We start from the raw sequence: 144,179 nt of genomic DNA, 5'->3' as shown, positions 1-144,179 counted from the left end.
TGTGTTGTGTGGTCTGGCAGTAATTTGGACTAAAAGCTTTTATTCATGACATGATTTATCTTTACCCCCAAAAGAGATGAAATCACTTCCTAAGCTTGCATGGTTGCATTTCGCAGTAATGGAGGTCAGAATTTCATTCAAAAGACAAAATAATATTCACATATCATCACACTGATTGGGGTCTGTGGATGGAAAACATCTGTAAACTTCCTCCCAATCACAAAAAAAGGGATTTTGATAATTTGTCCCAATTGTTCAGTGGTGATTTTGTTCAGTGCAAACTTCATTCCCTCCTTCTCCATCCTTCTCAGTGTGACTGTCTGTGGTGAAGGAGGTACCCCGAAGGATGGAAAACATTTGTAAACTTCCTCCCAGTCACAAAAAAAGGGATTTTGATAATTTGTCCCAATTGTTCAGTGGCGATTTTGTTCAGTGCAAACTTCATTCCGTCCTTCTCCATCCTTCTCAGTGTGACTGTCTGTGGTGAAGGAGGTAACCCGAAGGATGGAAAACATCTGTAAACTTCCTCCCAATCACAAAAAAAGGGATTTTGATAATTTCACTCAATTGTTCAGTGTCGATTTTGTTCAGTGCAAACTTCATTCCGTCCTTCTCCATCCTTCTCAGTGTGACTGTCTGTGGTGAAGGAGGTAACCCGAAGGATCGAAAACATCTGTAAACTTCCTCCCAATCACAAAAAAAGGGATTTTGATAATTTGTCCCAATTGTTCAGTGGCGATTTTGTTCAGTGCAAACTTCATTCCGTCCTTCTCTACCCTTCTCAGTATGACTGTCTGTGGTGAAGGAGGTAACCCGAAGGATGTAAAAAATCTGTAAACTTCCTCCCAGTCACAAAAAAAGGGATTTTGATAATTTGTCCCAATTGTTCAGTGTCGATTTTGTTCAGTGCAAACTTCATTCCGTCCTTCTCCATCCTTCTCAGTGTGACTGTCTGTGGTGAAGGAGGTAACCCGAAGGATGGAAAAAATCTGTAAACTTCCTCCCAATCACAAAAAAGGGATTTTGATAATTTGTCCCAATTGTTCAGTGTCGATTTTGTTCAGTGCAAACTTCATTCCCTCCTTCTCCATCCTTCTCAGTGTGACTGTCTGTGGTGAAGGAGGTAACCCGAAGGATGGAAAAAAATCTGTAAACTTCCTCCCAGTCACAAAAAAAGGGATTTTGATAATTTGTCCCAATTGTTCAGTGTCGATTTTGTTCAGTGCAAACTTCATTCCCTCCTTCTCCATCCTTCTCAGTGTGACTGTCTGTGGTGAAGGAGGTAACCCGAAGGATGGAAAAAAATCTGTAAACTTCCTCCCAATCACAAAAAAAGGGATTTTGATAATTTGTCCCAATTGTTCAGTGTCGATTTTGTTCAGTGTAAACTTCATTCCGTCCTTCTCCATCCTTCTCAGTGTGACTGTCTGTGGTGAAGGAGGTACCCCGAAGGATGGAAAACATTTGTAAACTTCCTCCCAGTCACAAAAAAAGGGATTTTGATAATTTGTCCCAATTGTTCAGTGGCGATTTTGTTCAGTGCAAACTTCATTCCGTCCTTCTCCATCCTTCTCAGTGTGACTGTCTGTGGTGAAGGAGGTAACCCGAAGGATGGAAAACATCTGTAAACTTCCTCCCAATCACAAAAAAAGGGATTTTGATAATTTCACTCAATTGTTCAGTGTCGATTTTGTTCAGTGCAAACTTCATTCCGTCCTTCTCCATCCTTCTCAGTGTGACTGTCTGTGGTGAAGGAGGTAACCCGAAGGATCGAAAACATCTGTAAACTTCCTCCCAATCACAAAAAAAGGGATTTTGATAATTTGTCCCAATTGTTCAGTGGCGATTTTGTTCAGTGCAAACTTCATTCCGTCCTTCTCTACCCTTCTCAGTATGACTGTCTGTGGTGAAGGAGGTAACCCGAAGGATGTAAAAAATCTGTAAACTTCCTCCCAGTCACAAAAAAAGGGATTTTGATAATTTGTCCCAATTGTTCAGTGTCGATTTTGTTCAGTGCAAACTTCATTCCGTCCTTCTCCATCCTTCTCAGTGTGACTGTCTGTGGTGAAGGAGGTAACCCGAAGGATGGAAAAAATCTGTAAACTTCCTCCCAATCACAAAAAAGGGATTTTGATAATTTGTCCCAATTGTTCAGTGTCGATTTTGTTCAGTGCAAACTTCATTCCCTCCTTCTCCATCCTTCTCAGTGTGACTGTCTGTGGTGAAGGAGGTAACCCGAAGGATGGAAAAAAATCTGTAAACTTCCTCCCAGTCACAAAAAAAGGGATTTTGATAATTTGTCCCAATTGTTCAGTGTCGATTTTGTTCAGTGCAAACTTCATTCCCTCCTTCTCCATCCTTCTCAGTGTGACTGTCTGTGGTGAAGGAGGTAACCCGAAGGATGGAAAAAAATCTGTAAACTTCCTCCCAATCACAAAAAAAGGGATTTTGATAATTTGTCCCAATTGTTCAGTGTCGATTTTGTTCAGTGTAAACTTCATTCCGTCCTTCTCCATCCTTCTCAGTGTGACTGTCTGTGGTGAAGGAGGTAACCCGAAGGATGGAAAACATCTGTAAACTTCCTCCCAATCACAAAAAAAGGGATTTTGATCATTTGACTCAATTGTTCAGTGTCGATTTTGTTCAGTGCAAACTTCATTCCCTCCTTCTCCATCCTTCTCAGTGTGACTGTCTGTGGTGAAGGAGGTAACCCGAAGGATGGAAAACATCTGTAAACTTCCTCCCAATCACAAAAAAAGGGATTTTGATAATTTGACTCAATTGTTCAGTGTCGATTTTGTTCAGTGCAAACTTCATTCCGTCCTTCTCCATCCTTCTCAGTGTGACTGTCTGTGGTGAAGGAGGTAACCCGAAGGATGGAAAACATCTGTAAACTTCCTCCCAATCACAAAAAAAGGGATTTTGATCATTTGACTCAATTGTTCAGTGTCGATTTTGTTCAGTGCAAACTTCATTCCCTCCTTCTCCATCCTTCTCAGTGTGACTGTCTGTGGTGAAGGAGGTAACCCGAAGGATGGAAAAATCTGTAAACTTCCTCCCAATCACAAAAAAAGGGATTTTGATAATTTGACTCAATTGTTCAGTGTCGATTTTGTTCAGTGCAAACTTCATTCCGTCCTTCTCCATCCTTCTCAGTGTGACTGTCTGTGGTGAAGGAGGTAACCCGAAGCACCCTTCCCGCTCACTCTGACTTGAAGTCACAGTGTGCACCTTGTTTCCCTTTCCCAGCCACCACAGAGCCGCTCTGCCGGCCCTCCGGATGTGGAAGGGAAGGCTGCCGCTGCCGCTGCCGTTGCCAGATGCCTTGGAGCTTCCGAAGTCCTATCCCGTCAACCTCTCTCTTTGAGCCTCTGTCTGACAGCGTTCCGCCGAGCTGCGAGGAAAGTGAACCTCTGACCCAAGCTGTCACCCGTCCAGCAGCAAACACAGAGCTCAGTCATTGCTCAACCCCCCGCCTTCGCCTCCGTCCAGAGACGCATGCTTTGCAGTGATCTTTGTGTGTGCAGCACCACAGTCAGGGAGATTGTTTGATTCCTTGAAGGAGCGAGCCTTCTAGTTTCATTCATTCATTCATTTTCTACCGCTTTTCCTCACAAGGGTCGCAGGGGGTGCTGGAGCCTATCCCAGCTGTCTTTGGGCGAGAGGCGGGGTACACCCTGGACTGGTCGGCAGCCAATCACAGGGCACATATAGACAAACAACCATTCACACTCACATTCATACATATGGACAATTTGAAGTCGCTAATTAACCTAGCATGTTTTTGGAATGTGGGAGGAAACCGGAGTACCCGGAGAAAACCCACGCATGCACGGGGAGAACATGCAAACTCCACACAGAGATGGCCGAGGGTGGATTTGTATTCATTTATTCCTAACTGTCTATTATCTTCATTGGCTGTACTGCATTCAGTATGCATATGTGTATGTTAGATTTCAGTTTCTATGTAAAAAATAAAAAATAAAAAATAAAAAATAAATAATAAATAATAAATAATAAATAATAAATAATAAATAATAAATAATAAATAATAAATAATAAATAATAAATAATAAATAATAAATAATAAATAATAAATAATAAATAATAAATAATAAATAATAAATAATAAATAATCTACCCAGGGCCTTCAGAATCAGTAGTGCTGGCCCAATTCACATACACATTATTCATCATAGGGTTGTTTCTTTAACCAATCAGGCTTCAGATTTGTGTGATGAGGTTGATGGCTGCACGATGGTAGAGTGGTTAGCCTCACAGCTTGGAGACCTGAGTTCAATTCCACCCTCGGCCATCTCTGTGTGGAGTTTGCATGTTCTCCCCGTGCATGCGTGGGTTTTCTCCGGGTACTCCGGTTTCCTCCCACATTCTAAAAACATGCTAGGTTAATTAGCAACTCCAAATTGTCCATAGGTATGAATGTGAGTGTGAATGGTTGTTTGTCTATATGTGTCCTGTGATTGGCTGGCCACCAGTCCAGGGTGTACCCCGCAACCCTCATGAGGATAAGCGGTAGAAAATGAATGAATGAATGAATGAATGATTAGTTGATGTTTGAAAGCCTATGTCTAACACTCACAGTTACGCAGTGTGTTTGAACGCATCATCACCTGAATGGCGTGGATTTTAAATGACATTATTATGTTTAACTTCATCATTCTGCGTGTGTTATATAAACAAATAAGTGCGTTTGTACGTATATACAGTATAGTATACTATGTTACATATAAGTCAGTGTTTTCCATACTTACTACTCTGACTAGCTATATCCAAGTTTTAAATCTCTTATATTGTGAAATACTGCATTGATTGTTGCCAAAATGTGTACTCCCTTTCGTGAGATAGTACCGTGTGTCTGAGTGCCAGTGAAAGTGAGCATGTCGGTGTTGAGGACAGCTGCAAACGAGATTACACTGCCGCTAAGCTACAATGTCAAAGGTTAACAGGGGAAAGCAGCCATCAGCAAGTACTTAAGCAGGGCTCGACAATAACGATGTACCGATGGCCCGGGGCAAATTAAAACAAAATTGGGGCTAATAAATCCAATCAGTGATATTCCCGTCGGGCAAGTGTACTTTGGAATGCCATACTGCCAAGAGTTTTTTTAAAAGCGGTTCTTGTTGGGTGTTGGTAAAACACGGACTGCGTAATTCCGGTGGTAATTTGCAAACCAATCCTTGAAAATCTTGAAATGGACCAATCAGAATCGTTTATTTAGACCGCGGTCAATAGTCCACAGTCCGTGTTTTACCCACACCCGTTCTTGTTCGCGATCAACCAATCAGCGATGGGTTGACTAGGAAAACATCTATCATGGCGTCCCTGCCAACATGGTCTAATTCTTCAACAACTTGTGAAGGAAAACAGCAAAAAGTGATGAACCAGTGCCTCCTAAACAAGTATTTTATTAGCGGCAGCAAATCAAATGATGGCACAGGTGAGTGAATCACATTGCTGTGACAATTTGAAGTGGTCACAATGAAACACCACCCATTAGATCCAATACCAAGTGCTGATTTTGCACAAGCTACAAAATCTAGCGCTTCCATTTCTCTGTGTATTTTTCTCACCTTTGCTTCACAAATTATTGTTTGACCATTGAGCATTTTTTTTTATGGATTAAAAACACTTTACTAGTACACAAATATGTCCATTCAATCATGTTTCATTGTGATGCACAACTTATAAATATCACTGCTTACTACAGGGGTCTCAAACTCAATTTACCTGGGGGCCACTGGAGCTAGGGTCTGGGCAAGGCTGGGCCGCATCAGGTTTTCCAAAAAAAAAAAACGCATTTATTAAAAACAGAAATATATATATATAAATATATATAACTTTTTCAGTGCTTTGGTTCCGATTTTCTAGAATAAAAGCTCTGATAAAACATTCCACTTCTCAAATATCTTAATTTTTATTTTTCTGCACAAAATAAAATGAAAAATAAATAAACAAATCAAGAATAAAGAAAATCAATCAATCAGTAATAAATAAATATAATAATAATAATAAAACTGCAAATAATAAAAACTTAAGAAACCACATATAGTTGGTGGGTAGACAAATAATTTTTTTCAGATTAAAATGAACAAAGCATTATTAGAGCCCTGTAGACATGACAAAACACGACTATAGTCACATTTATACTCTTTTTATTTACAACATATTGCGCAACTGCAGGGTCTTGAGACACATGCTAACTCGCAAACTAGAGAGCTAGCGACCTAAACGGTAGCCTTCAAGTTATTTCCTTTAAACTTAAATAGCCAAAAACTTACCACTTCCACACGGATAGGGAGGATAACTATTAACAGTTATTTAACCTTTAATATGAACATTAATCAAATGTAATATTTTTTCTGGGTACATGATACCATACAGCATCCATATCAAACTTGCACTAACATTAAACTTTCATATCAAGGCGGGGGCCTCAAACTAGTGTCCTGCGGGCCACATTTGGCCCACGGGCCGCGTGTTTGAGACCCCTGGCTTACTACGACTACGATGTGTAAGGTAGTATGGCATGCCATGTTAACATACATCTCCACAATTTGATCTATTTAATCATGATCTATGTAGGAAAACAACCACAAGAAATGATAATCATTTCATCTTTATTTGAGATTCTCATGTGATGCCACAAAAATGAGATGATATCATTATGGCAGTCTTTTCATTTTACATGGGGCAAGTTCGGGCAAGTAGTTCTCACCTTAAGGATTCCCCATGGGCAAGTCATTTTTGTATTTAATGTAGAGCCCTGCTTAAGGAGTACTTGCCTTCATTCTTCACTTTGCAGTTAAAATACATAACGCAGTAACACCTTTTCATGATGATTTGCGTTATTTTGGTATGGATGCTGAGGCCGTGCAACCACAGTGGACCACTGTAACTTACTCTGTCACCTCAGGCCCGCGATGTGAGCGTAAAAAGCTCCCAGTTTTCCAAATGGAAAATCACAGACATAGTTACTATTATGGAGGTGTGTTTTAAAGGAGCGCAAACAAAGTCTCTCTTCACACTGGGACGTACACATGCTCGACGGCGCAATACAGAATCTCCTTGAAAAGCTGCACACACTTTCTCTATCCTTGTCTCGGAACCAGGCAGACACAGAGAGCGCTTGTACCGAGCCTTCACACACTGGCCTGTCTGTCAATGTAGGCTCAGTCTGTGTTTGATACTGCTAAGGTGTCGTTTCATGTCTTTCTCTGCCATAAACTAGAATGGCACTCAATGGAGCGCAGACCTCCACCAAGGTAGACCTGTCAGTGAAAGTTTGTTTTTCCATATGTTAGCAGGACACTTCCTGGTTCAGAGAGGATGACGTAAGGTGCAAGATTGCACCATATAAAAAACTCTTCCGTAAATCATCAAGCAATGTTTTTGTCTTTCCCTGTCTCGCCCACCAAAGATGATGGGATCAGACCTGGGGTAAGGAACTGATGGCTTTAGGAATTTTTAGGCCGATATATCGGGCCGATATTTGCGTTCTTTACTTGAATCGGTATCGGCCGATACGGGCGTGAGTTTGCCAATATATTTTTCCTCCGCATGATTTACAGACAGGCATCCGCCAGGCAGCTTTGTGTTGCCAAAGGACCCTGCAACACACGCAGTCATAACAAGGGTACGTTTTAACTTTAGCCTCTAACAGTTAAGCTTAGTCTAAATATTACCTCCTGCTTTGAGCAGTCGGAGGAGCAGTCATCACATCGATGCGAGATAAACTTAAACTACGACAGAAATGTTTTGCACGTGATATTTATTGTTATTATTATTAATATTTATTCCTTTTAAAATTGATAATGGTGTTTAAATGTGTGTTTAAGAAAGCTGAATTCTACTGTGTTTACATTTCAATAAATTCATTCATTCATCCTCACAAGGGTTGCGGGGGTGCTGGAGCCTATCCCAGCTGTGGAGAAGACTCTGCAGCATCCGCTGTAGAACAACCAGGTTTAGAGACAGCTACTTCCCCCTGGCCATCAGACTGCTCGATGCCAAATAAGCTCCTCTACCTGCCCACGCGCACAACCAAAACTTTAAATTATTGTTATTTATTCTAAATTATTTAAATTATTTGTACAAATTACTGTTTACGCTGTACATACATTTGATGTAATCTATTTATTATTTATTATTTATTATTTATTATTTATTATTTATTATTTATTATTTATTATTTATTATTTATTATTTATTATTTATTATTTATTATTTATTATTTATTATTTATTATTTATTATTTATTATTTATTATTTATTATTTATTATTTATTATTTATTATTACATGAGAGCCTGGCAACAACATTTCGTCTATATCTACATATAGACAAACAACCATTCACACTCACATTCATACCTATGGACAATTAGGAGTCGCCAATTCACCTAGCATGTTTTTGGAACATTAGTCATCACTAAAATCATCACACAGCAACTTAACACCCAAAAGGTAAAAGGTACTGGATGCAGTGGAGCCAATGAAGATAATAGAATTGGGCCAGCACTACTGATTCTGAAGGCCCTCGGTAGATTATTTATTATTTATTATTTATTATTTATTATTTATTATTTATTATTTATTATTTATTATTTATTATTTATTATTTATTATTTATTATTTATTATTTATTATTTATTATTTATTATTTATTATTTATTATTTATTATTTATTATTTATTATTTATTATTACATGGGAGCCAGGCAACAACATTTCGTCTATGTCTACATATAGACAAACAACCATTCACACTCACATTCATACCTATGGACAATTAGGAGTCGCCAATTCACCTAGCATGTTTTTGGAACATTAGTCATCACTAAAATCATCACACAGCAACTTAACACCCAAAAAGTAGCTAACACAAACAACAATACAAATACCATTCATTCATTTATTTTCTACCGCTTTTCCTCACGAGGGTCGCGGGGGATGCTGGAGCCTATCCCAGCTTTCTTTGGGCGAGAAGCGGGGTACACCCTGGACTGGTCGCCAGCCAATCACAGGGCACATATAGACAAACAACCATTCACACTCACATTCATACCTATGGACAATTTGGAGTCGCCAATTAACCTAGCATGTTTTTGGAATGTGGGAGGAAACCGGAGTACCCGGAGAAAACCCACGCATGCACGGGGAGAACATGCAAACTCCACACAGAGATGGCCGAGGGTGGGATTGAACCCTGGTCTCCTAGCTGTGAGGTCTGCGTGCTAACCACTCGATCGCCGTACAGCCCATTTCAATAAATATTTGTTTAAATAAAATGAGACCTGTAATATTTCTCATCATTGTCATTTTTTCATATAAATCGAGGAAGCAAAAGCAGTATCGGCCACAAATATCGGCCCAAGTAAAATCGGCCATCGGCTAAGGGTGATGGAAAAAAATCGGTATCGGTCGATCCCTAATTAGCAGTAATCCATCCCTTTTGTAAAGGACCCTGAGACTAATTCCAAAGGACATCCAGCTGGCCTACAGGTGAGGATGGCAAAAGCCCAATAACAAAAAAACTATAAACCACAACTTCCTGCATATGACATGTTCGCACCTCCTCAAAAAAAAGCCTGAGGTCTCCGAGGAGTTGCGTAAGATCTTAACTTGCACTTTCTTCTGTCAGTGGATAGCATTTCTCTCAAATTGCCTTGCAGTTGATGCAATCAGGATATTGCAGCGAACACGATACGCACGGTGCGAGCTCCTCATCCACGTGTGAGGCTCACAGCTCAGGCATCCACTCGGCCCTCAACTACAAACAGCCAATTGTTTCACTCGCTGCTTTCACCTACAATTACTTGAAATTGGTGCGTGCTGCAGGCAGGCTGTGCAGTTTCATGAAACGACGTTTAGCAAAGGAACACTTTGTGTACTTTCTCTTTTTATCTCCGCCATAAAGGCTTGTATTGTCTGAAAATGCATTCTATGTAATAAGCTTTAATAAATCTTACACAGGAAATAAAAAGGGAACTGTTGAGCCCGTGTGGAGCCCGAGAGGTGAGGTGGATTGGTTTTGTGGCCCCAAGTACCACATCCAAACATTTATTTGGGCACTGGTTGCAGGTTTGAAAATGACTATGTTTGCTCAAGCAGGTTACTTATGTAAGGACGTCTCATTAAGCGTGGAAAACGTACCTTTCCTCCAGGAGTTTGCACATGGCTCCTTGACATGAGGGGATGTTTGATAAAAATACTAGAAGATTTCCACACGGAAATGTGAATGAATGTCTTTTGTCCCGTTTGCTAATGATGAAAAGGTTATGCCAGGGGTCTCAAACATGCGGCCCGTGGGCCAAATCTGGCCCGCAGGACACTACTTTGAGGCCCCCGCCTTGATATGAAAGCGCAACTTTGATATGGATGCTGTATGGTATCATGTACCCAGAAAAAATTATTAAGTTTGATTCATGTTCATGTTAAAGATTAAATAACCGTAGTTATCCTCCCTATCCGTGTGGAAGTGGTAAGTTTTTGGCTATTTAAGTTTGACAGCAGTGTCTTTTTGTTGTAGTGAATGATACTTGTGAAGAAGCGATACAGCCGTATACTGTACAACATGAGCTACGAAGGCAAAAGCTGTCGAGCCTGGAAACTTAAACACATGCACACAAAGTCTTCTCTAGACTGATGTGACTAAAGTCTTCTTTAATCCCCGATCAAGGGTGTACTCCATAACAAAACTGCTTCAAAAATCCTGTACATTAGCCGTGCAATAACTGTGCAACAAAACATGCAATAATAATGCAATATACCATGCAATAAACCGCTGGCTTGATTGACATGTCCACAGCTGTAAATAGTGTATATAACAGGGGTCTCAAACATGCGGCCCGCGGGCCAAATGTGGCCCGCAGGACACTAGTTTGAGGCCCCCATCTTGATATGAAAGTTTAATGTTAGTGCGGCCCGCGCAAGTTTGATATGGATGCTGTATGGTATCATGTACCCAGAAAAAATTATTACGTTTGATTAATGTTCATGTTAAAGGTTAAATAACTGTTAATAGTTATCCTCCCTATCCGTGTGGAAGTGGTAAGTTTTTGGCTATTTAAGTTTAAAGGAAGTAACTTGAAGGCTACCGTTTAGGTCGCTAGCTCTCTAGTTTGCGAGTTAGCATGTGTCTCAAGACCCTGCAGTTGCGCAATATGTTGTAAATAAAAAAAGTATAAATGTGACTATAGTCGTGTTTTGTCATGTCTACAGGGCTCTAATAATGCTTTGTTCATTTTAATCTGAAAAAAATAATTTGTCTACCCACCAACTATATGTGGTTTCTTAAGTTTTTATTATTTGCCCTTTTATTATTTATTTATTATTATTATTATATTTATTTTATTTATTTATTACTGATTGATTTTCTTTATTCTTGATTTGTTTATTTATTTTTCATCTTATTTTGCGCAGAAAAATAAAAATTAAGATATTTGAGAAAAGTGGAATGTTTTATCAGAGCTTTTATTGTAGAAATTCGGAACCAAAGCACTGAAAAAGTTTATATATTTTTCTGTTTTTAATAAATGCGTTTTTTTTTTTTTTTGTAAAACCCAGACCCAGTCTCACCCAGACCCGAGCTCCAGTGGCCCCCAGGTAAATTGAGTTTGAGACCCCTGGTTTAAGCGGTGTCGCTGACCTGCGGAAATCAGTGTCCTCTCTCACCATGAACACTCCTTGTGACCTCTGTAATCTTCTGATCAGCGGCCCTCCAACTAATACGTTGCGGCACACGGGCGCCTCTGTTTACGGTGCAAAGGATTCACCAATCTTGACACCTTCAGTCAAGTTCACAGTCACATCAAACAAGCGTTTACCATCCATATTTCCAAAACCATGACCCCGTGAGGAACACCTCAGGTGGCCGGACGTCCCAACAGGGTCAGTGGGCTGACCCATGTGGTTTACGGTAAACAACTTAAGTGCAAAGATGACACCTTAACTTCCAGTGATGACCCACAAGACGTGTCTGAGCCTATCTAAGAAGGAACAAAGTAACACGCACGTGCCCTTTTGACCGTTATACAGATGCAGCCCGTTTAGGATCCGTCTTAAGCCTCGGGACAATTTTTACTTCATGAATTCCGCAGTGGAGTACAGGAGTACCTCTCTGTGTGGATTTCACTTGCATGGGTTTATTCCTGTAGACCAAAAAATGCATGCATGGCTAAGAAACTCTAAATTATCTGTAGTGAGTATGAAAACTGGTTTGTTTGCACAGGTACTATATGTCCCAGTCCAGGGACCAGTACCTTGCCTCTCATCTGAAGTCAGCTGGGATAGGCTCACCCCGAGAAAATGAATGAGATGATTTGTCATCCCTCACAGTTTTAAAGTAGTTAGTCAAACACTTAAGAAATTTATTTTTACATAATTATATGAAAAAACGCAAGGGGTTAGTGTGTTGTTTTTTTGTTTTTTTTAAACTTGTTTTTAATGCACTTTTCTGGTTAAAAAAAGGGGAAACCACACACACACTCAACAGGGGCCCAAGAAGCATCCAAAAATGGCATAAAATGCCAGAGTTTGAGGGCGGTGATTTTTGACAAAAAACATAAGGGGTTAGTATGTCGTTTTTTTCTTTTTTTCAACTTGCTTCTAATGCACTTTTCTCTTCAAAAAAAACTTCGGAAACCTCACACACACTCAACAGGGGCCCCAGAAGCATCCAAAAATGGAATAAAATGCCAGAGTTTGAGGGCGGTCATTTTTGCCAAAAAACATAAGGGGTTAGTATGCAGTTTTTTATGTTTTTTTTTTCAACATTTTTCTAATACTTTTCTTTAAAAAAAAAAAAAAAAAAAAGCGAAAACCTCACACACACTCAACAGGGGCCCAAGAAGCATCCAAAAATGGCATAACATGCCAGAGTTTGAGGGCAGTGATTTTTGCCAAAAAACATAAGGGGTTAGTTTGTCATGTTTTTTGTTTTTTTTTCAACTTGCTTGTAATGCACTTTTCTGGTAGAAAAAAAACTTCGGAAACCTCACACACACTCAACAGGGGCCCCAGAAGCATCCAAAAATGGCATAAAATGCCAGCGTTTGAGGGCGGTGATTTAAAAAAAAAAAAAAATCATTGTATGTCTTTTTTTGTTTTTTTTTCAACTTGCTTCTAATGCACTGTTCTGGTCAAAAAACACGGGAAACCTCACACACACTCAACAGGGGCCGGAGAAGCATCCAAAAATGGCATAAAATGCCAGAGTTTGAGGGCAGTTATTTTTGCCAAAAAACGTAAGGTATGTCATTTTTTTTTCAACTTGCTTCTAATGCACTGTTCTGGTCAAAAAACAGGGGACACCTCACACACTCAACAGGGGCCCCAGAAGCATCCAAAAATGACATAAAATGCCAGAGTTTGAGGGTAGTGATTTTTGCCAAAAAGCATAACGTATGTCCTTTTTTTTGTTTTTTTCAATATGCTTCTAATGCACTTTCCAGTTAAAAAAAACAGCGGAAACCTCACATACACTCAACAGGGGCCAGAGAAGCATCCAAAAATGGCATAAAATGCCAGAGTTTGAGGGCGGCGATTTTTGACAAAAAACGTAAGGGGTTAGTTAGTATGTGTTTTTTTTTTTTTTTTTTTTACTTTCTTCCAATGCACTTTTCTTTAAGAAAAAAAAAAGCAGAAACCTCACACACACTCAACAGGGGCCCAAGAAGCATCCAAAAATGACATAAAATGCCAGAGTTTGAGGGCGGTGATTTTTGACAAAAAAATCCCATAATATTTTAACTTTTTTTGCAACTTCATTGTCAAAAAATTACAACTTTATTTGTTGTTGTGTTTGTTGCTTATTATATTATAACATCCTTTTTCTTTAAAATTTCAACTTTATGCTACTAAAATGGCATTATTTTTTCTTCATAATATTAACTATTTTTCTCTTCTTATTGTTTTTCCTTGTTAACTTATATTTTAAGAATGCGCTGCGAGCCAGTAAGAAAACACTGAAAAATAAAAAAAAAGTGTATACGCGCTGTAGCATTTTTGTATCCTTGTTAAAACATATTGCTCCTATTGTAGTGTTTTTCTCTTCCTTGTAGTCCTCAATGAATTCCTCAAAGATTCATTTACAGTATTCCATAACGGCACCCTAGCTTATCAAAAAAACACTGATGAAGAAAATCGGGGATGTTTGTTGCAAAATGAAAAAGCAGAGCAGAGAGGTTTTGTGTTGCGTGTCAGACTCAAGTCACAAGAAATGATGGAGCGCTGAGACGCTGTGTGATGTGTCTGGTGCAGTGACACAATGAGCCATTGTAGGATGTGGAAGTGTTGAAGCTTCTTCCTGGCTGGCTTTAGTGGGCTTACTCACATTAGGCCGGTCGTACCATGCTTAGGCCCACTTAACACCGAACGTCCGGCACATTTGGTTAGTGTGAGTGCATTGACCTGCACAAGCACATGCTTATTTTACTTTTTATTAATGTTTTTATATATTTCACTTTTATGTTTTTTTATGTTTTATGTTTATTTCTATATATACTTTCTATATTCTTATTTTTTGGTTTTATATTTCTTATCCCATATATCCAGTGTTTCCTCAGCGGGGGCTCTCTGTGCTGGGGGCTGTTCTACGTTGGGGGCTGGGGTGTCTCCTCTCGTGGGGCTTACCGACTGGGGTGGCTGGGAGCTCTGTGGTGGTGCCGTACTGCAGCGCTGCGGGTCCCCTGCCTACCTGTTGTGTGGTGGCCCCCTGAGTTGCGGCATCATGGGTGTGTGTGTGTCTGTGCGAGTGTGTGTGTATATGTGTCTTGTTGTTGTCTTTCTTTTTTTTTTTAACATGTAAAGCACGGTGGTCGAGTGGTTAGCGCGTAGACCTCACAGCTAGGAGACCAGGGTTCAATTCCACCCTCGGCCATCTCCCTGTGTGGAGTTTGCATGTACTCCTCATGCATCCGGTACTCCGGTTTCCTCCCACATTCCAAAAACATGCTAGGTTAATTGGCGACTCCAAATTGTCCATAGGCATGAATGTGAGTGTGAATGGTTGTTTGTCTATATGTGCCCTGTGATTGGCTGGCCACCAGTCCAGGGTGTACCCCGCCTCTTGCCCAAAGACAGCTGGGATAGGCTCCAGCATCCCCCATGACCCTCATGAGGAAAAACGGTAGAAAATGAATGAATGAATGGTATTTGTATTGTTGTTTTTGTTAGCTACCTTTTGTGTGTTAAGTTGCTGCGTGATGACTTTAGTGATGACTAATGTTATACTAATGACCTCCTGCAATTTCCAATCAGTTGACAGGCTCATTGTCACTCATGATTGGTACCTGGTCCTCACACACTTTGTGCTACATTCTATGTATGAAAAGTGCTCTACAAATAAAGTTTGATTGTTTGATTGATTGATGCGTAACCTCATCCAAAACCAAATGTTTCATTTTGATGCCCTGCACAAAAAATCTGGAGTGCAGACAAATTCAAATGAAAAGTTCAAGCATTCTACAATAAATTAAGAATTTAATATAACACGTCAAAGTAACAGGAGGCTGTACAGTACCGTATGCCAACATGTTCAGATCTGCACACTGATGAGTGTGAAAACCGCCTCAGTCCTTTCAAACCGAGTGCTAATGCCAAGGCAGGAATGTGACATTTCTATGACTCTTTCAATACTTGCCAAAACAGATATTTTCTATCTTCTACATCCTACACATTCAAACACTTAATGAACCTCAGCATTCCGAGCCATGGTACTCTGCATTTTTTACGATTTCTGGACAATAAAATCCTAATGACTGGTGATGGTGGTGTGTTTGATTACACTTGCAAACGTGTCAACACCTTCCAGTGATGTGTGAGCTGTAAAAGTGTAAAGAGGGTTGCCCCTGTGGGAGTTCACCGAGTGCAAATGAAGTTCATCATCACCTCCAACGCCTCACTAACTCCTACTATCTCCTTCGTGGTGCTCATTTGTGAATGGCGATTTATTTGTACATTGTGATATCACTTAATTGCTGCATAATGACGGTGGTCGAGTGGTTAGCGCATAGACCTCACAGCGAGGAGACCAGGGTTCAGTTCCACCCTCGGCCATGGAGTTTGCATGTTCTCCCCGTGCATGCGTGGGTTTTCCTCCCACATTCCAAAAACATGCTAGGTTAATTGGCGACTCCAAATTGTCCATAGGTATGAATGTGAGTGTGAATGGTTGTTTGTCTATATGTGCCCTGTGATTGGCTGGCCACCAGTCCAGGGTGTACCCCGCCTCTCGCCTGAAGACAGCTGGGATAGGAAATGAATGAATGAATGAATGCTGCATAATGTCAGAGGTGGAGTTTGTCCCTCCATGAGCAACCTCAGGCAAGGACGGCAAAGAGATGATAAAGAAATGAGCAGGAAAAAGAGCCGAATTACAGATGGAGCGTTAGAGGAAATACTGATAGCACTTTGGCTGCACATGAATTGTAGGAATGCACCGCGAGGCAGCCTGACAGTTCCCTCGTTCCCTTCAGCCTTCCAAGGCCTCGTCTCAACACGTCCATCTCTGACCAATTTAAAACGTGGATGCTCAGCGTCATACAGAAAAGAGGGAGGGGTGGTGTGCGTACAAATAAAGCTCATGTTTACACAATGAAAAGCTGGCAATGACTTGGCTCCACATGATCATCTCAGATGACCAAGATCTTACCAAGATTATGGCTTTGCAAGGCACGGCAGATCGATTGCTGTGTCCGCCGCATTTTGTGACTCTGTGGTCGCAATTGGACAGAATGGATGTATATTTAGAGCTCGGTTCACTCCGAGGAATGAGGATAAATTATACATTCTTTTGAAAAGAATTTGGAAGACCTCCCAATCAAGATCCTCAGTGGACTCCGAAAAAACTTATTACATTACATATTATATGCCAGCCCTTGACGTGTATGAACTTTTTTTCTTTAAATTAAATTAAATTAAATTAAATTAAATTAAATTAAATTAAATTAAATTAAATTAAATTAAATTAAATTAAATTAAATTAAATTAAATTAAATTAAATTAAATTAAATTAAATTAAATTAAATTAAATTAAATTGTTCATTCATTTTCTACCGCTTTTCCTCACAAGGGTTGTGGGGCATGCTGGAGCCTATCCCAGCTGTCTTCGGGCGAGAGGTACACCCTGGACTGGTCGCAAATTAAATTAAATTAAATTAAATTAAATTAAATTAAATTAAATTAAATTAAATTAAATTAAATTAAATTAAATTAAATTAAATTAAATTAAATTAAATTAAATTAAATTAATAATATATATCTATATACATTTAAAAAAATTAAAAAAAAAAATTAAAAAAAATTTTAAAAATCGTAAAATTATTACGACTTATCTTCTCCTTATAGTACAGCCTTTTCCCCCTCATATTTTGACTTTATTTTGTATAAAACTATAGCTCTTTCTTCCATTTCTGCTACTGCTGTTTTAAAAATTATTTTACAACTTTTTCAACTCCCTTCTGTTAAATGTTCTTCTCATAATTATGACTGTATTCCCATAATAATTTATTCTCCGAACTTTTTTGCAACTTCATTTTCAAAACATTACAACTTTATTTGTTGTTGTGTTTGTTGGTCATTATATTATAACATCCTTTTTCTTTAAAATTTCAACTTCATGCTACTAAAATTGCATTATTTTTCCTCATCATATTAACTATTTTCTCTTCATATTGCTGCTGATTTTTCAATTTATGCTGGTATTTTTTCCTTGTTAAATTATATTTTAAGAATGTGCTGCGAGCCAGTAAGAAAACACTGAAAAATAAAAAAAATTGTATACGCGCTGTAGCGTTTTTGTATCCTTGTTAAAACACATTGCTCCTATTGTAGTGTTTTTCTCTTCCTTGTAGTCCTCAATGAACCGAAGATTCATTTACAGTATTCCATAACGGCACCCTAGCTTATCAAAAAAAGAAAGACCATTGGTGCATGAAGGAAATTGATTGACAATTGTCTACAGCCAATTAAAACGGGTGGTTTTCACCTTAGCCAATAAGGACTGTTGTAGCAGCCGGCTACACATGCTAAGACAAACTGGACACGTCTGGGCATGTTTTACACTCTCACATGAGCATGAAACGGCCTCGAATGGTTAGCAGTAGTAAATACAATAACACACATACACCAGAGCACCAATAGATCACTCTTCTTCTCATCTTCGTAATTTATTTCAGACATGCATACTATGGTACATTATTCTTTCTTACTTATAGACTTGCAATACAATACACTTACAATATATATATACATATACATATACATACATGCACACACACAACACCTCATTACTACACATGTCTGAAAAGGAGCAGGAAGAAGCAAAGCTTATTAAATCCTACCCCTTCTCCACGCCATAGCAGTTACCAATTCAATATGTGATTTTTTTTCCACACATATAATCACAGAATCTTACATAAGACAAAACAACAAAGACTCTAATACACCACAAGCATGCACAACACAATGCATGATCATATACTGTTAAAAAAATATATGCAAAATTGCACTTGAACCACACAATGTAGCAAGGGAACCCTGTATAGGCAGAATGGGATTTTGATACAATTGTTGTATTAGATCTCATTACAGTAAAGTCTCGTTATATCAATATCGGTTAAAACGAATTACTACTTATTACGATACTATTTTCATTTCCTGGCAAATTTCTAGTCTTTTATGATATAATTAGTTCCGTTAGTACGATACTCGGTTATTATGATAATCCGGTTACTAGGATGCCCTTTTCATCTCCCGCCAGCCAATTTGGTCTGCTTATATCGATACAAAAGCAGCTTAAATCAATCTTTGCTTAAGGATTTCAATACCAAAAAAGAACACGGCGAACGGCTGCTTCCAGTCAACTTTATTTTTCACACTTCCACCACCAGAGTGCGGCACACAGAGCGGAAAACACCCGTCCCTCGCGCCTACCCCTCCGGGTGGCAACACCTTCCCTATCGATAGTTCCGGGGTGAATTATGTCCCGGTAACCGGTAATCACTACAGCGTAAGTTTATTTTTATTTACTGTAGTACAAAATTTATTGTAGAAAATTACATGCCATATCAAAGATCCGCCCACTTTTAATGCAGTTCGGCGCAGGATCGGATATATGGATAGTCCGGTTATATCGGTATTTTTTCCGACTGCCGAGAATATCGATATAACGAGACTTTACTGTATATGGTGTACAAGTGTACCTAATATAGTGTATTTTGGGCACAGTGCTTCTTGTCCAATTTTTTTTTGTGATACAGGTTCTGTGCCACTTATCCTCATTAGGGTCCTGACCAAGTGTGAAGGAGACTACTACTATACATGTACTATATACATATCTGTATGCCAACACCCCAACTTTTTTCCCACTCAACCCCACAGATATGCTCGAGCCACAAATCAACACAGTCATAGTAAAATAAATGTGCTCATTAAAGACAGATGTTGCCGTTGGAGACACGATTAGACCCGGGCTCTACCCTCCCATGAGACTGAAAGATAACAGTCCCAAGGTAAATGAACGTATATACTATATTAGCTGCACAGGCCCACCGGAACAGTTGCAGCCAGTGCTGGAAAGTAGATACACCTCAACCCTGAAGGCTTTCCTCTGTGCTCAACCTGAACCACATCCTTAAAGCTCAAGATGATAAAATGTATGAAATATATTCAGCACTTGTGTAATAAAAGTAATGCACTATGCATATATATATATATATATATATATATAGTGGAACATACTGTAGGTAGTGGTTGACTCACATGACTTCATGAAGGTAGGGTAGGTTCAGTCCAGGGTGTATGTTAACTGGGATAGGCTCCAGCCCTGAAAAGCATAATTGATAGAAAATAGATGGATGGATATACAAGTATAGTGGAATACAGTCTAACCTCCAAAAACTGCATGGGGACATATTGTTGTCACAAACAATAGATATCCATTACACTTGAAATAGTCAGTTCCAGTGTCAAACTGCAACCATTATAAAAGCTTTATTTAAACTATACAGGCAAAATTGCTTGATAGCGAACCCTTAATTCATTCATTTTCTACCGCTTTTCCTCACGAGGGTCGCGGGGGGTGCTGGAGCCTATCCCAGCTGTCTTCTTTGGGTGAGAGGCGGGGTACACCCTGGACTGGTCGCCAGCAAATCACAGGCCACATATAGACAAACAACCATTCACACTCACATTCATACCTATGGACAATTTGGAGTCACCAATTAACCTAGCATGTTTTTGGAATGTGGGAGGAAACCGGAGTACCTGGAGAAAACTCACGCATGCACGGGGAGAACATGCAAACTCCACACAGAGATGCGAACCCTTAATGTTGTAACAAATGATAAAAGTCGTATTGTTATTTATTATTGTTGACTGATCCATATTGTACTGAGCAGCCTGGACATAGATGTGTGTCTGCTTTCATTATCTACAGGGACACATGACGACAGGGTGCTTTATGTCAATTCAATTCATCCATTTTGTATACCGGTTATCCTGTTTGGGTTAATGGGTGAGCTGGAGCCTATCCCAGGCAAAGTTGGGAAAAAGATGGGGTCCGCCGTAAAATGCCCATACAGTATAGACAACCATTCAGACCAAGACATATACGCACATGCATTTCTTATTGTATGGCCTTCGATGGCACACTTCTGCAGAAGACACTCGTACACGCACGCACACTTTTTTGTTGTCTTTAACATCCTTTTTCTTTAAAATTTCAACTTTATGCTACTAAAATGGCATTATTTTTCCTCATCATATTAACAATTTTTCTCTTCTTATTGCTACTGATTTTTCAATTTATGCTGGTATTTTTTTCTTGTTAAATTATATTTAGTTTTAATGTTTTCAAAAATTGTTTTTCGGACATTTTTTGACTTTAATCCAAATTTCTGTTTGGTAGCCTATTGTTTTGTATAAAAATAGTTGATTTAACATGGCATTTCTCGTTGTTATGATTTGTGTCAGATTTCAACCCTGACTACTGCATTTAAGAAGCTGATACATTCTGTAAAAAATTCCAAGTTGACTCAACTTTAAAAAAAAATTTGTAACCTCGCTGCCTTAAAATTTTGATTAAATCTAGCAAATTATTTCAGGTAATTTCAACACACAACTAAGTTTTTCCAACTTAAAAGACCAAGTTCACGTGACTTATTGATTTGTTGTGGGAACTTCATTTTTTTTTTAGGTCAAATAACCAAATATTTTGGTTGTATCAACAATGTAAATCAAGTAATCTCAACTCATTTTCAAATCAGGTTAACTGATTATTTCAATTAATTTCAATTTAAGTATGAGTTGAATTTACATGAGCTAATTAGTTTATTAAAAAAAAGTAAATTAAAAGTGAGTTGAGATTACTTGAGTTCTATTGTTGATACAACAAAAATATTTGTTTATTTGACCTAATAAAAAAAGTTCCTGAAACAACTTTTAAGTTGGAGAAACTTGTGAGTTGAAATGACCTAAAATAATTTTGCTAGATTTAATCAAAATTTTAAGGCATTTTAAGGTTACAAATTATTTTAAGTTGAGTCGACTTGGATTTTTTTACAATGTGTCATGACGCTTATAAGCCAAAGAAAAAGCAAAACACACTCATAGATTTAATCCTTCATATGCTCACCGAGCGGACATCTCAGCCGAAGCTGAAGACATATGATGTCATGCATGATGATGGTTCAACCTCCAGCGTTTGGTGCAACTTTAGGTGCATATTTTCCTGCAAAACTGCACAACTTTGACTGTGTTTGACCTTGCAGGCTTCACTGTAACGAATACCTCCGCAAAGAGTAATCCCTGCAGCTCTAGAAGTTTTAAAATGACGCATTGGCACACATTTCAACAAAAACCTGTGGAGTTCTCAAGGAGCCACTTGAAGAAACACTCCCAGACTGTTTGTTCAAGCAGCAAGCCGTTCTCGGTGTGTTGACTATTATTCTACTGTCTACAGGGTGGGCTTCATTCACAGGCGGTATCAAATGATCACATATTCATTTCCCTGGAGTGGATGTAGTGGGCCAAGCGTCAATGAGCCACTGTGGAGGTGGAAGCCTCCGACACGCAACTATGAAGGGAAGCTGTCAATCACAGAGGAGGTGTCAGGGACATTCATTCATTCATGCAAACTCTACACAGAGATGGCCGAGGGTGGAATTGAACCCTGGTCTCCTAGCTGTGAGGTCTGCGCGCTGAAATGTGTATATTCATTCATCTTGTACCGCTTTTTCCTCACGAGGGTCACGGGGGTGCTGGAGCCTATCCCAGCTGTCTTCGGGCGAGAGGCGGGGTACACCCTGGACTGGTGGCCAGCCAATCACAGGGCACATATAGACAAACAACCATTCACACTCACATTCATACCTATGGACAATTTGGAGTCGCTAATTAACCTAGCATGTTTTTGGAATGTGGGAGGAAACCGGAGTACCCGGAGAAAACCCACGCATGCACGGGGAGAACATGCAAACTCCACACAGAGATGGCCGAGGGTGGAATTGAACCTTGGTCTCCTAGCTGTGAGGTCTGCGCGCTAACCACTCGTCCACTGTGCCGCCCCAGGGACATAATTCATTCATTCATTTTCTACCACTTTTCCTCACGAGGGTCACGGGGGTGCTGGAGCCTATCCCAGCTGTCTTCGGGCGAGAGGCGGGGTACACCCTGGACTGGTCACCAATCACCAATCACAGGGCACATATAGACAAACAACCATTCACACTCACATTCATACCTATGGACAATTTGGAGTCGCCAATTAACCTAGCATGTTTTTGGAATGTGGGAGGAAACCAGAGTACCCGGAGAAAACCCACGCATGCACACAGAGATGGCCGAGGGTGGAATTGAACCCTGGTCTCCTAGCTGTGAGGTCTGTGCGCTAACCACTCGCCCACCGTGCCGCCCCAGGGACATAATTATTAAAACAAAATATAATGCAAGTTTATGGGAATGTCATTCAGAAATCTTTTCATCCCAAATGTATTTGATGGGGTTGAGGTCAGGACTCTCTCCTCCTCTTCAGCTCTCTACTTTACAAATGCCTGTTCACACAAAGCTGGAAGCTTGTGAGATGAATTGATTAAAAAAGTTAAATTAAAAATTGATTATAATTGATTAAAAAGTATCTTTTAAGACCACAATCACACATTGTCTTATGCATAAGTACATATTATATGTGCATGGATTCTTTGCAGGAATGTGTCGAGGTTTCAAACGAGCTCTCCACCTGTAGGCTGTCGATGTTTACTGAGATGTGAAAGCTTGAAGGTGGAAAACATCAGGAGCTCATTCAACCTGTCTGTCATAAAGACCACATGTTTGCTTTGCAGGATGCTCTCAGTGAAGAGAAAACAGGGGAGAAAAAAAAAAAAAAAAGACAACTAAATCCTCATAACTTAGCTCCATTCCTGTCTGGCGTCAAGAAAGAAGCTCTTCAGTCATGGCAACTTAAAAAAAAAAAAAACGCTCAAGAAGTTGAACAAGGTCAAGGGCTTATGGGCATGGAAATACGTGCAAAAATCAGTAAGAGTAAATATAATGTTTACATTTTGCAGCGTGTTTAAACATCTGCAAGGAAGATGATGCAGCTGCTGGACCACATGAACCACAGGTAACACCAACGGTTGACCAGAGGAAGAGCCTGTGGGGAAAAACATTACATTTGGCTGAAGATTTAAGAGGGAAAAGTAGCACTAAAATAAAGACCTATGACCACACACATTTACTATGTCCTAGTAAACGGTTCCCCAACAGTTAACGAGCAAATGAGAACCTTCATCTCAGATTAGCTTTTGGCTGGTCATGGGGTCTCCATCGGGGAAGTGCATAACTTTACTTATCGCTGGTATGATCTCATCTACAAAATAGATGTATTGTGTAATAAAAGTAATGCATTATGCATATATATATATAGTCGAACATAATGTAGGTAGTGGTTGACTCACATGACTTCCATAAAGGCGGGGTAGGTTCAGTCCAGGGTGTACACTGCCTTTCACTCTAAGTTAACTGGGATAGGCTCCAGGACTGAAAAGCATAATTGATAGAAAATACATGGATGGATATGCAAGTATAGTGGAATACAGTCTATTGTTGTCACAAACAATAGACATCCATTATACTTGAAATAGTCAGTTCCAGTGTCAAACTGCCACCATTATAAAAGCTTTATTTAAACTATACAGGCAAAATTGCTTGATAGCGAACCCTTAATGTTGTGACAAATGATGAAAGTCGTATTGATATTTATTATTGTTGACTGATCCATATTGTACTGAGCAGCCAGGACATAGATGTGTGTCTGCTTTCATTATCTACAGGGACACATGACGGCAGGACACTTTATGTCAACTCAATTCATCCATTTTGTATACCGGTTATCCTGTTTGGGTTAATGGGTGAGCTGGAGCCTATCCCAGGCAAAGCTGGGAAAAAGATGGGGTACGCCATAAAATGCCCATACAGTATAGACAACCATTCAGACCAAGACTTCATCTCACCAGCCCGGAGATTAGCTTTTGGCTGGTCATGGGGTCTCCATCAGGGAAGTGCATAACTTCACTTATCACTGGTCTGATCTCATCTACAAAATACTCACACATACACGTAGGTGCATGAACACACACGTGACACACACTTCATCCTTCATTGTAATGTCAACATTGGAGAAGAGGCTATTTATTTCAAGACTTTCCACAGCATTCGATATATCTGCGTTTGTAAAAAATCTGTTGATTCCAGATGCAGATACAAAAACATATGCGGTAGTCTGTTTCTGCAATGCTTTAACACAGATTCATACAAATGCAATCATTAAAAATCATCATTTTACAGTGAAACTATAAAAAGTGGTAAACAAAGCAAAGTGTCATTGGGTTTTACAACTTCATTCTACTTCCACATCCGTTTTTCCTACATTTTCCATCACCTGAATGTGCCACTGAGCTTGGTGAAGTGAAAACATATGCAAGTTACTGTCATTGGGGCAAACTCAAGGCTTTAAAGCTGTGTGCTGCCCTCTTGTGGCAAGAAAAAAATACTCAATTGCAGACCATTTCTTGAAACTATATATTTAAGAAAAGTGCTGCAAAGTGTTTCAATCAAATATAATGAAACTCTGAATGAAAAAAAAGTTGTCTTTCCCATAAATCAGGAAATCTAAACATAGTAATTCCAAGTCAAACATCTATATAGGAAACCTAAACAGGTTTGTCAAAAGATCTAGAATGCCGTGCACCCCTGCGGGAGGGTCAACGTTATTTTATTTATTTTTTGCTATACAGCTGAATTACATTCAAAAAGCAGTCGTGTCACCAAAGTCCTTGTTCCACTGGTTGTACATATTGAGAGTCGTTGGGCTAACGCTGGGCTTGATGCGCTTTAGGGAATCCTCAAAGTCTTTCATCTTGATGTTTCGCATCTGTGAATGAGAAAATGAAATTACAGAGGGGAACGTCCAAGTGAACATGGACAACTATAACATCTGTAACAGAGGGAACTCACCTGATTAGCAGCCATGTGCCGGACTTGGTCAGGTCCCAATTCTGTGCAAAGAGAACATTTTTTGCAATTAAAATGATGTTGATGATACTGTACAGGAATCAGGAGAACATGTAAAACGTCAGAACTTAAGACAGTTTTTAGAACGTTCTAAATATCTGTCCTTCCTCTTTTGGAAAAGAAAAACTTACAGTATCACTCAAGACATTATAAACATCCAGCAGCAACACATTTTAGCATGACTACCATTTTAATGAAAAATATATTGACCCAAGTCGACAATCTACCTTGAGAAGCGTTAGTTTGCTCTTACTGCTTGATCAGAGAGGTGTCACCCTGATAAAGATGATGAAGACTGAAAAGCAAGAGCTCGCTCGTCGTGTGTGGTGCCATGAACTATAAATGTAGTATTTGCAAATTTAACATTTGCGTTCAAAAACTGAACAATGTAGAACACAATTACTAACAATTTATAACATATATATACGTATGCAAAGTTGATATTTTATGTCAGAGACACTTTGAATTTCACACATCGGCATTTGCATTTGAAAATAAGGCAATTTTTCTACAACATAAGGGAAAATCTACCCCTTGCTGTTTGGGGTTTGTACACACATAAAACAAACTACCAATTAAAAAACTGAAAATTAACTAAAATAACATGTTCTTCTAGCTAGGAGACCAGGGTTCAATTCCACCCTCGGCCATCTCTGTGTGGAGTTCTCCCCGTGCATGCGTGCGTTTTCTCCGGGTACTCCGGTTTCCTCCCACATTCCAAAAACATGCTAGGTTAATTGGCGACTCCAAATTGTCCATAGGTATGAATGTGAGTGTGAATGGTTGTTTGTCTATATGTGCCCTGTGATGTACGCCGCCTCTCGCCCAAAGGCAGCTGGGATAGGCTCCAGCACAACCCGCGATCCTTGTGAGGAAAAGCGGTAGAAAATGAATGAATGAATATGTTCTTCTACTATCAACATGTAAGGTTAGTCCTCATAAATTCACAAACTTGAATCCATTTAATTAATGCTGCCAATCTAGAATTTAGAAAGCTGCACATTGTTATGTGGTACAAAAATCTAATGTCTTCCATTCTGTTGTTATCAACATTTAGTCAGCTAACAGACTTATTAAAAAAATCCAATTTGTATGAAATATTCGCCATGTGTAAAGTTCTTACCTCTAATTGGTCCAAGTGCGGCATCTTTAGCTAATGATGTCAGATCACTTCCTGAATATCCTGTGGTTGCTCTGTCATTTGGGAAGAATGACAGGTTTGACATGAAATTATGATGTAAAGTTATGAATGTAAACGTGGTGAATTTGTGACACTCACTTTGCAAGACAGCTCAACTCGTTTTTGCTAAGTGGACTCCCATGCTTTGCTAAAAGGTGTTCCATAAGTGTGGCCCTTGTCTGAAATGATCACAGAATGTAACATTTGAAAGATTTTGCTTAAAGACGCTGATTTTGGTAGGAACAGCAAATACCTTCTCATCAGGCAATGCCACGTACACCCTTTTGGCGAAGCGCCTATAAGATATAACAAAAGCAAAACTGTACATCTTTGAATGTGCAAAAACATAATGCGACAATGAGGGGTAAATAATATACCTTAGTACCGCTTCATCAAGCTCCTGAGGTCTGTTGGTGGCTCCCATGACAAGCACCTTGTCATCTCCTCCAGACTGCACCTGACAGCAAAAAGCACCAATGTGGAGCATCAGTTAAGTGGCTCTGCGGTGCAGTTTTTGAACTATACTAGCACTCACCCCATCAAACTCAATGAGGAACTCTGTTTTTAAACGACGTGAAAACTCCTGCTCTCCTTCCCGCCTTTCACAGAGCAAGCTGTCAACTTCATCTGCACGCGAACACACAAAAACATAATTTCGCCCTTCAAACAACAATAATAAACACAGGTCTCTTTGTAAGGCTCCATCCTAAGTGTTACAGTACCAACCAATAAAGATGACAGAGGGCTGTAATTCTCTGGCAGCTGCAAATAAAGCTCGGACAAGCTTCTCACTCTCTCCAACCTTTGACGAGATCACAATGGAATTAGCAAAAGACATCAAATGTAGAACAAAAACATGAAGAAACTATTAATTGATCAAAAAACAGAGCCTTCTCCATCGCTGCCCCCACCCTCTGGAACTCTTTGCCCCATTCACTCCGTGTTTGCCCTGACCTTCCCAGTTTAAAAAAACAACTAAAAACCCACCTGTTTAAATCTGTTTTTAATGTCTAACTTTTTATATCTGACTGCTGTGCCCCGCCCCGCTTTTTCTCATGTTTTAACTGTGTATTAACCAATGAATGTTGTATTTTGGTGTGTCTTCTACTCTGTTTACTTGCTTTTATTCAACTCCGTTCTTCTGTAGTCTTTGAGTATTTTGAAAAGCGCTATACAAATAAAACGTATTATTATTATTATTAAAATTAGAGACAGGATTTAGGGAATTCGAAATTGATTTACAATTCCGTTAGTTGCTTGGAAAGTTGTTTAGTCTCAACTTTAAACAAGACCATGATGTCAGCTATGGGAATTGGAGCTGCTATATCCACGGAGACATCCGATATGACACCACTGCAACGGGCAGTGCTGTACAACACTGGCATCAAACCAGGAGCTCAAATCATTAAAACAGACATTCTCCCATCCCTCATCATCTTACATATTTAGATGTCAAACTGGCAGCGCTGATGTTGAAAAAAGTGGCGTTGGACTCCGCTGCTACTGCTTTGGCCTGGTAAGGGGGAAGTCAAGCTGTGATTCAAGCAATGATCAATAACAAAAATGGTTCCTTCCTAAGTAATTGCAAATTAGAACAGACTGTCCTTGACTCACCAGCATGGTTTTCCCATTTCCAGGTGGACCAAATAAAAGCAAGCCTCGGGCTGGAGCTCTCAAACCAGTGAAGAGCTACATAGCGAGAGATAAATACATCATTAAATGTAGTGCATGTTACGGTAAACATGACTCGCTTTTTTATTAGCCGTTTACCTCCGGTCTTAAGGCAGGAAGGATGACAATCTCCTGAAGTGCTTGCTTGGCCAGATCCTGGCCCGCAATATCATTGAATGTAACAGACACGCCACTGAAACGAACACAGGTTTTAAGGACTCCATTGAGTACCTTCCTCCAGAGTGCATCGCATTGTTTGGACTTACGTGTCAACTATTTCATTCAGGATCATGTTAGCCAGTTTGCTGTCCACATTCTTGAAATTTTTTAGATCCCTTTTCTGAGGCGGTTTTTGAGCTCTCCCTGCCCGTGGGGTTACCTTAAGCATCACAAAAATCATTTCAGGACTTTAAACAGAAAAATGCAGGAACAAGCGTAATATGTAATACAATTTACCTTTAAATCAGGAGTTCTGCAAGGTGGTTTGCCTGCTGTGGAGGGCCTGATGTTTTTAGACACCCCTCTTATGGCAGGCTGACTTTTAGGAGGAGGTTTTGCTGGGTGCACAGTATTATTTGAAGCGTTCCGGGTTTGGGGCCTGTCTTTGGAAGCCAGTGTGGCTTCTACAAACAATAGTGAACATTTTTCCAAGTAAGAACAATATATTTAAGATCAGGATATCATGCCCAGTTGCTGTCATCAGAGCTGTCTAACATTATTAATGTTCACACACTACACCCCAATAAAAAACAATCATTCATTCATTCACTACCGCTTTTCCTCACGAGGGTCGCGGGGGTGCTGGAGCCTATCCCAGCTGTCTTTGGGCGAGAGGCGGGGTACACCCTGGACTGGTCGCCAGCCAATCACAGGGCACATATAGACAAACAACCATTCACACTCACATTCATACCTATGGACAATTTGGAGTCGCCAATTAACCTAGCATGTTTTTGGAATGTGGGAGGAAACCGGAGTACCCTGAGAAAACCCACGCATGCACGGGGAGAACATGCAAACTCCACACAGAGATGTGCCCAGGGTGGAATTGAAGCCTGGTCTCCTAGCTGTGAGGTCTGCGTGCTAACCACTCGACCGCCATGCCGCCTGCGAAACGATCAATGACCATAAAATAATGTATTGGTGTAAGAACGCAGCTAGAAAAGTGCTATTTTCATCTATGACATTTATTATGTCTGTAATGGAACATAACATCTTGCAACTTTTTGAACTATTGCATGTCTTTATGCAACAAATCATGCACACTCACACTGGGTGGAGCAAAAGTGATGCGACTGCCTCTAGGTCACGTGGTAGCAACCCAGCATTTTACTCTACTCAACTACATTTATTGTTGGCTGACCCTAAAGCACATTAGTCTCCTACCTAAAAGAGCAAGCCTATCTTTTGCCATGGTGAGATTGGTGATCATTTTATCCTGAAGTCTCTTGTCTCTCTCATACTGCTCTCCTGTTGACAAACATTTGGGTTAGCGTGACAACTTCCAGTTTCATGTGATCGCTTGTTCAAATCATACCTTGTCCCGTGATCTTCACTGCGATGCCGCTTTCGAGTTCAACAATCCCTCTCTTGTACCACTGCAGCGCATCCTCCTTCTCCCCTGTCAGCACACAAGACTTCTTACAGAGCTGTCATGCACCAAAACATGTTAGCTAGCAACCCATAGACACCATAAACACACCTGTGTCATCTTCGTCGATTCTCAGTGCCTTGGATATGTACTCAAACGCCTGCTTGTGGTAGTTTCTAACCACTTCGGTGCTGTCTTTGCCTTTATTTGTTTTGACCGACATTAGCTTCTCGTTACAGTTCCCTCGCTATAAATGTTAGCATATTATTTCACAGAATACGGTAAAGTTGGACTAAACCATTACAGCTAACACATATCTATACAACGTAGTACTGTTTTTTTCCCAACTATAAGCTTTTCTACATTAAAAAGACATATTATAACTTATCGGAAACAAATTCCACGTCGGTTCTCGTTGTTTATCGACGGAATGAAGCCACGGTTCAGTGCATTAATTTCTGAAAGCAGTGACAAACTTCCGCTTTCACATTTAAACCCCGCCCTCTTGCTGCAAGGCTGAGACAAGAGCAACTTCCGGATAGGCTTTCGCATTAAAAGCATAATTTATGCGATGACGTTTACATTTTGAAATATACTTTACGTGGTGTGCATGTGAATCAAACGTTGTTTGATTCCGGGAGTTCATTAATATGTTGATATGTTGAATATTGAACTTTTTGACATTTTTGTTGGATGATTATTAGCTACAAGCTATAATCATCAAAATGATTAAGAAATTAATATATACATGCTCGGGTGTGTTGTAATCTATAGAATAAGTTTTACTTTTTACTTGATTTATTGAAATAAGTGACATTTTCAAAATTTTCTAAAAGTTAAATTTTCAATTTAACTGTATAGTAGTGTGAAAAAAACAATATACATATAGGTCAGTATTGTATATTCTATATTCAGTATGTAAATTCTAGTCTAAATACAAATTAAAGTAGGATCTCCTATGCTGAATATTGAAAACCACAAAAGACTTTACAAACTGAGTTACTGGGGCCTTGTCTTTTTCAAGATGCTAAATATTATTTGAGGAGAAAATGAATGAATGAATATGTTGCAATATTACTCCATATATATCATGGAAATGCACCCCCTAGAAGTTATGAGAAGCATTACAATCCAAATGGATGCTTGGTTTGTGCTATGATCTTCACAAAATGCCATGATTGCTGTTAGCATTGATATTTTTGCAGAAGATGTCCAATATGGAGCAATTTCAATAAAAAATGTGTGTAAATGCTGAAGTGTAGAATGAATGAATATGCCCTGAAATGTGCTCAACTCTATTTGCCAATTGAGGATTTGAACCAGCGATCATCAGATTCGGAGATGACCACTGGCCACTTTGAAGCTGGATTGATTTGAATCAATTGAAAAATGTGAGAGAAGTTAGCAGACAACAGATGAGGCAGAATAATACTAAGAAGTAACAAGAAGTGGAGGAATAAATATATGAAAAAGTGCACAACTTTATGACACAACAGTGCAGTGAATGGTTGACTTTGTGTGTGTGTGTGTATACGTCACGGACGAGGCCCCGCCCACTTGACCTCTTTAATTTCGGTTAATCACACAGCCAATCAAAGTTCTTCATAGTCTTGAGCGACTAGCGATATCAACTATCTCTTAATTTTAGGATGCGAAAGATTATTGTTGATTTTATTAGTTGAATTTGCCATGTTGTGATTTTTTCTACTTGACCAGCAGACTGCTTGTTAGCTTCTATCGCTGACTTCAACTGGCCAGCAAGCAGCTGACGGAAGACCTAGCGTGTTAGCTTGCTAGCGTGTTAGCCTGCTAGCCTGTTTGCCTGCCAGCCGACAGTCTCTCTCCAGTGCAACTGTTCTTTGTCTTTTCTCTGCGAGCAAGTTAGCCACAACAGTCACTTCCTACTTGTGCTTGCTGACACTGGCACACAACCTTATTTTAAACCACCTGGCAAGATTTAACTACACCAAAATAGGCGGCTTTGGAACCAAGATGTCCAACCGAGTGGTGTGCAGAGAAGCAAGTCACGCCGGGAGCTGGTACTCTGCTTCGGGTAACTGTCAACACAGCACCGGCCGTGTTAGCACACTGTGATAGCTGCTTTTTTTTCCATTTCTTGCTATGTCAGCGCTATCCTTTGAGTTTGTTTAGCGTCTCGTTTTGCGTGTAATGTCCAGTGACAGCAACCAGTGAGAACAAAAGCCCTTTTAAAGAGCAATTTCAATGCGAGCTACCATTTGGGATGTAATTCAGCTGATGGAGCTCTGGAGCTACTATAGTTAGCATATTGCCTTATTTTGCTTGCTTGTCACTCTGCAGTGTCTGCTGTTTATTCGCGTTCATGTCTCACCCGCAAAATGTTTAGCATTTCCAAAAAGCAGCCAACGCTATAATGGAAAATGGAAAGAATGCCACCATGACGAATGTTACAGAACTTGCTGGCCCAGCAACCACCCGGCTGGATAGATGAAACATCATAGCAGCAACTCTTTAAACTAAAGATGGCAGTGTTGTTTTGGGCTCCTTTTGTCTTGTGTGTGAAACTGTCACTTACGTTCTGCTATCAAATACTCCCCGCTGAGAGACAAAGAACTAGGTAGGGCACATAAACCGAGTATTCGTGTTCACCCCTTCCCCCCATTTCCATTTCAGCAGCTAGCCGCTTGCCTGTTATCCCTTTAAGCCTGTCTGTCTGCACTGTAATGATAGCTGTTTGTTCTTCCTGGGACGTCCATTAGATCAGCAATAATGCCAACCTGTCTCATTGTGTTACATAGAAAGAAACCTTAACTGTATTTATTTGTATCCCTTTATTTTTTACTAGTGGTGCAGACTCCACATCATCAGACATTAGCTGTCAGTAAGTCACAAAAATACAAAATATACACTGTCTGGGCCACCTTTAGCTTTTATAATGACACACATTCAAGCTTCTGTAATGTCACATTTATTTCTGTCAGGATTGCATAGATTAAAAAAAAAAGAATTTGTATTGATGGCGGGAGATGAACAAAGTTGTCCCCACTGTCCTGCCATGTTTTCATGATGCCCTGGACAGTCTCCTTTGATGCATGCCAATAATTTGATGCTTCTGAAACAGACCTAACGTCTTTTGCAATCATAGGATTTTGTCCTTCGTCATGGTTGTTTAACAAAGGAGAAACGACTCACCAAATAGTCTGCTGGCAGCTGGAACATGCAGTAATTATCCAATGGAAGGCTCTTGACTATTTGCTTAGTTAAATCCAGGTGGCAGTAGTTTTTTTTTTGGGAGACGCAGTGTATTATTACCATGCAAGTTACTATGGAATTAAAGGAACAGTCTACCCCCACAGCTGTTTGTCATCCTCCATTAACCAGTAAGTAGCCTGCTAACTAACAAACAGACGTAAAACATTCCACAATTTCTTTTTCATATACGTAAAAAAATAAGCCTTGGTGGAGGTCTGCATACTGCTCAGGGACTAGTTATGTCAACATTAATGTGAAGCTTTTACACAGTGCAGTGATCCCTCATTTCTCATGATTGGTTCCAGACTGTGATAAGTGAATTTCCGCAAATAAATTGAATACTTTTATAGGTAGAGCATAGAAAACCTTATTTAACCTTATTTATGACCATCTAAATACAGCTTTTAACATTAGTAGAGCCCTTCTAGACATGAACTAGCACCCCTACAATCACCATTACACTCAGATTATCCAATATAGTAGACATAAAAGAAGTAAATAAGCCATTTAAAACATAAATGAGACTGATGCTCATGTTTGTTGCGATAAACGTCTTCTCTCTGGGAGCGACGTTTGTGGGTGGGGAGCGTGGTGGGCGGGGGTTAGGGTTGAGTTTTGGCTACAAACACACAAACTCGACAACACTGTTCAATTGCTTGATGGTTATTATATATATGTACGTTTGCGCCAAAATAACCAGTCAAAGCAATGATAACCACCAGTCCAAACCGTCAATGCTACACTGTGACGTATGACGCTCCGAACAGTATTGGTCATGTGACATTTGCGGCACGATATAAGCTCTGAATAACGACTTTGAAGCAGTGTGATTCAGGAAATCTTGCACAAGCGCCGAGGCTTTGGGCTCATTTGACCATCTCTATTTTAAGTTGTATATGATGCCACCAAGAGGCCTTCCAGAAGCTAGGGACAGAAACAGGGTGGTTTGAAAATGACAGTTGCCATTTGTTGTTTTATTTATCAGTCATCAACTGAATAAAGGCCTGTTGTTCCGCCAATCAAGTCTGATGCTTGCTTGTATGTCTCACCGAACATGACAGTAACATTACTGACACCCTGTGGCCAGAATGCCTTGTATTTGTATTTTAGCCATTTTTATGCTTGAAAATTAATATGCATATGACTTTGACTACTAATTGACTGTATCCATGTTTTGAATACCCCCATCTTGGATTTACCCCACCTAGTCCCACCAATAATGACATTATGTTTGTACTGTAATCCATTGTTAGTGGTTTGGCAATATTATGATGAGTAAATAATATTGAAAATAAATACATTCTCATTCCATTGTCATCATTGCAATTTTGTTTTTGTCCTTCCTTTTCAGGATCACAGCTGAATGCACAACTAGAAGGCTGGCTGTCTCAAGCTCAGTCCACAATCAAACCCGCCAGAGCCATCATAGCTCCGTAATCACACATTGACAAATGGAAGAGAATTATCATCTGGGCATAATAAGTCATCTCATGTGTGAATTGCATGTTTTTTGTTTGCAGGCATGCAGGGTATACCTACTGCGGTGCTTGTGCCGCACATGCCTACAAGCAGGTTGACCCCTCTGTTACGTAAGTCCCCTTTCTTACTGAGGTATTAAAGTACAGTATAGTGGATTTTCGGATTTCATTTAAAATTATTGCTAAAATACAGTACGACTGTTTTTCATACATGGTCTCGGTCATCATATGGCCAAACCGTGCGCCTTACATTTTGCCCAAATAAAGCATTCCTACATTGATGACTCGGTAGGTCGCTGTCCTTTAAAGCAGCTGTATCACCACGGTAACTACACTAACCTGGTCAGGACTGTATTTTCTGCACCGTAAGGCGCACCTGATTATAACGGGCAGTCTCAATTACTCTGTCTATTTTTGTACTTACGTAAACTCCTTTGCGCAACACGGCATGATGCCTTTTCACTTCCTGGTTGTTGTACATCTTATATTTCAATGGGAGCGATGCAAGCCGAGTTCTTATAAAATACACTTCTGTAACCTTATGGTCGTTTTTCCGGTTTGAAACGGCACCAAACATGCTCTCTTCTTTTGCAGCGTTACATCATCAACTCTTTGTGCCTCTTGTACAAAAATTATTAATATGTCTTTGGGAGTGAATGAGTTAAAAACCATCTATCTTGACACATTTTGATGAAGGTTTTGCTATATAGCCATATACAGTACATCCACAACTATAAATGTTTTGACAACTTTAGAGGTATATTTTGAATTTAGCAGTTCCACTGCACATTGTCTTCATCCTCCTGACACAATCTATGAATGAGACAATGTCTATCACCCTTCAGTCGTAGGGTGTTCATCCTGGGACCCTCTCACCATGTGCCCCTCTCCCGCTGTGCCCTGTCACCAGCAGACGTCTATAGAACACCTCTGTACGATTTGAGAATCGACCAGAAGGGTATCATTGTTTCTTACTCGAGCCACAAAAAAGGCACGGATGGCAACTGTAGTGTGTACTAATCAAAATGATTGATTTCCAGTTTACGCCGACCTCTGGAAAACAGGGTTGTTTGAGCGGATGAGCATGCAGACGGACGAAGACGAGCACAGTATCGAAATGCATTTGCCTTACACTGCTAAAGCCATGGAAAGGTAATACATGTTCAATTGAGCAAGTCTAATTAAATCTCGTGTGCTTCTACAGAGAGTTGCTATTTGGCTTAATTAAATTGTATTAATTAGCTTTCTTGAATCACGTTAGCGCAGTATTACATATGATTTAGCTGGAGTCCAAGCACATTTCCGCAAACTGAAACACTTAACGAGTCAGTTGATTGCATTGGAGGCAGACACACATCAAGTGCACGCTGGTTTCAGATGACCGCTCCTCCTTACTGAACACTGAGTTCTTTCTACGTCAGCCACAAAGACGAATTCAGCATCGTCCCCGTGCTTGTGGGCGCTCTGAGCGAGTCCAAGGAACAGGAATACGGGAAGCTGCTTAGCAAATACCTGGCGGACCCTTCTAACCTTTTCATCATCTCCTCGGACTTCTGCCACTGGGGTGAGTTGCGATGAACAGAAATAAAGAAAACCGCATTCATGAGCATTCTCTGTTAAAGCTGGCTCTATTCTTCCAATGAAGGTCAGCGGTTCCGTTACACGTACTACGATGAAGCTCAAGGGGAGATCCATAGGTCTATTGAGCATCTTGATAAAATGGTAACCACGTGTGTTATGTAGTTATGTAGTCAAATCTCATAAATATTACCGGCGGATTGAAGACGATCACAACTAAGTTCCTTGGTAATTTGTACAGGGAATGGGCATTATAGAGCAGTTGGATCCCACGTCTTTCACCAACTACTTGAAAAAGTACCGCAACACCATTTGTGGACGTCACCCGATTGGAGTGCTACTAAATGTGAGTACTACAAAAGTTATAATACACAATAATAATACACAAATACATGGAGAAAATTTTTTTTCTAAATAATTATTATAAATGACACATGAACTGCATGGTTCTTGCATGGTGCTATGGCTAGCTTTAGCTTGTTAAGATGAAGCTATAAGGAGGTTTAATGGCAATCATTCATTCATTCATTCATTTTCTACCGCTTTTTCCTCACGAGGGTCAGCGGTTCCGTTACACGTACTACGATGAAGCTCAAGGGGAGATCTATAGGTCTATTGAGCATCTTGATAAAATGAAGACAGCTGGAGCCTATCCCAGCTGTCTTCGGTTGAGAGGCGGGGTACACCCTGGACTGGTCGCCAGCCAATCACAGGGCATATATAGACAAACAACCATTCACACTCACATTCATACCTATGGACAATTTGGAGTGTTTTTGGAATGTGGGAGGAAACCGGAGAAAACCCACATATGCACGGGGAGAACATGCAAACTCCACACAGAGATGTCCGAGGGTGGAATTGAACCGAGGGTGGAATTGAACCCTGGTCTCCTAGGTGTGAGGTCTGCGCGCTAACCACTAGACCGCCGTGCCCTAATGGCAATCATGAGCCAAGAAAATGAAGTGATGTCTACATCTTACCATATTGATGAATGATCAATCCCTGTTTGGGTTGTCATGTTTTTTGCAGGCTGTAGCTGAGCTGAGGAAGAACGGTTTAGACATGAACTTCAATTTTCTGAACTACGCTCAGTCGAGCGAGTGCAGGAACTGGCAGGATAGCTCCGTGAGTTATGCAGCGGGGGCGCTCATCGTTCATTGAGGTTGACGATCGCAGGGGTCACTGCAGCAAAAGCAGCCCTGCCCTTTATTATCTATCGCCATAACCTGACCTAAAAACACGCCCCCCCCCCCCCGTCCCCTCACCTTACTCCTCCAATCAACGCCTACTATTTGCAGGAAGGACCTGGACACGCCAAGGCAATAGTCTTTTGGCTTATTATGAGGATTATTATTATTATTATTATTACTGTATGATCATGTGTGGAAGGGGGTCCGATTTGGGCTCTTTGGGTTCCTCGTCTCTTTTATGACCTCATTATGGATTAGCATTGTGAAAAGCAATCTTCATTGGGACACAAGGCGGCCTGTGCTCATGTAATCTTCCTCACTAAAGGAATGAAAATGAATCCACACATCATCATGGGAACCAATAACTGCAGTGTTGCTCGATGTGTAACTCCAACCATAAACCAGTTTCATAGACAATAACTACCATTACTCAACATACAATGTGTTGGAGTTTCTAACAAAAGGGCTGCATTGACATCACTAACCCCCCCCCTACAAAACCAAAAACACACTTCTAACTCTCATATTATCTTTTATTCACATTTGATTACTCTTATTTATCCCTTTTGCTAGATTTAGTAGGTGTGGTATTATTGACTGAATACTATGTAGATTTCAACACCAACAGTGTTGTCACAGATGCTTTTTAGTTATTAACAGAACTGACCCAGTGAACTAGTGCTGCATAAAAGCCCGACTTTGCTTTATCGATATGAATTCCCACAAGCAGACTACATGGCGCGTTACCAAAATAATAAAAGCTGCAAATGGAGTCGCCCTGTAACTATAAAGATTTGTTTTTAAATTGTACGAACTATTATTGTAATACTTCAGTAGCAAGAATCTGCATTTATTTTATTGTTTTGGTTAAAAATGTCCAATCTTAAAAGATGATTGAATGTTTTGGCTTTGTGTGTGATAAAATTCCATTTGGATTTGATCTCAGTATCAGTAGCAAAGAACGATGAATTCTGTATTGGAATTTGTTAACGGGCGGTATTTCGGATTTTATGAGCTGTATTTTGAATTGATCAGCTTTGATAATATCCGCGCAATGAAATGTGTACCATTATGAGGGTGGAAGTACACACAATGCAAGCTGTAACTATTATGATGGCAGCATGGACTTAATGGCAATATATTCCCGGCAGCGCACAGTTTCCACCATCCTGCCGTTTGAGGATTATTACTTTGTACAGGAGGGTCCCCCACTCCTGATGTTTCCCACTCTTAACATGATGCAGTCCTCTGACGTTTGTCGTCCTCTGTGCCATAATAGTGTTATGAAAAATAAAGGTTATAACTCCGTGGGCACAGACTGAAAGCTGAATCACCAGTCACTTGACCTCTGGTGTTAATTTCAAAGCAGTAAAGCACGACACACTGTGTTATTGTGCCTTTTGATCACTGTTGCACAAACACACATAAAGCATATTCTCACTTGTAGTCTTATTTAGAACTTGGTCTGTTTTTTTTTTGTTTTTTTTCACCCCGTTTTTACATGTGTAATCCTTTCTCCTTTTTCCTACCTGGTGCCCACAAATATCATCTTTGGCCCACAGTGTGTGAGTGACCCCCCCAACCCCCCCATCTGTTGGTCACAAATGGCACCAACTGTTATCTGCTTTCTACAGCAGGGAGTGGTGGTCACCTTTTTCCACCTCGCCTCATTCCTGTAGAGACGAAGCCTGAACCTCAACACTGTTCTTTTGTTTTTTTATTGATCTTTATTTGTCTTTTTAGTATCAAGGGGAGGGGTTTCTGTATTTTTTTTTCTTGCTTGGACGATGAGAACGTACACACACACACACACAACATTAACCGAAAATATACTACTTACTCCCTAAATGGAGTTTTTTGATCTCAGGTTCCACTGACAAAGCATCACAAGAGGGTCTTCAGATGAGGCCGAGGATTTATGTTACAAAGCAAGTAAAGTGTACTGAAAAGCTTGTCTCCTGTCTTTTTTTTTTTTTGGTTTGGCAGCACACAAACATTTACTTATTTTAACGCAGCATCGATGACGTGCCGAATATGATGTATTTGATCACAAAAATGCTCACTAAATGACATTTAAAACAATAGAATTTAAACTAGCAACCTCAAAATGTTGTACTGATTTGTATAAAGTAAACAGTTATAGTGCCAATATTACACCTTAAAGCTTAATTTTAATGTTATGACTATTCTACGTAGATAGTATATATTGGCTTGATTGAAAATAAAAACACAATCTCTTATTTTTTTTAAATGTACTGAATACATTGCAGTGTGAATACAATACAATACAGTGCAGTGGGTGGGTTAAGCCGTGTCACATATTTGACTTGTGTTTGTTTGACACATGGGTGAGGTAGTTGTCTGAATCACTGCGTGTGAAAAGCTACTTAAACCATCAAATGGTTGTCTCAGATTGACAATATATTGCCTCTGACTATTTGCAAGTCATGTAACCAGCTTGTATGTTAAAAGTTTCAATATAATTCTCAGGAAGCAACTGGCGGACCAGATTCCAACGCTTAGGGGGCCAGATGTAGCGCCCGGGCTTTAGTTTGCTCACCCCTTGCTGTATGTAGCCTGTTGGCCAGTCAATCAAAGGTCACATATTGCTGTACACAAACAATTCCCACACACGTTCACAATGTCACTGAGTGGGGAGCAAACACACACTTTGATTAGTGCAAGGGAGTGCATGCTAGAATCTGGAAAAACTGGTTATCTTTCTTTGGTGTCCTTCAGTATGGAGATCATTTTGAATGTTATCAGCTGAAACCTAATTATATTTCCTTAACAAGGAAACAGGAACAGTTGAAGCTCTTGATCATCATCAGTATGCACCGTCCATAATATATAAGTCAGGGGTCTCAAACACACGGCCCGCGGGCCAAATGTGGCCCGCAGGACACCAGTTTGAGGCCCCCGCCTTGATATGAAAGTTTAATGTTAGTGCGGCCCCCGCAAGTTTGATATGGATGCTGTATGGTATCATGTACCCAGAAAAAAATTATTACGTTTGATTAATGTTCATGTTAAAGGTTAAATAACTGTTAATAGTTATCCTCCCTATCCGTGTGGAAGTGGTAAGTTTTTGGCTATTTAAGTTTAAAGGAAATAACTTGAAGGCTACCGTTTAGGTCGCTAGCTCTCTAGTTTGCGAGTTTGCATGTGTCTCAAGACCCTGCAGTTGCGCAATATGTTGTAAATAAAAAGAGTATAAATGTGACTATAGTCGTGTTTTGTCATGTCTACAGGGCTCTAATAATGCTTTGTTCATTTTAATCTGAAAGTCTACCCACCAACTATATGTGGTTTCTTAAGTTTTTATTATTTGCCGTTTTATTATTATTATTATATTTATTTATTACTGATTGATTGATTTTCTTTATTCTTGATTTATTTATTTTTCATCTTATTTTGTGTAGAAAAATAAAAAGTAAGATATTTGAGAACAGTGGAATGTTTTATCAGAGCTTTTCTTGTAGAAAATTGGAACCAAAGCAAAGTTTTTAAAAATTTTTTGTTTTTAATAAATGCGTTTTTTTTTTTTTTGGAAAACCTGATGCGGCCCAGCCTCACCCAGACCCGAGCTCCAGTGGCCCCCAAGTAAATTGAGTTTGAGACCCCTGCTATAAGTGTATATATATATATATTGTTTTACAATAATTCATGTATGATGACAAAGATACTGAACATGTTAGTAGTAGCTGGTTGAGACAGATATACGCTAAACATGAATTTGTGTTTTGTTTGTATTTACACACACAAAACTCCGTTTTTTTCATGCTATGACACGCCTCTCTGCATTTGGGAGTAGCCACAGTGGCTGTTTGACGCTTTAAAGCACTTCACAGCAGACAAAGGCAGCATGGACTGCAATGAGAATTTGCTCAACTATCTCAGCATCGGGATGATCCTGGCAGGACTGTGGCATCTCTACCGCCACAAGAAATACCAAACCTGCTATGGCCGCCACATGGAGCAAACTCCTCACGCCAAATTGGTCCCAGCCCGACTGGCTTGGTTCCTTCAGGAGTCACCAGCTCTTCTGGTCCCTTTGCTTCTGATGCTCACATCACATAAACCTTCCAGTGTGGGGAAGATGCTACTGCTTGGAACGTTCTGCCTGCACTATTTTCACAGGTAAAGAAAAAGCTGTGGGATATGCAAAAATGCAGTATTAATGCAGTAATATCAGATTTACATACAGTATGTATACTAGAAACAACATGGCTAATTTTTAATTATATCCCTTTCTGTTTTTGGAACATTACATCATATAACATGAAAGAAACTATATGGACTAATGATTGCATATTGATTATATTGCATTTGTATTACTCAGTAAGAAGTAGTGAGACAATATGGGTGACATTAATTCCATGCCCAGGGTGTCCAAATGTTTTTCAATTGAGGGCTGCTTTGATATTTAGTAAGCCAACAGTTAGGCTAAGAAGTTATATATAGTCCAAGAAAAAACTGCCATGTCATCTTTGTGATATAATTGGAAAAAGTGTATTAATGGTTAAATTTTCCAAATACTTATTCCACCCCATCCCAGAACATTCATCTATTCACTCCTGATCAGAGGGAATCCATTGCCACAGAGTGTGATGTTAGGGGCGGGCTTCTTCTGCTCCGTGAATGGCTTCGTGCAGGGACACTACTTGCTGCATTGTGCTCATATGGATGAGCGGACGTCTGACGTTTGCGTCTACATTGGTGGGTTTGTGAAAAAACATTGGAGGATCATATTTAAAAATGCATCCTGCAGAGCAATAACGTCTGCACACGTCTGTGTTTGCGAAATATGTCAAAGCATGTGATATTACGCGATAACGATGGATCTGCGTGATCGATCGATAACGCTGCGCCCCGAGATGGATCCATCGTTAGTGCACAAATCGATTTCTGCGCTCACGATGGATATAACTGCCTTGCGCTGGACACCGATGCTTTGACACTGCGCTGACTATATAATGACAATCGTTGATCTGCTAATTGCATACAATGACAGTGTTAGGTTTAGGGTTTGGGGTTAGGGTTCACACTCCCCCCATCGAGAACAAAGTGAACTGCTTGTGTAAGATTTTCGGAGTGGAACCGCTGCTGAGAGGAGCCATCTGAGGTGGCTTGAGCATCTGTTGTTTTAAAACTGATCTGGAGACTTTACCGATCCACAGAGACTTTGTCTTTGTGAAAAAACGACTATTAGACTATTAAACTATTAAACAGATATTAGAACTTACATATAAATAAATTAATTTATTCCTTGATTGACCAGCAGCCGCCAGTGATACATATACAAATGTTCTTCAATGAGTCTTTAAAGTGTATTTCTTCTAGGTGTACTACTGTTTTACATCGGGATGGCCATCAATATTCACAGTGACTACAGTTTACGTAAGTTAAGAAAACCCGGGGAAGCCATTTATAAGGTCCCTACAGGTAAGAAACACGTGCAGGAACCCAACGTATCTGCTGTGTGTGGAGTCGTTTGTAGGTGTTCTATTTTCCCGCAGGTGGTTTTTTTGAATATGTGTCTGCTGCAAATTACTTTGGAGAAATTCTCGAGTGGTTTGGTTACGCCATGGCCACTTGGGGCCTTCCATCACTTGCATTTGTGGTGTTCACTGCATGCTTCATTGGACCAAGAGCCATATACCATCACAGGTATGGAAATACAGTAAAGTCTCGTTATATCGATATCGGTTATAACGAATTACTGCTTACTACGATACTATTTTTATTTCCCGGCAAATTTCTAGTCTTTTATGATATAATTAGCTCCGTTAGTACGATACCCGGTTATTATGATAATCTGGTTACTACGATGCCCTTTTCATCTCCCGCCAGCCAATTTGGTCTGCTTATATCGATACAAAAGCAGCTTAAATCAATCTTTGCTTAAGGATTTCAATACCAAAAAAGAACACGGCGAACGGCTGCTTCCAGTCAACTTTATTTTTCACACTTCCACCACCAGAGCACAGCACACACACCGATTCCCGCATTTCCTGGTTCACAGGTCATGCTCAACCCGCCCCACATAGCTGGCCAAACACATGCCTGCAACAGAAGAACCAACTGACATAGCATACACACCTATTCCAACGAAGACACAAGCGTACAAATACATGTATTTAATTGTGTTGTATTCTTTTTATCGCTTGCAATAATCACTGGTTTTCATATGTACATGCTGGCATTCATGGTTTCGTGGAGAGAAACCACGAACGCAGTTGGTTCTTAGTGCATTATTGCCCACTTTTAATGCAGTTCGGCGCAGGATCGGATATATCGACAGTCCGGTTATATCGATATTTTTTCCAACTCCCGACAATATTGATATAACGAGACTTTACTGTACTAGGAAGTATCAACTACACTATGTATCGGATCAACTGACTGTTTGTTTGGGTTGCTGTTTTCTAGGTATTACAAGAAGACATTCAAGAACTACCCAAAGTATCGAAAAGCTCTGATTCCATTTTTACTTTGAGAAAATCATCAAGGTCATTTAAAAAGGGGGCTGCAGTCTCCCCAAGACTGAATACAAATCAAAGCCCCCAAGTGAGTCAGGTTGAAAATATCATGTAAATGTAGGATACACTCTTCGGTTACTATTTCCAAACCCAGTTAATTACTGGTCGTTTACACATGGGTTAATTATCCAGATAGATGCTCTGTATGGAGGAACTATGGAGGTATTCAATGAGAAGGTATAATTAGTAAGCTAGAAACATTTAACTAGAGACACACTGTATTCTGAAGGTAGTCTGTTGCTTTGTAATTATTTTATATTCTTCAGTAGTTAAAATGTTTACATGAATTAAATGTGTTGGCTTTATGAAAATGTGGCAAAAGATGTGTTTCTGTGTGAACATCAAGGAGTAGTGAAAATGTATCTAGAAAATGTTTAGGAGTCATATCTAAGACTGAATACATTGTATGGTGTTTATACTGCAAAGAAAGACGAAGCTGAGAGTTTGACATACATCAGGGGTGTCAAAGTTCAGTTATATTCATATATAACATATGAATATCAGTATATATGAATATAAATAGGGATATAACCATATGATACATTTGATTTGTAATATTTTACTCAGAAATTGATACCTTGCTTTAAAATGAGAAGTGAAGTGAGAATGTCAAGGTGAAAAGCAGACATTAAAGTATTTATTTTGCTTCACATTGCTTGCGCCGGGGCTGGAAAACAGGACCTTTGTTCGTAATGTTAGAAGACAACGCTGACCATTCAGCAAAAAGCCTAGACTGCCGTGCTGGGCGAGATATATACTATACCAGGGGTGGGCAAACTTTTTGACTGGCGGGCTGCATTGATTTAACAAAATTGACGGGGGGGCCACACTCGATATTTTACACATAACAGTCCAGCTGGAATTATTGTATCTGTAAAAGTGTCATGCAATGTGATGTAAAGTGTGTTATAAATTTATAATAATAAATTGATTATTATTTGTTATTATTATTATTTGTTATTATTATTATTTGTTATTATTATTATTTGTATTATTATTATGTGCCTGTGTCCCTTTTTTCAGGAGCACTTTGTAAATAACAGACCACATCAAATAACGAAATTATTAAATCTGTAAAAGTGTCATGCAATCTGCTATATGTGCACTTTAAGATCATTTATTTGATGTAAAGGGCGTTATAAATTCATAACAATAAATTGATAATTATTTATATTATTTGTTATTATTATTATTTGTATTATTATTATTATTATATGCCCGTGTCCCTTTTTTCAGGAGCACTTTGTAAACAACAGACCTCATAAAGTGTTATGCAATCTGCTATATGTGCACTTTAAGATAATTTATTTGATGTAAAGTGCGTTATAAATTTATAATAAGAATAAATTATTATTATTTGATATTATTTATTATTTTATATTATTATTATTTGTATTATTATTACTATTATGTAAATTTATAAGAAGAAGAATAATTTAGTATTATTTTATATTATTTGTTATTATTTTATATTATTATTATTATTATTATTATGTGCCTGTGTCCCTTTTTTCAGGAGCACTTTGTAAACAACAGACCGCATCAAATAACAAAATTATTGTATCTGTAAAAGTGTCATGCAATCTGCTATATGTGCACTTTGAGATCATTTATTTGATGTAAAGTGCGTTATAAATTTATAATAATAAATTTATTATTTTTTATATTATATTATTTGTTATTATTTTATATTATTATTATTTGTATTATTATTACTATTATGTAAATTTATAAGAAGAAGAATAATTTAGTATTATTTTATATTATTTGTTATTATTTTATATTATTATTATTATTATTATTATGTGCTTGTGTCCCTTTTTTCAGGAGCACTTTGTAAACAACAGACCGCATGAAATAACGAAATTGATAAAACCGCCAAACCATGAAAATGTCGGCTCAAGCCATGATGCCAGCTTGTATGTTGACTTTAAATGAAATACTTTGGAAAGAACGGGCGGGCCGTATTCAAATATTTGGCGGGCCGGATGTGGCCCCCAGGCCGTAGTTTGCCCACCCCTGTACTATACTATACTGAGATACTGAAATGATACTCAAGTTTACTCAAAGGATACCTAATAAAGCATACATTCTTTATATAGAAAAGTCTTGAAATGTCTGTTACAAAATACAGAACAGCATGCAACCCGACAAATCGCGGTCCGAAACCCAACCTAATTCGATGGCTGCATCTGTACACGGGTCAGACCAGCCAGGTTCCACTTATATTTAGCACTAAAGCTGCGACAATTATTAATCAATGATTCAATTAATCAACTATTTTGGTAGTTGTTAAATCGTCTTTTGGTGTAAAAAATGTAAACATCCTTTGGCAGACATTCTTTGTGTTATAGCCAAAGACAACTGATAAATCATCAAAAATAATAATTATTAGTTTCAACAGGACTTCATGATTTGCTTGTAACAAACCGCTATTAGTTCATATCTTGTATGATATATCGCACATCAAGAGCAACGTTTGCAGTTTCTACAGCAACTTGTAAAGCGTTGATCTTTGCTGTGAAAGAGTCGAGCACGCATGGCTTCACATTATCGCCTCTGGACAGTGACACCGGGGAGAACACTGGGTATTTAGTGTTCAAGTGACTCCACTTGTGATTTGGGCTACTCTCCATTAGTCCACAACCACAGTTTTTCATGCAAGCCTCCGTGTCCTCTTGCAACGTGTCCACTGGCCGAGTCCAATGGTGAGCGCTAGTCAGATCAACGAGAGAAGTCTCACCGTCGTGTTGTAGCGATTTAGCTACCGACTCGAGAGAGCTGCAGAACGCCTCCACTCCAAGCATGTATTCTGTCTGCGAGCAGCCTATCTTGGACGCGCTTCCAGTGGTGTCACACTAGGATTAAATTGGAGCACAATTAAGATGAGGAATCAAAAAGTCGATACCATACATTATCACATACTACAGTATTAATTGTTGACAAAATATTATTGTTGAAATATTTTTGCAATTATTGTGTTTACACTGTTTAGATATAATACATATAATAAACTGAACATTTTCTGTAAACAAAATGGTCTTTTGATTAAATAGTACGTGATAATAAGCTCATGATTAAATAGTATGTGATAATAAGATCATCACATGGTTTGTCTGGTATCGGGCCCAGTATAATGCCCCCAAGTGTAAGTATGATACTGACACTTGGGGGCATGATACCTGGCCTGATACCAGACAAACCATGTGATAACCTATAATTATCACATACTACAGTATTAATTGTCCCTGTACCCTAGAAACCGCCCATGAATGATACGGGAAAAGGCCGAAATGATACTGTGTCAAAGCCCAGGGCAGTGATACTGATAAAATATAGAGTTTAACCATGTCCAGTATCAGTCCCCGTAGCTGTCCGCTCTGGTATCGTGCCCGTGAAACAACCAATCAGAGAACAGCGCACGTGAACACACACTATAAATATTCCTAGTGCTTCTCCAGTCACCAAAAAACCCAAACTTGATGAATGGAACTTTAATTGTCAGACATTGATAAGATAAGACTGTTGATAAAATATTATTGTTTAAATATTTTTGCAATTATTGTGTTTACACTGTTTAGATATGATACATGTAATAAACTGAATTTTCTGGAAACAAAATGGTCTTTTGATTAAATAGTATGTGATAATAAGCTCATGATTAAATAGTATGTGATGTGTCAGTATCAGCCCGAGACCGACACTTGGGGGGGAATGATACCTGGCCTGATACCAGACAAACCATGTGATAACCTATAAATATGTGAGCAAATAATGATGGATTTTACCTGGTGTCTGATGTAAGCAGCTAAGTGGGTCTCGGTGCACCCACCGCCAAGTACAGCAAACGGTTCCTTCAGGGTGAGACGCAACACATGTTCCGTCTTCTGGCACGCCACCTGTCAAAGCCACACAGAATAAATCAATTCCATTCAGTAAACTGTCCATATTTCATACTTTTAACTCGATCATACCTTCAGTTCATTTAACATTGTCTCGTTCCTGTGACACAGGACTGCGGTGCAGATCACTGACTCCCCTGCAGGATATAACTGCAGCATCGTCTTGGATCCAAATTGTCTAGAAATCATATTCCCCACCTTCCCGTAGGCTTTGGTAGGGATGGTTGTGAGCAATGTTGCCACAGGCTGGGACCCTTTTAAGGACAGAAGAGTTAAAAGTCTTCTACACAACATGACTTAATGACGACTCAGGTAGTCCTTTACCTGAGAGTTGAGTAAGAGGCTGCATGAACTTAATCCCCACTCTCTCTATGACGATGACACCATGACTTCTCAGATATTGCTGCAAGACTGGGTGAATGACCCTCTGGCACACAAATAAATGTACACCATCTTTCACCACCTGTTTGCCAATCTCAAGGAGCTGATTCAAGATGTCGGAGTCCATGTCTGCAATACTGTGCACTTCAATCGTTCCGTCTCCTAGTTCAGAAAGATCTCCAGCAAGAGATGCACTGAACAATACCATACGAAGGGGATTAGAGGTGGGATTCCTCATTTCCAAACCCTTATAGTCATCCGGCATTTCTACTAAAACGCCTGGGAACACTGCAGAGTCTTTCACAGGAAGACCATCAATAGTCACTTGAAGTGTCATGCCCAGTGTTACTATGCCATTGCTGTTAGAAGGCACTGTTAATAAAAAGGATTGCACTGCTAACTTGCTAATGTGAAGTGCCTCTTGCCCTGTTAGCATACATGCTGGTTTGCTGCAGAGCACACTGCGAGCCAACGTGATCAAGTTATGGCTGCTGCCAAAATCCAGGTTCACTTTGCAACCACAGTCCTCTTGTTGAAGGTAACTGGTGCACAGACCCAACAGGTGTTTGTTCACAACGGTGGTCACTTGACCCTTGAGGCCAAACTGTTTGGCTCGTTCAATAAGTGTCAAACAAACAATGGCTGCAAACAAGCCGCCGTCACTGAAACGACCGATGTGATTGTGAATGGAGGATAAAATTAGATTTAGGAACGGCTGTGACGAAGAAATGTATGGCAGAAGAAGCGATGACGTTGACGTGGTCACAACTTGCCCCCCAATGTTGTTGTGGACGTGTTTCAATCTTCCGGAAGGACCAAAACAAGATCTGAAAAGCTGACCGAGAAGATTAACTTTGACCAAGATGTCGCTCGTTTCCAAAGGCTGATCTGTGCAAAGCGATGGTGATTTCTTGACCAGTCGAGACATCACTTTTCCTGAAACGTATGACTGAAAACTACTTTCGGCATATTTGCATATGTTGGACAAGCTGGTTCGGCTACTACTTTTAACATCATCGATTAAGTCAAACCGTAAACATTATTAGACGCTACTACTATGCCTGATAAATGGATAAAAAATCTATCGAATGAAACTTTTACTAAAGCGTGAAAAAAATCAATGGACTCTCTAAAATTAATATAATTTTAACGCAACATAAATATAAAAAAACATCCGGATTAAACTGCATCCGTGCAAAGATTTATTGTTTCAGTATTAATACAGGCTTCACTATGGGCTCCTTGTTTCCATAGCAGTGGCCACAGCGTTGGGTCCTGTTGGTCCTACACATCAGACGGTCGCGTAGTTGCATTTTTTGAAAAACAAATTCTTTAAATAAGTGTCGATCGTTTTGCGTGTAAAACGCCATACATATTCCATTTATATATACCAGCACATGTTATTTTTTAGTTAATTCAGAATTTCATGTATTTTTAACGAAAAAGGGTTAAAAACCGACAGCCATTGAATGTGACGTAATATTCCTCAGCCTGAAACAAATTCAAAAGTACTGGCGGTTTGAAGTCAGTCCTTAAATTTTTATTCATTTAATATTAGTAGTACAAATGTTAAGATAATTCATTCTAAAGGTATAAAAATGTGGTTTTATTTAGTTTAAACCATATCTCTTGATTACTGGATGTTGATTACTGCTCAAAGTCGTAAACCGTGTGTACATTAGCACAGGAGAAAGTCTTTCGCCCTGTTGACTGCAATGGCTCCTCTCAAATTTGTCATTAAGGTAAGGTAAAACAACCACAATACACGTATCTAGTATTGCTGTAGAGTGTAGATACTGTTTCAGGATTCTGGTTATTTTTTTAATTGAAAGACAGGAACACAGAACTGAGCACCATTTTCTTTGTCATGGCAGATTTTTATACATACTATCATTACTATAATGCTGTGACGATTGATTGATTGCACTAAATTTATGTTAGATATATATTTATTATTTTTTCTGAACGAAATCATTCTATTTTTCTTATTTCAAGTTTTCCCACTAGAGGGAAGTAGTGGTACAATATTGGGTTTTAGTGTCATATTTTTAATGTTGTAATCTGTTAATTGTGTACATTATAACAGTCATAAACATAATCATAATGAAGTATTCAAAGGAGTATGTTTTGTAAATATCTATAGGGCGCTCTTACATGTATTTTATTTATCTTAGTAACAAGCTTATGCCACTAGAGGGAAGTATTCCCACATATTTTAAACGTCTTATCGCTGTATAGTCATCTCATGTGTCAGTGCAATTTATTTCCAGCTTCTGGTCAAATTTTGTGCAAATTTCCAAAACAGATCACCTCCTCAGAACCTTTGTTGATGGGCACTACAAACCGAACAAGACAGGAAACTCCATCTATTAAAAAGGCTGACTTGTTCATCCTTGGTCTGATTGTCTGTCAGCAATAATGCAACTCAGATGTTTTTGTTAAGTACAGGCAAAGCTTCTGAGCTCTCGTTTGTTGATGTTTCATTTATTGAGAGTTTTGAACAAGGGCTTCAAACATTTAGCACTGATCTCCACATCCTCTACCGTTCCATGTGTGCCTTTTTGACCAGATATTGCATTCGGTCCCTTTTATTTGTTTCATATGCATGCCTGCATACAGGCAACCCCTCCGTTCGGTCGGTTGTGGGAGAGTATAACGCTAGAGGTTCACGGAGGATTCCTTCCCACTGGGCACATAATGATACAGTTGTGTTATTCTGCCTGAGAAAATGCTTGGAGCCTCAACCACTTTCAACCAGCTCACCACAAACAAGCATGTAAGAAGGGATTGGGCTGAACAATGGCATTCAAGGCACTTCAGTTGGCTCCTCTTTCACAAATCTTGCACCACTGTCACCAGTGTTTTAAAGAATGGATTAGCTTCTTGAACGCCATTCTGCAAGGAGGCTTTATTTTTAGGAATACATGCGTGTTTTTTTGCAGTTCGCAAGGCTTGTGAAAGTATTTATGCCTTCTCTGATTCACAGTGCCATGTTTACTAGGCTGCTTACCAGCAGGTTTTATGACCCTTTCTTTTTCAAAGCAGCTCCCTCCCTCGTCTGGGGAAATGAAGGGGGTGCACCTTCTTAAATTGGCCCGTAGGCCTCGACTATGTAGTCAGCCACCACTTCATGGACCTCCCGAATAGGGCCTGCAGGCAAAAACACTGATCCACTGAAGTGCTGGCTGCCAGGACATTACCACTCTAGAACCCTGCAATCTGCCTTTTATTAGTAAAATGCACCACTGACATCTAATGTAGTAATCTGAGGCAGAAACCCACTAGTTTTTATAAGAATAAAAGGTTTGAGGTACCACAGAACATTTTCATGTCAGAGGTTTATGCACTGTTTAGTGTTGTTGTCACTCTGCAGATGAGCCCATATGGGACCACACATCATGTCTCTGTATTCAATCAGGACAGTTTGATAGAAACATTTTGGCATTTTCCAACAAAGGGAATCCTTCTCAAAGAGGTGACATTGATATATACAGCTTTATATTGTATATTTATATACGTAAACGACTTTTCATAAAGAAACCAGACATAAATTTGTATCCTTCTATTTCTGGAGGCAGTGTCTGTCTGAGTTTTGTTTGCTGTACTTTTCCCCAAGATATTCTTGTCCGTTCTTGCTGCTCAAATTCCACTCCTGGGTTGTGTCTCTTTTTATTATCAGAAAAAGAGGATTCAGGTGTGCTCACATTCACCTACACGACGGGAGCTTTGCACACAAATCATGGCGATGATATCCTCTTGAGCCACAGCACTCAATATCTGGCGGTTTGAAAAATTGGAGTGGAGACCTTTGTTTATTTTTTTCAAGGGGAAACCCAGGTGACTCACACAGAGAGAGAGAGAGAGTTTAGAGTGAGTCAAATAAAGCCCGAAAGCAAAGTTGTCACACCCACCTAGTGCACTCCCCCGGGTTGTTTGCAGATTTCCAAGAGGGTAAGAAAGTCCGAAAAAGGGAGAAATGGAAGTTTTACCGAGTGAGACCACATCTGCTGCCCCTTCTCATCTATAGTAAACACATGCGGCTGGTTAGTGTTGGCCTCTGAGCTAAGTGCAGTCTGAGAAGGTCTGGCTCTTATACGGCGCGATAGCAAAAGCAAAGGGCAGCGAGGTTGGGAGGTGGGTGAAGCTGCTCATAGTGTTTGGGCCTTGTGCCCAACTTGGAGCAGCAAGAATGGACAGCCAGGTCTGGAAAGGAGATAAGGGAAGGTAGAGTGTTTTTGGAACTGAAAGTGACATAGACCAGAGCCCTCCAGAGCAGAAGGGAAACATCAGTGGGTTTGAGTCAGGAATTGTTTATTTACAGCCTAAAAATATTATGGAGTTGTTTTGATTCTCATTTTGCCTGAGGAGGACAGTGGTGAGCTCATGTTTAAGATATTTCTGTTTTCTTTTGTTTTTCTATAGGCCATAGTTACAAGATTGGCAGCAGGGAGAATTAGGATAGAGAAGTTCAGCTTTGCCCGCAGGAAGACGCACTCCTATTCATTCACGTTGTTTCAGCACACAAAAGATAGCAAAACAAAGTTTCTGGTATTTATGTAGGGTTCCTTACCACTTTTCATTCAGGCTTTAGCCCCTGTTCAAAGATTAAAAAGCCTGTGGGAGACGGAGAACAAAAAGGTGCCGTGTCACTTTAGTATGCACGCGAAGAGTAACTTCCTTTCAAACTTGGCCCTTTTATCAAAGCTCGCTTTCCAAGAAGTCTTAGTTTTGCCTTTAAATTCTCGAATGCATGAATAGCAGCTCACAGATATGATAAATGAATATGTCAGGTGAATGAAGCACTTTGGGCCTTGGCTTAGTGTTTTTTGAAAGTTATGAGTGACCCACCGTATTTTACTATACTAAGTCACATTTTTTCATTGGTCTTGCAACTTGTATATGAAAATATGTATATAACTAAGATGTTTTTAAATGTTACTGCTAATTATGTTATCAACCTTGGCTAATTCAGTGGCTTTAGTGTGGAATAAGAATGGGAGCTCGGTGAACTCGCTTGTCGGTAATGTGCTTGTTGGACTCACCGGCTTGTTATTTTTAATTTAGTCGAGTTTAATTCAGCCTCCCAGGTATGTTCTTGATGCTATTGTGCAGCTGAATAACTGACTTGTCATACGTAAACATACCTGGTCACTTATTCAGCCCGTTTTTCTGGGTGCTATTGTTTAATTGAATAACTTGAATTAGTTACATTTTGTGAAATAAATGAGACTTATAGTCCGATGCAATTTTCATTTGTCCCTCGTTTATAGCAGTTAATTAATTCCAGACTTGACCGCGTTTTATTAATTTCTGCAATACAGGATTCGTTGTTAATAATGAGGAAGTTAATGAATAAATTATTTAATAAATGATTAAAAAATTAAAAATAAATTATAATTTTATTTAGTTAACAAATTGAGTCTATCCATAGTCAGAGCATAGAAAACCTGTTTTCTATGACTTTCTAGATAGGGTTTTTAAACATATAAGAGCCCTGTAGACATGGAATAATACGCTTATAGTCACCTTTACACTCCTATTATTAATTGTTTAGGAACCTCAGTTTTACAGTAACTAATAATAGACAAAGTCTACCATGAAAAAGCTGTAAACTAATAAATTTCTGGAAAACCGTGTTATAGCAAGTGAGTGATAAATGTACCGTGTTATTGCAAAGTACGACTGTATGTTTTTTTTTTTCCTTCTTCATGACTCTACTGATGCGAGTTATACTCCAGGGCGACTTATAGTCTGGAAATACGGTATGGCTTCTATTAAAGTTCAAGCCTCTACCTTTCTATTTTTTACACAAGTAAGCCTACGTAAGTCTCAAGCTGCTTGTGGAGAGCTCCCAAAAAAGGGGGTCACAAGTGGAGGTCATAGGTTATGGCAGTTCAACTCAGAGATTCACTCTTTGCGTAAGAAGATAACAAACTTAGACCACATGACGGAAATGTCCATGGATCCTTTTTGTAAAATTAGATTCTGTCACTTATGTCCCTGTTCATCCTGTCACACTCTAACCTATGTCCTATTAAAAAACATCAACCTGGCCCTTAACATTGCCACAGAATAGGGGATTTTTGTGCCCCCCATCCGTTTCTGGGTAAATTAATAGTTTTCTCATTAGTGTGATTTCATTAGTTTGCATTCCAGACATCCCAATGTCTCTGAGAGCATGTCACATGCTGTTTCTGTGTGAAGGGTAGACCGATGCTTATCGTGAATGCCTTATTTTCATTAAATCTTGTCTACTCTTCTAATGTGATAAAAGGAAGTTAGTCTAATGCTTGCTAAAGGTCTGGCTCTTTGCCCAAATAAAAGACACAATCAGAAGCTTAGAAATAACTCAGCTGTGTCTCTCCAAAGACTTTTTCAAGAAAACCTTCTGCTTCCTTCAAGAAATTGATCAGATTAACCTTGCGTTCTTCTTTAGGGTTCTATTAGCTTGTTTAAATTGAAGCCATGCATCCCATAGGCAGATCTTGTGATCCCTGACAGGATATATGTGCGGCAACTAGTTTCTTTGAGTCAACAGACACAGAATTACAGCTTTTGGTGCTGTATTTTAACAGGGTTTAAAAAACACCGTCCTCTTGCCTGTCTGTGAATGTCTGAAATATCTAAAGGGTTAGATACCCAAACCATCCGAGCTCTTGTCAAACAGCTCAAGAAACCACTGTGGGAGCCAACTTTTCTTTCTGTCCATTTTGATGGACAAGGTCTGACCCTGTGTTGCTAGGCTTTCCCACGCACGAGTAGTTGTTGGAGGCAGTCAGCTGAGGCCACCAGTCAACCATGGAGGGCTGAGCGACAAACAAAAGGCAGGGGATAGAGAGAATACTGATATGCAGAGAAAGGCTGACACATTTTAAATGTTACAACCAACCTGCCGGGTCATAGGTTGCTCTGCTCTGGGGTCTATTTGGTGTTTTGCAATTTCTCGTTGAGGGTTATGAAATGTCAGCTCACAATATTGTTTTCACTCTGTGGGGGTTTGAGACTGTTTTGCATAGTATTTTCAGAATTGGCATTGTGTTTGATTTGAAATGTGGTGATATTCTAGAGACATGCAGGGTTTCCCGTACAGTCATTTATTTTTAGCTTCCATGACAACATGGACCGCTTCAGTTGATTCAAGACTTAATCCTAGCACGTCTATCCAGCAGCGGCTTGATAGAGCCCATGTGATCACATAAGTGTTAATGTGTTAAGCATAGAGTCGGAGTGATGTCGGCTGTGTGTATTTTTCGTTAAAATCCAAAAAGGCTTTTCAGCTGAGTACAATACTTGTCATGCACAAGTTTCCCGTGGTGGCACCGGAACCGGGGAAGGTTAATACGACCAAACTCATTGCACATTTGAAGCCCAGTTACATGGTAAAAACCCGTGGGACGACAAGAAGTCATTAACTATAACAGAAAAGATGACCAACCCCTGTCAGTGGTGAGTAAAGTCATGATTAAATGCTTAATTGAGCACCTGGGACCTATGCCGAGTCGTCGCTACATACTGTAGTTAAAAAAAACACCGGTGTACCCCAGATGCATAAAAAAGTAAATGGGTCAGTTTTTCTCATACCTACAGATTATTGTTCGTTCTTGGAGTATAATCACTTGATCGATCCTTTCACAGTACAGAATAAGTAATACAAGTATGTATGATTCGTGCTGATATTGAACCTTAATGAATTAATTGCTGCACTCCCATCATACTGAGTACAAGGCCTTAGGAAAGTCCCTCAGGACCGGCTTGCTGAGTTTAGCCATTCGGTCTGTTACTTCAGCTCAGTAAATGGTTCTGGCGAGAAACATAGCTTTGAGTGTCCCATTTTCTTCAATGAATAATGTCTTCTGGTGATGCACATCCGTTTCCCATTCTACACAATGTGCTTGAAATCTGTTTTGGTCTGTAAATATTTTTTTTTTCTCTATTTTATTCATTTTGTTCCATTTTGATGCGTCACAGTTTTCGGGCAGTCCTTGTTATTCTCTGTTTTATGTTAAGGGTGGTCTCGGTCCATGACTGGCTTGTCCAGAGAAAAGGGAGGTTCACATGAGACCCACAGCCATTTTTTTTTCTCTGCAGTAGGTAGATTTTGCACTCATGTGTAAACCATAATCAGACCAGCTTGAGAAAGATGTAGCAGCCAGTTAACCAGCCGCGTCATTTCTGGCTTCCCTGTCCCTTGTGGCTTATTGCCATTGACACAATGATGTAGGGCTTCAGGAATCCACTCAGCATCCCTGTTCTTAGCTCTCTACGACACTCGGGAACATAGAGAGTCCTCCGTGGCGTTTAATCCCCTGTCATTAGATTAACTTATTATTTACAGGGCGCATTTTTTGGATTTTTTTCAAATTGGAGGTATTCGATATAGTGACTGAATTACAAAGCCTGTAAAAGAGGAACTCAGCATTTTATGCTGAGAGCGGGGACACACAAGGAGACACACATTGCTGTCATTTTTTTGGTTTTGTTGAGGTTGGTTGAGAGACGCTTAGAAAGAGACTAGGGAGGACTGCTGTGAAAGGCCCGGGGTGATGTTTGAGTACATAGGGGGTCATTTGGGGTTTGTTTCGCTGTCAATCACCCACACTCTGATTCCCTTTGTTGTCTGTGAGCTCAATACCCCCTCAGCAACCTGTGGCTGTCCTTCCTCATTGTGTTACAGTGTGGGAACTTTGCTGTGCTGGTGGATCTCCACGTCCTGCCCCTGGGCGGCCAAGACGACGCCAGCTGGTTTACTACAAGCTATATCAAGGTACAGACACAATGAGAGGGGTGTGTGCGTGATTAAGTCTGTTAGTTGAATATATAGCTGCTGTACTGCTTGGGACCTTTGAAAAGGAAACAGTAGTGTGGAATCTGAAATGACTTTGTGTCTTGTGTCTGTTTTATTGTTGCAATCTTCTCACCTACGTGTTGTGCACTGTCTACAAGTCCAATGACAACATGCATTTTTTTCAGTCATCCTATAAGATTTAGGTAAATTTAACAATATGTCATTGTTTTGTAGGAAGTTACAACCCTGGTCCGTGATGCTGTGGATCAAAGAGTTAAGCACTACACAGAAACCGTTCTTCACAGAAATCAGTCAAAACACAGAAAGGAGCTAGCACCTGCTTCCGCATTTAGCGTTAAAGGTAACAATTTTATGACCCACATTACACTCAAGACAAATAGCCAATGCTTGTCTAGTGTATTTTCTCTTCATTACAGGAAATACCAGAGCGGTCTTAATGTGTTTGCTATGGGTATTTGTTGTTATTTTAGGGTAATTACTACAAGTTGTGCTTCTTTTTTTGTGTTTGTTTTATCCGTACAAAGCCATAGTACTTATTTACCCCTGACTCAGTGATCATTGTGCTAATTAACCATTTTACATTTGTAAGACTTATTAATGTCAAAATGATCAAGGTTATGGAGGACAAAAGTCAAATCAGTTCCTATTTTCAGACTTAAAGGGTTATGTACGGTAAATGGTGCAAAATTGTGTGGCTTTTTCTTGATATTCAAGATCGTAGAGATAGTTTAAATACAAAGGTCGGGGAGAGAGAGAGTCAGTTTTTTGTCACTGATTTGCTGATGTTCTTTAAAATATTATGTCATGCTACTCTGTGATTCAAGGTGAATAAGGTAACAATAATAAGAATAAGGTCACATTTTCTCTTTGTTCGTCATCAATAATTGCAAATGATATTTACACATGGTGTCTGAGGAAATTCAATCCGTCATATAAGTACATGTTCACTGTCACTCTCTGCCAAAAAGATACGCCTTTTGTAACTTTTTCTCAGCGCCTTTATCAGTTTCTCCACAGCATTTCAAATTGTGGGGTGGGCCGATTTGAATGCTCTGCCTATTTACCTAAGTGTATTCCCAACCACCCAAGCATATACCTTTGATGCACCGCCTTCAGAGGAAACCCCCCGTCCCCACAGCTGCATGTTATACTGCAAACAAGGTTGTCACAGGTAGCAGTTACGGGCAGTTTAACTGGACTCACTCAGCAGGGCAGCCTTGATTGTGAGAGTGGGATTACAGAGCAGTCAGCCCCATAAAGTTTCTCCTGTGGCTACATCACAGCCTCTCACGCTACTCTCCACTAGTCCAGCCTTCTGCTTCGATATAACGGTGTATTCAGTAGGGGTGTCACGAGACACTCAATTCACAAGAGGAGACAATACACGAGATTGAGACTAATATTTACCGTAATTTCCGGACTATAGAGCGCACCTGATTATAAGCCTCACCCACTACATTTTTAGAGGAAAACCGATTTTGTACATACACAAGCCGCACCTGTATATAAGCCGCAGGTGCCCACATTAAAACATTTAAACATATTTACAAAGAAAGACGGTGCACAGAGAGAGTTTTCAAAGTTTTAATAATATAACTTAACAATAATAATATAACTTTCTTCACAAACGGTGCCTGTGACGCACCAGTAAAACGGTAGCAACCATGGTAACAACACGCTAGCAACACAATAGCTGGTCTTTTTACATTGCTCCAGTTCTTCCCGCTGCCGTTTTCCAGCGTCTCACCATGGATTCGTTTATGCCAAGTTTACGTGCAGCAGCTCTGTTTCCTTCTTTATCGATCAGCTCGATTGCTTTTTAGCTTGAAAGCTGCGTCATATGCCTTTCTTTTTGCATTTTCCATGATGAGGGTATGTTCACGCTAATTTCATTTATGCACAAGACAAGAAGTTGCAGTCTTCCTCGACGCATATATGTATTCCATCGGTCTTAATCTTACCTTTTTTACTTGAGAGCCCCTGGCGGCCGTTAGAAAGATTACATAAATTGGCCGCATCACTGAATAAGGCGCAGGGTTGAAAGTTTGGGAAAAAAGTAGCGGCTTATAGTCCGGAATTTACGATACTTTTAATAAAAGTACAATGAAAAAAAATGACAATATATTGCAACAATGTCAAACATGACACAATACACAGACTGAATTCTCTTCACATGGCAATGTGTGATTGATTGATTCATTTATTATCGTCCCAAGCCTAGCTCTCTAGAGTTTTTTTTTTTTTTTTTTGAACGAGAAACTTGTTTTAATCTTGCTAGGTTTTGGGACACGCCATCTCATGACACCCCCAGTATTCAGCATTTAATAAGTTTTTGCAAAGATACACAATGTGATTGCAGTCATCCGGCAACAACAAGTGTGAATCCATGGGGCTGTGTGGAGAGTTACTGTAGATCCTGCCCCTGTGCAAGGTGTGAACAGACTCTCGGTGTAAAGTTACTGAAAAGACTAACTCATATTCCTCATGACAGACTGAAGAGAGACAGACATCTCTAATGATGGAGATCACAGGCTGAGTCTCTGCAAACACACAGACACAAACACACACTCTCCATTGTGTGAAGGGGACTACCAGCATGTCAGCAGGGAAATATGCATGTAAAAATGATTAAGGTTCTTGTAGCTTTGCCAGAAAGAATGTAGCCAGTGGAACATGACTCCATACATATCTGCAAATGTACCCTTGTCGGAACATAAAAAGGTACAGCTCCTCGAATGGGACTATGCAGTTCATGTTCTCTGGTCTTATTAAAAGGTCTTAAGTGAGTGTAATTACATTCTTGGTCTTTTCATTGTCCCTTGTGAGGGAGGTGGCTGAACAGTAAAAGGTGGAGACTGTGAGAAGAGAGCAGGCAGGCAGGAGCCATAAAAAGGGGAGGAAAGACCATAAGCTTCATCCACCTAACCTCGGGGTAGGTCGGTCATTAATTGTGCAAGCAGGTCAAACACTAACCTGCAAATCCTCTCACAGAAGTCCTTCCAGATTGTCTGTTGCGAGACATAATATTGTGCATACAATTCTTTTTAGCACAGAACCCGAGTTATAGCCATATTCTTTCAGAGGAGAATTGCTAAAATGTATACTCTATATACATACGGTAGTTGAAGTGGATATAGGAAAATGTGGATTTGCACTGATGGTCTGTGCCAATAATGGGCGGATGGAGTTTTGTATCAAGAGAGCAGCGTTGTTGTTCTTGTCGTGTTTGAGCTTATGCCAGCTGTAAGGGCAGAGTAACAACTTCAGCTGTTGGCACATCAAATTAGCCATCAACAACTTGTAGCATTACAAGCACCTCCAGTGCAAGTGTTTTCGAGTCATAGTATAGGAGATTGGTGACATGCTAGGAAAAACAAAGCAAGTCTATTTGCAAGGATGTAAGTATTTTCTTTCCAGTTTATGTGACGGAGCATTTTGTTTTCAAACAATAGTGTTCTTTCCTGCTAATTATGGTGGGTAGCATTGCCAAAAACAGAGGATAGAGCTAATAATCGATGTGCCATCAATTGGCACAAATTCTCTGCTTGGCTGAAGCCAGCAAAAGTGCTGTTGAGCCACTCTTAATAGTTTGAATGTGAAGTTGAGTTACATTCATAAAGATCTATCTCCACTATAACTCCAAATAATCCTTATTAATTGGGTTTGGTAAACATGTCAGGAAAAAAAGATGTACATCCTATTATTATTACTGTTGAGATGTCTGCAGCTAAATAGTATCGCGTGTCCATCCCTTAGGATAACATAGTCCCTCTTTTTTTTTTTTTTAACCCAGGCTACTTGACTCCATCATTATCTCATAGTGATGTGATTTATTTATGTTTTTAGAGAGATGAACAGAGGGAACTTTTCCCACCAAACATCTTGGCTCCGGACAAGCATAATGGACACGTAAGACTTTTAGAAGCCTAGGAAAATGAGATCCTGGGACGGGGCTGGCCACCCCCTTGGCTCACTGAAGTTAACACATCCGCATTTCTTTGAATAATTACAGATTACAAACAAGTGCAAAACAGTGTATTTCTTTTTATTTGCTTCTACGACAAGTGTTTTGCAGCCGGATGTCTTTGATCTGCTATAAGTGATGATGTAGGAAAGCTCATCACTTCCTGCAAGGCCATTCTGAAGATCAACTTTGTGTTTCAGAATCACGCAGTGTTAAAATGGTTGTGGCAAAGCCTCCTGGTGGTACCCTGAGGGCAATTCAGCCCATGGCAGAACCAGAACCGGGTACTACTTCCTCTTCCTGCACAGGTGCCAGGGCTTAGAGGGGAGGGAACACCTGCCAGCCTGTTTCCCCATGGCCACTGCAGGCTGGAAAGGCATTTTCCCAGGCTCCCCAGATGAATGGTCACTAATAGCCGTGGGAGAGGGCTTTGCAAGTGCTGCACAGTGTACCACTGACTCCTCTTGGCAGCCCTATGAAGGGGGCTTAAGGCAGCCTGACCATGGTCATTGTAGGAAAAGCACAAGTGCTGTCGGATTTCTTTACTCTTGGAATATGTATTACAAATGACCAAAGCAGAGGATGTGTGGTTGTTCTCTATAAATTCAAATTTTTGTTTTGACCTCCACTCAAAATCATATAAAAAAACAATGAAAAAAACTTTCAATTAAAATGTGAGCAACTGCGACAATTGTTTCTATGTTGCAAGTAAAGACATAGCGCTTCCTACTATTTTCTTCCTTGTCTCCTCTCTCAGCCATCACAACTCCTACTATTTATGTGTGCGGCTGCTATGTAAGGAACTCGTCTGTAAATAGAGAGGTATGCCAGTGGCAGAGTTACCTGCCCTGCTATATGTTACCGGGCACATGGCAGCTTGCGATTAAAGCAAGGGTGAAACAGAGACCTGTGACAGGAACAAAGGAATTCCAAGGCCTAGGCTCAAAATGGATCTTGATCAGAGTCGCCGCTCCCGCTAGCATTCTCTTTTACCCGCTCACCCTCCCATCTCTGGCCCCTGCTGAGCAACCCCCTTTCTCCAGCGCTATGTGGTGTTGCCGTGGCTCTTAAAATTCCGCTTGTATGGCCCCCCGCTTTTCTGATAGGACAGTGTGACACCACTAATAACCACTCCCATGCACACTCAGACGTGTGCACTTTTAAGCATATCCTCTCCTCTGTACTCTAGTGTCCCTACTTTTAGGTTTTCTCACTTTCTGTTCTTAACCTCTTCTACAAGGTCAGCTGCAATTTCTTTGGACATAACCACAATCCCTACCATTGCTGTCACACTACACTCTTTTCCCATATAATTAGGCCCTGAGCCTTAGCACAGATCACATTCATGTGACCGTTCACCACATTCTAGCCGAGTGTACTGAACACATTCTCTTGAACTGAAGTTAAGTGGTCAGCCTGGCCAGAAGTTCTTGTTTCAGCAATTACTAAAATGTATCTTTTTTTCACAACTTTTCTATCTGATTCTATCTTTGGTGGGGGGGAAACATCGCTTTTTCATTCCTTGTCTGCAACTCTGTCAACCGGTTAAATGCTAAATTTGCCTTACGTTGTAAGGATTGCACATTTGACCAAAGACGTATTTAAGCCTCTGCATTACTTTTAAAAGAAATGAAATGAACACAACTAACACGAGTAACAGTGAACTCTCTGAACTCTAATTGTGCCTATCTGCTATTTGACACTGGCAGCCAAACCTTGAAATGCCATGTGTGTCAGGGTTCATTTATATGGACTAATAAACAGAGCATAGCAGTTCCACACTGGACCCAGCGAGAAGAGACAGCCTCATCCAATGAGACCTTGATCTGAGTTTTCAATTGCAACAGTGCATAACTCAAGTCCACAAACTGCTTTTGCACAACATGAATCCATCCTCCTCCCTTGTCTCTTAATTCCCATAATATAAACAGTGGTAGCACTTTGAAATAGTTGTGCCTAACTATGCTGTGAAATTAATTAAATATGACAATCTGTATTGTGACTGTATTTATCTCCGCTGCTTACATTTCCGAGAAGAAGATTTCCTGCTGATGATTACTTGGTTAGTGTGGCAAAATACTCCTCACCACTTTGGTCACATGTTGCATTATGGGCTGGCCTGGGCTACATGCTGTGGCGTATTTTGTAACTCCGTCGTAGGGGTCACCCAAATGTTAAATTGAACACTCATGTGCAAATATTGTTTCAGGTGGTCGTTGTGTTGGACGATAAGGCACAGTGCACTGCTACAGCCATAGTTACACACAGGGTGATGTCCTTCCAGGAAAGCCCCCACTTTCTTTCATATGGGTAACTTCCTCATGTTCTCTCATCTTTCACACCTCCATCTCTCACTTACTTCTAGTCCTAAGTCTTCACCCACGCTCGTGGACAGTGGGAGGCGGTCCACTTCAAAGCTGAGCACTGATGTCTTGCTGATTCAACTTCTGGTCCTAAAGGAGAGCACAGGATTTTGAGATTTCCAACATGATGTTATGGCATGTTCATGACAGTAATGACTTTAAAAAAAAACTGTGTTTATACAGAGTGTAATAGTTTTCTTCACCCATAGGAAGAAAATCACACTGACTTGATTTGTTTTCAGTTCAAATCCTATTCAAGCATTGGCTTCAACTGCTTTATGTACATGATTGCTTCCTTGCAAGTGATCTTTTCTTCCATCCCTTGGCACTGCTACTATGACTATACTTTGCCAAGTTTCAGAACTATCGTCATGCACATTTGCTCTTCTAAGAAATCCTCTCAGAAACCCAGTTAAGCATTTACGTGGCTAATAGATTGTTTTTCTCTGGCAGATATTAGGCTGTGTTAACCAAATTTCACTCAACATCCGTGTCATGTTTACATGACATTTTGTTACTGGGAAAATGTTAAAGCTCACTGAAGTTTCTTCCTAGCACCCACGTTGTTGTTGCCACCATCTCAGCACTTTTGGGTGTGTTGATCTTAGACTAATGTTTGGTCTCCAATCATTTATGCCATTGACCAACAAAATTGGCCAACAGTCATTGGTGAAAGTGCAGGATACCTGCTATTTAAAGTGTGTTTTATGTAGAGCACAAGATGTGCCTACACAGGCGAATGAAAAATTATCACTCAACTCCGACTGCATCACCGACAAGCCATGGAACACTGCGATATGAAAGAACCTTTCAGAAAAAGCTTCATATTCTATACATAGGTTGTACCACATGAGAGCCACAGAATGGATTTTAGCATGAGCCATATCCGGTTCTGCCAGGAATGCGGATGGTGTAGTGTAGTGTAAAGTATGCCCGTGTTCAAATGTATCAGGATATGAATAAAGCGAATGAAGTCTGATCCCATCCTCGCCTTTGACCCCAGTCTGAGTGGCTCTGTCTTATGTCCGTTTCACTTTATTGCCCTCATCAGTCTGTTTGCCTTTTGGTTTGTTGACTTTTCTTTCCTCTCATTGTTTTTCAAGGAAGCGGTGAAAGCTGCAGGGATGTGTGCTTGTTTTGTGTGTCTATGTGAGTCAAGTAGATTTTCCAAGCCTTGGCACCAGCAGTCTTTTCCGTATTTGTCCTGTGGTATGTTACACCATGGCATCTTCAGAGATGCGGTTCTGTAAGGGCCCTGCGATTGGCTGCTGACCAGTCCAGGGTGTACCCTGAGTCTTGCCCAAAGACAGCTGGAATAGGCTCCAGCAAACCCACAAGATTTCAAAGCAATTAAAAAACATTTATTGTGTATTGAATCAAGTACAAATGAAAGATTAAAGTCAATGTTCTGCTTTTTTGTGCTCTATACCATTGTGGGCTACAATTGCCACATAACGGGACCTCACATTGTCAAGCAGAGGCATGGAGAAAATGTTTGTGGGAGAGAAACATGAATGTAAGCTTACCATGCGAGAACCTGGGCAGAGGGCCAAGAGCAACTTTGTGCTGTGCAGAGCGTTCTGAAGTTGGAGGAACAGCTGATGTCTCGGGCCATGCTGTTTCCCTGGTTCCCAAATCTGTGTCCAGACATCCTCGTCAAACTTGTCCTGGGAATTGGCAAAGTCTACCCACCAGGGAACTCGATGAGAATAGTTGGAGAGCTAAACATGAAACTAAAGGATTAAATCAAAGCTTCTAAAGACATAGGAAGCCATGAATGTGCAATGAAAGATACTTGCTTCCGCCCGTTCCATTGCTTTTTATGGGCAAGGGAAACTCCACTCCTGCCTCTCGCCCAAAGACAGCTGGGATAGGCTCCAGCATACCCGCGACACGCGTGAGGATAAGCGGCATAGAGATTGGATGGATGGATGGGCAAGGGAAAGTATCCAGAAATATGAACCTGCATTGCACTTGGATACATTTCCAGAATGGTCACCCATGTAGGTGGCCATTGTTTACCTATTTTATAAATCCAGATAAAAGAAAAATAGCCAACTGTCCAAACGGATGTGCTTGATAAATATTCATCATGATCATCATCATGGACAGTGATCCCAAACATGTGTTCAGAAAAGCATTGGTGTTTAGGGATTTATGTTTCTGTGTGTTCGTAACTATCACCTGATGACTTTCCAGCCTCTAGACGTAAGCCCAAAAGTCCTATAAATAACCAAGGAAATGAAGATGACTGCAAAACACAGTTCAAAGAATACCCTGAGGGACCATACCAAGACTTGTACTCAATTGACATCAATGTCTTTCAAAGCCAAACCCCCAACTGCATCTGTGTCATTGGTGTGTGAACAAAGTGTGTTAAATTCCCAACCATTGCAGCGTCCAAGTTGACATTATAAAAGAACTAAATGGATGTCAAAGGAAAATATTTATACTGAGAAATTGACCGTTGTATTCATGAGTGACATGTACATGCTAATTATGTACTTTAGCCCCTCTACTGTATTGGGTGTCATTCAGGTATGTGCCATTGTACCAACCACCTCAAAAGCTCCACATGCTTTTTGACTGACAGTTTGGGTGGAATTGCTTGCACGACATGCCCAATTGCCAGAGAAACAGGGATAAGGAATGTCAGACACAGGCTGAAGCACAGCTCTCGTTTTATCACAATTTTATTTTATTACCAAGTTCATAGTCAATTCTCTTATTATTCTTTTCACCTGTTATGTACATTTTGCAAATGTAATTTTATTGAACAAAGAAGTCACATTGTGGATTTGACTGTTTATTAAGGTACCATATGTTCATAACTCTTGACTGAGCTGTCCAAATGTTTAGCTTTAGGCACCTAAAAGCTTTGAAGGGATCAAAAGCATTCCACAAGGAGATGCAAAGATGCAGCCTGTCATATGGGAAAACAAAAGCATATGGATGGTCTTTTTAATTGGTCTTTCTGTATGAGGGTCTATTTGTTTTTTTCAACTGAAAATCAATCTTCTTATTAATATTTTAGGAGCTGACTCGCATTATTTATGTACAGGTATCATTTTGTCTTAGGGAGCTTTACAGGAAAGTACACTAGTGTATGTGATTTTATGAACAATATCAGCAGCAATAACTCTTATAGTGAAAAACTGAAAAACTCATTCATAATTCAAATCTTAAAAAATTGTCAAATTGTTTGACAGTTATAAATGAGGGCTGAGGAAGAACCAAGATGTTATGTGCACAAAGAACCAATGTCAGTCTTCATGATATCGCTATACTGTTTGAATCCTGCCACAAATACAACATGAAGAAATATAAAAAAGCAAAGGCGCTGTCGTTAATCACGAGCCAGAGGGCTTAACTGTACAATTGTGGCAGGTTTGTGTCCTGCTATCTGTGTAATTGCATGCCATTATTCCCCCAAAAAGACTGCTTTTTTTTTTTTTTTAGGCGGATAATTAGATGCTTTGTGCAAGAGTTGAGATGACATCAGATAACTGAGAAAGGAAATTCATTCAGTCACACATGCATCTTCACGCTTGTGTGAGCCAGGCCACAGTTTTGTTGACAACATGCTAAACACCATGTTGACCTTTTTTTTTCTTCCAATTTTAGATCAACTTTTTTCACAGTAATTAGTAGATCCCTATTTCTATATTACTATGTTTTGCTGGCTGACTGAAGTCATTTGATTAAAATGAAAGCAATATTAGCTCTAGAGTTTTACATCTAATGTCAATTATGGATTCCAATCTCAGTCTGGCCTCTCTGACTTTATCTGAAGCCTCTAACAAGTAATGTCCCTCTGATGTACTCGTTCCTGATCTTATCCATCCTGGTCACTCCCAATGAGAACCTCAGCATCCTCATCCCTGCTACTTCCAGTTCTGCTTCCTGTCTTTTCCTCAGTGGCACTGTCTCTAGACCAAACAACATGGCTGGTCTCACCACAGTTTTGTATACTTTTCTTTTCATTTTAGCTAAAACTCTTGTATTACACATCATGCATGACACTTTTATCCACCCGTTCCATCCTGCCTGCAAACGCTTCTTCATCTCCTCTGTTCAATTAATTACAGTTTGAGTTTAAAAATTTTGAAAATAATCGTTAACCGTTTATCTTGTGCTTCCAATTAAGGCTATCCTCTGGGAGGTGTAGGTAAATAAGATATGCCTTTATTCGTCCCTCAGTGGGGAAATTTGCAAATAAATGTCCTATGTACAGTTCGAGAAACCAATTTACAATACACTGCTCTTATTATTATTATTATTATGGATTTGTCAATATTCAATGTATATTGTCATCTCCTGTGCTAAGTAACTTATCTGTTACATGTCTGTAGTTTTCACTTTCTAACTACAATATGAATATGCAAATAGAAAAAAAAAAACGACTAAGAAGTCAACTTTGTAGACAAAACAAGGAAAAACAACACTGAAGTACCTTGGATGTTCCAAGGGATGAACTGACATGCTGAGCCATCCAGAAATGTTGAGCAGTTTACAAAGAAACCACTTTATGGCGTGTTAGCCAGACCCATGCTTTCAGTCAACAAATTCCTACCAGATTAGGCAACAGGCCACCATGTCTACTCGGTGCATCTTGCATACCGTGAGTAACATTCCATGAGAAATGGAGCTGAGGCCCAAGAAAAGGTTTCCAAGCTCACGCCAACCTGGGAGGTCATGTTATATGACAACAAAAGAGTTTGATTGGTTATCATATTTTTGAAAACTGCATCTTCCCCTGTAGCCGTCAACAGTGTGTCAACAAAATGTAAATTCTTGCAATTTTGCAACTGGTCGTAAAATTGAGATCAGGAGCCTATTTTGGTATACCTTGTACAGCATCGATAGGCAAATTGCGGCCCGTGGGCCACATGAAGCCTATCAGGCATTTCCAAATTCCTTTCTTTTTTTAAAAACCTTTAACAAAGTGTGACCAGCAACCTGACTTGCAGTGCTATTGTGGCACACTTGAGTCACCAATAGAGGCGGACATAAGGTGTAGCTTGTACAAAAAAGCTATCCAATCAACAACACACATGACACACAAAAGTAACCTTCCTACGGCGCCATGTGGGCATACACACAAATATCTATGCGCAAAAACCCTGCCATAAAAAAACAACAGCTTGTGGGTAGGTTGTGGTATTCTTTCTCCCAACATTTTGCCATGTTTGTCCCGTTTTTGCTCGATTGCAAAATATGTAGAGGTCATCAGAACAAGTAAACATCAGATCAAGTAAACAAGGAAGAGTTAACATACTCTTGATATCCAATGTTTTATTTTCTATAGTTTATATTGCTGTTACAGCTTGACAACCCAGCATGCCCTGCGGGCATTTGGAAATAACAGTTTTAAGTTAATGTCCTTAGTTGTTGATTCATGTGATGCGTTAACTTGCTGTGGATTTGTTGGGTATTTGTTTCGTTGTACCGTGATCAAGTACGTCATTTTGCTTGATATAACCTATATCACCTGTATAGATTACAGCTTGACAACCCAGCATGCGTTGCGGGCATTTGGAAATAACAGTTTTAAGTTAATGTGTTAAGTTTAGCGCTTAGTTGTTGATTCATGTGATGCGTTAACTTGCTGTGGATTTGTTTGGGTACTTGTTTCGTTGTACCGTGATCAAGTATGTTGTTTTGCTTGATATAACCTATATCACCTATATAGATTACAGCTTCACAACCCAGCATGCCTTGCGGGCATTTGGAAATAACAGTTTTAAGTTAATGTGTTAAGTTTAGCGCTTAGTTGTTGATTCATGTGATGCGTTAACTTGCTGTGGATTTGTTGGGTATTTGTTTCGTTGTACCGTGATCAAGTACGTCGTTTTGCATGATATAACCTATATCATCTATATAGACGGCCCCCTCATGCCAAATTTTTTAACCCAATGTCGCCCTCAAGTCAAGACTTTTTCCTACCCCTGTTGTAGCGCTATTAAAATAGGTAGAGCTACAAATGAGATATTGTGTCCTCTTTTCCCTATCCTGTAGGTTTATTGTTATTTTTGTGAGACGTGTGGACCGAAACACACGTATCATTCACATGCTCTGGGAAAATTCAGTCTTGAAATAATGCAGCTGTAGGAGTTGTTAGCTTGCCATCACCCGCATTGATTTTGGACAATCTTTATCTTCTTCTCTTACACACCTGACCAACAAAATGACTTGAACTCGAAGAGAAGAGGTTTTCTGACTTGAAATTGAATTGAGTAAATATTATAGTTGTATCAATGATCCAAATCAATGCTAGCACACAACCTGCTGAACAAAGAAAGATCGCCATAATAACTCAAAAGAAGTGTCGTTGTCAGAGTTGAGCAGGCTTATTGTATTGTTTCTGCAAGTCTCTCAAAGGGATGGAACTATTTCTTCCAAATGGTTGTGAAGAGTGCCTGTCCAAAATCTGATATGGGTGCTCAATTTCATTGGATGATCTACTGTAGCATTCATCCATTTATTTATTTTCTGTACTGCTCATTTGGTTTAGGTCAGTTACGTCCTGTCAGTCACAGATACAGGGTTCCTATGCAAAGTATAAAAAATATGGGATTTGATTTTACATGATTTTCTGAGAACTGGCATAAAAATCCCAAATATCGTTATAATAATGGTTGGCTAAGGAGTCCAAATGGACACAAAATGCTGAATGCAGACTTTGTGTTCAATCTTTTGACATCTCCAATGAGGGTGGCGGCGGTTGTGAGTCGGTATGCAGGGGAAAAAGCACTGTCGTCTGTTTGCCACCTCCTCTGTAACGACAAGTGTCACTACATTTTTTTATAAGTATAAGACAATGTCCAAGGGCTGAGCTACCAGTGGAAATTAGGAACCCTGCAGAAATTAACTCATAAAAGTTCCCCCTGTTCTTAGTGCTGTCTGTCTAAATTGACTGTGCTAAGTGTCATTTTTTTCTTTGCAGGAAAAAACTTCAACTTGGTTGCCAATTTTCTGAAGCGTCACTTTAACCTCCGATGTATTGTGAAGCAGCTTCCCGGTGGTATGTAACCCATATGTTTTCGTGAATCATTACCCACTTAAATGAATCAGAAATAGACATTTCAGTCACTCATGCTCAGCCAAATTTCCCACAGAAAGAGCAAAGCTCTCCGTGTTGGTATTTTTCCCCCTCACTTATTTTTATGTCCTGTCCCTACCTGCATGGGGTGTTGTTGAGAGCAGGCAGACGGTAAGTGGTTCCCGTGAGACGCCGTCGAGAGTGGGCGAGTTCGCGAGATTGTCTATGAGTGCAGTGGAAATATATCTCCATGGCTCATCTCGTGTCTGTGACCCTTAGCCACCTTTTCATGGGACCAACACGGCTCTTTTCCTGTCAGTAAAGTTAATATCTGCTCCCTCTGGGCAGGGATGTTTAAAGACAGTACTGACCTGCTGCAGACTGACTGAGATGATGGCTTTCTCAGCAGGTCTGTTCCACATCAAATTAGAGTCAGTCTCTGGGGTCATAGGTTGTTCATGTGGGCCCACTGTGGGTTATACATTGTGGTCATTTTTTGCCATTTTAGACAACCGTTAAACGCTTTTTACACCGATGTGATTATAAGCAAAAGTGAGTTTTTTGTCAACCGAACAACTAATTCTGACAAGTTTTTAACTTTTAATAAGACCATAAAACCGCCAGAATTTAGATTCATGTTATTTTGACTGCATCCCACTATACGCCTGTGTTAAATGGAAGACATAACATGTTGTCATTTTTAAATTAGACTATTAACCAGCAGAGACAAATGGATAAATCTTGCCTACTTCAGCGGATACGTCCAAATGACTTCATCTCAAATGAACGGAGGACATTAAAATTGATTTATTTCACACTGAAAGTACTAAATCTAATGTAGCTGTGGCATTAGCATTTCCTTTTAAATGATGGAACATAGCACTCCCGAGAGGTAATATTTCATGCTCGTAAAGCTGTACGACTATATACATACACCGTCATTTTCTATTTGAAAGTAACTACTTTTGGTTTGTCCTGACAAACCTCCACAACAATCTTTCTTGTCTGACGTTGACGCTGAGCCCAATTTATTTACTAGTGTGATTTGCGTTGCTTCTTTGCTTGCTTTCCTTCAGAGTTGCGTGTGTTTCCCGAGCGCTACGTGGTGTGCGTAAGCCGTCCAGAGGATGCTGCAGTGCACTATGGAAAACTGAACCCAACCACAGTGAGTATTGTTTATACTATATTTCCTCTTCCAGGCGCCTGGCAGAAGATTCTGCAAAATCCGCTGTTGCCAAACAGTGCTCTCACTTTAAATATGATGTTCATGACAGGGGGTGAGGCTGTGTTTTTAGCCTGTTTATAAAAATAAAAAAAAAAGTTCTTCCAGCTAACCAATCACCTGAGCCAGACAGTGTTGTTGTTGAAAACCTCAACCTTACTGTGCAGTCAAAAGACTGGAACTAATTTAAAACATTACTGCCAAGGAGAGGGTTTGGGTGCATCAGGAAAGCTGAGGCCACGCTCACAATGTCTACACAGACATTTAAATCAAACCTCAAGAGGAAATTTGATTTTACACTGCATTTTAAAAAATATTTTACAAACATGTACCGCATGCACACACTGGAATACACCCATCTGTACTCAATGCTTGAGCAGTGGAGGGTTTAGTGCCTTGTTCAAGGTATTTTTTTGGACTTGCAAGATCTCTTGACAAGATTTCTCTTTTGGAGTAAAGCTATATAGCGAGGCACGCATTTTGACCCTTGATTATGCCTGTTCCCCTCACTACTTGTGTATTTTGCTGCGTTCATTTGCGTCTGAAAACCAACTGGCCTAACACTCAGATTCTGAATTACATAGTGTACTTGAACACGTCATCACCATCCAATACATGGACAGTGCGGGGACCACAGTGCTTCAGGTAATACTGCTCAAAGGTGGAGAGAAGGATATGGACACAGAGTTGTTCATTGCTCTGTATATTTTATATGAACAAATAAGTAAGTTTAACCACTATGTTGTACATTAAGAGTGAATATTTACTTTATATTGTGTGCTATTTTTTGGCTCTAAGTCGATATATGACATTTTATTTTATTTTTAGCCTTTCATAGTGGCTGCAGGTGGGCGAGTGGGGGTGCTGGGGTGGGTGGAGTACTCATAACATTTCTTCAACGTTGGCAGGTCTGGTCCATAGTGGGTCTTTTTTTTTGTCCCACTGGGATTTTAAACGCGACCTTTTGGTTTTCAAGTCAAGTCTTTACAAAGTGAGCTACTATGGCGCCATTTATGTAAATTATCTAACAACATCAAACTGTTTTATTATATAATCCACATCATAATGCATGATGCGTTGACATATTTTTTTGTACAGTACATACTGTATTTGGGTTTTAAAGAATGTGGCAAATTTAATTGACCGCAGTGAGAAATCATGTGGTTTGGTTAGAGTGGTTCTTTTTCTTGTTGGAAGTACATACAGCCTATGTCATGTTACGTACTTGCCAATACCATAAGCCCCTCAAGTTCTTTCCTGTCCATTCATATTACAGACAACAATCTTTTGGTCAGTGCTCATTTGATCCCAAACTCCCCAGTGTATTCTGGGAAATGCTGGTGTAGCTTCTCACCTTGGCACTCACATCAAGGACGGACATCTCTCCCATTACATTCCATGATCAGCGGCCTGCTGATTTTTTTTCCTGTTGTTTCCCTTTGAAATGTCTCTGCACTCTCCACAGTTTGGCCTTCAATGAAAGCGGCGATTGTAATATTTTTAGTGGAGCACAGTCGTCAGTGAAAAGTTCAGAGTGTGTAACCAATTTTTCCAGTTCAAGGAGGCATTGCTGTCGATTGCAGTTCCCCTCCCCAGGATGTGGTTCTTGGGCTCATACAGTACATACAGTGGGATTGGAGAGTGGGAGTCTTGCGGTGGACCTCGCACTTAGCCAACCTCCAGCGTGGTTTGTTAGGGAAAGACACCAGACAGCAAGTCTGACATTTTTCACATGACAAAAACAATCATTTGTTTATATCCTGGGCTATTTTCTAAATTGTCTTTTTAATGCTAAAATTGCCAGTGGTCGCAATATTGATTGGAAACATTTAGGGACATTTAAAGTTGATGTAAAGCTTGATTGGCCTGCTGCGTAAAATCAATGTGGTCTTTTTAAGCGCTACAGTAGCTCTGGACAGCTCATCCCCAAAGGATGGCTTGTGTTTAGGGAGTCTTTTTGTATGATTATGAGACTATATGACTTATAAATTAAAAAAAAAAAAAAATAAGGAAGTAGATTGATCAGATTAGCACTTCATGTAAGGCAGGGGTCTGAAACATGCGGCCCGCGGGCCAAATGTGGCCTGCAGGACACTAGTTTGAGGCCCCCGCCTTGATATGAAAGTTTAATGTTAGTGCGGCCCGCGCAAGTTTGATATGGATGCTGTATGGTATCATGTACCCAGAAAAAATTATTACATTTGATTAATGTTCATGTTAAAGGTTAAATAACTGTTAATAGTTATCCTCCCTATCCGTGTGGAAGTGGTAAGTTTTTGGCTATTTAAGTTTAAAGGAAATAACTTGAAGGCTACCGTTTAGGTCGCTTTCTCTCTAGTTTTATTATTATTATATTTATTTATTACTGATTGATTTTCTTTATTCTTGATTTGTTTATTTATTTTTCATATTCATTTCTTATTTTGTGTAGAAAAATAAAAATTATATTTGAAAACAGTGGAATGTTTTATCAGAACTTTTCTTGTAGAAAATCGGAACCAAAGCAAAGTTTATTCATTTTTCTGTTTTTAATAAATGCGTTTTGGTTTTTTTTTTTTTTGAAAACCTGATGCGGCCCATTCTCACCCAGACCCTAGCTCCAGTGGCCCCCAGGTAAATTGAGTTTGAGACCCCTGATGTAAGGTCAGTTGGCCTGTCACGATAACACATTTTGCTGGACGATAATTGTTCCACAGATAATTGCCCATAAATGATATTATTGTGAAACATTTTTTTTTCATTCATGTAATGATAATAATGGTTAACCCTTTAAGCACCAAAGTCGCACAATTGTGGCAAGCAAAATTGCTGAAGTTAACAAGCCATTTCAGCAAATATGGAGCCAATAGTAGTTTTCAGCAGGAGATCTCTAACTTTAAACTGCATTTGTGGGAGTGGTTTTATGAAAAGTGTAGCGGTTAATACACTTTCAGCGATACCGTGCACTAGAGGCAGTCATAGTCCGTCAAGTCATATTATGCACTAGATGAGTAAATATACTCCCATCACATACTTTGGGTCATACTGATGATTTTTCTCATTGACAGTATGCCTCTATCTCTAACCATTTTCAAGATACAACCTTTTGATATAGTAAGTCGAAATTGGGGGAAATTGAGGCTCTGGCGCCTCAAGGATGGGGAGTGCATTGTTTGGATGCAGCAAAATACTGAAATTGACATCAGATACTCAACAGACAAGAAAAAAGTATTTGATCATGTAGAACACAACACACACAGCTAACAAGTGCATACTCAGTCATTCAGAGACTGAATTACTGACAAGAGGGTTCACTCGCTCTTTTCATTCTGCTATAGATCCAACACGCCCAGGTGTTGATGCAGATGCACAGAGTGAACCTCTTGTCATTCAGCCTGTTTGGCCGAGCGAGAGGAGGAAAACAAAATTCACACCTGAATATATTGAGGCCAGCAAAATTGTTGACTTCATTTTTATGTATCATGCGATTAATTGATTTATTGATTATTGTGACAGGCCTAAAGGTCAGAGTTATGTTTTTTGAGGTGACATCAGCGTTGGCTTTGACTCAGATGAAGCAATTTTCTCACTCCCACACCTAACCAGTTGTTCGTTCTTTTGCTGTCCTCCCACAAGTTGGCACTGTTCCTTGCCGAGCCCTTCCAGTTGCACTTAGGCAAGGCACTGATCCCATCATTAATTTTGTACCACTTACCGCTTGGTCGCGGGGGTGCTGGAGCCTATCCCAGCTCTCTTCGGGCGAGAGGCGGGGTACACCCTGGACTGGTTGCAACAACCATTCACACTCACAGAACATGCAAACTCCACATGGCTGAGGGTGGAATTGAACTCGGGTCTTCTAGCTGTGAGGCCGGCGTGCTAACCACTCAGTCCACCCTTTCCATAAGACAATGTTACAAAAAGTAACAGACATCAATGTTAAACAACCTTTGGACAGATACTGCTTTGTCATGATTGTTAAGCTTTCCCCTTCAATTGGGTATGAAATTAAAATTGCGGACTTAGACCATATCCATCCTGTGTGGACAAAAAAGTAACATAATGTTTATTATTATTATTATTATTATTTATTCTCGACTGCACTCATATTTAGCTCTTAATTTAAGTCTCTTTCCTTTTGTTGTTTTGGGAGCCAGGCAACGACATTTCGTTGGCAATTTCACTGCTGTGTTTTTGTGCAGTGACAATAAAGGAAGTCTAAGTCTATTATGTGTGCAGCAGTAGTGGGTACATGGCTTCATGTCAAATGTTTGAAGGCGTACGTCACTGTAAAAAAATTGGGATCCACTGGTTTAAGCTATTTAATGCACGATTTGGCGTTAGGTATGTAATCCAAGATGGCTGTATAAACAAACAATGCTGTCAACAGGCCAATGTACAGCAGTTTATTCCACACTATATTGTATGAAAACTGAGACAGTGTAGGAGATTTTTGGTGAAGATTTTTGTTGAAAACCGAATTACAAAAAACAATGTTTTTTTTTTTGGATAAATTCATTGATAATTTTGAAATCTGGGTGTGTCTCAATATATCTACCGTAATTATAGTAAAGCATGAATTTGATCTGCTTGGAAGGCAGGCAATTGGGTATAGTTAGCTGTTATAAGGGCGGCACGGCGGTCGAGTGGTTAGCGTGCAGACCTCACAACTAGGAGACCAGGGTTCAATTCCAATTGAGTTTGCATGTTCTCCTGCGTGGGTTTTCTCCGGGTACGCCGGTTTCCTCCCACATTCCAAAAACATGCTAGGTTAATTGGCGACTCCAAATTGTCCATAGGTATGAGTGTGAATGGTTGTTTGTCTATATGTGCCCTGTGATTGGCTGGTGGCCAGTCCAGGGTGCACCCCGCCCGAAGACAGCTGGGATAGGCTCCAGCACCCCCTAGCAACAGTGCTAACTTCCTGACTGCTGGCTTAAACTTAATACTTAATGGTTGACAATGCTGACGTTCGACTTTGATATGAAAATTATGTTCAGACTTTGACAGGTATTTTCGCTGTTACTATTATGTGTGTCATGCCTGAATGTGTTGAGTAGAACCCAACCCATCCCAGGGGTAATTATATATTGTTCAGCTATAAAGCAGGTTTGAGTAGAGGTGGAGCTATTTAGATGCAAAACACTTTGGGGAAAAGAGATTCCCTTGACCTTTCTACAGTCAAATCCAGTTTAAAGAGTTGCTCCTATGGTGAGTCAGCACCGGCATGGGGAGGGCAGCATGGGAAGGAAGAGCAAGTGTTTTAGGATCGTGGCCGTTGTTTTCTAGTCAGGCGCAGAGTGGGCAACTGAGGTGAGTGGCGTGCTGGGCTGCAGAAGTTTGGATCAAAGGCAGAACAGATGTGTTTCCAGTCCCCCCCCCCCACTTCTTCTGTGCTCTGGACGGGCCTGTGTGTTTACTCATCACCTCAGCACGCCTCAGTTCTTCCCAGCTCACAACAGCCGCAACTTTCCCAAGGGACTGGAGCATGCTAGCTCTCCCTTCCACCTGGGCCGAGTGCACGACTACACGACACGTGGTTCTGTCCCCTCGTTTCACCCTGTCAAAGAGTTGCTTTGGTTATGTTAGCCCGTACTGTTCAGCGTACGTTAATCCTTACAATCTGGGTGTATCCACAATCCTCACTCATTGTTCAAGGGATAAGAACTGTCTTCAATTTTCACCACGTCCATGCCCATGCATGTTCGTTGACTTTGTTGCAGGGTTAGATGTGGTAAGCTTAGACAAACAGGGTATTTTGTCAATAGGGTGAGGGCTGGAGTTTGTGGGCTTGTTTCTCTGCAGGAGGTATTTTCTGTTATGTTTTTCTTAGTGCCAATTTAAGGCTTTTGTATACTTAGCCGTGCCACTATAAAGCCTTTCAGATGAAAAGAAATAATTCGATTTTCAAAACTGCAGTTGTTTGGGGATTTGTGTGCGTGTATGTAATTGTTTTTGACGGATTTCTGTTTTTCCTTCTTGCCTGCTTCTCATTACTTTAATCAAAGTTATACAGTCAACCTCGGTTTTCGTACGCAGCAGTTTGCGGCAAAAAAAAAAAAATCAAAAATTTTGCATCTGTTTTTTGTACGCTCTCACTGTTTTTGTGCAATATCTCCCATACCAAATTAATGACCTGTCATGGAGCCAAATAAAGTTGTATGTGGCAGCAATTTGAGAAATAAGAAATAATCTCGGCAGGTTGTACGAGAAAGCGCGCAGACCTCACAGCTAGGAGACCAGGGTTCAATTCCACACTCGGCTATCTCTGTGTGGAGTTTGCATGTTCTCCCCGTGCATGCGTGGGTTTTCTCCGGGTACTCCGGTTTCCTCCCACATTCCAAAAAAACATGCTAGGTTAATTGGTGACTCCAAATTGTCCATAGGTATGAATGTGAGTGTGAATGGTTGTTTGTCTATATGTGCCCTGTGATTGGCTGGCGACCAGTCCAGGGTGTACCCCGCCTCTCGCCCGAAGACAGCTGGGATAGGCTCCAGCACCGCCGTGACCCTCGTGAGGAAAAAGCGGTAGAAAATCCACATCCACAATAAAGTCCATCCATTGTCATTTATAATTATTTTGCATTGTTTCTGCATGTTTTGCATTAGCTTTAAATGTGTTTTTTGTTCATATATTTGGAGTTGAACATGTACTTCCAAATTAAATAAATACCCCATGTTTCTGATTACTAAGGGCATGTGTCATTTAAAACTCCTCAGAGTATTGCCCGACTGTGCACTACTTTTACATTAAGAGATAAGCAACACACTCTCTATCGCATGACTTATCTGAGATATAAAAGGTTTTGTGTTGTTTGCGCCCTTTTTTGAAGTTGTTTCAATGAGTCATCCAGACTTAGTTTAAGCTATTACACTTTGCTGCTTTCCTTTTCAATCAAGTGATTCATTCTCCTTTGCCCTTGTGCCCTTTTTCCAGACTTATCTCAATTTTCTGCAATCCAGATGTTCCGTCCTGTTTGTAGCGTAGCTCCTGCTGTGGAATGCACTCACTGGTTTTCAGAGAGAGTTTGTTTATGAAGCACCTTTGCTATTTCCATAGGGTGTACTCCACTTATTAAAACTACACCTTGTTTGTTGCAAGACAAGTCCATATGCTTTTCTGGCTATTAAGATAATTATAATGTTCATTCACAAACTCTTCTGCTTTTTGTTATTCTTCCACTTCCTTTTCCGGTTGCGGTTCCCAACTCTTGTAAACCCCTGGTGATGAAGCATCATCAGTCAGCGTCCTCCCAGTCTCATTTTCTGTCTCTGTATCTATATCTATAAATATCCAATATCTTCCTCTCTTTCCTTCCTCTCTGGTCTTTCACTTTTGACTTTACTCTTTTGAAGTTACGCCGACAGGAACAGACGAGTATTAAAACAGTTCTCAGAGTACCTCCCATCGACTTCATGTTGTTTTTTCTTTCAAGTTCATTTTCAAACAGCATTTATTCATAGTAAACAGAAGAGAGCGCATATCAAGGCATTGCAATGCAAATGGCTGCTACCCACATCTTTCTCAGAATTGTTGTTGCTGTGCTGGTGGGTGGGGATGTGTTTGTATTTGGGTCATTGTCCTGACTTAGAAAGCAGTCGTAGCTCGGTGTAACACAGAGAGTAAGAAGGGTGAACTTCTGCCTACACTCCATGATTCGATCTGTACACAAAGAGCTGCCTGTGGAGCACTTCCTGTGTGTGGATTCTTTTGTTAGTGGGCTTGATGGCGAGCTTGTGTTGGTCAGGTGGTAGGACTCATGGGGGTGCATCTCCTTTTGTTTCGTTTCCCTTCTAAACACTCACTTTTTCCCTCTTTTTGTTCTCTTATCTTGTCCTCTTGTTTCTTGGCGTCTGCACCTTCCCCCCTCGCCAGCCCCATTCTCCTCCCCCAGTGTGGCGTCTGCACTCAGTCCAGCACACAACATCAGCGTGCAGTCGCAAGGTCTTTTTTTAGTGCAAAGCTGCGATTCCCCAGTTTGCTCACTTGTGGTCACATTCTCCTTCGTCCATGAGCCGTCACTGTCATGTTCGAAAAATTTGATTTTTCTTCTGATGTGTTTGGAGACTGTTGGAGGCCAAAGCTCACCACATTGGCTTTGCTCATCTTGGATCAATCATTTTACCAGCTAATTTAACAAATAACAATGATCGGAATTATGAGTGTTTTAGCCATAATTGGGTTGTGGATGTCGGCATGGAAATGCAATGGTTTGTTTGTTTGTTTGATCCAAATTCAATTATGTTAACTGATACTTGGATGTTCATTGAATTGTTCATGGACCAGTCCAGGGTGCTCCAGCGTAACCCTGTAATCCTAATGAGGATAAGTGGCATAGAAAATGGATGGCTGGATGAATTGTTCATTTCATACTTGTGTACCTTGAAACTGGCAACCAACCGCCCATGCCAAGTTACAATGTGTGTCCCATACTGTATGTGTTGTTGTGTCTGATTTTGTGTAAGGCAAGAGTCTGCAAACTTTAGCATCAAAAGAGCCATTTCGCCTTCTCTTTCAGTAAAAAAAAAAATGTCTGGAGCCCCAACACATTCCACAGTTGGTAAAGATTTTAGTGTATTTTCCGCACTATAAGGCTCACTTAAAAGTATTTAATTTTCTGAAAAATCGACAGCGTGCCCAAAATCTGTAAAAATGTTGTGCTTTTGGTGAGCGCTCTGCTTGATTGACTGTCTGACTATTTCCCGCTGACACAGAGACGTAATATGTACGCAAGCAGCGTTAAACCAATCAGATAACAATACATAATACACATAGTACGTACGCTGGCAACGATAAAGCAATCAAAGAACATTACGTTCTCTACCGTATGCTTACCTCCGCCACACCTCCAGTAGGTATACTACCGGTATGCTGCAAAACAACATTGAGCCCATCTCTGTGAAAAATCAAGTGACGCAAATGAATTCGGAGCTTGCCATCATTCCAGGAGGATTAACAAAAGAACTCCTGGAACAGCTGGACATCGCTGTAAACGGGGCGTTCAAAGTGAAGTTGCGAGTGGCGTGAGAGCGATGGGTGCGCTGGTATTTTTATGAAAGATTCTTTCATGCATTCCCCATATGTGAATGGCTGCCCCACTCCTTCCGAGCTCATGTGCAGCCCAGCGTTGTCATTCATTCATTCATTCATTTTCTACCGCTTATCCTCACAAGGGTCGCGGGGGTGCTGGAGCCTATCCCAGCTGTCTTCAGGCGAGAGGCGGGTGTACACCCTGAACTGGTCGCCAGCCAATCACAGGGCACATATAGACAAACAACCATTCACACTCCAATCCAATGCTTGGTGAATTCTGCTTCACAATGATCGGAAGAGCCGACATCGAAGGATCAAAAAGCGACGTCGCTATGAACACTTGGCCGCCACAAGCCGACAATTTGGAGTCGCCAATTAACCTAGCATGTTTTTAGAACGTAGAAGGAAACCGGAGTACCCGGAGCGAACGCCACATACCGATCGCCGAGGGTGGAATTGAACTCGGGTCTCCTAGCTGTGTGGCCAATCTGCTAACCACTCGTCCACCATGCAGCCTGTTATCATGTTTATTATAATGTTATCACACCTTTTCATTCATTCATTCATTTTCTACCGCTTTTTCCTCACAAGGGTCGCGGGGGTGCTGGAGCCTATCCCAGCTGTCTTCGAACAAGAGGCGGGGTACACCCTGGACTGGTGGCCAGCCAATCACAGGGCACATATAGACAAACAACCATTCACACTCACATTCATACCTATGGACAATTTGGAGTCGCCAATTAACCTAGCATGTTTTTGGAATGTGGGAGGAATATGGCAGAGGGTGGAATCAAACTCGGGTCTCCTGGCTGTGAGGCCTGCGCGCTAACCACTCGACCGCCGTGCAGCCCCAGTGTTGCCATTTTGGCTAATTTTCCAATTTCCTCACAAAATCAAGTCCAACTTTCCAAACCCTCTCAGTGACTTATTTCGCAAAAGCAAGTAACAAAAAAATGTAGGCTAGTTGGTGACTTAGCAAAAGCACGTATTGTTCTGCGGTTGCTGCCGAGAAGTCCGCCCCTCCTCACAGTAGTCATAAGCAGTCAATGCAATACTATCTGCCTCTTGCGGAGTCACCACCTTGGTGATGTCACAGGCTCCAAACCCATAGCGACAGCATGCTTGCTAGTATGCCCTTTGTTTTATTTTCCTCTGTAGTAACTTTCTTCAGACTCAACTCAAAACTCTCTCACCTTTTTTTTTGTACCCAGTGATCCTCACTGTATAAACTCGTCTACCTCCATTTCCCTTGCTCATCCAATCAGCAGTCAGAATGCAGTTTAGGTGCATTCATTAACTTGCTGTGAGTTGGACAGTTCACATTCTTTTTTAAAATGCACATGGTGCATGCTTTGGTGTTGAAGGAAAACCCACTGTGCTCTGTGAAAGGAGGCACAACAATGAGGCTGGAGATCTGCATGTGGCTCCAGAGCCGTGAGTTGCTGACCCCTAGTTTAGTGGAAGTTGTAGTCTGGATCACTGCATAAAAAACCTAGGTCATCTCAAATTCTGTGACTATTTCCAATGTGACACAATGTCTTCACATTAGTGTTGCCGGCCGATATTTTGAAGGTTTATATTAAATACTTGGGAAGCATCCTGTGGGTCGGATACAACCACTAGGCGTGTCCATGGGCCGTAGTTTTCTCATCGACAATCTATAGTTGCCTGCTCTGAGCAGCTAGAATGGGTATGGTGCATGATATTGTTGTTTAAATTTATATTTCATTAAAGTCTCACTCTTTAGACACTTTATTGTGTCATTTCCATTTAAAACATTCACATTCACCAAATAAGCATTTGGCCAATATATGCATCATTGGGGGCTTAATTTATTTGTGTTTTATTTTCTTGTAGTTACTGTTTGACCAGTTGCATTTTTCAGTTGCACAATGTCACTTTCCACACATTCCCAATTCATAGGCAATAATCAGAATAAATGCCCTTCTTTATAATGCAGTATTTTGGAGCTAGACCAGTTGGAAATGAGTTCTAATTTGTTTCACTGATTCTATCGCATACTGTTTGACAGTGCCAGAAGATGACAGCTCTCTGCCGTGGAGCCAAACCCTTCCGATGGATGCCAGGGATAATATTTTTTGTTTACACGGATTGTGTTTGTCCTCTCTAGACCGAGCTGAGCGAACAAAGCAGATCCGAATATTTTTCCAGAGAGGGAGAAATCCAAGAGTCTTTCAACTGCGCCACAAAAATAAAGAAGACCGGTCTTCAAAAGATGTAAGTATGATCTAATACAGAACTTTCCGACCCTTCCAGTCAGACAGGATGCTCGAGTATCTGCTTGTCTTAATCAGAGCCAAGAAAGCGAGTGTCCAGCAAGAGCACTGGGATCCCAGTGTGGGGGAGCGGCAAGCTGAGCAAAGAGTCGAGGAGTCAGAAACAAACCCCAAGGAAAGTGTGTCCAACCCCCCAAACATAGAGCAGCAAGTACCATGCTTCGATGCTGCGTCTCAGAACGAGGGCTGGACCTATCAGCAGGAACCTCCAGAAAGCATCGACCCAAACGTGGCCTCAGTAGGCGTCTTCCCGCATGAAGTCAGTCCGAGAACCAGGCACAGCAAGAGGTCTAAACCCAGCAACGCAGGAGAAGACCCTCGCCCACAGAAGGCCAAGAGGACCGGCCTCAAGAGACCTCCGAACACAGTGCAAACTCACTCTATCGAGAGCTTCACACAAGTACCCGAACAGGACAGTCTTCCTCTGCCGCCCCTTCCTCCACACGAAACGGAGGCAGAGTCCACGGCTTTCCCAGTCTCCAAGAAAACCACAGTGGAAGTGGAGCTGCTTACTCCAGGGAAACGGGACCAGAGGCTCCCCCTCATAAGCAATAACACAGCACAGACAAACCAAAACAGGCTGGCCACAAGTCTGAGGGGCCTATCTGTCAAGCTTGCATCCTCGGGCTCCTCTATTGGTTCCAGATCCACACACGGGGAGGAGGGAAGTCAAAATTTACCCAGAACCTCCAGATTACGGCGACAGAAGAGGTCCTGAGGGGGACAAGACGAGCTACAGTAAAGATGCCTGACGCCATAGAGATAGAAATGAAATTGTGTCAGGCAGTGAAACCCCCCCCCCCACCCCCGCATACGTACGCCCACATGGCTTTTTACTACAATTACTATTCTTTTCACACAAAGCCACACATGCAGATCCAGCGCAGAACACATAATTGATACATGAACGTTTTGAGTTATGCTTTGTCAAATACTTGAAACAGACTTCGCCTCCACCCATAAGTAGTGGTGGTCAAGAGAGGCTTGCAAATGAAAGTCAAAAACCCTTAATTGGAGTTTAGACTCGGGTTTTGTGTTAAAGATTGGGGATTTCAGACAGGCAGGAGCCATGCAGTACGTCATAGCTTTCAGTCTGAAATCCTGGCTCCTACGTGTCTGAAAAGTGTCCGCTTTCTTCGCCGAAGCTCTGGTGTGATTGATGGCTGTTTCCAGATTGACTTCATCTATACGGCTTGTTTTGACTTCTCATTCATACTTTATTTTCATTCATGCAGAGCTTTCACTTTAAGTTATTGATTCAATATGGGAAGTATAATGATCATTATTTTCACTGAATATATTAGCTGCACGCGCAGACCTTACAGCTAGGAGACCAGGGTTCAATTCCACCTTTCACCCTCGGCCATCTCTGTGTGGAGTTTGCATGTTCTCTCCGGGTTTACTCCGGGTACTCCGGTTTCCTCCCACATTCCAAAAACATGCTAGGTTAATTGGCGACTCCAAATTGTCCATAGGTATGAATGTGAGTGTGAATGGTTGTTTGTCTATATGTGCCCTGTGATTGGCTGGCCACCAGTCCAGGGTGTACCCCGCCTCTCGCACGAAGACAGCAGGGATAGGCTCCAGCACCCCTTGCGACCCTCATGAGGAAAAGCGGCAGAAAATGAATGAATGAATATTAGCTGCAGGTTCTGAACTCCTGTGTCGATATTAGTCTTGTTTTAAGCAATTTTGCTCGGTGCGTCGTACTTCTCATGGACGATCATTTTGTTTGATAAATTGAACTGACGTCTAAGTTTTCATTCATTCATTCATTTTCTACCGCTTTTTCCTCACAAGGGTCGGGGGTGCTGGAGCCTATCCCAGCTGTCTTCGGGCGAGAGGCGGGGTACACCCTGGACTGGTCGCCAGCCAATCACAGGGCACATATAGACAAACAACCATTCACACTCACATTCATACCTATGGACAATTTGGAGTCGCCAATTAACCTAGCATGTTTTTGGAATGTGGGAGGAAACCGGAGTACCCGGAGAAAACCCACGCATGCACGGGGAGAACATGCAAACTCCACACAGAGATGGCCGAGGGTGGGATTGAACCCTGGTCTCCTAGCTATGAGGTCTGCGCGCTAACCACTCAAGTTTTTTTTTTTTTTTTTTTACTGTGAAACAATATGTAATGCACACAACTGAAATATGGGAGGTTTTATTTGGCGCTAGCATAGCATGTTGACACGGTAGCATCATCAACAGATGCTGTTCCAGTCTGTCATGGTTTCATCAGCACATTGGACTTAACACCTCGCTGATATTCAATTATCAGTCTCATTCAAACGCCATGATGCTCTACTCGATGACATGTCACTCCATAATATCCTTTTAATAAACCTTGGTTTTACTGGGCAGACGTTTTATGATCTGAATAAATCCGTTTTCCCAGGGAAGAAATTCTCTGCGTTTTTTGACAGGCACATAAATTGCCTGTTGGTCGCTTGGAAGCAAGTATGGTGATATATGATGGAGATCTGTTTCATGTCTCGCTCACACAGTGGAGAAGCCTGACGCTCTCAGCACTCTGTCCAGCGACACAAACCATCAGATCAGTGGTGGCTTCCTCAGACGGAGCTGATGTAATCTGAGCTGAGTAGCATCCAGAAGCCGAATCAGGGAAAGGAAGAAATGCAGTAGGTCCCCGTTTTTTTGCCGGAGTTACATTCCAAGGCTACCAACAATTTTTTTTTACCACACAGCTCACTCCTCCCCCCTCTACATAGACACGTCTGCGAGCTTGATGTTGATGGTTTCCTCAACATTTGCAATGAATGTGAGTGTTGGAATTATTATTAAAATTGTTGTAACAAATTTTACTAAAAGCATTTGTAATTAGTCTTAGATAGTTACACATATTTGTTCATTCATTTCTTCATGTTCATCTATCTCCATCTCCAGTCTCGCTCACGTGTGGTCGCCATTGTCTGAGTGTTGCAGATGATGAGGCCGAGCAGACTGGAAGCTGTGCTGCCTCCGGACTTTTTTTTTTTTTTCATGGATGTGAAAAATACGGGACACAGGAAGACACCAGGATATACGGGATTTCCTGGGAAAAACTAAAGGGTTGAAAGGTATGGTCCTTACACTACACAGATGGATCACATCACATAACTATGGGGTGTTCTAGGTAGGGTTGGGCGATGTGGACTTTAGCATGTATCACAATATTTTGGGGATGTATCATTACGTGGCGATATAATTGCATTCAGCTGAGTCTGATATAAAAAGCTCCAAATCGTAACCCATAATGAAATTAAAAGTAAACTTACCTATGGTACTCTGTAGAGAGCGTCCAATGCAGGTCGGTATATATTTTTTCAACAGGACATCTATTTGTCTGTTTTTCCTGAAATATTACGAATGTATCGCTTAGTACACGGTGAATGAGGTGTGTTTTCTCCAGTAAAAAAAAAAAAAAATCACCAAAAATCAACAAATTTGTGAATCTGTGAATGCTGAGTCACCAATGTGTGGGGATCCACTGTGTACAGAATTAAAATAAAAAATAGTCATTTTACAAGATTAAAGATTGAATGTTAACCAAATAAAGTCATTATTTAAAGAAATTGCATTGAATTGAAATATTAAGGGCGGCACGGCGGTCGAGTGGTTAGCGCGCAGACCTCACAGCTAGGAGACCAGGGTTCAATTCTACACTCAGCTATCTTTGTGTGGAGTTTGCATGTTCTCCCCGTGCATGCGTGGGTTTTCTCCGGGTACTCCGGTTTCCTCCCACATTCCAAAAACATGCTAGGTTAATTGTTGACTCCAAATTGTCCATAGGTATGAATGTGAGTGTGAATGGTTGTTTGTCTATATGTGCCCTGTGATTGGCTGGCGACCAGTCCAGGGTGTACCCCGCCTCTCGCCCGAAGACAGCTGGGATAGGCTCCAACACCGACCGCGGCCCATGAGGAAAAAGCGGTAGAAAATGAATGAATGAATGAAATATTAAGACTATACTATGTCATTTTTTTTCAAAGTTGTAATATGAGAAACAAAACGACATTGCAATTTTAGGAAAGTTAGGCTGGGTAAAAATTATGTCATTTAAATATGAGAATTAGACAATATTACAAGCAAAAAGTTACTAGAAGAACGTTGAAATGTTTGTAAAATATGTTTTAGCACGTTTTAAAAATAAGATTAAATGAAAAAAAAAATACCATAACGATGTATGAATGTATTGAAAGAGTAAAAAAAACAGCTTACGAGGAAAAAAAAATAGCATGTAGTTAAGATATGTAAACATTTCAAAGCCGTAATATGAGGAAACGGAACGGAGTTGCAATTTTTACTCAACATTTTGTTGAGTAAAAGAAATTGTAAATAAGGATAAAGACGTCATACAAGGAAAAAAAGGTCCAAGAAAGTTGAAATGTTTGTAAAAAAAAAAAAAAAAAATTAAACATTTTAAAAGGGAAAAAAGTGTAGTTATATGAAAAGTTTCATACTAATAATTCTTTGGCTACCGATGTCACAAAGCTGAGATGCGTTCACTGACTGAGTGCAATGATATTTTGCAACAATGCACTGTAATTACCTATGAAAGCATTCAAACCTTTCTGAAAGGCAAAACCATTTGACTTGATTGCATTAAGGAAACGATTTCACACACTTTCCAGAACAAAAGACATCTTTAATTCTCTTTTCATACAAAATATTTAATAAATACAACTTTCAAAAAAATATATTGCCAGATCAACACATTGTTCTCAGGTTCATAACGAGTCAAAACTTGGACAAAAGTGTTTGCTGTGATCTCAAAAGCGTTCGCAAATGAGATAAAAAGCATGTTTGTCTTTTAAGAGCCTCATTAAAAGAAGAAATGTGCACAAAAAGGATGCAGACTTTTGTCGAGGGAGGCAGTGTATTTATTGTGGTTCTACAGTGTTCCCATCGCCAAACTGCTCTTCAAGTACTCAGTCTAGCTTATGATATGCTGACCAAATGCGCATGGGAATCAATCGATCGTTTGTCCAAATCACATGACCTGCCTTGGTGGATCTCGACAGCCGTTGAAATGTGTCAGTAAAACTTTATAAGGCTGCTTTAGGACTTTTTTTTTTTTTTTTAATTTGTTCCCTTACTTGTTTACTGTCTGATGGCAAGCGATATGTCTGCCACCGTGTCCATCCCTCACAGCAAGCAGCCTTTACTATCCTTACTTGCCTTCAGTCAAGGTCCTGGCATCACAAATGACATTTGAAATGTGTGTTTAAAAATAATAATAATAATAAAAAAAAAAAAAGTCTCAGGCCAAAGTGGCCATTCTTTGAAATTGTGAAATTTGGCTTTATAGAACACAACGGAGGGGGTGGGAGAAAAGTCATTGAAAGAAATGGTAAGCTTCCACAGCTATCAAAACCTTCAAACTAGACAAAACATATAAATAAAAAAAGGAATGATATCTTAAGGCTCTTGATTATTAAATTAATAAATCAAATATACACAATGATTAATAAAAAAATGTACATATCTACATGTTCTAAATCGACATAAATTCTTCATATTGGCAGCCATCGCTGACACTGAACCCCTCCCGTCCCCCTTTCCACCTCCCGCCCTCCCCCCCAAAAAATAAATAATAAAGTTGATCTTTTTTCTTGTTTTTTTTTTTTTGTTTTTTGTTCCTCATTTGACAGTGGCTGAAGTCTAAAGCTGAAAAAGGCACTTTTTCCTCCAAAAAAAAAAAAAAAAAAACGGCAACTAGAAAGAATTGAAAGACCACACGCTAAAAATGATTAGCTCTAGTGCTGAACACAACAGGGGTGTTTTAGTCATTGTACAACAATTACACCAGGAGCCCATTCCATGTGTCCACTAAATTCAAACGGATAAAAGGAGGAAAGAAAGGGGCGGGGCTTGACAGGACTGAAATGTAGTGGAGTAAACTTAAAACGCTCTACAGTGAAACGTATACCAGTGCCTTGTGTTTTTCCAGCCAACCAAAGCAACCATCACTGCCAGTGTAAGCCAGCTTGTCAAAACTTAAATTAACACAGGGAATATGTGAAAAATACTGCGGGGGTCACGACTGACACGACAGTTGACACCACGAGGCGTGCCAAAGCTCCCCTGGTTCATCCATCCACCCACCACCGGGGGTGTGAAGGCGTTTTTAAGGCTCGGTTGCACAGCAACACAGCTGTCTGCTATACTATGTAGTCCATCCTGTTTATGCTGTTTGCCGTCTCCAAGTCTCTGTTGTCCTGTTTATTAGTCCAATTTGGGTGTTTGCCGGACGTGGAGTTGGGGCTGGAGATGGGCGTCTTCTCATCCCGCTCCACGAGCGTGTACGCCGGCTGTTTGGCAAAGCGGCCCTTCTGGAGGTGCCTCTCCTTGTCGTCCTCATCCCCGTCGGGGTGATTTGTCCTTATTTTGGCAATGATGGAGTTCTTGTTTTCGTAGTCTTTGATGGCCACCGAGAGGCCCACGTGCTTCTCGATGGGGTTCTTGATCTGGTTCAGCTGCTCCCGCACGTTGTTGGTGGTGTTGTCCTCGGAGCCGGCGGCCGACGCGCCGCCCGGGTTGCTTTGTTTCCGACGGCGACGCATGCACCACAGCAAGATGGAGACCAGCAGGAGGACCCAGAGGACGATGAAGATGGAGCTGAGGAGGGGCACTAGGTAGTCTGGAGACAGAAGACATTTAAACAGTCAGTGGGATCCACAAGCTTTTTATATATATATCGCCGCTCCCGCCAGTGCAACCTGACCTCCGGGACATGAGCGGGGGGGAGGGGGTTCTTTGAGCCGTCACCCTGTTGATGAATGGCGGACATGTGGGAGTCTTACGAGCCAATGCAACGACACAAAGCCTTTGCATCCACATGACAAAGCAGCCCCACGTCAGCGGGTGGAATTTGTTTGTGTGTGTATGCATGATGACCGGGAAAACCTCACGGGAGTGTGTGCTGCATGTGGTTCTTACCAGTTTTGCTGGGCCTGGGCACGCGCACCTCCACGATGGAGGCGATGATGGTGTTGTTCCCGTTGCGTTTGCTAACCAGGTCGATGATCCGCTCTGTGATCTCTTTTACGGGGCTCCGGTCCAACCGATGGTCCTCTGTTGACTAACACACATAAAAATAGATTTCATTTGATGCTGACAATCGAAGACGCTAAGTGGGTGGAGGTTAACTCACGATGCAGACATGGATCTCGTTGCTGGCTGAAAACGAGGGGTCGCAGGTTATGGACACGGAATGCTCCAAGGAGAAATTCTTGACCACGTACAAGCGCCTCAGCTGGTTACATACATTCTCCACCGTCAAGCTCTGCACACACGGGGGAAGAAAAAATGAGGCCGACATGAATGCAAATACAAAAACAGGAAGGTTGATTGAGGGGTGAGACTAAAAAAACTATTTTGGCATTTGTGTGGCAGTATGTTCTTCAACAGGGATCTAAAACTCAATTTACTTGGGGGCCACTGGAGCTAGGGTCTGGGCGAGACTGGGCCGCATCAGGTTTTCCCCCCCAAAAAACGCATTTATTAAAAACAAAAAAATTTTAAAAACTTCGCTTTGGTTCCAATTTTCTGCAAGAAAAGCTCTGATAAAACATTCCACTGTTCTCAAATATCTTACTTTTTATTTTTCTACACAAAATAAGATGAAAAATAAATAAACAAATCAAGAAGAAAATCAATCAGTAACAAATAAATAAATATAATAATAAAACGGCAAATAATAAAAACATAAGAAACCACATATAGTTGGTCGGTAGACAAATTATTTTTTCCAGATTAAAATGAACAAAGCATTATTAGAGCCCTGTAGACATGACAAAACACGACTATAGTCACATTTATACTCTTTTTATTTACAACATATTGCGCAACTGCAGGGTCTTGAGACACATGCTAACTCGCAAACTAGAGAGCTAGCGACCTAAACGGTAGCCTTCAAGTTATTTCCTTTAAACTTAAATAGCCAAAAACTTACCACTTCCACACGAATAGGGAGGATAACTATTAACAGTTATTTAACCTTTAACATGAACATTAATCAAACGTAATATTTTTTCTGGGTACATGATACCATACAGCATCCATATCAAACTTGCGCGGGCCGCACTAACATTAAACTTTCATATCAAGGCGGGGGCCTCAAACTAGTGTCCTGCGGGCCACGTGTTTGAGACCAATGTTCTACAAGCTAAATTTGAGATCACAGACTCGTGTACGACCGCCTAAATGTTCCGATTGTCGCCAAAGTTGGCTCCATATGATCCTGAAACTGAATGGAAGACCCCATTCAGTAAAAAAAAAAAACCCTACAAACTCAATCTCTCGATGACTCACCCGAGATAGGATGTCCTTGTTGAAGGTGAAGGTGATGTTGGCGCAGCTATTGTCCTGGTAATTGGAGCTGCTGGGGTGGCATTTGGTGGTGGGCGGGGGAGGGTTGGAGCGCCAGCACTCCCCGAGGCCCAGACAGGGCTTGACAAAGCAGTGGCCCTCCGTGATGGGGATGCAGCTCTGGCCCGAAGGGCACCCGCCTCGACCTTTGGCGCCAAGGTGGCATGACATTGGACCGCACCACATCTGAAGGGATCACAATGATGTTTGACATTGTCATTCACGTTTACATTACACTTCTATGTCGTAATGAGCGCTAACAACACAACAGGAACCAAATATGGTTACATCATTACCGTTAACAGATCATTTAACCATCCAATGACATAATGGGTACCATAGTAAGTGTCAATATAGTGATATGTATAGCACATCATGACTGGTTCAAGACTCTTCATCCTTGTATTTAGCAAACATCAACTGCTTGTATTGTTTCTTGAATTGGCTCATCGTTGTGCATTGTTTGAGGGTCTTACTCAATCCATTCCATAGTTTGATTCCACATACTGAAATGCTATGGCTTTTTAACGTAGTCCTAGCATAGAAGTGTTTCAAATGTAGTTCTTCCCTGAGATCATATTTCTCCTCTCTTGTAGAGAAGTATTGGATGACATTTTTAGCTAATTGGTTATTTTTAGCCTTATGCATTATTTTAGCTGATGAACTATATCAACAAGTTTAAGTATTTGTGATTGTGAGGTGGCCGATTAGGTTTACGTGTTAAGACGCAATGTTTTGCACCCCCCCTCCCGATTGTGGAATGTTTGTATTTGGAGTATTTGGTGAAATGTCTTCCTGTGAAGCGGGGAGATTTAAAAGTTTACAAGTGAGATCAGTGGAAGTTATGAAAGACCGTTAAGTCATTGTTTAATATTATCAAATTTATCCGTAATGATTATGATGATAATTCTTCAAATCGGCCCCCATTATTATCATACACTTCAATGTGCTAATATTTCAATTATAGGTGTTTTTGCACTTAACATGCATTTAAAAAAAAAAAGAAAAAATGTAAAATGTGAAAAACTGAATTCTAAAAAAAAAAAAATTAAAACGGAATTTGGAGAAAAAAAAATTGATTTCATAAACATACCAAAAAAACACACACTGTAAAAAAAAAAAGACAAAATGTAAAAAACTGAATTCTAAAAAAAAAATTAAAACGGAATTTGGAGAAAATAAAAATTGATTTCATAAACATACCGAAAAAACACACACTGTAAAAAAAAAAGAAAAAATGTAAAAAACTGAATTCTAAAAAAAAATTTAAACGGAATTTGGAGAAAATAAAAATGGATTTCATAAACATATGTAGATTTTATTGACGACATGTTTGGGACGCTCTGCTCCAGGGTCTAATGTTATTTGAGGCAAATGGTGGTCACCCCAGATACTGACTGGTTTCAGACCACCCCAACACAGTTCCACTGCATATTTTGGCACGTTGTTGTGCAGGTGCAGGCTTTTTTTTTTTTTCGATATTACATTCTTAATAAAAAAGGTGCCAAAGACCTCACGTGTAAAAACATGTTAAAATAAAATAAGTTGTCAAATAAATCTCCATTACAGATAAGAGTGACGTGAATAACTTCCAAGTCAAGAGGATATTGCCAACACCTCTCCATCACTCCCCCCCCTATGATACATTTCCTCCTTAGGGGAGGCGTGTCAATGCCACCATTGTTTTATTTAATGCTTAAGACGGGAACGGCGGCGGCTCTTCAGCCCTCGTCTGTTATCAAATGACTCATCCTTCTCCCGTGTGGAGTGTGGGAGATGTGGAACTGGCGCATGACCAACTGCTAACAGTGCCATTGTGTTTCCTTCCAAAACAAACGACATCATCACGCTTGAGAATGTGACGCCATGGAAGTAAAGCCGCACCGCATGACAAGCATGCGTGTGGGCCCCCCCCCCCCCCACCTGAGATCTTTTAACGAAGCCTCACGCCCGCTCTTAGTCTGCGTCTAATCCTGTTGCTGTTCACACGCGTTCCCGATAGACAACATTCACACTCGTTGACACTTGTTTCATACCTTCGTGCACGCGACCTTCCCGTTGGAACAGTGGCAAGTGTTGCAGTCTTCATCCCATTTGGCCCCATCTGGGATCACATGACCATTAACAGAGCAGGCTTTTCTTGTCACTGTTAACAAAAAAGGTGAATAAATATGTGCCGTAAAAAAATAGTAATCATTTTCATGGTGGGTTTCAAGTGACGTACCTTCTTGACAGTGTGGTCCACTTCTGTCTGGCAGGCACAGGCAGCGGTAGCCATTAATTTCATCAACACAGGTTGAGCCAAAGGAGCAAGGGGAGGACTGGCACTCGTTTATATCTGCAAAGGGGTGAGAAAAGGCTCCTTAGAGTGGGGGTCTCAAACATGCGGCCCGCGTGCCAAATGTGGCCCGCAGGACACCAGTTTGAGGCCCCCGCCTTGATATGAAAGTTTAATGTTAGTGCGGCCCGCGCAAGTTTGATATGGATGCTGTATGGTATCATTTACCCAGAAAAAATTATTACGTTTGATTAATGTTCATGTTAAAGGTTAAATAACTGTTAATAGTTATCCTCCCTATCTGTGTGGAAGTGGTAAGTTTTGGCTATTTAAGTTTAAAGGAAATAACTTGAAGGCTACCGTTTAGGTCACTAGCTCTCTAGTTTGCGAGTTAGCATGTGTCTCAAGACCCTGCAGTTGTGCAATATGTTGTAAATAAAGAGTATAAATGTGACTATAGTCGTGTTTTGTCATGTCTACAGGGCTCTAATAATTAATTTTAATCTGAAAAAAATAATTTGTCTACCCACCAACTATATGTGGTTTCTTAAGTTTTTTTTAATTATTTGCCGTTTTATTATTATTATATTTATTTATTACTGTGATTGATTTTCTTTATTCTTGATTTATTTATTTTTCATCTTATTTTGTGTAGAAAAATTTTGAAGATATTTGAGAACAGTGGAATGTTTTATCAGAGCTTTTCTTGTAGAAAATTGGAACCAAAGTGAAGTTTTAAAAAAAAAATTGTTTTTAATAAATGCGGTTTTTTTTGTTTTTTGGGGGGAAAACCTGATGCAGCCCAGTCTCACCCAGACCCGAGCTCCAGTGGCCCCCAAGTAAATTGAGTTTAAGACCCCTGCCTTAGAGGAATAAAGAGGACATCCAGACAGCATGCAAACACTGGGCTAATCGGTCGGCAAACAACTCTTAATTCTCTGGCTAAGTTCACAAAGGTCAGATGTCCTTTACACAGCACACATCGGTGCACCAGCGGTAATATAAAAAACAAGCAAACTGCATTTAAGTGACCGAATCCCCCCCCGTACAATCAATTCAGCTTTATTAAAAGCAGCATCACTCACAGGTATGCGGGAGCTACAGGCTGGACTTAGCACAACAAAGGACTCGCAATGGGAAAGAATGTGGCCATCTGAAAGCCTTTAAGAGGGAAAACAATCTGCGTAATCAGTGTCAGAGAGCATGGCTGATTAGCTGTTGGCACACTAAGCCGGTTTCCTCCGGGGACAGCGGCGGGGCCTGGTGGAGTGACACCGAAATGGCTCGGCCTGGCCCCAAGCCCAACGCCCAGATAATTGGCTGGCTAGACCTGACATTTGGAGTGGCCGGGACTGTCCCGAAGGCCGCCTGCGCTATATGTGATGGCTCAACCGCGGATCAGGGACGGGCAAGGCTGGTAAGGGTGGGGGCGGACAGAGGATGCATGGCTTTAATACTCACTGATCCGACAGTCTGGGCCTGCGAAGCCAGGGGCGCATTCACAGCGGTACCAGTTGTCGCCATCAACGCAGGTTCCACTGTTGTAGCTGGAAAAGAAGACAATGACTTATTTTCATAGTCCCTATATCACATTATTATAACTTTACATTGATAGCCAATGTAGTAAACAATAGAGAGAGTAAGACATAAATAAGACTGGTGCTCCTGTGTGTTGCTATAAATGTGTTCCCATGCCAGGGGAGCAGGGTGGGGGGTGGACAGGAAATGACATTGCGGGTTCACAGTTGAGTTTTAGCTTGGTGTGGGTTACGGCCAGATTATTGTGTTTTCAGCTAATTCAAACCTTCAATCAAAGTCTGTTGTTTCCATAATCTTGTGTGTCTCATTGAACATTACAGTAGTATTATTAACTATTATTAACAATACTACATTTCATATCTTATATTAGTATTTTAGTTCATTTAGCCATGTTTATCCCTGGAACTGCTCAATTTAGGCAAAAGAGTACAATACAAAAACTAATAGGCTGTATTCAACCACATTCATTCATATATTTTGAAAAGGTGTGGGCGGTACGGCGGTCTAGTGGTTAGCGCGCAGCTAACACAGCTAGGAGACCAGGGTTCAATTCCACCCTCGGCCATCTCTGTGTGGAGTTTGCATGTTCTCCCCGTGCATGCGTGGGTTTTCTCCGGGTACTCCGGTTTCCTCCCACATTCCAAAAACATGCTAGGTTAATTGGCGACTCCAAATTGTCCATAGGTATGAATGTGAGTGTGAATGGTTGTTTGTCTATATGTGCCCTGTGATTGGCTGGCGACCAGTCCAGGGTGTACCCCGCCTCTCGCCCAAAGACAGCTGGGATAGGCTCCAGCACACCCCCCGCGACCCTCGTGAGGAAAAAGCGGTAGAAAATGAATGAATGAATAACAGGCTGCATGGTGTTTGAGTGGTTAGCACATAGGCCACACAGCTAGGAGACCCGAGTTTGATTCCACCCTCGGTGATCTGTGTGTGGCATTCGCTCTGGGTACTCCGGTTTCCTCCCACATTCCAAAAACATGCTAGGTTAATTGGCGACTCCAAATTGTCGGCTTGTGACGGCCAAGCGTTCATAGCGACGTCGCTTTTTGAGCCTTCGATGTCGGCTCTTCCTATCATTGTGAAGCAGAATTCACCAAGCGTTGGATTGCTCACCCACCAATAGGGAATGTGAGCTGGGATTAGTTTTACCCTACTGATGATGTGTCCTTGCAATAGTAATCCTAAATTCTAAAAAGGTATGAATGTGAGTGTGAATGGTTGTTTGTCTATATGTGCACTGTGATTGGCTGGTGACCAGTCCAGGGTGTACCCCGCCTCTCGCCTGAAGAAAGCTGAGATAGGCTCCAGCCTCCCCCACGGTAAGAAAATGAATGAATAATAAATAATATTACAAATAATCAGCCAGGAGTTGAGCAAAATAAGAATAAAAGTGTATTGTATGCCAGAGTGTGCTACAAAGACAGGCACGTGACGCAGTGTTTACACACGGTACATCCAAATCCGCAGGAAATGTTTTGGCTTACCAAGGGTGGGGACTGCAGTCGTTGGTGTCTGAAAGAGAAAGAAAGGAGAAAGTTGTTAATTGTTGCCGTGTTTTGTACACATGATGGCAAAGAGCTAGTCTGGGCTTGCGTGCCGTAAGGCATGCTGGGCCGGTCGGCCCGGACTCCCACGGCATCCAATGGCTATGTCTTATTAACCGCACAGCGAGAACTCTTTTCTCTCTTTCACCACAACTCTACACACCCAAAAAACGCAACCACCCTGTCCCTCCGCCTTCTTTTGTTTTTTTTTTTTCCCCCTCAAATGTCGGGGAATTTCTGTTTTGGAGTGCATGCGCTGAGGGGCAGGGCGGCCGCTGAAAGAGAGCAGGGCTGCAGAACAAGCAGACATGTCACTGTTTGGACAGGAATGCTTACAAGGAGAGGAGAGAAAGAGGGGTGTGATTTGGACAAGGGGGAGAAACATCTGTCTCCACTTTCCTGAGGTTGAGCCCCTTTCTCCCTCCTCGTTCTCTTCTCATGGACCACTGCAGCCAGGGGGAGATTTGGGATTTTACATACACACACCCACACAGGACTAATCTCTGTGGGTTTGTTCGCTCTTATTTGTTTGTATGCGGTTTTCGATACATCAACCTTCACGATTAATAAAGTATATTCCTATAAATAAGCATTTACCATTTATTTACCATACAAGCACTTCCACAGTGCCAGTAAATAGCTTGCTAGCATTTACTGATGAAATGAATCTTGTTCAAACTTGCATGTTATCGTTTCTCTTATTAGGTTGACATTTGTTGTGCATGCACAGGATCTTATTACAGTTTGTTCCCCCTTGGACGCGGTCTCCATTTCGGATCTGCATGAAACTATGATAGTCAAAACAATCCCCATGCAAAAAAAAAAAATGAAGAACATCCTGTAATAGGCATGGCAGGCTGATGTCAGCTTTGCACATCACCGACTTGTGTGGATAACTTTTGTTTCTTTGATATGTGTAACTAACTAATGCAACACATGTTGCTGTAGTAAATGTATGTTATCCTGGAAAAGCATTGTAAACAAATGCTAATTACTAAATGGTTGTCCACCACCAGCACCATCACCTCGCTAGGATGGTCTCTCTGGGACTGCTTTTGTGTGTGTCTACTAGCTACGGCATATACGTAAACACCAGCTAGCCATGAGTGACTAGCCAACTTACTCATGGCAATTTACGCCAATTTTTTAATCTATTTAATTTGCAGTCGTGGGTGGCACGGCGGTCTAGGCCTCACAGCTAGGAGACCAGGGTTCAATTCCACCCTCGGCCATCTCTGTGTGGAGTTTGCATGTTCTCCCCGTGCATGCGTGGGTTTTCTCCCACATTCCAAAAACATGCTAGGTTAATTGGTGACTCCAAATTGTCCATAGGTATGAATGTGAGTGTGAATGGTTGTTTGTCTATATGTGCCCTGTGATTGGCTGGCCACCAGTCCAGGGTGTACCCCGCCTCTCGTCCAAAGACAGCTGGGATAGGCTCCAGTACCTCCCGCGACCCTCGTGAGGAAAAAGCGGTAGAAAATGAATGAATGAATTTGCAGTCGTGAAAAATGCTCATTTAAGCCACGATTGCCAACACATGCTAGCCGGAGGTGGATTTTTTATATTTTTTGCTTTAAAAAAAGAAAATAATAATTCAGAGCAAACTGTATTACGATTGCTTTAACATGCATGTCGCTTACTTTGGGTGCACGTGGGACCTTCCCAGCCCTCCTTACAGACGCAGGTGAACGACTCCCCCTTCACCACGCAGGTACCGCCGTTCTCACAGGGGTTTGGAAGACAGCTTGAGTTTTTAGCTAGGGAAAAAAAAAACAAAAATTAAGTACATAGTTATGTCTGGGAGCACTTAGATCCTTATCAGAACAGCAATCTGTGCTTGTGTATGTTAAATAGTCTGCTGCAATTGGTTTGGATTATTCTGTTTTCCGGGGAACGTCTGCATTCCACAACATTGAAGAGTAGCGTCAGTGCAATGGGGGTATTTAGGCGCGTGTCTGTCAGCACTCATGGGAGGATGAGACTGGCAGAGACGGAGCGCTGACAGAATAAAAGGCTGAAATCTGCGTTTGGATCGGACTAATATCTGAGAGGAGACGGACCACCAGACTGCTGCGCACGTGGGACTCACCTATGTTGCACGTTGTCCCTTCCCACCCTGGTGAGCACTTGCACTGAAAAGTGTTGCCCTCATCATGGCAGGTGCCTCCGTTGTTGCATGTGGCTTCGTCGCACTGACTTTCACCTGGAGAAAAGTGTTAAAACAAAACATGAATCCACTTTAAAAACATTTGATTGTAGCTTGGGCAATTATGCAGCCATCAGCACATACCACATGCTTGCACAGGCAGACTACATGACTATAAAGACAAAAAAAAAAAAAAGACAAATGTGTGCAAGCTCTTACGGGAGTGGCACGTTTTCCCCTTCCAGCCATTCTTGCACTCGCAGAAGAAATCAGTCACCAGGTCCCGACAGGTCCCGCCATTATGGCAGGGGTTGGTGCTGCAGTCGTCAATGTCTGGTAGTGGGCGTGGGATAATGGAGGGATTAATGCACAGCACATCGTGTGCGTCGTTACATGTGCTTTATAGGTACAAATTAGATCAGGGAGACGTGTCGCTCTACTCACTGATCTCACAATGGTCACCCTCCCAGCCATCGGCGCAGATGCACTGGTACACGCTGACTTTGTCGATGCAGGTGCCGCCATTGCGGCACGGGCTGCTCTCACAGTCATTGATATCTGATCATTAAAAAAAAAAAGACAGTTTTAACATGAGTCATGGACACTTTATGTTGCTTAGTGTGGTTTTTTTTTTTGGTCAACATTAAAATGTTGCCTCGGTTTGTGTAGATTTCCGGTAAACATACAATAAGGAGTCTGACTGTGGTCTTAACGCTGGTAACCAAATAGAAACCGAAACAAGAAGTCGGCTATGTCGTGCATCTGGGATGTCATCAGTGATTGACTTAAAATGTTAATTATAGTTCTCCGTGTATTAAACAGTTCTAAATGCATATACATACGTTTATCTTCATTGAAGACGTGACTGCTCCCTGAGAAACAATGTGGCATCGAGATCAACATCTTCCCCCTCTTCAACACCATTGAATTCAATAAATAACTCATGGCAAAACAGGAAGGTGGTGTTGAAGATAGATAGGAGGAAGGTGCTGACCTCACTGCCACATTGGGAACAGAAACATCTTCAGTAAAGTAAAAATGTATACATTCAATCATTTATATACATTTAGAATTGTTTTCTGCATGTAAAATTATAAAAATGTGTTTTGTATTGACAGTTTTAACTTTCTGAAACAGATTAATTGGATTTACATTATTTCTTATGGGAAAAAATGATGCTAATCATGGTTTCATTTGCAGTAGGCCTCCTTACTCTCATGGCAGTACGTCCCTCTGAAGCCTTCCTGACATTCACAACTGAACTGGCCACCGGCTTGGCTCCGACACCGGCCGTGAGGTCCGCACACGTTGGACGAAATGTAGCGCTCTCCTCCCGGTGTGCTGTTGGATGCCACTGCAACCGTGCAGCTGTCAATCACTGGACAGAGAGGGGAGGCGGGGCACTTGCTGTTAAAAGCCGAACAACTGACGCCAATCATTCAAGCATGGATAACGACCCAAACAGACCAACCAACCTTGAAGATGGAAAAATTACACACTCCTTGAAAAGTCCCAGCCAGGTGTCCCAATACTTATGTCCACAAAATGTTAATTGTTGTCGACTTTGATTCATTGTACTTTACGAGAAAGGCCACTTCATAGGAATAAGATGTACCAGTAGTTCGTTATGCTATCATAAGCAATTTGAGAATGATGCAGACTACTCTGCACTCAAATCCAATCCCTTTCCCCTTGTCTGATCAGGTTAGGAGAGCGAGCCGAACGCGCTCCCCCCTGTAATCACTTTATCCTTGCCAAGAACAGAAAGAATCTCACCGTCTGGTATATTGACTCTGTGGTTGGTCCCCTCACTCAATTACACGCACACACATTCACACAAAAAGTGCAGATTCACTGAGAAGGAAAAATACGTGGTCGCCGTCAAAGTCATTCCCAGGAACACACACACACACACACACACACACACACGTAGAATGTAGCTTTGCCAGGTTTTCAGGAACTCAAGAGGGGAATCAACGGAAAAGCTTTGCGCAGCAGATGGAGGTGGGGCCAAGGGTGGGGGTGGTGTGTGCACACCTTGGCCAAGAAATTGAGCATAGGAACTTAAAAAAACAGGTATCCCACTCATGGGAAAAATACAGCCAAAGTGCTTTGACCTGCTTTTTATAAAAAAAATGCGTATCCCATTACATAAAAGAAAAAGAGGAGTAAGCCTTTAATTTAGTCTTTAAAAGGACTTGCCTTTACATGCAGTGGTGCGACAGTGGTCTTTAAGGTGGGAGCAGTTCTTGCCCTCGTAGTCCTCCGGGCAGGCGCAGTAGTAGTCTGTGGCCCGGTTGAAGCAGGGTGCGCCGTTCTGACACGGGTTGGGCGAGCAGTAATCGATATCCAGCTAGGGCAGGAAGAGTATTGAATATAGACAGTGTGAGTGGCGAACCTGATAGCTGACATAGTTTCAGCTACACTAAACAGAGCAAAAAGCCGCAGCATCCTCCCTACAGGCTGTGCCAGGAAACAACACACACACACACACACACAAATTACATGAAGGAAAGGGAGAAAAACAAGGCAGAGACATAGGAGCTGGGCTTCAGCACTGAGGAATGCTCAACAAAGTATTCCCTTCAAAAAAATCTTCTTTAAGAAACCAGGATGAGAGGATGGTACCTCCAAAAAAATAGAATGATGCTGCCAAAGAGTGGATGGCTGTGTCTCACCTGGCAGAGATTCCCGGAAAATCCGGCCAGGCACAGACATTGGAAGCCATTGACGTCATCCTGACATCGCCCGCCGTTCATACACGGCGAGCTCGAGCACTCGTCGACATCCCTCTCACAGTGCTCGCCGGCAAACCCGGGGGGACAAACGCAGCGATAGCCATTCACCAAGTCCTTTTAGAATAAAAACATACATTCATTATAATACATTATTCTTTGACAGTTAAAAAAAAAAATATATATCCCAGGCTGGGATAAGTCTTGGAGCAAGTTTGGCACAGGAGCAATCCATATCTCCTTCAATATTTCCCTGAGTGCAATTTCAGTCAGTGTACACACTACAGCAGCTACCATAGACATGAAGTATTTTTTTTTTCCTGTAAAAAATTCTAAAAAAAATTATCTTGGATTCAAGGTCTACAGAAAACCCTTGGTGCTAGGTTTTAAGGGTATGGGTAGAATTGGGATTCAGTCTTCGGTCAAAGCGACTTCTCCTCACATGGGGAGCTTTTCTTCCGATCACTCACACACTCCAGTGACTTCACTTAAAGGTCGTGTCAACTCAAGCTCGATACAATATATTTGTATTTGTTCCCAAACAACAACATTGTCAATTAAGACGTTATATAACTGTTGACATTTCACCAACTATAGTTCATCCTAAATGCCTCCTAGCAGAGCATTACAAATGCCGCCCCCTCACGCCTGCAGTGGGCGTGGTCTCTACTTGCTAGCTCAGCACAGCGAGAACAATTGAGTCCCGTTTCAGTCTTTACTTTGAAGCACCGTTCAACTGATGACCAAGACTCAAAAAAGTACTTTGATTGTCAGGTCGTGAGGCTCCTAATTTAGAGCATGCTGTAACTTGCACTTACGGTACCTTTTACAGCCTCCAACTGTCATTACACTTCATGAATACTGCAATACTGGTTCAGAAGTACATTTTAAGGTATTTTATACAGACATAACTATGTGTGAAAACAACAAGTTTTAAAAGCCTAACTGGCGGTGCAATACAATTTCATTCAAGGATTGTTGTCCTAAATGTGTTAGTACAAGTAACTGTGCGTAACAAGCTTGCAAACAAAGCATTAAATATGGAAATGGTTTTGACACGTACCTTGCAGGTCCCCCCGTTTTGGCACTGGTCCATGCAGTCATTTATGTCTACATGAGGAAGACAAAAAAAAAAAACACATTGGGAAATGAGTTGTGTGCATACTGAATGAACTGAAAAAGAGTTCATGATATTGTAGGAGTTTAAGGGCAAGGGAGAGATTGGATAACGTTGCAGATTGTTAAGCATTCCGGTTTTGTGGCCAAGCAAAACTAGTCCTGGGATTGTTTTAAAACCACCACAGCCTGGGCCACACACAGACACGGACCCTGATAGCTACACCGGAGATTCATTTATGCTGCATTTGTCCCTCTGTTTTGCTTTGGTATTAAAAGCATTTTAAAGGCGTTTTATGGAGCCAGTGTGGCAGGAACAGAAAGATTTTAAAAACGGCAGGACCGTTGGCTCGATCCACAGCTGCAGCTGACAGCTGTCTACTTACTGACGTCACAGTTCTGTCCCATCCAACCAGGGATGCACTCGCAGAAGTAGCCGCCAATCAGGTTGCGGCACGAGTTGGCATTCACGCAGGGCCTGGCGTCGCATTCATTGGCATCTAGACGGGGGGTGGACCGAGAGAGAGGGGGGGTCGGTTGGTATGTGCATGTGCAGTTGACAGCTATGTAGTGGCGCAGGGTGGGGGGGTGGGGGGTGCTCACCTATTAAACATGTCTTCCCGGTCCACTGTGTGGGACAGAGACACTTGTAGCTGTTGACCAGATCTTGGCAGGTTCCTCCGTGATTACAAGGGTTTGGAGAGCAGTCATCTATGTCTGTATGGGAGCAGTTCAGTCTGGTTATATAGGATGGATTATTTGGACAACATTGGAAACATCAATCAATCAACCAGGCAAGATTGAGAGGCATACTTGGAAAAATTTTTGTATGCAAGAACCTAAGAGCCATGACCTCAACCCCATCAAATACCAAATACGTTTTTCCATGCCCGTCACCCTTCACGATGTTTTTTTCCAAAAATAATTATTCATTCACAAGGGTCGCGGGGGGTGCTGGAGCCTATCCCAGCTGTCTTCGGGCGAGAGGCGGGGTACACCCTGGTCGCCAGCCAATCACAGGGCATATATAGACAAACAACCATTCACACTCACATTCATACCTATGGACAATTTGGAGTCGCCAATTAACCTAGCATGTTTTTGGAATGTGGGAGGAAACCGGAGTACCCGGAGAAAACCCACACATGCACAGCAAGAACATGCAAACTCCACACAGAGATGGCCGAGGGTGGAATTGAACCCTGGTCTCCTAGCTGTGAGGTCTGCGCGCTAACCACTAGACCGCCGTGCCGCCCAAAATAATTATTAATTAAAGAAAATATTCTGTTCCTGTTCGTACATCATGGAAATTCACTTATCACGGTCGGGTCAGGGGCCAATTAACCAAATGGAAATAAAACTTGGACTCTGGCGCCCCAATACTTTATCTATACATTTATTTGTATTGTATTTTAAATGTGGAAGTCAAAGTCTTACTCACTGAGATTGCAGGATGGGCCGTTCCAGCCTGGCGCACACTGACATTCATAGCCTTGGTTGGTTTCTGAGCAGCTTCCTCCATTAGAGCAGGGATTGGACAAGCAGGCATGTTCGGCTAAATAAAAAAAAAGCAAAAGGTTACACACTCAAGCGCACACCTCATTCCACCCCACCCTCAATTGAAGTTACCTTTTTAAGTAATTAAGGCTTCTTTGGTGGCCAAAACAAAACAACATGAAGGTGTGGAAAGTATTACTATTCCTTCCAGAGGCTCCTCTGTCAAAGCACATTCACTCATCACCAAAGTCCCGCCTCAGATCCCTCTCTCTCATTACCCACCTGACAGGCCGCCCCACCAGGAAATCATCTTTCATGCTAAGTTGAGCTGACCAACGCACCGTGACTTCCCTCTTGCGCCCGCCAATCTCTTTCCGAGAGGCACCAAGAGTGACAGGTGAGCCAACGGGGAGGGATGGAGGAAGTTTTAGGATGAGCGACTCCTTAAATTAATCCCAAATGAATGATTCGCTTTCAGGGAATGGGCTGGAGGGGGGGTTGTGAGTTAGAGGACGTTCTCTCTGCTCTGACATGTTGATGTCGCGCCCCCACCTCCACTGCACCCCCCTGTTACGGAGGGCCACGGTTTCCTGACATCTCTGCAGTTAAGCTGTCAGCACCCTGCAAGGCGCACATTTAATGGGCAAAGAACCATCATCTCCATGGTTAAGTGTTTACAGCAGCTGAACATTAGCATTAGGGCATCAAAATTGACTTGGGGGTCCGCTTGTGGCGGAGAGGATTACCGTGGTTACCTGATTGCAAATGCAAGGTAACCTCTGACCTCCACAGGAGATCAAATCACCTATTACCTCCGATGGGGGGTGGTGGTGGTGGTGGTAACATTTTCCACAATTTGTCAGTCACTAATCTTAATGCCAAATCTCAATACATTATTCAGGATCTACGCTGATGCACAAACTGGGGGCTGACCAATTTGGCGGAGGTCTGCGCCCATTTGAGTGTCACTCTAAACGTCACAGCTTAGCTTGTATTGGTTCTTTTTGTTGGCCAAACATGTCAGTAAACACATTTAACAAGCAACGCCACTTAAATGCTGCGCCAATATGAGCAGTATTATGAAAGTTTTAAGCCTCTTTAAAACTTGTAGTGGAATTCAGTCTTGGCGTGACGGCAATGTTCTTATGAGGGGTGCAAGACAGATTCCTTCACTAGGGGAGGTACTATGTGGAGTAGAAAAATAATCGAAGATACAGTCAATTCTGATTGACACTCAGCAGTATTCATTAATAGTAACGTGTTTATTTTTGTGGTTGGAGCGCCAGTGGTGCAGAACCACACTGCACCATACTGTGACACGTCATATTTCTTGGAAACTACTAACAAAATATAAAAGACACTCCGCGGTGCACTTCTACCGATGTAACAGGAATAACAGTGTCAGTTAAAAGTCAGCATTATTATCTTCATATTCTGCCATCTCTTATCATTCAATACTGCAGGTGTGCCTAATGTTTGACCAGTGTGTCCTTTAAGCTTCACATCCAGTGTTTAGATGTTATACAACACTTTCCCACCGTCTGAGCGCTGTTTCTGATTATGGCTCCCACTCAGCAGTAATCTTGTGGCACTGACCTCTCTCACAGTTAGCTCCAGAGTAACCCTCGGTGCACGAACACTGGTACTTGTCCGGTCCAGTGTTGATGCACGTCCCTCCGTTCAGGCACGGCTGGTGTGTGCCGCAGTAGTTCAGATCTGAGAACAGGAGGGGAGGTTTAGTTTTGGCACAACAAAAGATTCATCCGAAGAGTGACATTCGGCGTATGAAGTATGAACCTTTGTCGCAAAGATGGCCACCCCAGTTGGTGTCGCACAGGCACTGCCAGGGCTCCACACAGGTGCCGTGTACGCAGCCGGGGTGGGGGATACACTTGTCGCAGTACTGGCCCTGCCAGCCATACAAACACCTGCAGGAAAACACACACGGAGAAACGCCATCAGCCAAAGTTAGGAAAAGATCCCAACACGGTCTATAATTATAGTTTAAATCTTTTGTTTATTCCAAGTTGCTCAATAATCTGGATTTAACAACACAGTAAACAAAAGAGGCAGTATTCTTGTCCTGACTGCTGCATTTTAAGAGGCCACACATGCAGCTTAAAATCGCATGCCGCTTATGCAACAACTTTGCTTCGCAACAATGCTTGGGCCCAAATACTACATTCCACTTCTAAAAGGACCTTGGCCGTGGCTAACATTAGCATCGGAGCAGACACCCTCCTGAGCAACAGTGTGCTTGTGGCTTGGCAGAAGCAGCAGAGACCAGCGTTGATCCCCATGAGCCCTTTGTGGTCCTGGTTCCCATGAGTCAGGAGTTCGGCTTGCACCTCGGGGCCATGGAGGAGAGTTCTCCTTGCTGACCGCTGACATGTCCAGGTCCATAATTACACATAGCACTCTTTTCTTCCTGCACGCCATAATAAACCTGGCTGATAAGTATGCTCTTTAAAAAGGTGGCTGAGTGGCGACGGGCTGCTGCAGCAACAGGAAACTTTTAGTGCGTCCCCTCTGGGATAGCCGTGCACTGATTAGCCCCCAGTTATGGACATGGACTGTAAAAATAAACCTGTGGTTAAGTAAACCTCACTCTGTGATTAAGGTGGCTGTTCTTAAGTGTGCTAATCCCCTCTCATGGAGTAGCGGCAGAGGATTCCTAGTAGGCTCCCAAATCATTTAATTATTACACAGCTAAATTACTGGGGAATGTGAAGAACTCTGACGCAAAACGAACCTCTTACCGTGTACAGATAATGCTTTGCGAACCAGAAATTTGCAGATACACTGTTGTACACATCAATCCATTTTTGACTACACAAGATTCCCACAGTGTCATTAGTAGTAGGGGCTGCCCTCGCCTCAAGGCAGGGTTGATACATGCTGGGAAAACGAGCGAGGCAGACCCAAACACAGCCACACCTGCGAAGCAAAATCTTTTCAACCTCTTGTTCTGCCAGTGGCTACACAAGCACTTACAAGAAACCCGATGAGTTCAAAAGCTTGGGGAAAAACAACAATGCTTGTGTAGAAGAAAATGAACCAAGCCTCGACTCCCTGTGCTTGATTTGGAGCCAAAGCAGACAACTAAGAAAGCAACTCATGTCTAAAACTGTGGGGGTCGGGGGCCCTCCTCCAGGATGATGCACACAATGCCCTTGCACCGATACCCATCTGTGCCTGGCTCTTCCTCTGGCTGTGTGCATCAGCATTAGGAAGCCATTAGCTGCACAAACAATACACATTTTTTAAAAAGGCCCACCCTGAATGTGTTGCACATGATTTCACTGATAGTGTCGGCCTCATTAGGGGGAAAACATTTGGGTTTCTTAGCAGTGGATCCTGTTCTTCCTCAGACAGGGTTTTCCCCATTTAGATCTACAAGAGCTTGAATAAAAGCTCATAAAAAGGGAAAAAAAGGGGGTCTCAAACACGTGGCATTTGGCCCGCAGGACGCTAGTTTAGGCCCCCGCCTTGATATGAAAGTTTAATGTTAGTGCGGCCCGCGCAAGTTTGATATGGATGCTGTATGGTATCATGTACCCAGAAAAAATTATTACGTTTGATTAATGTTCATGTTAAAGGTTAAATAACTGTTAATAGTTATCCTCCCTATCCGTGTGGAAGTTGTAAGTTTTTGGCCATTTAAGTTTAAAGGAAATAACTTGAAGGCTACCGTTTAGGTCGCTAGCTCTCTAGTTTGCGAGTTAGCATGTGTCTCAAGACCCTGCAGTTGCGCAATATGTTGTAAATAAAAAGAGTATAAATGTGACTATAGTCGTGTTTTGTCATGTCTACAGGGCTTTAATAATGCTTTGTTAATTTTGATTTGAAAAAAATAATTTGTCTACCCACCAACTATATGTGGTTTCTTAAGTTTTTATTATTTGCAGTTTTATTATTATTATTATATTTATTTATTACTGATTGATTGATTTTATTTATTCTTGATCTTATTTTGTGTAGAAAAATAAAAATGAAGATATGTGAGAACAGTGGAATGTTTTATCAAAGCTTTTCTTGTAGAAAATCGGAACCAAAGCAAATTTTATTTATTTTTCAGTTTTTAATAAATGCGTTTTTTGGTTTTTTTTTTGAAAACCTGATGCGGCCCAGTCTCACCCAGACCCTAGCTCCAATGGCCCCCAAGTAAATTGAGTTTGAGACCCCTGCACTAGTGAATAACAAAATTCACTGTCAAGGTGTCCTTATGCAAACCACATGATCTCCAAACAACTCCATCACCCTTACACGAAAAAAAAAAAAATCAGTCACAAGATTAGGTGTAGAGAGCCTGAGAAAGACAGTTCTGTGTCTGTGTCATTGGTTTATACCGGTTTTGTATTGGATCCCATAACTAATGTTGTGACATAACCTGAGGTCTGTTCATGTGTGTATTTCTGGCACGAGTGAAGGAACTGATAGTACGTTACAAAAATGATTATAGTATTTCAGTGCAGTACAAAATCTGCATCATCACTTACGTGCATCCACCTGGCTCCTGACATGATCCGTGTTCAGTACTGCAGCCTTGCCGGCATATAGCTGTATGGGAGAGATCGTTTTAATCATAATCACGCTGAATAAATGTCTGTCAGCACAAAAGACACGTCAGTATGATTATGAGATGATTCACATAACCGCATCCAAGTAGAAAATTAGGATACATGCTTATTCTGTCATATTGATGAAAGCATTTAAAAGGAAATAAAAAAGGTGGCGAGTGAAGCGTTTATATCAACAAAGTCATCCATTCAGTAGCAATGACCAAGCAGCCATGCATCAGCATGAATCACACCCTGCAGTCTGCAGTTTCATAGAAGAAGAAGAATTCAGCTCATCCACATATTTTCCAGTGATGTCACTAAGTGGTCCAGACGCTCCTTTCAGGGCTTCTCACCTGTGTTGCATTCTGGTCCGGACCACCCTTCTAGACACGTCTTGTTCCCATTGTAGTCACACGTGTAATGCCCAAAGAACTCATCCCTGGGCCGACAGAATTTGTTGCAGCCGAAGCCATAGTAGTGCTCGTCGCAGCTGACCCGGATCTCGTACTCGAACTGAGCCACAGGGCCGTTGTGAGTCAACTTCTGCCAGTGCGGGCTTGGGCTGATCATGCGGGAGAGTGAGGATTTCTCTATCAGTTTCCCGTCTGCACCTGAAACACAAACAAGGGACCTCATCAGTACTGTCTGCGAGACTGTTATGAGGACCCAAGGAGTATGTGTGAAAGGGAATGCGTGGTGCATTTTTAAAAAGCGTGCTACATGATCATGCAGTACCCAACCAAAAAACAAAATGGCACAAATCGCACAAGATAGCTGATTATATGTAATCAAAGAAACTTACTCACTTGGAGGAGAAAAAGCAGTTGCAGGGAAAAATAGTCAGTTTTTAATAAGCACTTTTAACTGCCCTTTACCCCTCTCACACCCTCCCAAGTTGGTTTCTAACTCAAGTTTACAGCTTGACGGTGCCCTTTGCATCTGCTCAAGCCAGGACAGAACCGCGGCCACCATAAATTATAGCGTGAAGACACCAACACCACTTTCAGTGCCGGAGCCAGTGTGCCATCAGCACTTTCTTCCCCGGCTCACATTCGGTTTCAAGTCAACCTTTTTTTCCAGTGTCTGACTATGTTGTTTACAACACTTGCACCGATACCACACACAGACTTTTTGTTCAAACACAAGGGGAGGTCAGGGCTCTGTCAAGAGGACAAGGACTAACCTGGGCTACTGGACCTGGCTCCACACACACAGCAAACACTAAACTGGAGCTCAACACAGAAGCTACCACATACAGGACTAACACACCAACACACACATTCAATACTTGAGAATCTTTCACCTGGGGGAGAATGAAAAATGTGTCATGGCCGTTATTTACTGTGCTCACACAAGCATCGGGTGCTGACCGCAGGGTTAGTCGCCCCTCTGTGCAGTATGATGCAATAGAAGCCAACACTGTCATTTATTTACCATGCTGTGGTGCGTTTGGGGTGCAGAGGAGAGGAGGGGGGTGGTGGCGGTTACTGGAATCACAGTGACCGGTAACATTTCACGGCGGCCTGGAATCTAGCGTCTCAGCTATGTGGCATTTCTCTAGTGGGCAGCGGTGCTGCAGTCTTGAGGGTAGCACGTCCCTGCTAAGTGTTGCCTCGCTCGAGGCCGAGTGTAAAATAGACAAACTTTGAAGAGGTCACACTCCCGCCAACAACATACTTCAATGAAATCTATTTTTAAAAAAAAAGGGGCTTTGAGGTAGCAAAAGGAGTCGAATGCTCTTTCTAGGCTTACTGCAAAAAAGCCACCTCTTTGCATAGGGGCTCCGCCAACATTGAGCGTACGTTCCGGGGGCTCTTCACGCGAGTGCCCTAATAGCTTTCTGTGAAGCGCCAAATATGGCAGAAAAGACTGAAACCTTGTTGACCCCATATATAAAAAAACAAGCATAGCCTCAACAAGCATGCCATCGCCAACCATCGGAGTATTAAAGACAAAGCAGGGCATTAGAGGCCCACCTGGCACAGGTAATATACTGTACATCAACAAACCAGCCCGCCACCCCCTTTCTGTTGTTGCAGAAGCGGGTCACGATGAACTCTGCACTTCACGTCCCGGTGACAGTGAGACTGTACGACCCCGACCCTGGCGGGCAGCACCTGCCATCACTCATCCGGGCAGAATGAAAACATTGTGACTTCATGTGATGGACGCCGCCTGCACGCTTCCTACTCTGTTTGCATCCCGACCACCACCAGCCCTCATTTCTCCTTCCCCCTGGCTTTCCTGTGTCCCGCTCCTTATAAGCCACCTGTCAACACACTTTTTCTTTCAAGACGCACGCTCGCCCAGGAGACCTTGTGGAAAGTGGGTAGATGGGGGGGGGGCCTCAGGAAAAATGAACTTCCTTTCCTGACCTTGCAGATGCTGTTGTGAAGGACAAGAGACAAAAAGGAGGAAAGGGAGGGTAGGGGAAGGGCGTGCGACGTCTTTCACTCACCACTGGTTTCATTGTTGAAGTCCAAAGCTTCCACTATCAAAGTGTAGGATCTCTGAAGAAGACAAGACAAACGGAGATTGTTAGACATTTTACAAAAAAAAAAACATCTATACAGGTTTGACATACTGAAGCTTTAATTTGTTTATTAAAATATTGAGTGAATAAACAAATCACCATAGTAACCACCAGACATACGCAGACAAACGGCAGGACAGATGAGCAGACACCCCCGCAGGAGGAGGCGTGTCCACAGCCCCACCACCACGACCCAGCCGGATGACACGGCACTGACTCCTGAGTAATGACTTCAACAAGTCATAATAAAATCAAAAGTACACAAAGAGGGATAATACGGGCCGCCATGCCAAAAACATGTCTTCATCTCAGCCACAGAAACCTTGCTCGCTTTTGAAAACCGTTTTCTACCCCCCCACCCCCCTAAATAGAGTTTTCCACATGTTTACAAAATGTGGCCAGAGACGTCAGCGGATGACTTCCACGGTTCTGAGAAAGCAGGTCTGTTTTGCGTACAAGAGATTTGCAATTTCATGCTAATTTGAAGCACAGCACTATGAAGGCTGGGAACCACCCACACCTTTTTTTTTTTTTTTTTTAGGATGAGCATCACAAAAAATAATTATAATGAGCATGATATAAGAATGAATAGGAGAAACATAAAGCTGCATCCTGGCATGGCTTGTCTGCACTCCCAACGCACAAGGACTGATTCAGGGTCAGTAGCACTTGCACCAATATCAGCTTACACATTCACACTGCCCTTCGCCAGAGTCACAAGGGAGCCCACCAACATGCCTGCGAGCGCACACAACAAAGTGGCATCCGCTTCCAGTGCTCACACATCAACAAGACACGTGCTTCATTCTCACACTTTCACCCCGGCAATCCTTCTTGGAGACACTGGCCGTCGTTACAGTGACCTCATGGCCAACACACCTGCTCCGAGGAAAACCCCATAATGGCCGTCAAGAGGGAGAGTGGCAATGAGTCACATAACCCTGCACCTTTTTTTTTTTTTTCGTCTATACTCCGTTTTGTCAGTCATTAAACTTTCCATCTCTCCAGCAGACATTTGTCTCATCGTGTGCCAGCGTCTCCCTGCAATCACAGCGCCTATTATTTGAAACACAGCACTCATCATCAGCATGCATGGCAGACTCTGACTCACAACTTGGCTGCAAGCACAACACACACACACACACACACACACACACACACACACACAGAATGTGTAACAGTGGGAATGCAAGACCTAATCAGCAAATACTGCCGCCCAGCAGGCAGTTACATTAATAGGAACAAGGGTCCACTACAACACCCCTCCCCGTTCTAACATTTAACAGTGTTGTTACTTTGGTGTTCCCCTCATGTGTTCCCACTTATAGATTGCACTCTTGTAGTCCAGCCTGAACTTTCTGCCTCGATTCAGTGAAAGAGTAGATGTCTGTCATTTAAATGGGAATGTCGAATAATAATAATAATAATAATCAATTTTGAAAGTATTTATATGATGGACAACCTGTAAATGTTCTGAACTTGCATTCCAATGCCAGTGACGTACAGACAGAGTAGAACGACAGTAGAGGTCTGTAGCTCGACTTCACATACCTGACATCATGCTTTTCTTTAGACTTGTACAATCTGTCAGATGTTTGAAACCGCTATTGGTAGTACAGTATATGCTAGCTGCTAAGTTCTATTTTGTATTTTTTGTTTTTTTGAGGGGCAGCAGTGGTTTATGAGGTAGAACAAGTCATCCCGAAACCAGGTTAGTGGTTTGCTCCGCCCAGTCACTGCTGTTGTGTCCTTGGGCAAGACACTTCGTCCAGCTTGCCTCCAGTGATAATTTGAAACAATACCACCTCTTAAAGTTGTCAATCAATCTTCCATAGAATCAGATAAATTAAGTTCATACATCCTTCTCTACCAGATACTTCAAGTAACATGTAAATTACAACTTCCTAAATCTATCCTTTTTGCACACAATTGTTAAGCTTTTTCAGATATTTGACAGTAAATGTGACCCATGTGACCCAGCTTGGCCTGTTTTTCTAAATCAGTGTCAATGTGAATGTGCTCCTTTGAAAAAGGAGAACTCAAATCAACACGCACATCATGAAGATGACCCCACATCCCATAAATATTACCATTAGTCATTATTGCAACATCAATTGACGTAGCTCAGACTACTATGACAAGCCAAGGATGACTTGGATTTTCTGCAGTTCACCTTAAATTGAGTTCTGAAAGGAGTATTAAGTTACTGAACACACAATAGTGGCCAAACCCAATTCCTCCCCCAAGGGTGTTCAACCTGCACCCCACAGCGAAAGTTCCTACTTTGGCTTTAAAAAAAATAAATAAATAAATGTATGATGGAGGCAGCTTGTCGTCATGGTGCGCACGGTGTAATGTGTTATTGGCAAATTCCTTTTTAAGGCCGAACACACCCTTCTCTTGCACGCCTTAAGACTTGCCTGAACACGGAGGCGAGGGAGCTGCGCCTCAATCAGCTTACACCACTTTTACATGATATTCCAAATCATAAAAGGGAAACAAAAAAACGAAAAAAAAAAAAGTCTTCAAGGTGCCGGTACAAACAAAACAAACCCACAAAATGATCCTTGGGTGCTCACCTAATTGCTTGGTTTGGACACACCTCACATTCTGCTGCGTCACATAACTTTTATACAAGCCAACATAAAGGGCGTGGTTGGGATATGCTGGCACCAGGTATCTTTATTAATGACAGGGAATGGAAGGAAAACAGGACCCACCAGCATGATCCAAAACTTGTAATTGAACATTTCTCTTGCTTTATGTCATCTCTGTATTATAAAACTGTACTCCAAAATTTTGAGTTACATGATGTTTATCCCCAAAATATAGTTTGCTTGTTTGCTGTATTGTATCCTTCAATTTTTCTGAAGGATGTGGTGAAGTGTAAAAGGTTTTAATACTATATACTTTAATACTATATACTACTATATACTATATATTCTGTTGAGTATTCCATAAGGAATCTATATTTTTCCAGTTTTTACCATAAACCTGAAAAAAAAAAAATGTTGGTTCTACATACTTTTTATTATACTCTGGACAAGTTCAATGTGAGCCATGTCAGCAGCAGCTTAATCTTAAGTAGCATTGCAATTAATGTGGTTCCAAGCCAAATAAACACTTAGACTGGAAGATAGCAACCAGGCCCTCACTCCATCACACTCCATAACTGGTTATCAGCTTGTCTGCCACTGCCAGGTTCACTTTTCCCAGACTCTCTCGGCTGACTCCCAGCTTAAGTCTTTGAACTGCGGTGTGCACGCTTCCCAAGTGCAGTGAGCGCCTTATCTTTTCCTGGCCAAACAGCCGCTGTCCAACAAGACAAGCAACAAAGATCAAACTGGTTCAAATCACACACAAAAAAAAAAACGCACTACGGTCACCACTAAGGGGATTTTCCACACATGCTGCTCTTGGAGTTGGCCTATCTGGATAAAAAGCAAGGTGATTGCAGCCAAAAAGGTTCACATAAAGGCAAGGCACAACAGATTAGACTAGTCCTGCTTGAGGGGATATGTAAACAGTAACGTTAAAGACATGTTGACCTCCTTTATCAGTTTTCCTGAGTCAATCACTTCGGGAGCATCAACCTAAAGGTCCGACCAATGACAGACGCCGCTGAGCAACACACCCTGTTTGCCATTCAGGCTCAATCGTGAGAAGGGAACTCTGATAATGACCCGCAAAGCTGACGATGGCATTGATGGGTTGGCAGGAAGGAATGTTTCGTTTGCACAGAGATTTTCATCACCACAAGGACTTGAGAGGAAGGCTTTTGTACAATCAGCAGCTTATTAAATATCCTGTTAAGGTATGTCGACTGGGATGAAGACCTCACCCCAGCAAAAGAATCTCACCTTGTGCCAACTAAAATAAAAACACAACAAAAGGGACTCCAAAAGGTGATCAAGCCATGAACGCAGAAGAGGGAACAAAAGCCATATAAACTAAACAACCCAAAACAGGCAGCGTGGCCCTTGCTCCTCTCTGAGGGTCGCTGGGCTCACAGGGAAACAAAAACAGCTGAGCGCAATTAAACGTGTTTTCAACGCATGTTTTCGTGCAGCTTAAAGCCACTCTGTAATGCAGCCATTATGTAACTATCGCAACACCACAAGCACCACTTTAAAACAGCCCCGTTAAAGAAAGATCTCACTCTTACTTGAGTCATTTGCACTTTAACGCCACATCAGAGCCGCCTATACAAAACAAACATACCATTACACCCCTCCACCCCACTCCCCACAGCTGCCAGAGGTGGTCGCCCTCAAGGTTGAGCCGACTATTGACAGGACGACTGGTCCCAGATCTCAAGTGCGCTCATCAATCACTGCGATGCCAAAACAGGACTGAGAAGACATTGTGATACGGCAGAAAATTGCGGGCTAATTATCAGCATTATAATATTACAGCACTAATAGAGAGAAGGCTGATTTGTTTTTGCATTATAAATCAAAATATTCCTGCTTGTCTGCAACCAGCAGAGGCACTGTGGATTCAGTCTTATATAGTTTTCCTCCTAAAGAAATACAACACAGCCATGGGAAGTTGAGCTTCATGCATGCGGATGATCACTGATAAATCGATAATCTGATAATCGATTAAACACTGACATTGGAACAGGAGTCCAAAACATCTTATTGAATATATAAATGAAACTGTGTCAAACCGTAACACAAACAAAACCAAAAAACCTCCTTATTCCTAGTAGGTAATAATAATACAAATACATACAACCGCATCAAGCAAGAGTAACTACTGGTAAATCAGTGACTTCAAATGTGCCAATTTAAACAGCTGAATTGTCCTAATCCAATTAAAAACTTCCCGGTTGTATTGATATGATGGAAGCCAATGTGCTGAGAGACTTCACAGGCAAGGATCCAGTTTGCCTGCGAGCCAACATCATCACTGCTGAGTCTATTACAACTGCTTCCTGTTGCTTACCCCGCACTGGCATTAAGAGCTGCACTGCCTCCATTGTGCTCAGTAATCCTCACTGTAGTCACAAAGGGCACGCCATTGTCCCGCAGGCGCGAGGGTTCAGATAGCTGGGTTCGCACTCGGGGATAAATGGATGGTGTATTCACCACTGGGCAGGATGGCAACTCATGTTAAAAGATGTTCATCCGGGAGCGTGCGACCGCATGCTTGGCTGTGGCCCCACCTGATCTAAGCACATGTGTGCAGCCTCATTAAGTGCAGCATTTGCTGTGGGTGGCAAGGTTAAAGTGATGAAATGCCTGGGGTCCAACCGAGCATGACTTTAACAAAGCCCATGCCTGGACAAGAGGCCAACTTCATGCAGCTCTCAGAGAAAATGAAGAGAGCGAGGGGTCCCCCACCCCCCACCCATCCCTCCTTTCTTCATGAACTCCAGGTACCCAACAACCCGATTGAACCATGCTGCCATCTGTCCACAGCAGCCAATCAAGTGATGAAAATCACAAAGTGATATCATACTTGGGATGAAAATTGTTAAAGTACACTGAGAAGTAAAGCACTGGAAGTAAAGGATGACAAGGTGACTTATTTCCCTTAATGGTCCACCAACATAGTACATGCATCTACTATCAAAATCACTGTATTCAAAACAAGGACACCAGGGTTCAATTCCACATTCCACCCAGTGTGGAGTTTGCATGTTCTCCCCGTGCATGCGTGGTTTTTCTCCAGGTACTCCAGTTTCCTCCCACATTCCAAAAACATGCTAGGTTAATTGGCGACTCCAAATTGTCCATAGGTATGAATGTGAGTGTGAATGGTTGTTTGTCTATATGTGCCATGTGATTGGCTGGCAACCAGTCCAGGGTGTACCCTGCCTCACGCTCGAAGACAGCTGGGATAGGCTCCAGCACCCCCGCGACCCTCATGAAGAAAAAGCGGTAGAAAATGAATGAATGTATTCAAACATTGAGTGCATCATTTATTGAAGCTGCACCTTTACACAAATACAAAAACACAACCAAACATAGCTTAAGGATGTCACTCGCTGATTTCAACCCAATAATAAACCAATTTAGCATTATCATAGAGGGAGCATCACTTACAAAAAGCCACTTTTATCCATGCTAACAACTGTACTTTACATCAAGACATTTTGAAGTGCAAAGAGTTCTGAAAGGAGGCCAGTTAAGTCAAGAACCCGAAAGTTGGAATTTTTTACAAAATAACAAACTCTTGTTCTGGCTTGTATCATCATATTCAGCACTGGACTGAAAGTAAGACGAAAGGATCGAGAAAAAAAAATGTGTGAGGCGCCAGGACATATCAAATGGCATGCAACCCCACTGAGAACATTGTTTAACTGACTATTAGATCATGCAAAGGGTCTCTCTTACTGCCGCCAAGTAATAACTTGCTGCTGAAACAAAAATGTGCAAAGAGAAATAACTTCCACTTATTATTCATTAGCCTGAGATGAGCTAAAATAACCACTTCCACCTCGATTGAGACAAAAATAGTCTTGATGTAATTGGACACACATAGAGAGCAACTAGGCCTTTCACCCATCAGGCACTGTGTGTGTATGTGTGTGTGGGTGGGTGGAAGAGTTTTGCGGGCCAAGCTGTGGGGCCAGTCAGTCTGTGCAGTCAACATTCAAATGCACTCCAGCATGGCAAATCATCTCGCACAAAGCTACAACATTCCCACAGGCCCAGCTTTGGCGCTGTGAGAAAAGAGCTGACACTTGAGGAAACCAGGAATTGGGGTTTTACTGTTTTGAACATGACCAGCTTCCAGGGGGGCGGTGGTGGTAGTGGTGGGGGGTGCGCGGTGTGGCTCGACATGACACTGGAAAACCAATGTTGTTCTTGAGCTACAAATTGCACACAATTGCTGAGAAATGCTGTTAGAAGAGCCAAAACGCCAGACTAGGAAAGTAAGTGAACGTCACAGCATATCATGGGCAGCGTTTGCATTGCTGGACTTTGTAACTTGGGATGCAAAAACTTTCAAACTTCAATTCCAAAAGGGAAAAAAAACTGCAGGTACGGTCAACCTGTGAGCTACTGATGACATCTTTCAGCAAAGATCCTCTATTTCTAACAGTAGTGGAATCTAATTTTATTTATACACCATTTCACAACCAAAGTAATCTAATGGCTTTCTGCACATGGACACCACTTTCTCATACAATAAAGAGAACCGAATGAATGAGCAAGAACTTTGCGACGGAGGCAAGGAAAAACTCCCTCTAGGGAAGAAACCCCGAACAGAACCCAAGATCAGTGGAGCGGACATCAGTCACAACCGGTTGTGCACATCAAATGAAAGAATGCAAATACATTTAACAAAACAAAACACCATTTATTTGACGTGTTATTACCGGGGGCAAGAAAGGTCTTGATGATTATAATGATTTATGGGTGTTTTATGATGCAGTTTCATTTTAACACCTCCATCTTAAAGTAGCAGCACAGCCCAAGGCCTGATGGAGAAAAATACTTGCACCTGGTTAATTGGTGCAGATAATGTGGAATACTTCACTACATTGTTGTGTTTTCTTGACTTTTTTGGAAGAAATGTCAGTGATTGACAGACAGTAATTGCATAGAATTGCCTTATAAACAGACATACCCCCCAACCCCCCCCCCCCCACCACCACAAGAAGAGTTTTCGACTCACCGGCCACGCGAAGCTGAAGGGCAAAACTATCCTGGCCTTGTCATTCCTCACAGAGCTCCTGAGAGAAAAGGTATTCCCTCCGAGGACAGGCGTAGATCCCATTCCGAAACTGCACGGCCCGGCGGCAGAAACCCTGGACTGGTATTCCTTGAGGCAAACTTTAAAAAAAGTACGACACTCATCCCGGGTGCACTTTGTGTCGGCACTGCTCCGCGTGCCATGGCAGCACGCGCCACTCAGTAACTCTCCGTTCACGTTGTGCATGGACAAGATTTGTAACTCGAATTGTCCCGATCCATCTGACACCTGTTGAAAAACCAAAAGGAACACCGAATTACACCACCACTTTTCAACACTTTACATATTTTTGTTTTTTGTACTATACATGTTATGCTAGCATAGTGCGTTATCATTCGAAGTACATGAACGCAGCATGAACCGCGTGACCTTTCCAGAGCAAATGTACCCCAGTCAATAAAGTAACACCTCAGTTAGTTACGCACCTTTAGGAGTAAAAGCAATAAAAAGGCAGCAAAGACGGCAGCTCGTCTCCAAGTCATGCCTGCGGACTGAGGTGGCCGCTGCTCGAACTAGTCGTCTGGCCGACAACACTCGGCACCACCGCGCTCCGATTTAAACATGCACAACACGCCAGAGAAAGACGTCACGATCAAGCAGAGCACCGGATCCTCTTCCCTCGCTAATGTTCCTCGCTTGTGTCCGTCCTCCTCGGCAGACAAGATTCCACTTGTTAGTGAGGAAAGTTGGCGCAAACAAAAGCCATGCGGCGGTGACTTGACGCACTGGCTGACTGAAGAGCTGGTGAGAAGTGAGGCAGCCTTGCACAAGTTCAACGGGAGGGGAGTGTCCGTACGCGGCCTCCACCTTCATCATATTCATGAGCAACCAGCAAAGCCCGCCCACTGCCTTTATTACCATCAAGGTACAACCCTGCAACATGTTACTGAATCTAAAACATAGCATTGTCATCAATCAACATTTAATTCATTTTAATCCTGTATTACACGCGTGTTTGGTATAACAACTTCTATTCTGCTATGCAATTTTTGCACACTGCTGAATGATTTTCATCCAGGAAAACATTGATTAGGTCAGAGGTCATGGAGGGTGAAACAAAGAGGGCGCCTGCTGGCTTCCCATATGTGGTGTAATTCATCTAAAATATGTTCTTCCAGAGGCTGCACGGTGGGCAAGTGGTTAGCGCGCAGCTAGGAGACCAGTGTTCAATTCCACCCTCGGCCATCTCTGTGCGGAGTTTGCCCGTGCATGTGTGGGTTTTCTCCGGGTACTCCGGTTTCCTCCAAAAACATGCTAAGTTATTTTGCGACTCCAAATTGTTCATAGGTATGAATGTGAGTGTGAATGGTTGTTTGTCTATATGTGCCCTGTGATTGGCTGGCGACCAGTCCAGGGTGAAGACAGTTGGGATAGGCTCCAGCACCCCCCGCGGCCCTCATGAGGAAAAGCGGTAGAAAATGAATGAATGAATATGTTCTTGGGCGGCATGGCGGTCAAGTGGTTAGCACGCAGACCTCACAGCTAGGAGACCGGGGTTCAATTCCACCCTCGGCCATCTCTGTGTGGAGTTTGCATGTTCTCCCCGTGCATGCGTGGGTTTTCTCCGGGTACTCCGGTTTCCAAAAACATGCTAGGTTAATTGTCGATTCCAAATTGTCCATAGGTATGAATGTGAGTGTGAATGGTTGTTTGTCTATATGTGCGACCAAAGACAGCCCAAAGAATATGTTCTTCCACTAGTATCTGTCTATTGGTGCCACACTACATAAACCACATCGCAAAAAATGTCAACACCAAGGCCAGTAGAAGCATGAAGGACGTTGAGAGTGTAACCTGTTATCTATATTGAAGAATGTGTGCCTTGAAGTCAGTGCACTGAATACCATGAAATGCCTGCTGAGTTATTGGATATTCTTGCCTAATTGTCATTCATGGTATTTGTAGAATGTGAACAGTAACAGTCCATGATTATCAAACATTATGAAAGATTGAAGCTAAAACATAAAAGTCATGTATTTTTTATTTACAGCACAAACACGGAGGAGGTATTTGGGGTTGCGCGATAGGGAATTGCCGCATGGTATTATTGCCTCTGTATGCTTCCCTGGTCGCCAATTTGCAGAAGGGCAATTGCGGCCAGGTGTATCTTTGGAAGGAGGTAATCTGTGAGCTGGGTCACACTTACACACACACACACACACACACACACACACACAGTGACAAGAGGATGGGAACCCCCTCTCACCCTGTGGTTAGTGATTTGTGTGGGGCAATTACACAGGTCAGTCAATGGGTCACAAAAACGGAAACACAGTTGGGAGTAATGGCGGACTGTATCAATCAGTAACCATGTAGAATTTCACCATCACCATTATAGCCTTTTATGAGGCTGTCACACAACTCCTTTGTGTGCTTCTACTGCAGAAGCTTAAAAGTTCAAAATAGTGTGCCTGACTTTTTTTGTGAACATGAAAAGAACATGAAATCTTGGCAATGGTAATGGTAATGGTAGTGGTAATGGTTTTATTTCATTTGAACATGCATCAGATTACAATTGAGTGCATCCCATAATCAGTTCACAGTTCCACATGTCCAAAAGGAGTAGGAAGAAGCAAAGCTTATTAAATCCTACCCCTCCATCTGGTACTTTTACAATCAGTAACTGTTACATTTGTTCACTTCCTGCTTTCCATAATACAGTTTAAGGTTTTTTGGGTTTTTTTTTTTATAATTTTTAAATTTTGTAATTTTTTGTCCCGTACCAAAGTATGAGGTGATATGACCATACAATGACATTATGTGTACCATAGTAACTGTCCATATAGTGATCTGGGATATTAAATTGTTATCTTACTTTAATCGTTATTTCTAAAATGTTTATTTCTTACTTATACTGTACAAGTTATATAGTGTCACGTTTCTTTACCTCTCACTCAAAGTCAGCTGGGATAGGCTCCAGCATAACCACGACCCAAATGGATGGATGGATTTATTTCAACACCGCTCAACATGGTTTTAATGAATACATAATGTAAGCAAATCAAATATTGTGTCAACATGTAAAAGTTATAGTGTGAATAAATTACCAGGACAGTAATCCCTCGTTTATCGTGGTGGATTGGTTCCAACCTTGACCGTGATAAGTGAATTTCTGCAAAGTAGAAGTCAATATTAATACATCTGATATTTTTATTGTGAGACCATAAAAAACTGTTTATGACTTTCTAAATATGATTTTTACCATTAATAGAGCCCTCAAGGAATGGTATAACACCCCTATGGTCACCTTTAAACTCATATTACCAATATATTAGCTTTTGTTTCTTTGTTTTGTTTTTTTCCTGATTACAGAGTCGCCACAGCGGATCTTTTTGATACGCATACTGTTTTTTGGCTTGAGCCCTTTACATTTCGGATGCCCTTCTTGATGAATGCCGATGATGTTTACTAGTGGAGATTCAAACCCGAGGTGTCTGATCCAAAGTCCAGAACGCTAACCACTACACCACGACAGTCTCACATAATATAATAGATATAATCAGAAAAACTAAGCTATTTAATATAAGACTTATTATATTGTCAATGAATATGAGTATATTGCTAAAAGGCCAGTATTGAGCATCCATATGTTCTTTATTCCGCAAGTTACAAAGTTGGTCACGCAAAATCAAACCTTGTCAACAGGAATTGCAGGAATTTCTTGTCAGGTGTAAATAGTAGGTGTAGGAGTTCATTACCGTGCCAAATTGGAATGTGCACTTTCCATCATTTGAAATTACTGCTGTCAATATCTAAATGTCACATTTCCTGTGGTTGAACTTCAAGATGAAAGGTATCGCTTCCTCCTTGCCTGCCTGAGCTGATAGACATCTCAGGTTACAAGCCTCATTGAAATGCTCCGCCTGGGTAATTAGGGTTAATTGGAGAACTTTTTACCCGAGGGGGAATTTTTTTTTTTCCTTGATGGCAAAAAGCAAAATGGAGTCTACAGATTGTGGAGTGTGTGTGTGATAGATGTGGCCCCATGACCTGCCCAGAGGTGATGCTTGTGTTGGAATGATGGAGGAAAATAATGAATTTATTCCAAATTGAAAATGGAGAGCTACTCCTTGGATGAGTACTCTGACACTGTTTCATCTGAGATACACATGGTCACAAGCTTACCTACATGTGTCCTATGCATGTATGGAGGGATGGAAGAGTGGTTAGTGTGCAGCCCACACAGCCAAAAGACCTGGGTTCGGTTCCCTGCTGTTCCCAGTGGAGTGGAGTGGAAATATTAAAGATGACCCATATGCCTTCCTAATTCCAGTGTACTGTCAGGTAGCCAAGCAGTATTTTCCCTGTCCCGCTAAGCATGGTTGAGAGCAGGGTTTCTCCTCTGAGGCCATGGTGCTAATCTCCTGCAGCCTTAATGTGATTATGGTAATGATCACACAAATGACCCCTGGGCTTTGGGGAGGCGGGGGGGGATCCATGGTTCCCGCATCCTGACGCAGGCACTGCAGCCTGTAGAGGAGACCACCAGACTGATCCCGTCCCGGTGGCCTGCTCCCATCCTGTCCTCGCTGAGCTCGGAAGAGTAGCGTTGAATGACCAAATACATTCCAGCCAGCAACAAAAGAGCTGAACAACCATGAGGGAGATGGATATCTTTTGTTGTCTGACACTCAATGCCGTATTCCAATCCAATTACCTCAGCCTTTTTCAACCTCTCTTGTCGCAGCGCCTGGCATTGAAGCCTATCTGAATTCCGACTCAGACCCCGAACAGGAATGTGAAGGATTAGATGCTTAGAGAGCCTTTTAACAGAATTGGCTCTTTTTATCCAAATGTAATGAATGAAAAATAATCATCTTTTTTTTCTTTAGATTGTTACTTATCAAGGTGAGCAGTGGAAACACAGTACAGGCCATCCTGTTAGCTTGGGGCTCGAATTTGATCGGAAAAGAAAAACCCTTTCAATTAGATGAGTAGCGCATCTGTGTCGCTACCATGGCAACGTAAGATCACCTATTTGTGGTCTATAATGTTCATAGACCTGCCGCAACACATTCTATGCTCAATCGTCATGTTCAGTGCTTATACAAACTTTACAGCAAACTTAAATGATAAGAAAATGTTTAAGATATGATCTTACTTGGTACCCGAGTATCAATATCGTATCAATAGTTCCAACTCCAATAAATATTACACTATTAGGGGAGCCCCAATAGCTGTGAGGTTATTTTGTGTGTGTGTGTGTGTGTGTGCAGCTAATGCACAGTGAGTGAAGGTTTGGCAAAAATAGGATTATAGAGGGTTAGGTTGAGAGAAGATTAGTTGTCCGTTGGTTTAAAGTGAATTTAATTGCTGTGAGGGTGCAATGGGTGACTCACACATGTCGCGTTTATTCTAGCTGCCTTTGCCTTTTTATTTTCCCAAAGGGTCATCATTTCGTCAATGTCATTTCAAGCTGTGTGCACACTTAGATATTTTTTAAAAGGCAGTTTTTCCCACTACAGTATATTACAATCTTGAAGTTTCCCAAACCATCGTCCCAACAGCAAGTTTATTTTAGCAAATCAAAGACTAGAAGAAAGTCATTTCTGGATAAGGCACAATAACAACAAAGGCGGACTCAAGAAAAAGGCTAATCAGAAATCATTTATTTATGGTATATGTGTTCCTTTTTAACTGACATATTTTTTAAAGTACCGGTTTGGCACCAGTATCAGATAAAATGGAAACGATACCCATCCCTAATTGTATCAGCAAAATAAACCAGACTCTATTTCTTGCCATCTAAGTTTCATTAACTTAAACTAACAAAGAATCTAACCAACCACCCAACCACTAATTGCAACCTGACGTTACCATCAGTCATCAATCACTTACTAGAGTGAGACTTTGAAAGTGGGCATAAGTGCGTCAACCCATAAATGTATTCCCCTTCCATTTACGTATATAACCTGGGAAAACACAAGTAGTTCAAGTAATGCACATTTGCAGTATTAGTTAGCTGAGCTATAGCAGTAGTTTGGCCAGTGGGTAATATTCTTTTTAGTGTTTGATACCGTGTTTATAATTAACATTAACCCAGCCTACATGTCACAGCAAGGCAGTACAATAGGCATTGTACAATCAAATCAACTTTATTTGTAGAGCACTTTTCCTGCAAAGACATGCAACACAAAGTGCTTTACAGAGTTAAAAACAATTACTACAATTAAAAGGAAAACAAATACTAAGAAAGCCCCTCCCTCCCACCCTCCATACTAGACACACACACACACACACATACACACAATCACACACAATCACACAATCACACACAGTAGCGAGACATGGCATGGCACTGAGGATCAAGGAAACGCCACATTTGGGGCCGTCCACACTGGGAGGAGCCGCAGGTTGTGTCATCGGGGGACTAGCACCCGGGCCCGCCGACTCCGACAGACGGGCGGACCCCCACATTAAAAGGGAGGAACCCCCAGCCGGCCGGGTCGAAGGGACCCAAGGATGGCACCCCCTCAGCAGACCCGACACAGCCCCCAGTGTGGAGGACCCCCTTGAGGAAATACTGGAGTTAAAAGCTAAAAACTAAAATAATAAAATAGGACTAAAAAAATAAAAACATTCATTCATTCATTCATTTTCTACCGCTTTTTCCTCACGAGGGTCGCAGGGGTGCTGGAGCCTATCCCATCTGTCTTCAAGCAAGAGGCGGGGTACACCCTGGACCGGTCGCCAGTCAATCACAGGACACATATAGACAAACAACCATTCACACTCACATTCATACCTATGGACAATTTGGAGTCGCCAATTAACCTAGCATGTTTTTGGAATGTGGGAGGAAACCGGAGTACCCAGAGAAAACCCATGCATGCACAGGGAGAACATGCAAACTCCACACAGAGATGGCCGAGGGTGGAATTGAACCCTGGTCTCCTAGCTGTGAGGTCTGCGCGCTAACCACTTGACCGCCGTGCAGCCCAAAATAAAAACATAAAAGTTTTAAAATGTTAGTTAAAAGCCTGATTAAAAAGGTGTGTCTTTAATCTTTTTTTTTAAATATCAACAGTCTCCGCAGTCCTGAGGCTCTCCGGCAGGCTGTTCCACAGGTGGGGGCCATAGTGGCTAAATGCTGCCTCACCGTGGGTTTTCGTTCTGGGTTTTGGTATTGTTAAAAGGCCAGTGCCGGAGGACCGCAGGGTCCGCGGGGGTTGATATGGTAAAAGCAGATCAGATAAATAAGAAGGTGCAAGACCGTTAAGACATTTAAAAACCAGTAAGAGAATCTTAAAATCCATCCTGAAGCGCACGGGGAGCCAATGTAGCGACTTTAAAACCGGTGTAATGTGCTGTGTAATAAAGCAACTAGTTTATGTATGAATGCCAAGACATAATCCAAGGAGTGGTGAGGAGGTGTGAAGATATTTCAGGTGGGAGGATGCAAAGAGTGATTAGAGGAATCCCACCATCCGAGGCAAACAGGATATTGAGCTGACTATAGCCAATTACCTGAACTTCCTATCTGGAGGAGGTGACACTGATAAAAGTCTTCCTCTCTTTTGTCCCTGCTCTTCAGTCACATGGATGCAGCCATGTGTCAACAAACATAGGAAACTTGGCTCAGAAAATGAGTCTTCTGTATGCAAACTATGCAGAAATAGCGGCTTGAGGATTTGTAGGGCGGAACTAGAACATGTACTTAAGCCGCCATCACTGCCAGCATCCGGGGAAAATATTGATGCTGGCAACATCTTGACGTCCCTTGCACCATGACGTCGCGTTTTTTTCCATGACACATTTAATGATTGCTTCCAAATGGGTCTGTCAGTTTGAATATGGGCATTTGATTTTCCTTTAAAGTCAGTAAGTTCTGCTGGTTCTCACATACATGGCCAGAAAGTGCAATCATACACCAGAAATACTTCTTGAGATAGAACAGGAATTTGCTTGCTGAAATATGTTTTCATGTCCAATCACCTCAGTGTTGAGTGAGCAGGTTCGGACTAATGTTATTATTATTTTTTTTTTTTGGGAAGTTTGCAGACAGAAAGCCATAATCACTCAAAAAAATGTTCTACGATACACTGACCACAACGGTTTGTACTGTATCATATTGTTCTGTTGTGTAGCTTCCATGTATTTCTTCAATTTTAAGATTCTCTTACTGGTTTTTAAATGTCTTAACAGCCTCCACACTGGGGGCTGTGTCGGGTCTGCTGTGGGGGTGCCATCCTTGGGTCCTGCCATCCTTCCAAGTCATCGGACTTAGGTAAAGAAAAATAGAAATACTTGAAAAGTTGTGCAATATGCAGTAATGCACGACTGTACTCCTTAAACCTCGGATCCTCTACCAGAGACCTGGTAGATAAGGGATCTGCGTAGGATGTTAGCGCTTAACACTATTGCACTCTTCTTCTTCTCAGATGCTGTTACTGGTATTTGTTGGAGACCATCCATGAAGCATGGCGACCCCGATCACTACTGGGACCATTGCTACGTCAAGACTCCACATGGCTCAGTCGGTAACACTGCTGGCTTTGGTGTACTGGAACTTCCAGGTGGGTCTTAGTCTATATATAATATTTATGTATTTGAGATACATGTAGATCATTTTGTCTTGGTCATTTTGTAGTAGCGTACATGCTGAAATAATGTGTGCACCCCTGTTCAACTACTATATGCATGTATACCCAACATGGGCGTGTTGTATAATCAGTGTGGTCATTAGCCACGTTTCCATGAGGAGTTTTTCTCTTTCCACATGGAATCATGAAAGCAATGGTATACATGGAAAGGAATATTCCAATCGCGTGTCTACATGTGCCGCTATAATCAACCAGCATAGTCAATAGGGCATGCCCAGTAAAACGTAAACACCAACATCACATGATACCGACTTCCTCCAGTTTTTCTTTCACTTGTTGGAATAACTCCGTATTGCCAGTTTTTCGTTCGTTCAGTCTTGAAATTTAGTTTGAATCAAAAACAAACTTTCTGCAGCAGTCCAGTGCCGATTGCTCGCCTCCATTTTTTTTAATCGAAGAACGTCTCGAGCTGCGTGTTACGTCATATCTCAGCATTCGCTGAAAGAACGCACCCGGGAACAGGAAAAGATAAAGTTCAATCTTGCTAATATTTTATAATTAAGCCCAGCACATTTATTCTTTTTTAATAAAATTGGACTTGTGAATTGCTTATAGAAGGGTTTAGATTCTGTTCCACAGATGGCGGTAATGCACACGAAAGCTGCTTGCCAACCGCCAATAAACAACAGAAGAAGAAAAACACCACGAAGAAGAACGCAGTCTGACAACTTTCCGATTGAGCGGGTACAAGATACCTCAATCGGATTGGGGAAAGGAATATTCCACCCCTGTGAATCCGATTATATATTCATTCAGATTGGAACTTTTCTTTCGGAATAAGGTTATCCAAAGGTTACATTCTTTCCGTTTGAGCAAATAACCCGAATGGAATTGGAATATTTGAGTCCATCTAAACGTGTCTAGTCATACCACTGATTACTATCATTAATAAAAACTGTCTCACAAACTAGAAATACACACAATAGTTCCGATTCATCCAAAAATTCCAGGAAGGTGCAGAGCACATGGTGGCCTAGTGGTTAGCATGTTTGCCACACAGTCAGGAGATCTGGGTTCAAGTCTCTGTGTGCTTGGGTTTTCTCCAGATATTCTGTTTTCCTCCCACATTCCAAATATATATTAAGTTAATTCATTCATTCATTTTCTACCGCTTTTCCTCACAAGGGTCGGGGGGGGGGGTGCTGGAGCCTATCCCAGCTGTCTTCGGGCGAGAGGCGGGGTACACTCTGGACTGGTCGCCAGCCAATCACAGGGCTATTAAGTTAATTGCAGATTCTCAATAGTCATGTAGAGTGTGAGTGGGCTGGCGACCAGTCCAGTTTTGACCAGAGTCAGCTGGGATAGGCTCCAGCATAACCCTGCGACCCAGCATAGCAGCAATGGCACAAGTAAACATATTGAATCACAAATGAGTGCAGGCCATTATATACTGTATATATCCCAAATAGGTATTGATATGCATGTCCACTTTTGCAGAAGTGAAATACATCTCTCATGAAATACACTTCATATTTGTGGCTGATATGAAATCTTAACTTTATTTATAAATGTTGGCTTGACCAACCCTTCCAGTAGTAACTCCAAAGAATGTCTACCATAAAAACCAATTATGTCACTTTCAGACATATTTACTGAGTCAACATAATGGAAATTAGATTATCAGCTGAGGGACAGACAATGTTCCGTTTGTGCTCAGGAGACGCGGAACCATCCCAAACATGAAAATATGTGGGAACAAGTCCTGTACAAGAAATAAGCCAAAGTTAGGAACTGAGTCGGTTCACCTCACTGGAGCGTGTCACCCACCTGTTAATGTTAAACTAATGAGCTCATTTCCATCCTCATTGTGGTCAGGTAGTTAGCGTAAAGGGTCAAACACATGATGTAAATCACTTTCTTAGGAATAACTTCAATAATGTTGGTTTGCTTTGCCTACCGAGTGATGGATGAGGATGTCAGTGCAAATGTTGGAAGGAAAGAAAACTTTGGGGCAAAAAGGGCATTTTCTCAGGATGTTACACTGTTGATTTAAATCAGATAAACTAATGAGTTGTTTGTGTGTGTGGTTAAACATTAAACACCCCAAATAAGGTAAAGCTGTTCCCCAAAGCCTCAAAGTATTTACTGTAGCTCTAATCTATTTTGATTTGGGACAGAAACAGAATCAATCAATGCATATGAAAGCCGACTTGTAAATATATTAAACATATTACCGGTATATAATATTACATTTGAATACAAAAATGCAACATTTGGAAAGAGAAACCCATAATTCAGTGGTGTCTGAACAGTATGTCAGAGGTTTCCTCCGGTTTCCTCCCACATTCCAAAAACATGCTAGGTTAATTGGCGACTCCAAATTGTCCATAGGTATGAATGTGAGTGTGAATGGTTGTTTGTCTATATGTGCCCTGTGATTGGCTGGCGACCAGTCCAAGGTGTACCCCGCCTCTTGTCCAAACCCCACAACAATAGTGAGGATAAGCAGCATAGAAAATGGATGGATGTACTGTAGGTATGCTAAGAAGTCATAAATTTCAAGACAAAATTTGTGACATACGCAAAAAAGCACATTAGTGTGAAATTTGGTCTTTTTTTTTTAATTTTTGCTGTTCTTGTAGTACATTTTTTTCTCATAATTATGACTTCTTCCCATAATATTTTTACTTTATTATTATAATATTAGAACATATATGATTATGACTGTAATATTTCAACTCTATGCTACTAAAATTAAGTTTTTTCTCCATAATATGATGAGTTTACTCTTGTAAAACTTTTTTCTTGTTAGAACACAACTCTATTATCTTCAAAATTACTGCTGTTTTTTTAAATTTTTGCTGTTGTTTTTTTATATTTCAACTTTCTTTTCATATATTTTCTTCTTGTTATTATGACTTAATATTTTGACTTTGTTCTCGTAACAATACTACTTTTTCCACAGTCTAATAAAAAAATACAACTTTATTTGTTGTTTTGTTTCTCATAATATAAATGCTTTTAAAAAGCAATATTCTTTCTTCAATTTTTCATTTTCATGTTATTAAAATGTTGTTTTTCTACATTACATGAAAAAAATTATTTTCCTAAAAATAACATTTTCTTGTTAAATTACACTTTTTTCTCTTTTTATTCACCAGTGAGTTGCTGGTGCGTTTTTTTTTTTTTTCTTGATCAGTAGAATCAGTAGATCAGAATCAGTAGAATTTGTCACAAATGGCCCCCAGGTTGCATTTATGACAACCCTTCCATAATTGATAATAATTGTCAGCATTTCCATTTGGATTCATATGCAATAGGAGTGTTTCGCTATCATCATATGTTTTTTTTTTCTTGGCAACGATTCCAAAAAGCTGCATGATATAGCCGTAAATCTGTCAGTCGCTGTAATATTTTCCACACGGCGTGACAAATAGTACAAAGGCAGCGCACGAGTGGGTGTCGTACATACCTCAACATAATGCAGTGTAATTATTTTCAAAAATGTCTGTCTGGCTCCTCAGATTAGCGTCTGAATGCCTCTTTGATAGCTGAAAAGACAACAAATAACAAGACATTTCTTGTTGTCCTAACAGTATCTGATTTGCTGAGATAAACCCAAATGCAATCATAGAAGACAAGTGTGAAGGGAAGTCGGTCAAAGAGCAAATAATACTACGCTGGTATCACTTAAGAAACATGAAATTGGTGTTTTAGTCCAAACACAGTTAACATACAGTCCATTTATTTTCCAGATATAAATCTCTCACACAGAAATCCCCTTTTTCTTTTGCAGTTGGCCTCTTAATCTTGTTTTTGTGAATGCAGTTGATTATGGGCGCCACTATGCTACTTCTGTTGTTGTGCACCATGCCCTCCCTTCCAATGGCCTCGACTGCTGCATTGAAATCATGTTCACCACATATAACACTTGAATCTTTGAATGTGAGAATAGGAAACTTTTGCCTTGTGAGCCCGGGTCAGAAAAAGAAAGCTCTGCATGGTTGGCAGCCCCGCGGGCCTTTGAAGGGGTGTCAGCTTGCAGCATACTGGCATCGCTGCCTGGATTCATCCTCTTCTGGTTACACCACACTAAATGGTTCAAAACGGCAATTCAAAGTGTTTGCAGCACAGCAACAGAAAGCGAGGATGACTTCTGCTGATAAGAAAAGCTGATATAAAAACAACACAAACATTTTATAAAGGTGAAGTAGAAGACAAGAATGATGCATTTACTTTTAATGGAGATGTTTATAATTGTAAAGTAGATGCAATATCTACCTTTATGAACGCAATAATACTCAAATTTGTTGTAATTTGCTGTGCAGGTGTAAAACTGCACTGCATCATTCACACTCACATTCATACCTATGGACAATTTGGAGTCGCCAATTAACCTAGCATGTTTTTGGAATGTGGGAGGAAACCGGAGTACCCGGAGAAAACCCACGCATGCACGGGGAGAACATGCAAACTCCACACAGAGATGCCCTCGGGTGGAATCGAACTCGGGTCTCCTAGCTGTGTGGCCTGCGCGCCAACCACTCGTAAATTGGTAAAATACCTTTAAAGTCCATATTAGCATTGTTGTTTAATAATAATTAGCATTTTCATTGTACGTATGTTTTGAATGTGAGTGTGAATGGTTGTTTGTCTATATGTGCCCTGTGATTGGCTGGCGACCAGTCCAGGGTGTACCCCGCCTCTTGCCCAAAGACAGCTGGGATAGGCTCCAGCACCCCCGCGACCTTCGTGAGGAAAAGCGGTAGAAAATGAATGAATGAATAAATGAATTGAATGGTTATTTTTTTGCACATTTGAGTGAACCTTCCATCCATCCATCCATCCATTTTCTATGCTGCTTATCCTCACAAGAGTCACAGAGGGTATGCTGGAGTCTATCCCAGCTGACTTCGGGTACACCCTGGACCTGCACATTGAATAACTGAAAAATGATACAAAGGTAAGTGGTGAAGTACCTGAAAACTGAAAATAATTGTAATTTTATTTGAACATGTATCGGGTTACAATGGAAAGCATCACATAAATATAAATATATACTGTATAGTATAATTGTAACCTGACACAAAAATGTATTTGCAAAAATAATATGCAGAGAAAGTCATTATTGATGTGCTATTTACAAAATATGCACTACACAGATAATCTTGTCAACAGGTAATAATCTTGACACAGATAATTAGCGTGGGAAACGCCTTTTAACTTCTAGCACATACCAGATGCACACCAAGACGCCAGGCTATTGTTATGGGGTAATTATAAGGTAATTATGGATTGATATCTAAAAATCATCACAATTGTTATAACTGACATCAATGTTGGTCATACAGTAGATCTGGAAGATATCGTATCAAATTTTTGTTTGGAGTTTGGTTTCTTCCCACATTCCAAAAGTATACATGTTAGGTTAATTGGAGACTCTAAATTGTTGAAAGGTATGAATGTCAATGTCAATGGTTGTTCATCTATACGTATGTATGTGCTCTGCAAATTGCTAGTGACCAGTCCAGGGTGTACATCCAGTTCTCCTCTCATCCTGTGTGGAAGTGGTAGCTTTTTGGCTTCCTATGTTTCGAAAAAATAAGTTTGAGGGTAACTGGCTAGCAATTGGCCGCCTTGAGTCCCTGCAGCAAGAACATTATTTCATTTGAACATGCATCAGATTACAATTGAGTGCATCCCAAAATCAGTTCACAGTTCCACATGTCCAAAAGGAGTAGGAAGAAGCAAAGCTTATTAAATCCTACCCCTCCATCTGGTACTTTTACAATCAGTAACTGTTACATTTGTTCACTTCCTGCTTTCCATAATACAGTTTAGGGTTTTTTTTTTTTTTTTTTTAATAATGTACCTCATACCGAAGTAGGAGGTGATATGAGCATCCAATGACATAATGGGTACCATAGTAAGTGTCAATATAGTGATACAGTGAAGAAAATAAGTATTTGAACACCCTGCTATTTTGCTATTTCTCCCACTTAGAAATCATGGAGGGGTCTGAAATTTTCATCGTAGGTGCATGTCCACTGTGAGAGAGATAAACTAAAAAGAAAAATCCAGAAATCACAATGCATGATTTTTTAACAATTTATTTGTGTGATACAGCTGCAAATAAGTATTTGAACACCTGTGTATCATCTAGAATTCTGACCCTGAAAGACCTGTTAGTCTGCCCATTAGAAGTCCACCTGCACTCCATGTATCATCCTGAATCAGATGCACCTGTTTGAGGTCGTTAGCTGCATAAAGACACCTGTCCACCCCATACAATCAGTAAGACTTTAACTTGTAACATGGCGAAGACCAAAGAGCTGTCCAAAGACACCAGAGACAAAATTGTACACCTCCACAAGGCTGGAAAGGGCTACGGAGCAATTACCAAGCAGCTTGGTGAAAAAAGGTCCACTGTTGGAGCTATCATTAGAAAATGGAAGAAGCTAAACATGACGGTCAATCTCAATCGGAGTGGAGCCCCATGCAAGATATCACCTCGTGGGGTCTCAATGATTCTAAGAAAGGTGAGGAATCAGCCCAGAACTACACGACAGGACTTGGTCAATGACCTGAAAAGAGCTGGGACCACCGTTTCCAAGGTTACTGTAGGTAATACACTAAGACGTCATGATGTGAAATCATGCATGGCACGAAAGGTTCCCCTGCTTAAACCAGCACATGTCAAGGCCCGTCTTAAGTTTGCATATGACCATTTGGATGATACAGAGGAGTCATGGGAGAAAGTTTTATGGTCAGATGAGACCAAAATAGAACTTTTTGGTCATAATTCCAATAAGCGTGTTTGGAGGAAGAAGAATGAAGAGTACAATCCGAAGAACACCATCCCTACTGTGAAGCATGGGGGTGGTAGCATCATGCTTTGGGGGTGTTTTTCTGCACATGGGACAGGACGAGTGCACTGCATTAAAGAGAGGATGACTGGGGCCGTGTATTGTGAGATTTTGGGGAACAACCTCCTTCCCTCTGTCAGAGCATTGAAGATGGGTCGTGGCTGGGTCTTCCAACACGACAACGACCCGAAGCACACAGCCAGGAAAACCAAGGAGTGGCTCCGTAAGAAGCATATCAAGGTTCTAGCATGGCCCAGCCAGTCTCCAGACCTGAACCCAATCGAAAATCTTTGGAGGGAGCTCAAACTCCGTGTTTCTCAGCGACAGCCCAGAAACCTGACTGATCTAGAGAAGATCTGTGTGGAGGAGTGGGCCAAGATCCCTCCTGCAGTGTGTGCAAACCTGGTGAAAAACTACAGGAAACGTTTGACCTCTGTAATAGCAAACAAAGGCTACTGTACCAAATATTAACATTCATTTTCTCAGGTGTTCAAATACTTATTAGCAGCTGTATCACACAAATAAATTGTTAAAAAATCATGCATTGTGATTTCTGGATTTTTCTTTTTAGTTTATCTCTCTCACAGTGGACATGCACCTACGATGAAAATTTCAGACCCCTCCATGATTTCTAAGTGGGAGAAATAGCAAAATAGCAGGGTGTTCAAATACTTATTTTCTTCACTGTATGTATAGCACATCATGACTGGTTCAAGACTCTTCATCCTTGTATTTAGCAAACATCAACTGCTTGTATTGTTTCTTGAATTGGCTCATCGTTGTGCATTGTTTGAGGTCCTTACTCAATCCATTCCATAGTTTGATTCCACATACTCAAATGCTATGGCTTTTTAACGTAGTCCTAGCATAGAAGTGTTTCAAATGTAGTTCTTCCCTGAGATCATATTTCTCCTCTCTTGTAGAGAAGTATTGGATTACATTTTTAGCTAATTGGTTATTTTTAGCCTTATGCATTATTTTAGCTGTTTGAAGATGAACTATATCAGCAAGTTTAAGTATTTGTGATTTTAGAAATAAGGAGTTAGTATGTTCTCGGTAGGCGGCATTATGAATTATCCTTACTGACCTTTTTTTGCAGTACATTTAGCGAGTGAAGATTGCTTTTATAATTATTAGCCCATATTTCCACACAATACGTAAGATATGGTAGAACCAGAGAGAGAACAAATTTTGCTTTGTTCAATACTGAAATATTTCTGAAATATATATAATAGGAGTGTAAAGGTGACTATAGGGTGTGATTTCATGTCTACAGGACTCCAATAGAGTAAAAAAAAAACGTATTTAGAAATTCAGAAAACTAATATTTCATTCATTACCAGTGAATCCTATATTGTGGAAATTCATTCAACACTGTTGGGTCTGTAACCAATTAACCTATATAAACGAGAGATGACTGTATATTGTATCTCGTAAGAGTGTGTGGGTCTACCTAACGTTATGACATTAATACCTGCTCCTCCTTGATTGGGTAAATACTCTTGTGTTGAAACTTGACGATTGACTGCTATTTACATTTCCCCACACCGTAACGAATCAGCGTGTATTTGAGTGATACTGAGGATGAGCGTGTGAGCGTGGCGGTCTGCCTGCTGTCTGAGGTTCCTGGAGACTGGCAGCAGCAGACAGTGTTTTGACATGAGGGTGCCTGTCTGTCACTGGCTGAGTCGACTTGTGCTGAAAGAGGTCGGACTGCTGGGAAGTCTCACAATAAGTGTAAATGAGGGGGGTCTGCGGTACAGAAGTGGCTCTGTGTTATCCTGAGCGAATGTCTGCACACGATGCTGCCTCAACAACAGAGCAGCCAAACCTGGTTATTGTTTGTATTTATGGATATTTTCCTTCTGAGCGAATATTGTAACGTGATTGCATCATGTCTTTTGGTGTATTAGGCTATATGTTAATCAAGAAGACAATAAAGGTGGGTGGTTGTGGGAAACGCCTTTTACTTCTAGCACATACCAGATGCACACCAAGACGCCGGGGTATTGTTATGGGTGAATTATAAGGTAATTATGTATTGATATCTAAAAATCATGTGGTGTCCCAATCATCACAATTGTTATCATTGATATCAATGTTGGTCATACACTTGTTTGAGTGTGGAATTTGGTTTCTTCCCACATTCCAAAAGTATACATGTTAGATTAATTAATTACAGTCTAAATTGTTCAAAGGTATGAATGTCATTGTCAATGGTTGTTTATCTATACGTATGTATGTGCTCTGCAAATGGCTAGTGACCAGTCCAGGGTGTATATCCAGTTCTCCTCTCATCCTGTGTGGAAGTGGTAGCTTTTTGGCTTCCTATGTTTAGAAAAAATAAGTTTGAGGGTGGGCGACACGGTGGTCGAGTGTTTAGCGTGCAGACCTCACAGCTAGGAGGACCACAGTTCGATTCCACCCTCAGCCATCTCTGTGTGGAGTTTGCATGTTCTCCCCGTGCATGTTTCCTCCCACATTCCAAAAACATGCTAGGTTAATTGGCGACTCCAAATTGTCCATAGGTATGAATGTGAGTGTGAATGGTTGTTTGTCTATATGTGCCCTGTGATTGGCTGGCGACCAGTCCAGGGTGTACCCCGCCTCTCGCCCAAAAGACAGCTGGGATAGGCTCCAGCACCCCCGCGACCCTCGTGAGGAAAAAGCGGTAGAAAATGAATGAATGAATGAATGGTATTTGTATTGTTGTTTTTCTTAGCTACCTTTTGGGTGTTAAGTTGCTGTGTGATGATTTTAGTGATGAATAATGTTATACTGAGGGAAGTTTGAGGGTGACTGGCTAACTTGCAATCGGCCGCCTTGAGTCCCTGCAGCATTTATGGATATTTTCCTTCTGAGCGATTATTGTAACGTGATTGTCTCATGTCTTTTGGTGTACTAGGCTATATGTTAATCAAGAAGACAATAAAGGTGGGTGGTTGTGGGCTCTTTTGTGTGAGCCTGTCTGACATTCCTTTGTGCTAACTTAAAGGCTTGTCTTGAGAAATCATGCTTCACTCATTGGGGTTGGAGCATGTTCATTATGGGCTGCTTGCGAACGACATTATGTTTGCAAAGCAGTTGAAAATGAGAGGTTGCGTTCATTAACAGACTCACAGACTTAATAATGGGTGCTTTACAAAAAAATAACTAATTAATGCAGGACAACCTGAGCATTTAGCCATGGCTACTGGACATTACTACTCTGTTCCTATGCCAACCAAAAACAAAAAAAGTTCACATTAAGTCTGGCTCAATTAATACAAAGTGCATTCACGTTAACCAGTAATCATAACGCTCCGGTGATCTAAAGGCCATTGTCACAGAGGCACTTGAAGCAGTCTTTTGTGAAACAGAAGAATGGCCAAGTGACCCCCGGCCGTGCAGAGCAAGACCAAGGAGACGTGCGTTTGTCTTGCCCCTCCACCCGCTCCTCTTAACAGCCGGGGTAAAATTTCAGGGTCCAAGTGGCCATCAGCGTTGCTGAGTGATAGGTCTAGAGAGGGGAGGCCAAACCCAATCGCTTTGATGATGGAAACAAAACACTGAGTCCCTCCAGACTCTGCAGGTCTGTGACTACAGTCAGTGTGCTTTTGTACGACGGCCATGCTTGGCATCATTTATCCTACTACTGTATGTTTAGACAAGATGCATGCATGCTATAAACACTCTTCTGAGGCCTGAAACAAGGCAGACTGGTGTTTACTATCATGCACTCATAAGACCAGACAGGCTTGACTGAAAGATTTTGCAATAAGATATGTTTTAATATTATGTTGTTTTTTTCAGTGATAAGTGATGGAGTTCCTAAGACCACATTGGGAGTTATGGAGGTTCACCTGCTGTGTCTCCCGCATGCTGGTGGCTTTCATTAAGCACTTACAAGTCGACGCTTCACCTGCATGCTTTGACATTTAACGCTTAAAAAAATAATTTGAATTAAAACTACCTCCAAAAATGTGCTTTGACTATGCTACAGGTTTCCAGAAGATTTATTTACACATTTATTGCAGTATATCTTCTCCAAGGGGCAATACTATAGAAATGGATACACTTTATTATACAGCTTGTATAACACCATATTTTATATTTTGTAGCTGGAAACACAAGTGAGTAGCAAGATAATTGTTTTGCTTGCAGTCAGGCTAGCATCATGTTCTGGGTCTGCATGCAGCTCATTGACTGAAACAGATTCTAACATATACCGTGACATTCTGAAGCAGACCATGATGCCCTCCCTTGGGAAACTGCAACGCATGGCGGTTTTCCAACAGGATAACAAAACCAAACATACCTCGAAGAATCCTCTTAATGAAGACGTTAGAGTGGTCAATATGTCTCCAGACTTCAACCCCACTAAGTATCTGTGTACCATCCTCAGAAGAAAGGTAGCAGCGTAGAGGAGTAGAGGAGGTAAAAGCATGTGTGGCTGTATGGTCAATTCCATGCCCAAGAGGATTAAGGCAACACACCAATCAAAAGAACAGCAAAAATTAAAAATTTGAAGTAATCTTACAAGAATAAAGTTTTTAAAAATTCATTGTACGGCAGCAGGCGGGCAGGCTGTCTAGTGGTTAGCGCACAGACCTCACAGCTAGGAGACCAGGGTTCAATTCCACCCTCAGCCATTGCATGTTCTCCCCGTGCAAGCGTGGGTTTTCTCCGGGTACTCCGGTTTCCTCCCACATTCCAAAAACATGCTAGGTTAATTGGCGACTCCAAATTGTCCATAGGTATGAATGTGAGTGTGAATGGTTGTTTGTCTATATGTGCCCTGTGATTGGCTGGCCACCAGTCCATGGTGTACCCCACCTCTCGCCCAAAGACAGCTGGGATAGGCTCCAGCACCCCCGCAACCCTCGTGAGGAAAAAGCAGTAGAAAATGAATGAATGAATGTACAGCAGCTAATGTTGGATCCAGTGATATTTGGGACTTGGGGGAGTTACAATAAAACGTTACAATAAAAAAGTCAAAATATTTTGGCAATAGTCATAATTACAAGAAGAAAAGAAAAAAGTCGAAATAGTTGAAAAATGAAAAAACAAATGTAATAAAGATAATGACAGCAGGAATGGAAAAACAACTGGAATTTCATAAGAAAAAACAAAAATAAGTTACTTGTAATATTATGTAATATTCTGAGGAAAAATAATGTCATTTTAGTAGCCAAAAGTTGAAATATTAAAGAAAAAAATATTTTATTTTGACATACGTATATATATATATATATATATATAACATAATAATGTTGTTTCATAAAAAAATTTTTTATTAGGTTTGAGAAAAAGTTAATAATATGAGAATAAAGTCAAAATATCATGTGAAAGTGACTATATTACAAAAAGAAAAATTACGAAAATTATTTAAGAAGAAATATATAAATATTTAAATCTTTCGAAAATCACCCCCCCCCCCCCAAAAAAAACAGCAAATAAGTAAAAAATAAAGACACAAGTTTCATTTTTTAACTTGTCGCACACAGTGGAAAAAGTTTGTGGACACCCCAGCACTAAACAGTCACACTTTGGCTGCAATGTTCACTGTGTGATGAGTGAATTGATACTGCTTGCCGAGCTGTACTCTAAATTTAATCTAAGCTTCATTTCTTAGTATCATCCCTTGTCAGAAATAATAAAATGATGTATACGCACTTAAACACACTTAAACATAGGTTGCAGTGTTTCAGGTTCTAAAGCTGTTGTTGCTCAATCAAAGAGAAGATAGTGGCTCCTGCTCGTTTTATTGCTCTGTAGGAACATACCCGGAGTATTATGTTATCAAGCTGAGGAAAGGGAGGGAGCGCACAGACGGCTGAACAAAGGCAAGGCTAACAGCTGTGCCAGTGTAAACAGCGGTTCGATTATTTGAGAGTGCAAAGTTAAGCACGTCTCACTAACACAAGGCATCCAATCTTTTGTGTTGTTAGACATTGTCTTCACTAGACAACACCTCACTGAGATGACCGGTTCCTCAAAGGTAACACTTGTGTCCCCTTGCCATTTGTCTACAACAGGGGTCTCAAACACGCGGCCCGCGGGCCAAATGTGGCCCGCAGGACACTAGTTTGAGGCCCCTGCCTTGATATGAAAGTTTAATGTTAGTGCGACCCGCGCAAGTTTGATATGGATGCTGTATGGTATCATGTACCCAGAAAAAATTATTACGTTTGATTAATGTTCATGGTAAAGGTTAAATAACTGTTAATAGTTATCCTCCCTATCCGTGTGGAAGTGGTAAGTTTTTGGCTATTTAAGTTTAAAGGAAATAACTTGAAGGCTACCGTTTAGGTCACTAGCTCTCTAGTTTGCGAGTTAGCATGTGTCTCAAGACCCTGCAGTTGCGCAATATGTTGTAAATAAAATCTAAATATAAATGTGACTATAGTCGTGTTTTGTCATGTCTACAGGGCTCTAATAATGCTTTGTTCATTTTAATCTGAAAAAAATAATTTGTCTACCCACCAACTATATGTGGTTTCTTAAGTTTTTATTATTTGCCGTTTTATTATTATTATTATTATTATTATTATTATTATTATTATTATTATTATTATTATTATTATTATTATTATTATTATTATTATATTTATTTATTTATTACTGATTGATTGATTTTCTTTATTCTTGATTTGTTTATTTATTTTTCATCTTATTTTGTGTAGAAAAATAAAAAGTAAGATATTAGAGAACAGTGGAATGTTTTATCAGAGCTTTTATTGTAGAAAATCGAAACCAAAGCAAAGTTTATTCATTTTTCTGTTTTTAATAAATGCGTTTTTTGTTGTTTTTTTTTTTTTTGGAAAACCTGATGCGGCCCAGTCTCGCCCAGACCCTAGCTCCAGTGGCCCCCAAGTAAATTGAGTTTGAGACCCCTGGTCTACAAAACACACATCTTTGGTCTTAGGACAAGTACAAACAATAAAGTTCAATAATTAACATTATTAACAGCTTTTTTTTCATATTTGTCACACTTAAATGCTTCTGATCATTAAACAAATGTAAATTTTATTCCATGACAACACAACTGAACACAAAATGCAGTTTTTAAATGAAACCTCTTATTAAGGGAAAGAAAAAAACAAATCTACATGGCCCTGTGTGAAAAAGTGATGGCTCTCCAAACCTAATAACTGTTTGGACCATCCTCAGCAGCAACAACTGCAATCAAATGTTTGGGATAACTTGCACCTCTTTCAACCACTGTGGAGAAATTTTAGCCCACCCATTTTTGCAGAATTGTTGTACTTCAGTCAAATTGGAGGGTTTTCCAACATAAAGTGGCTTTTTAAGGTCATGCCACAGCATCTTCATGCGATTCAGTTCAGGACTTTGACTAAGCCACTCCAAAGTCTTCATTTAGTTTTTCTTCAGGTGGACTTTCTGGTGTGTTTTGGATTATTGTTCTGCTGCAGAACCCAAATTGGTTTTAGTTTGAGATCACAAACATTCATTCATTCATTCATTTTCTACCGCTTTTTCCTCACGAGGGTCGCGGGGGGTGCTGGAGCCTATCCCAGCTGTCGAGATCACAAACATATGGCCGGATATTCTCCTTCAGGATTATTTGGTTTCATTTATCACTGCAAGTCTTCCAGGTCCTGAAGCAGCAAAACAGCCCCAGACCATCACACTACCACCACCGTATTTTACTGTTGTATGATGTTCTTTTTCTGAATGCCGCGTTACTTTTACGCAGATGGTTAACCACTATTAACTATCAGCGATTAATCAGTATTCCAGACTATTGCAGCCCAAATAATCTCAATTAAGTTAAGTTTTCCAACATGCAACCAAATACGAAATCCCAACACTGTACTATAAGAAGCAGACATTACTATTAGTGACTATGCATGATTACCTTGTGATTCCATTCATCACATAGACTTTGCCTTGTCCCGTCAAGTGGATGTTTCTCAGACTCCACAGCTTCCCACTTGAGGTGGCTGGCTGCAGTAGGAAGAGTGTTGATACAGCTGATATCTGTTATTCCAAGTGTAATATATGGCCCTGTTTGTTTTGAGAGATAGACCAAGTTCATATTTATCCACAAGTTCATATTTATCCATCAAGTGACATATTCCAGTTTGTACTCCGACTAAAACAAGGGATGTATCTTTGTTACATGCTAAAAATGCCAAATTACAATGTGGCAAATGAAAAGGATGTGACAAATGGGAAGCTGGGTGACTCTCACTGGAACAACCATCATTATGCACAATTAAGTTTTGTGTACCGTAATCCTTAGATTATGTTGGCTAATTGGTTCCAGATCATCATAAGCCAATTTTTGCAAAGTAGGATTCCTTACTTATACATAACATATTTTCAAATGTTTTCATTTAAATACACATGCTTGTGTGTTACTATAAATGTGCTCCCTACGGAACTTGAAAGAGGTACAGACAGGAAGTGATGTTGGGGATTCAGAGTTGAGTTTCAGTGGCTGCAAAATTAGCCCATGTTTTAATTTTTATTTCATTTCATTTCATTTTCTACCGCTTATCCTCACGAGGGTCGCGGGGGGTGCTGGAGCCTATCCCAGCTGTCTTCTGGCGAGGAGGTCATTAGTCAGTATAACATTATTCATCACTAAAATCATCACACAGCAACTTAACACCCAAAAGGTGGCTAAGAAAAACAACAATACAAATACCATTCATTCATTCATTCATTTTCTACCGCTTTTTCCTCACGAGGGTCGCGGGGGTGCTGGAGCCTATCCCAGCTGTCTTCGGGCAAGAGGCAGGGTACACCCTGGACTGGTGGCCAGCCAATCACAGGGCACATTTTGACAAACAACCATTCACACTCACATTCATACCTATGGACAATTTGGAGTCACCAATTAACCTAGCATGTTTTTGGAATGTGGGAGGAAACCGGAGTACCCGGAGAAAACCCACGCATGCACGGGAAGAACATGCAAACTCCACACAGAGACGGCCGAGGGTGGGATTGAACTAAGGTCTCCCGTTTCAATTTCAATGTTTATGATTATTGTTATTTATTAGGGATTATTACGCCTGTTTTGAGATAATTCAAACCTGAAATAAAAGCCTGTTGTTTCGTTGTGTTTCGCCAAACATTGCAGAACCATTACTGACATCTAGTGAATAATGTAGAGTACTACATTTGACCAACATTATGGAATTCATATATAGGTATTACTATTTTAGTTCATTTAGTCATTTTTATGCACAAATGTGCACAGTTTTGACTAATAGGCTACATTCAACCATGAAACAGAATGATTTATTTTATTTTTTTATTAATTAAAATATTTGTGAGAAATAGAGTGAAACCACAAAAACTGAACCACAGTGTGTCGAGGTTCGAATGTACTGCTTGGGCTTTTTTTTACGAGCCGTGTTGCAACAGATACAAACATTGCTGCCAGCAGTGTTCTCCCCCTGAAGGTGTTGAAAGTGTGCCAAGAACTGTCGAGAACAGTAATTTCAGAGTTGCATGCAAAAGATACCTCGTGGAGCTGCTGAACAACCATGTGACGGATTTCCCCTGCAGAATGTTTGATCGGTATCTGCTCTGTCTCAATATTCATTGTGTGCTACTCATGGCAAGACATAAGGTCATTTGCTCGTTTGACTGTCTGTAGTCTGAAAATTACAGTACAGTCATTGTATTGCATGCAGAGCAAAATTCTAACTCATCACAGCGGAG

The 144,179-nt window shown here is 41.2% G+C and overlaps 6 protein-coding genes across 9 annotated transcripts; 3 read left to right on the top strand and 3 right to left on the bottom strand.

Moving 5' to 3' along the window:
* Positions 1 to 24,215: 24,215 nt before the first annotated feature.
* Positions 24,216 to 30,521, bottom strand: spast (spastin). 2 transcript variants are annotated; one of them, XM_078799378.1, is made up of 16 exons: positions 30,142 to 30,521; positions 29,977 to 30,076; positions 29,826 to 29,909; positions 28,896 to 29,062; positions 28,706 to 28,818; positions 28,539 to 28,632; positions 28,383 to 28,457; positions 28,210 to 28,281; positions 27,495 to 27,570; positions 27,304 to 27,395; positions 27,146 to 27,225; positions 27,022 to 27,064; positions 26,868 to 26,947; positions 26,712 to 26,782; positions 25,532 to 25,572; positions 24,216 to 25,448 (listed from the first exon to the last, which is right to left on the bottom strand). In XM_078799378.1, exons 1-16 carry the CDS (start codon positions 30,148 to 30,150, stop codon positions 25,323 to 25,325), a joined length of 1,323 nt encoding a protein of 440 aa, XP_078655504.1. In that variant the 5' UTR covers positions 30,151 to 30,521; the 3' UTR covers positions 24,216 to 25,322. The 2 variants fall into 2 exon arrangements, with proteins under 2 accessions (XP_078655504.1, XP_057914295.2); XM_058058312.2 differs by having other exon boundaries at positions 29,977 to 30,060.
* A 1,073-nt stretch (positions 30,522 to 31,594) lies between these two features.
* Positions 31,595 to 39,475, top strand: memo1 (mediator of cell motility 1). Of its 2 annotated transcripts, none has more exons than XM_058058976.2 (9): positions 31,595 to 32,083; positions 34,613 to 34,694; positions 34,782 to 34,850; positions 35,585 to 35,697; positions 35,780 to 35,891; positions 36,161 to 36,303; positions 36,385 to 36,461; positions 36,559 to 36,663; positions 37,350 to 39,475. In XM_058058976.2, exons 1-9 carry the CDS (start codon positions 32,023 to 32,025, stop codon positions 37,479 to 37,481), a joined length of 894 nt encoding a protein of 297 aa, XP_057914959.1. In that variant the 5' UTR covers positions 31,595 to 32,022; the 3' UTR covers positions 37,482 to 39,475. The 2 variants fall into 2 exon arrangements, with proteins under 2 accessions (XP_057914959.1, XP_057914958.2); XM_058058975.2 differs by lacking the exon at positions 31,595 to 32,083 and adding an exon at positions 32,915 to 33,389.
* A 1,854-nt stretch (positions 39,476 to 41,329) lies between these two features.
* On the top strand, positions 41,330 to 44,476 carry srd5a2b (steroid-5-alpha-reductase, alpha polypeptide 2b). 2 transcript variants are annotated; one of them, XM_058058919.2, is made up of 5 exons: positions 41,330 to 41,650; positions 42,069 to 42,229; positions 42,854 to 42,910; positions 43,030 to 43,180; positions 43,943 to 44,476. In XM_058058919.2, the coding sequence occupies exons 1-5, from the start codon at positions 41,376 to 41,378 to the stop codon at positions 44,007 to 44,009; spliced, it is 711 nt and encodes a 236-aa protein (XP_057914902.2). In that variant the 5' UTR covers positions 41,330 to 41,375; the 3' UTR covers positions 44,010 to 44,476. The 2 variants fall into 2 exon arrangements, with proteins under 2 accessions (XP_057914902.2, XP_057914901.2); XM_058058918.2 differs by having other exon boundaries at positions 42,854 to 42,955.
* A 1,406-nt stretch (positions 44,477 to 45,882) lies between these two features.
* mkks (MKKS centrosomal shuttling protein) lies at positions 45,883 to 49,367 on the bottom strand. The gene is made up of 4 exons (XM_058058916.2): positions 48,279 to 49,367; positions 48,027 to 48,208; positions 47,841 to 47,951; positions 45,883 to 46,910 (listed from the first exon to the last, which is right to left on the bottom strand). The coding sequence occupies exons 1-4, from the start codon at positions 49,261 to 49,263 to the stop codon at positions 46,488 to 46,490; spliced, it is 1,701 nt and encodes a 566-aa protein (XP_057914899.2). The 5' UTR covers positions 49,264 to 49,367; the 3' UTR covers positions 45,883 to 46,487.
* Positions 49,368 to 49,904: 537 nt separating this feature from the next.
* slx4ip (SLX4 interacting protein) lies at positions 49,905 to 84,464 on the top strand. The gene is made up of 7 exons (XM_058058917.2): positions 49,905 to 50,077; positions 57,010 to 57,099; positions 57,355 to 57,481; positions 70,415 to 70,492; positions 71,587 to 71,675; positions 82,877 to 82,983; positions 83,061 to 84,464. The coding sequence occupies exons 1-7, from the start codon at positions 50,051 to 50,053 to the stop codon at positions 83,758 to 83,760; spliced, it is 1,218 nt and encodes a 405-aa protein (XP_057914900.2). The 5' UTR covers positions 49,905 to 50,050; the 3' UTR covers positions 83,761 to 84,464.
* A 4,173-nt stretch (positions 84,465 to 88,637) lies between these two features.
* jag1b (jagged canonical Notch ligand 1b) lies at positions 88,638 to 119,881 on the bottom strand. Its single transcript, XM_058058512.2, has 26 exons — positions 119,515 to 119,881; positions 119,012 to 119,317; positions 111,305 to 111,356; positions 109,200 to 109,457; positions 108,784 to 108,844; positions 106,082 to 106,212; positions 105,881 to 106,000; positions 104,229 to 104,342; positions 103,391 to 103,504; positions 103,174 to 103,287; positions 102,735 to 102,781; positions 101,615 to 101,788; positions 101,139 to 101,289; positions 100,150 to 100,314; positions 99,381 to 99,494; positions 99,156 to 99,269; positions 98,880 to 98,993; positions 98,431 to 98,547; positions 96,728 to 96,755; positions 95,160 to 95,245; positions 93,645 to 93,758; positions 93,457 to 93,566; positions 91,364 to 91,606; positions 90,204 to 90,335; positions 89,990 to 90,131; positions 88,638 to 89,690 (listed from the first exon to the last, which is right to left on the bottom strand). Exons 1-26 carry the CDS (start codon positions 119,569 to 119,571, stop codon positions 89,212 to 89,214), a joined length of 3,657 nt encoding a protein of 1,218 aa, XP_057914495.2. The 5' UTR covers positions 119,572 to 119,881; the 3' UTR covers positions 88,638 to 89,211.
* Between the last annotated feature and the right edge of the window lie 24,298 nt (positions 119,882 to 144,179).

This window comes from Doryrhamphus excisus, linkage group LG20 (assembly GCF_037039965.1).
Source record: "Doryrhamphus excisus strain RoL-2023G ecotype Guam linkage group LG20, RoL_Dexc_Guam_v1.1, whole genome shotgun sequence".
Classification (NCBI taxonomy): Eukaryota; Metazoa; Chordata; class Actinopteri; order Syngnathiformes; family Syngnathidae; genus Doryrhamphus; species Doryrhamphus excisus.
Note: the sequence above shows the minus strand (reverse complement) of the source record. Positions and strands in the feature narration are given on the sequence as shown.

Bases quoted from the DNA above. Each gene is read 5' to 3' on its own strand.
- spast (XM_058058312.2), bottom strand. From the start codon at position 30,253: ATGTCGGTCAAAACAAATAAAGGCAAAGACAGCACCGAAGTGGTTAGA. The intron at 28,633-28,705 runs GTAAGTCCAAAC...TGTTCGTTTCAG, and splicing joins CTGAATGAAATAGTTGACAC to TGGCGTGTCTGTTACATTCA. The intron at 27,571-28,209 runs GTAAGATGATGA...ATCTCGTCAAAG, and splicing joins CCAGTTTGACATCTAAATAT to GTTGGAGAGAGTGAGAAGCT.
- memo1 (XM_058058975.2), top strand. From the start codon at position 33,323: ATGCAAGTTACTATGGAATTAAAGGAACAGTCTACCCCCACAGCTGTT. The intron at 35,892-36,160 runs GTAATACATGTT...TTTCTACGTCAG, and splicing joins ACTGCTAAAGCCATGGAAAG to CCACAAAGACGAATTCAGCA. The intron at 36,304-36,384 runs GTGAGTTGCGAT...CTTCCAATGAAG, and splicing joins CTCGGACTTCTGCCACTGGG to GTCAGCGGTTCCGTTACACG.
- srd5a2b (XM_058058918.2), top strand. From the start codon at position 41,376: ATGGACTGCAATGAGAATTTGCTCAACTATCTCAGCATCGGGATGATC. The intron at 41,651-42,068 runs GTAAAGAAAAAG...ACCCCATCCCAG, and splicing joins TGCCTGCACTATTTTCACAG to AACATTCATCTATTCACTCC. The intron at 43,181-43,942 runs GTATGGAAATAC...GCTGTTTTCTAG, and splicing joins AGAGCCATATACCATCACAG to GTATTACAAGAAGACATTCA.
- mkks (XM_058058916.2), bottom strand. From the start codon at position 49,263: ATGTCTCGACTGGTCAAGAAATCACCATCGCTTTGCACAGATCAGCCT. The intron at 48,209-48,278 runs GTAAAGGACTAC...TGTCCTTAAAAG, and splicing joins GCCTCTTACTCAACTCTCAG to GGTCCCAGCCTGTGGCAACA. The intron at 47,952-48,026 runs GTATGATCGAGT...TGGCTTTGACAG, and splicing joins CAATGTTAAATGAACTGAAG to GTGGCGTGCCAGAAGACGGA.
- slx4ip (XM_058058917.2), top strand. From the start codon at position 50,051: ATGGCTCCTCTCAAATTTGTCATTAAG. The intron at 50,078-57,009 runs GTAAGGTAAAAC...ATTGTGTTACAG, and splicing joins CTCTCAAATTTGTCATTAAG to TGTGGGAACTTTGCTGTGCT. The intron at 82,984-83,060 runs GTAAGTATGATC...TGTCTTAATCAG, and splicing joins AAGACCGGTCTTCAAAAGAT to AGCCAAGAAAGCGAGTGTCC.
- jag1b (XM_058058512.2), bottom strand. From the start codon at position 119,571: ATGACTTGGAGACGAGCTGCCGTCTTTGCTGCCTTTTTATTGCTTTTA. The intron at 106,213-108,783 runs GTAAGTGATGAT...GTTTTCCTGCAG, and splicing joins CAGGAGCCAGGTGGATGCAC to GTGTTTGTATGGCTGGCAGG. The intron at 104,343-105,880 runs GTCAGTGCCACA...TTTTTTATTTAG, and splicing joins TGGAGCTAACTGTGAGAGAG to CCGAACATGCCTGCTTGTCC.